The sequence below is a fragment of the Stenella coeruleoalba genome, assembly GCF_951394435.1.
Source record: "Stenella coeruleoalba genome assembly, chromosome: 3".
Taxonomy (NCBI): Eukaryota; Metazoa; Chordata; class Mammalia; order Artiodactyla; family Delphinidae; genus Stenella; species Stenella coeruleoalba.
In genome coordinates this window covers 125,053,603-125,164,385 of record NC_137148.1, presented here as the reverse complement: position 1 = coordinate 125,164,385, position 110,783 = coordinate 125,053,603, and the positions used below count along the sequence as shown (strand labels likewise).

Below are 110,783 nucleotides of genomic sequence, written 5' to 3'. Positions count from 1 at the left end.
TAAGGGCCAACAGCCAGCACAGGAATACTTTGCTCGGCTGCTCTAACTTCAGTGCCTGAAGCAGCTTTAGTTCTGAATGTTTTCAGGGTCTAATTCGTGAAAGGGCAGTGGTTTGGTATGTGCCTGTCTGGGCTGGCAAGTAACTTACCTTTTTTGGTATTGTTCTAGAGTGGATACTGGTTAAAATTACCCCAGGAAGCTTCGGCCTGGTTCCAGACACATGGAAAGTAGACTTCATGTGCCAGCGCGTGCGGATGCCTTCAGCAGCCGCTTCTCCTCCCTGGGGGGTTGCTCTTCTCTGAAGCCCCTGCAGCCTGCTCTCCAGGCCTTAAGACTTCAGCTGAACACAAGGGACCATGGCCTCCAAGGCCTTTTTGTGGGGTAAGGGCCTGGGAGCCCCCCGGGTGCCCAGGGCATAGGGATCGGGTGGGGAAGCTCCTCATCTGGGTGGTTCTGGCTGTCCTCCTCCTACCAGAGCATCAGACACACACAGATGCTCAACAAATGCCCGTTAGTTTTATGCGGATCTTGCCTTTTCCTCTTTCTGGGCTTCGGTTTTCTCATCTGTGAAACGAGCAGGTGGGATTTAGGGATCTCCAGTGTCTTTTCTGGTTTTATTATCCTGTGACTTAGGAGCTTGGCCTAGTGAGCTTGGGCTGGCAGCTGGCCCTTCCCAGTTCCGTGGTTTAAAGGCAGCAGCAGGGAGTTCAGGACCTTTGGAGAGGCAGGTCTACACTACCCCAGAACCTCATTTGCTCTAAGTGGATTTCATGTTTTCCACTGTCTGGTGAGAACCTCCCACTCCGTGAGAACAGAGGCCTCATTTAACTCCTTCAGTGTTGCATGTGCAACACCTAGCAAGTGCCCGGTGCAAAATAGGGGTGGCAGGGCTTGGTGAATGAATGAATGCATACATGCACAGAAGCCTCTAGAGGGAGCCCACGCTCTGCCCTTAGCTTTCCCTGTGGCTCCTTCAAAGGTGGGTCAGGAGCAAGGCATTCCTCTCTCCCTCACTATTCCTCACCCACCTCAAACTCTACCCTCCACAGCCCTCCTCCCCACAAAGTGCTGAAATTTTGCTTGGCTCACCTGCTCTAGGTGTGGAGTCTAGGGGTGAAGCGTTAAAAGTCTACTGTGTTGCACCCGGGACTACTGAGGTGGTGTGGTCTCTTTCCTGTTTTGTTTGGCAGATCATAGAGCTCTCTCTGTCTTTGCAAGTGCTCTGTCTTCTCCCAGAGAGCTGTGGGCCCTTGGGGGCTTCTTTCCTGGCCTGAGAAGGCTAGGGTGGCCCTGGTGCCAAGGCTTCCTGCTGGTTCCCATGCTCCCTTCTGATGCCTTCAGGAATCTCTGGCCTTTCCTTGTAGGCAGAGAGGCGGTGGGATCCAGCTCTCAGGTTTGGGCTTGTGGAAGCAGGCAGCGTAGGCATTTTGGCCTGCTTTTGGTCTAAGCTGTTCAGGCCTGCCTACCCAGATAAAGGAAGTTTCTGAAGGACCAGCCAGCTCCACTGCAGCCAGGCTGAGGATCAAGTGTATCTGCCCTGGTTTGCCTCTTCTGTGCACACATCCTTAGGGATGCGAGGGACGGGTGTTATTAGGGACAAGTCTGGTACTGGCCTTGGTCCTCTGGCCCAATACCAGCGATCATCGGTTACAGCATGACAGCCCATAGCATCTTTATTTCAAACACAGGCCGTGACATACTGTAAGAAGTCATTACATACTGATTTCATTGGACCTGAGAGGAAGGGGAGGCACAGCCCCCTCCTGAATCTGGTTGTCAGTGTACTGCTCTCCAACACCCTTTCTACCCCTCTGATCTTAGAGTTTGGAGACCACCTCTGCCCCGGGGGTGAGACTTGACTGTTCTAAGCCAATCGGTTTAATCTTATCGCCTGTGTCCCAGGCACTGGTGCAGTAGCTGAATCCTAAGCCAATCAGCATGTGGCATTCACTTGGCCACAGGAATTGGTTCAGTAGGGGCCCAGTTTGGCCCAGAGCCCAGACTTTGCTTCAGGGGCCATGGGAGAAGACCCTCTGATGGCCATCTCTGACCATGAGAGAAGTGAAGGCCACGCTGGCATTCCACAGTGCTCGATGCCTGCCCTGTGCCCGGAGTTTTATGATAAGCAATAAGACCCTTTTATTGCTTAAGCTAGTTTGAATTTGGTTTTCTACTACTGCAACCAAAAGCATTCTTACTGATGTGTCAGCCTCATATTTCCTGTGACCAATGAGTGCACACTACTTGCACTTCAAAGGTACCATCTCTTTTACTACCATCACTTCCGCATAGTAAAAACAACTTCAGAGGCAGTTTGGGCCTCTGCCTCCTTGAAGGGTATTTTGCCCCATACGGAATTCAATTAATTTTTGAGACATTCAAGATTTAAGCTCCGTTCTATGAACTCATCCAGAGACTCTGGGCAAATTCTTTCCTCACTTTGGACTTTTTATCTCCATCCCTACCAAAGGAGGGAAGTTAGCTGGATGCCTGCTGGGGCTGTTCCTGCTGGGAGTTCACAATGTCAATGTCATTTGGCAGTGGCGTGTCATCCTGGGGATCTGGGCCCTCCCCCGAGCCAGATTTAGCAGGTCTGGATGCGACTTGGGCATCCAACCTCCGAAGAACTCCATCTCAGCACCTTCTTTTCTCCCCTTCCTCTTCTGGGGTGAGTGCTTGGGGGTGAGGCAGGACTGCCCTCCACCAGCTGGGAACTTGTTTTCTTATAAGACAGATCCATGGTATTACTCCTCAACTCTTGCTTAAGGGACAGAATGGTCACTTCTTCCAGGTGCCAAGGAAAAGCTTTCCTCTTCCTTTGGCCTGCTATGTTTCCCTTTTCCCACTGGTTACCAGGAAGCTCGGAGCTATACTGCCAGCTCTGCTGGGGTAACCGTTTCTTCCTTGTATCCTACCACAGTCATCTCCTCCAATATGCAGTGTTTTCTAGAGGCTTGGATGGTGTCTATTAAGTTCTTAACTAGGTACCTTGCATCTAGCAAGCCTACAGTTAAGTAGGAGCTTTAATCCTGTCTCATGTTTTCTCATCTTCCCTCTATTTGTAACCATCTGGTTACATATGTTTCATTGTAAGTGTTGCCTCAGGTACATGTTGGGAGTAGGCAGGGGAAAACAATAAGGAAATTGGATTCAGAGTTCTCTGCCTTATATTCCCTCCCATAGTTATCACTGTCTCCTAGTTCGAAAACCAAATCAGAAGCAGCTTAAGATGGATTTTTATTTCTTCTTAGAAAAAATAAATAAATGAATACATTGGCTTGAATGTCCTTCCCCCGCTCTTACTCTCCCCCTTCAAAAGAAGCAACACTGTGAAAATCCTTAAGATGGAGAGGCAGAGAGTTGGTCACCAGGACCCACAATGGAGAGAAAAGACCCTCCACACACGAGGGGTCAGAGAAGGGCTCTGTGGGTGAGTGTGGCTTGTAAAACCTTGGCCGCTGCGTGGGGGGGCGGGATCCGTCTTGAGCGGGGGCTGGACGTTTCCAGCTCTCCCTGGAGCCCTCACAGTTCCGTCTTTACCTTGTGCATCAAATCCTTCTGGTCAATCTTGTCTAGGTCCTGGTACCAGCGGTTGAAAGCCAGCAGGGCCACGTTCTTGGCAGCCACTGCCGTCACCTCCACGGAGCTGGCCGCCCACTCCAGGGCGTTGAGGAGGAAGAGCTGGTCGTGCAGCACGAACCGCGGGAGGGGGCTGCGGGGGCCGTGGACGGGGTGGGCCTGCCACTCGGCCGTCTGCACTGAGTAGTAGGAGCGAAAGAGGGTCTTCAGCTGGGAGCGAAGGAGGGGCTGGGGGGACCGGACTCGCCACACGGCGGCCTCCTGAGGCTGCTTCCGCCGGAAGCTGGCCGAGATGTTGACGGGACACATGTTGTCCAGGGCGCAGAAGAAGCTGGGGAAGTCTGTGGTGAGGATGCTGGCAAAGGGGAAAAGCTTAGGGTCGGGGAAGCCGAAGTAGGAAGAGTTGAGGTAGCCATGGACCAAGGAGATGACGGTGGGCTGGAAGGAGCCCTGGACGACATCGATGGGTGGGTCGAAGCCTTCAAAGGTGATGGTACTGCTGTTGTCCAGGTGCAGGGGGGTGGCGATGACCACTATGTCGTAGTAATCAGAGCCTGTGCCCACCTCATTCTCATACTTGACATGGTACAAGGGTTTCCCCTCTAGGAGAGGGAAGAGAGCACAAAAGCCCGCTTCTTTCTCAGCTTCTCCCCACTTACCTGCCATCTGGGGCCCTGCACTGAGGGGACGAGACCCTCAATGGGTGCAGCTGGGCTTTCCAGCTGCTGGGTCCCAGTCTTTCCGTGCTGGTGTGGCTGCAGGGTGAGCCCTGGACTGGAGTCAGGAAACCCGAGCTCTTTCTCTGGCTCTGCCTCTGACTAGCTGGGGGAACGTGGGCAAGGCTGTGGCTCAAAGTCCTCAGTGGTCAAATGAATGGGACTAGATTAATGCAAGTCTCTGCTTTCTGGCTCTGACATTTGAATCGGGGCAACAGTGCCCTCTGGTGTCACTCGGCAGTGCTGGGAACCACTCCCCAGCAGGTCATAAACCAGGGCTTTAGGGACAGAGGAGGTGGAAGTGTTCACTGTTTAGGAATGGAGTGGCCATGGCCCCTGCTCTGTCTACTCACCTGTTTGCTGCAGGGTCACAGTGGTGACCGTGGCGTGGATCACGTTGGCCTTGGTGAGCTTCAGCAGACCGGAACAAACCAGCTTGTTCCCTCCCTCCACAGACCACAGGCTGCCTTGGGCCCCGGCTAGCGACATGGCTCCTGGGCAAAGGGGGAGGGAGGGCGGCCAGTGGGTTCTCAGAACCACTGCGCGGTGGGCTGGAGAGTCCAGCACCGTCCTACCGGGGCCTCTCTCCCAGGCCAAGACTCCTCCCAACCCTGGGCGCGGAGAGACGACACGCACAAATAACTGCAACAAAATTCACAATGTTGCGAAGTAAAAACATTAGGCTCAGTGCAAGAGCCACTATAAAAGACCACAGATTGTATGATTCTGCTTACACAGACTGCCCAGATTGAGCAAATCCATAGCAACACAGAGCGGATTCGTGGTTGCCTAGGGCTGGAAGGCTGGGGGATGTTGGGGAACTGATGGCTATAGGTGTGGGGTTTCTTTTGGGCAGTGAAAATGTTCTACAATTGATTGTGGTGATGGAGGCACAACTCTGTGAATATACTGAAAGCCACTGAATCCTACACTTTAAATGGGTGAACTGTGTGGTATGTGAATTATATCTTGAAGGATACATACAGGATACCGGCAGAGTGAGCAGGGTAGTCTCGCTGAGGTGAAACGAGGCAGGACCTGAAGGGTGGGCAGGAGCTAGCAGTGCCAAGAGCCAGAGGAATAGTATCCTGGGCATATGGGAGGTGCTTGTTCATTATAAACCTTTTCATTCATTTATTCAGCAAAAATGGGCTGAGTGCCTATGATGGTCGGCACTATTGTAAGGATACGTCAGTAAACGAAGGAGACAGAGGTTCCCATTGGAAAGCCTGCCTTCTAGTGGGAGGAGATCAAATAAGTCGATCAAGCAGTCTGCTAGAAGATGATACCTGCAGGGCAGGAGGGGTAGGGGCAGCTTCAATGAAAAGGCAACATCTTCACAAAGACATGGGAGAGCGAGAGTTTACCATGATTGTGTCTCAGGGAAGAATGCTCCACGCAGAGGGCTGGCCACACAAAAACCTCAAGGTGTGAGTGCGCCTGGGACGTTGGAGACACGGCAGGGAGGCCAGAGTGGCTGGTTTGGGGTGAGGGAGTGGTGAGGTGGTGAGGCCTAGACCATGTAGGGCCCTGCAGGCCACTAGAAGGACTTTGGGTTTTCCTTGAAGGTAAGTGGGAGCCATTACAGTTTTACATGCAGGCCTGTCAGGATCTGTCTTTTGTTTTAAAAGGATCATCTGGCTGATGCATTGAGCTTGGGGGGCCAGGGGGTGGGGCACATGGTAGGAGAGCTGCAGTAATCCTGCTGAGGGATGTTGGTGGCTTAGACCAAGGACGAGGCGGTAGTGGGAAGCTCTCAGATTCTGGGTATACGTGGAAGGTAGAGCAGATGGGATTTCCTGACATATGACATAAAGGATATGAGAGAAAGAAATGATTCAAGGTTTTGGCTGGAGCAATGGAAAGGAGTAATTACCAGCCAAGCTGGGCAGACGCTGGGAGGGGCAGGGGCTCGAGGGGAAAGATCAGAAGCTCAGGTTTGGACATGCTGAGTCTGAGACGCCCATTAGCCCTTCCAGTGCAGACACAAGGGTGGCAGCTGACACATGAGCCTGCATTTTTGGAGAGAGGTCTGGGCTGGAGGTCATATTTGGGAGTCAGGTGGGTGGAATTTAACGTCTTGAAACTGGCTGAGCTCACCAAGGGAGGCTAAGTAGTTGAGAGCAGAAGAGGACAAAGGACCGAGCCTGGGCCTTCCATGGTAGGAGGGGGAGAGGAGGACACAGCCAAGCAGGCCACTGAGTGCCCGTGTAGCTCCTCAGCCTTGATTGCCGCTCTCTGCCCCTCCACCACCCCAGCAAAATCCTACAGCATCTTTCAAGGCCCAGAATGGTCATCATGCCTTGGGGAAGACATGCCCTGATGACTCTCGGGCAGATCTGTGGCCTGTGCTGGAGGATGGTGGGTGGTACATGTGCCCACCTGCCCCAGTAATAAGCTGGGAAGATGCGGTGCTCTAACAGATAAATACCCAGGGGCCCAGAGGCCTCAACGGGACAGCTCCTGAAACCGATCCAAACAGGAGTGGTAAAAACACACAGGACCTGAGAGCTGAGCCTCCCTTTCACCATCTGTGAAGTGGGATGAATACCATCTCCTGACAGCTTGGAGGATAGATGCCAGAATCAGAGGGGGCAGTGTTGGCTAGGCAACTGTACTGAGCCGGGTAAATGTGAGGTTATTACAGGGAGGGCCAGGGAAGGGCAGGTGGGCAGGCCGAGGGCTGGAGGCTCACCGGCAAAGGCGGGCATCGCTGCTGACTGGCCGTAGCTGGCCCGCAGGACAGCGGAGACGACATCATCGATAAAGCGCTGTGTGACGCCCACCTGGAGCAGGGACTCGGCCACGGAGCGCTGGGTCATGTTGACAAAGGCGGATTCCCCCAGCGAGTAGAGCAGTTCCTCCACACCCGAGAAGGCGTAACCGTGAGCCTGGTACTTATAGATCCTGGGAGACAAGTGGAGCCAGAGCCCTTGTGCAGAAAGGCCTTTCAGCTGGCCACCTGCTGCTGGGTCACTGCACCTGGGGGGGCCCAGCAGGGACCCGCGCCTCCTCTCCATGCAGTGGGTGGGAGAGGAGGCTGGTAATGGCCTATTCGCTGGTTGTAGTCGGCCTGTCTCACTTAGAGGGACAGCCCAGAGGGAAGGGCAAATACTCTGGAATCCCACCAGACCTGGCTTCACATCGTGGCTCTGCTGAATGACAAACATGTCACCTCTCAAGCCACTCCCTGCCTGAGGTCACAGCCCTCTTCTCACTCAGCTGGGACTGCCAAGCAGTGGGCTATGCCCGCCCCCACTGACACATCCCCTCTCCAGCAACTTCGGCTCTGCCCGAAGTGGCTTCTAGGACCACATCAGACCCGATGGCAACTGCCTTATGTCAAAGCTGTCCGGCTCGGTCCAGCAGGCCTCCCACTCACCCCCTCGATAATGGCTTGTTCTCCCACAACTCCCCCCATCTCAGGGGCTGGCATTTGCCTGGAACAATCTGCTGATGGACTTTTGGATGGCTGGCCTTTGAAAAAGTTGCCTCTGCTTGGGCTGCTCTGTCAACCTGTTGAGTTTGGTTATGGACGTGACACCCAGATGGGGGTATCCACAAAGCAGTTAGAAACTGATTAGTTAGTGGGTCTGGAACTTAAGGGGAAACTGGGGGCCGACAGGTAGAGGCTGTCTCCCACAAAAAGGAGAACTTGGCCCTGGGGGTTTAGATGAAATTGACAAGGGAGAAAAATATAAGAAAGAGGAAAGAGGAGTGAAGACATGGCTTTGGGGGCACCCGGAGAATATAAGGAAGAAGGGCCGTGAAAAGCATAGTTACAGGAGTGGGAAGGGCGGAGAAGCGCCAAAAACCAGGAAGGAGGCCTAGAGACCACGACTGAGGGTCTGATGCTGCAGCCTCTGCACCTGGGCCAGGAAACAGGGAGAACCTTCAGGAAGGACTGTGGGGGAGAGCTGCGTACCCGCCTGGTGAGTGAGCGGATTACGAGAGGTGGACAGGGCGACAGCAGCCCACTTGTCCTCGTTATTTGGAGTTGATGGAGAGGGGTCCAGGACCCAAGGAGGAGACAGGTGGTAAAGAAAGCTGTTTGTTCATGGTGGGACTGGGGGACAGAAGAGTTTGTAAATGGTGGCCCACAGGCTGCCTGTGGCTGACAGATATGTTTCATTTGCCTTATAAGATGAATTGGTTGTGCACACTGAAAAACTGGGAGATTTCACATATAACTGGATTTCCAGCTTCTTCTGAAACACTGGAAGATGGCATTCCCCCATGGCCACCAGTGGCTCGAGCAGAGAGCGGCCGCCCCTTCAGAGGGGGGCCTGGCTCTTCAGGGCCCCTCACCCCCTAGCCTTCCCTTCCACCCAACTGCTTTACTTATTCATACCCCAGGTGGGCCCTTGAAGGTGGCTGAGTTTGCAACCCATGCTTTTAGCTGAGGGAAAGAGGATGCCAGGGTGACAACGCGAGAGACCAACTACCGCTGCACTAAGCAAGCACCTTGCCCACGCCGGGCGTGCTCGGAGCCTGGGCGGAATTCTCACACCCGGCAAGTACCTTTTCCTTTTGGACAGTGTACAGTCATGTTGGTTCCTGCGGCACCTCTATTCCTCTCTCCTTCTAGAATGCTCTCCCCACACCCCACCCAGCCCTACCTCATGAACTTCTCCATGACCTCCTCCACCCACATCTGCAGTCTCAGGAAGCTGATGCCGTAGTGCCACCAGAGGCGGAAGAGGTTCAGCAGGTACCAGTCAGTCTCCTCCAGCACAAAGTCCTCCCCGTTGAAGATGGCACTCCTCCCTCCCACTTCGCGCCGGTGCCGCAGCCCTGAGGAGACAAGGAGGAGGCCCTCAGGTCCCCTTCGGAGCACCCCCCGCCCCGGGGGAACCTAGCGATTCCTGAGGCTTAGATTCAGGGGCCGTCCTGAAGGATGCACATGGATCGGCTCCATCAAAGGGAATATGAACACTACGGTTTGTGCATCTGTGCTGCTTGTCTAAGAACAGTACACAATACACTGGGGAGATATCTGGCCTGGCTAGTCAACAAAGAAATGAAAATTAAACTAATGTACCATTTTATATTTTTTTCCAACAGGGATCCACTCAGCCACGAGTGAGGGAAATTCAGACGTCATCCTGGACCATCCAGGGGCTGACAGCCAACAGGGCCTGCTCTGAGATGGCAGCCCTGGGCACCAAGGCCACATGGAAGGAATCACAGCTCCTGGCAACTGCCTGCACTCTACAACTTACAGAGCACTGGGTCTTCGTATCTCACTTCATCTTCTCACAGCCTCGGGAGAGGCAGAACAGGTGTTAGCAACCCCAGGTAAAGATGTGGAAAGTGAGGCTGAGCGATTAGAGGACCTGCCCTAAGTCACGGGTTTTTCTTTCTTTCCCTCCTATTCCTGTCCCAAAGCCACGAAGTTCCCCTACCCAGAGGCAACCAGTAAGTATATTCCTGCAGCATCCTTCTAGAGATATTTTGTGCAAACACTTATAAATGTGTACATATCTCTGAGTTATCCCTCCCCTCACCCCCACATACTATATACACTGGTCTGCACCTTATTGACATATGTATCTTGGAGACTGTTCTATACGTGGGCCTACAGGACTTCCTCACTCTGGCTGCTGAACAGTCGGCTGTGTACTTAAACAATACTTTGTTTAATCTCAGATCCCAGTGGGTGGGTGGGTGGGATATTTTCAACTTTTTGCTATTACAATGCTATAATGAACAACCTTGTGCCTGCCACTCTGAACATCTGCGGGTACACCTACAGGATCACTTCTGAGAAATGGAATTTCTGCATCCAACCGTATATGTATTTTTTTTTAACTTAATTAATTAATTTAGTTTTGGCTGAGCTGGGTTTTTGTTGCTGTGCGTGGGCCTTCTCTAGTTGCGGCGCGTGGGCTTTTCTCTAGTTGCAGCGAGTGGAGGCTACTCTTCGTTGCGGTGTGCAGGCTTCTCATTGCGGTGGCTTCTCTTGTGGCGGAGCACGGGCTCTAGGCACACAGGCTCCACTAGTTGTGGCTCGTGGGCTCTAGAGCACAGGCTCAGTAGTTGTGGCACACGGGCTTAGTTGCTCCGTGGCATGTGGGATCTTCCCGGACCAGGGATCGAACCCGTGTCCCCTGCACTGGCAGGTGGACTCTTAACCACTGCGCCACCAGGGAAGCCCCGTATTTGTGGTTTTGACAGATGCTGCTGCGGTTGAATCTCAGTTCTCTCACTTATTAGCTGCAGAGACTTAGCCGAGGTGTATATGCTTTCTGAGCCTCAGTTTCCTTGGGAGGAGATACAATACCCATCTTGCAGGCTGGTAGGGAGGATTGGAGGTAATGCCTATGTATCACCTAGAAGGATGCCAGGTACTTGGCAAGCATACACCATGTGGAAGCCATTATGATTATGATTATTGAGAAGCAGCAAATTGAAAGGGAAAGAAACTGGCCTGGGGGAGAGGTCAAACCTGAGTTCTAATCCCGGCTCTGCAACTAACTCACTGTGTAACCTCAGGCAAGTTCCTTCCCCTCTCTGGTCTCAGCTGCTCCATCTGTAAAACGAGGAGATTGGGCTATATGACCTTCCGGCCTTGACCATCAGGGTAATCTGGGAAGGGCCCGAGGGCTGCCGCCAGCCCCAGGACGGCGCACTCACCCAGCTGCTTGACGAAGCCCTGCATGTGGAGGCTCAGGGAGTGGAAGGAGGCGGCGCCGCTCTCGTAGTGCTGCTTGTTGACCGAGATGGTGGCCAGGCGGCCACCCACGGTCCCCTTCTCAAACACGTCGATCTGCACCCGGGGGCCGAAGTGCTGTTGGAGGAAATGGGCCACGGCAGAGCCCCCAATTCCGGCTCCAACCACGGCTGTCAGCAGGCCCGGGAGGCAGGCGTGGGGAGAGACAGAGCATGGGTGTGAGACTGCGGGTCACGCCTTCTCAGCCTCCTGGGCCGGTGGTTCCCAGGTATTTGCATCTCATAGGCTTTTAACATCTCAGAAAGGAAATCTGCAGCCTCCTGCCTTCCTGTTAGTTGCAAACTTGGTTCGTATACCATCAATAGTCTCATCCAAGTCACTGAGAAAAGCGTTTCATTGGACAGGGCTCTGAGGTGCTGCTAGGAACCACTGACCAAACAGATAGTAATCATTCCATAGCACTGAGAGGACAGTAAAGCAGGTATGAAACTACTGAAATGGATGGCCATGCTGCCCACAATTTTTGCCCACCACATATCTAAGACACAGCTTTCGTCTCATCTGACAGTCTTGTAACCTACTCAAAAAGAGAATGAGATAAAGCTGGTGTGATTTGTCCTTACTAGACCCATGTTGGTCCCTAAGACCACAGGCTCCTGTCAAGAAGGCAAAAATACACGGTTCTTTATGATCTGGGCTCCATTTACTTATTCCATTCCCTGCCTCACCCTTGCAACACTCCACCTTCTTGTCTGTCTTGACTTCTTTTGCTGTGGAGCATGGGACTTTGCTCTCTCATGTCTGTGCCTTTGCCCTCACTGCTTCCTTTGTCAGAAATGCTCTGTCACCCTTTGCCTCACTGACCTCTGTGGCCCTTATATGTAGTTTTTAGCTGGCTTGCCTGACCCGCCTCAGACAAGTGTCCCTCCTGCATAGTCCCACAGCACTCTCCTTACCCTGGCCTAGTCTGTGGCACACTATACTCAAATGATCTGTTAAGGTCTGAGGGCAGGTCCCTATGTCCCCAGATCCTGGCAGGCAGTAGAGCTCACTATTTGTTGCATCTTGAAAGAACAAACTACTTCCTTCTTCTCAGTGTTTACAAAGCCACTTCCAAGAATGCCCTTAACGTTTTAAACCAATGTGCTCCCTACCACTTCCATTTTCGACCAAGCCCCAAATTACCCTTCCCCCCCACCCCCCCCCAGAGAAACTGCTATCACAAGGCCTGGAAGCTGCCCAAGGACTACAGGGAAGCAGAAGACCTCACCTCATTGAGAGTCAGCTCATTCAACACCCACAAACTGACACCCACTCTCTGGTCTGTGGTAAGATGTGCTGGACATAGGATGAATCAAACAGGGAGAGCTCCTGTCCCCCTGAGCATAGGCGGGGAGCGGGTGGACAGACTCATGCACTATTAGCAATGACAACGTGTGACCAAGTGCAACAGCAGGATTCCAGAGAATCCTGAGGAAGCAGTGAATTCTGCCTGAGGGTGTGGGCCCCAGGCTTCACAGGGAAGCAACGACCCTGGAGCACAATAGGCTTTGCCAGTGAGCAGAAACACATTCTCTGCAGAGAGAACAGCATGGTCACATGTGGAACTATGGGGGAGTTTAAAGGGTCCAATGTGGGCTTCCCTGGTGGCGCCGTGGTTAAGAATCCGCCTGCCAATGCAGGGGACACGGGTTCGAGCCCTGGTCCGGGAAGATCCCACATGCCGCAGAGCAACTAAGCCTGTGCGCCACAACTACTGAGCCTGTGCTCTAGAGCCCATGTGCCACAACTACTGAAGCCCACGAGCCACAACTGCTGAAGCCCGCACGCCTAGAGCCTGTGCTCCACAACAAGAGAGCCACAGAAATGAGAAGCCCGCGCACAGCAACAAAGAGTAGCCCCCGCTCGCTGCAACTAGAGAAAGCCCGTGCACAGCAATGAAGACCCAACACAGCCAAAAATAAATAAATAAATAAATAAAATTAAAAGAAAAAGGGTCCAGTGCCACACCGAGGTGTTCAGATTTGATCATGCAGCAGCCTGAGGATTAAGCCATCTTAACAGGAAGCTCCTCGTTCCCATTGTGGGTAGAGTCCAAACCACCACGGACAGACAGAGGCTCTTGTCAGAGGGCTGAGGACAATCAGGAAAGCTACAGGACAGCATGGCATTGCCACGTAGCCTGCCTTGATGATGCCTGGGGTGAGGTGGGTAGGGCTGGCTGGAATGAGGAAGGCAGCAAGTTCTGCGTTGCCAGAAATGGTAGAGCTGTGAGGAGGCCCTGCCCCTTCTTCACTGTTCAGTGAGAAATGTCCTGCTCTGCTGCCCTTTCCCAAGAGATGGGAGAGGCCCTGCATCTCAAGACATTGCCTGCCTAATTCTTCTGGCTCCAAATCCACCTCCTCCATTAGGCCTTCTCTGGCCACTCCAGCTCTCAGGCTTCTCTTTCCTCTGAAAACCCTAAATGTTCAGTCCCAAACTGATTTCTGGCATGCTTCAGCCTGTCTTAACCCTTTATGGCCTGAGCTGTGGTTTGGTAATCCAAACCTTAGCACTGCACTGGCCCTATTAAGTCCGTGGTGCTCCCATGGGGCATCCCTCCCTGCCACCTAGAGCGCACAGAGGGCAGCCTAGTGGATTAGGGACTCCTCCTTCACACCAGAAGCCCAGCATCTCTTCCTATGGGAATTTTATATACGAGGGACTTGAAAAACTTTGATTCACGTAAAGTTAAAATGACAAATGTTAAGAGGTAAAAAGTGTAAACAAATACGGAATTCTAGTCAATTATATACATGATGAAGTATTTAGCAAAATGTCATGATGTCTGCAATTTATTTTGAAATGCATTAAAATGTAACATGGATTAATGCACATGTGATAGGTATGTGATAAAGCAAATATAGTAGCAGTTTCTTAATGGCAGAATCTAGATGCTGGGTATACAGGTGATCACTGTACAATTCTTTCAACTTTGGTCTATGTTTGAAAATTTCAAAAGAAAGCAAATAAGTAAGAAGACTGCTGTTGAAAATTCCCCACTTTGTCATTCAGCAAATCTATCCCCAGAGGACTTACCATGGGTTCTGTCTCCCCTAGAACTGCCTCCTACCCTCCATGAGGTTTTGGCTTAGATGTTACTTCTAGGAAGACCTCCCAGAGCCCACAAAGACTGGGGTGAAGCGCCCCTCCTCTGAATTCACAGTGCTTTCTCAGCCTTAGCACTAACTTCCTTGTATTGTGCAGTCTCTTCTCCACACAGAACTGTGGAGCACTGTGCCTGCTACATAGACGACCCTCAATAAACCTGTGTGATGACGTCAACCAGAGAGGCCAGAATCTCTGTCCTGGGGGCACCTGGCAAAGAGCCAGATCCACGGCAGATGCTCAGTGACCCTGGACCTTCCGGTAAGATCGGTGACCAGTCCTGCCCCAAGCCTCTTTTCCGCTCCAGGTAGCCCTGGACACAAGCCCACGCCATCAGCACCTTGCCTACTGCGGTCCCCTTCCTCGCCCAGTCGCAATGCCTCGGCTCTTCTCCACCCAGCTCCTCTCCCGAGGACCCCTCCCTCGCCCGGCTGCCTTCCCCTTCCCCCATCCAGAGACTCCCGGCTCACAACCCTTTTCCCTCGCAGCCGTCCCCAGATCAGCACCCCACCCGGTCCTTCCCGCACCGATTTTGCTGGGCCGGGCATCGCCTGTAGCGGCAGCGGCGAGGAGGGCGGCCAGCGAGGCCAAGAGCCGGGCAGCGCGGGCCATGGCGGGCAGCGACTGGGGCAGCACGCTGGTACTCGGGCAGTCGCGGGTTGGCGCTGGGCTCTCCGCCCCAGCCCGGCGCCTCACTGGCTGTTCCGCCTTCCAGCCTCGCTGGTCGCAGCCTCTCATTGGACAATCAGCCTTCCCTCTCCGGCAGGAGGCCCTCATTAGCCGCATCTCTCTGGGGGCAGGCTCTGTCATTGGCAGCTTCTCCGTCCCGCCTCCTGGATTCGGTTTCCTCATTGGCTGGCTCGTCCTGCTCCGGCGCAGGTGTGCGCGTTTCGAGCGCTCGGCTTCAGGACCAGGGCCCAGCTCGGGGGGATTGACGGCAGGGAAAGAATTGAAGCTTTGACGATCTCGGTTCCAATCCAACCTCTGAGCGTTAGTGGCTCTGTAGCGTGCCTTGTCGGTGTCTCGTTCTGTTTCCCTGCTCTGCCTTTCTAGGTGGTTGTGGCAATCACGTGAGATAGGGGATGTGAAATCACTTGGCAGTGTCTGCAAGTGCTGGAAATTGCTGACCAGTCATGCAGTCGGGATGGCTAGACGCTACTTGTTTCAGCGTATGCTGAAACAAGGCCAGATGCTTTCAAGACTGCTGTTAGTTACTACGTGTATTTGCAGTTCTGACATACAGTTTATGTCTCTGCCTTCTACTTAAAAACAAAAGGTAAGAGTTTCATCCACTCTCCTTTCATAGGGGAGGAAAGGTAGGAAGGAAGGGATAAGCTCCCATTTTCACCCTCTCAGAAAACAAGAGCAGCTCACTGTGGCTAGTTTACCACATTATGAAGGACAGATTTCCTCTAGCAGAAAATAAAATTGGGGATGAGTTTCAGGATAAAATAAGGAAAATTCATGTTTATTCAGTCAGATTATGGCTCAGAAGAAATGGAAGGGACTCGGAGAATAGTAAAAGGGCATAGATCTGAGTTTCCAACCAGCTCTGTGAGTCTTAACAGGGCCAATCTAGATTACTAGTAAAGCAGTAGATGAATAAACATGCATTTCTCATATTAAAAAGAAAAACTTTTTGGCAATATTTGTGTTAGAATGGAAAACCTTTTAAGTTCATTTCCAGACTCAAGATATTCCCTTAAATTATCTTTTAAAACAAGCATTCACCATCACTTTGTGCCATGTTCTCTTATGTGCTAACAATATAATTCTTGCAGTATTTTAATTGGGTAAAATCATATTAACTTTAAAACTCAACTTGACTCTACTTTGCTTTTAATTTTAGGGTCTTCGGTAACTCTAGATTCTAGAGCTGTATTTTCTTCTGTTAGGAAGTTCTTCCAATCCTACAACACATCGATGATGTGTATCAAAGTTGTAGGACAAGTTCAAAAAGGCTGTTTAAGAGGAAAAGCAAGGAGGCATAATTCTGGTGGCCGAGGTGCAAAACTAGTAGTTTGACTGGGAGTGAGGCTGGGTGACTCAATCAGTTATTTATTGCTGCATAACAAACCACCCCAAAACTTAGTGGTTAAAAGTAACAATCATTTATTTTGCCCATAAATCTGCACTTTGGGCAGGGATCAGTGAGATCAGCTCATCTGTGTTCCATGTTATGTCAGGTGGGGCTGCTCCACTGGGGACTGGAGAGTCCACTTTCAAAGTGGCTCACTGAGGTGGCTGGCAGGATGCTGCTGGCTGTCAGTTGAAAGCTCAGCCATGGCCCTCAGTTCCACTCCACAGGCTACTTGAGCTCACTCTTTGGTTTGATGGCTGTATCAAGAGTGAGCATCCAGAGACAGGAGGGTTTGGGTCAGAAACCAGCAGTGTCACTTCCCTATATTCTATTGGTCCAGATTCAAGGAGATTTTGGAGTCGTGTTTGAAAACCTCCAGTGAATTTGAGAATGTGGACAAAGTCTGAGTGGACAGGAATAAGAATATACTTACAAGCTAGCACTGCGAGTATGAGGAACAATGGATTATGGAGCCAGGGTATGCAGACAAGACTGGAAGAATGATGAAAATGCAAGGCCAAAACTACAGGAAAGGCTGGTTCCAAAGAGGGGCACTTAGCCAGGAGGCTGGGTATGTGGAAGCCAGTGGAGAAGCAGAGGTAAAGGAAAAGCCAGGCAAAGGTTGGGAAGGGCTTATGGAAGCAGTAAGCCACATGCCAGTAATCTGGTTGAGAGGATGGTCAGAAGTCCTGCAGTTCAAGTGAAAATGATTAAAGCAGGTAAGACAATTAGAACCAAGAAGCGAGCACAAGAAAAGGCAGTGCCAGAGAGGAAGGCAGAAACAGAGGAGTCCAGATCTAAAAAATACATAGAAATCAGAAGGAAGCAAGTCAAGGAGGCAGAAGAACAGACAAGACTTCAACACCAAGGCAAGGTGTGGAATGCACACACTGCATCCACTTGGCTGGGCTGCTGGTACCTCCACTGAGTGTCAATAAGGTGGGTCAGCAATTAGTGAAGTGACCACGTCAATACACAATATGAATCTGGCAGACAAAGACACTAAACACATGAAACACAGTTATTTCAATTAAGGTTTTATTAAAGTTGTTTCTGAAGATTATATTTCATCCTTAGCCTTCCTTATTTGATTTTGCTTTAGTGTTTAAGAACCCTTCTTCACTTATTAAATCCTTTGCCATGAAAGAGCACCACAAGCTTATATCAGTATCAAACTGAATAATTCCTTTATGGCAGTGAGGAAAATCCACAAAAGAGTCGTAAAATCTGCGTACTAAAGCATCAAGATCCCTCTTCAAATGAGTCAAAGCTTCCTTACACATATCATCGGCAAGCCAATGACGTCTTTTTACTTTACCATCAAGATGAAAACAATTAAGGGCACTGAAACAATTTTATTTCTCCAGTCTAAAAATGTAGATTTCCTTGTTATGGCTAAAACAGACAAACACAAAAAACAGAAGCTAAAAGGAAAATAAGTTCACTGTGGTTGATTAGCTTACCATTTTTTTTTATAGTCAAGCACCACTTAACCAGTCTTTCCCTTCCCCTAGACTTTAGGCAACTATAAAAACATACGAAAAACAATGTGTATAATAAAAGGCAATAAAAATAAATATTTGAGGGCCTACTGTAATAGGCAATTTGCACATTTCGCTTAATCCTCACAATATTTTGAGAATTATAACCATTTTACAAACGTGGAAGCAGGCTCAGAAGAGTGAAGTGACTAGGCTGGGAATTATGTTCAAGTTGATGCCTACTAAGCCTACTACGCTCTATTATGCTGCACTGGCTCGTGAAAGCCCTTCAGCATTTTGAGATTCTCACTGTTATAGCTCCATCTTCTAAATTTATACTTTTAAGTCTGCAAAACTACTGAATAGTAGAAGAATCTAAAATTATTCTCAGTCTACTTGCTAAAACAGGAGGTTGCAAGGAATAAAAACTCTTCAAGTAATCAGAACATTCCACACCTAAAATTATGGTTATTCTAATTCACTGGTAATGATAGCTAGTGATCCAAGAACACAAAGGAAATCATAATTGGCTCATTTTCTTGTCGTCACTATTTGTTAATCTCAAAGGAATGAAGGCAAAAAAAGACAAATTCCTATTGTGAAATCTGACTGCTCATTATATTTACAGTATGTACTTAGTGGAATGACAAAAGAGGTTCTGGTTTTAAAATCTCACCAACAGTCTTTTGCTTGCATCTTAGAAGCATGTATTTGTTTAAGTGTCTAAATCTGGTGGAGGTGGTAGGACCCATTGGGGGATGCTTTGTTGATACATGCTTGTGTAGTATGCTAGAACTATCTATGATGTCTAAGAGGATAACTTTCACCACCCCACAGAATGGGGTCATAGAGTTCTAGTAGGAATGGATTTATTTTATGTGTAAGTAACTTAAACCTAAACCTGGGCAATCTGGACACCTAACAACATTTAATTCTCTGCTGGGGACATATTTGCATGTTTCTTAGAGAACTGTTAAATCTTAAATGACTGAAGTTAATATCTAGTTGTTTCTTACTTAAGTTCTCACTAAAATTTAGTTTACTAGTTTTAGAGATTTTTTTTTTCTTTGAGTCTAGTCCTAAAAGGACTATGTTTTCCTACTTCAGAAGAAGCTGAAGGGGTGAGATTAGATCACCATGAAGGCTGCTTCTAACACTAAAATAACCATATGACCTCCTTTCTAATGTCCAATTGATATATATATAGATATATAGATATCTATCTATATATATATCTCATTCTTTCACTAACTCATTTATTGAATAAATTTTTTACAGAACACTATCTATAAGCAAGACTGAAATAAAAAATATACACATAGGCTCATTAACTCTAGGAGGTCAGTACATAAAAGGGGAGCTAGATGTTTACACATGTGACATAAGACAGACACAAAAACTAGGAAATAATGCTTGTCAATGTAAGAGAGGTAGTGAATTGTGAGTACCCCACCCCCCCCAAAAAAACACCCCAAACCTAGCATAACTAATGAGGAATCATGGGAACCTAACATTTTTTTGTCCTGACCACCTCCCCACGTAATCTAATAAAGGATCATAAGGTAAATCTGACAAAGTGGCAGAAGATTTAAGGGCTGGTGGAAAGAGAAGTTGTGGGTAAATTACCTATATAGACCAATTTAGGTCTTTAGCTGTTGGTGCTGCCTCAATTTCCCTGAAATGATTATATACCTAGGGAGGAGGCTGAAAATAAATTGAAGATAACTCAACAAAGAAAGCACAAGGTTTCTTGGCCATACTTGCTTGAAAGGGACCTGGTATCTTGATTTCTTGCCAGTCTCTGCCTTCCAAGTCTTGCCTGGGCCATTAGCCTTGTAAATGGGATTTGAAAAGGGACAATGAGTGTGAATATGAAGTCTATCTGGCAGGAACTACAAGGACAAAAGATGGCTAAAAGAAAAATAAAATAAAAACGGGAAGTCCTGAAAATCTACGTGCATAAAAATCAACCGAAATGATTTAAATTCATACAACTATAAAGCTTTATCATTAGCACCCAAATGTTAAACCAATCCCTACCATCTCCTTTTCCCACAAATACAAGATTCTATATAATTCCTTTTATAGGGACCATTAGTAAGGAACATTTAGTTGAAAATACATAAACATATACTCATTTCCACCTTTAAAAAAAATTTTGGATTGAAAGTCATCAGAGTACCAATTTAAAAATAATTTTCTTAAACGTATTTTGATAAGGCCACAGGAACACTTGTCACATTGTTCAAATGCCCAATGGCAAGACTTCTGATGAGACCAAACAGGTCACATTAAATCAAAAGAGTATCTTAGAAATAAAGCCAATATGACTAAATCCAAAACAGATCACATGAAGTACCTCATGTACAATACAAACCTAGTTTAATAAATAAAGGAATCACAGGTGACTGCACTCCGGGAGAACATTCAGTTCCTCTGGGCCCATTCATAGTCTTCTCTGAGACTCCACTGCCACTTCCACCTGGGCAAGTCTAATGGTGCGGCCATGAAGCTTGTAGCCATCCTGCCTTACTAATGCCACAGTGCCAGGCTGCACCCCAACACCAGCCGGCACATGACAGATGAGTTCATGCTCATGAGGGTCATATTTGTCACCAATGGGTGTCATCTTCTCCAGGCCATGTTTGGCAAACACGCTTTTCAGCTTTGTTTCTAAAAGTGACAAGCCTCGGAAGATCTTCTCCAGAGTGAGCTTCTGGTCTCCAGGCTCTGTTTCTTCAGAAATACACTCTGTAGTCTTCTCCAAAATGTCTGCCACCTCCACCAAATCCTTACAGAAACTCTGAATTCCTACAGAGAAACCAAATACTCTTACTGTTTGTGAGGAAACCCCTCTGCTCTTGAGGGTGCAGTTTGGGGAAGGCTCAGAGAGCTGGCTGGTATACTAGGTACCCCAGGAAATGTAAAGATTGCCACAAAGGATTCAGGGATCATCGCCAATGATTACCCCTGAAACCCTACTGATGAGCCAGCATTTCTCTTGGAAGGCATATGACTAGGAAGTATTCTGGGAAACGGGGAAGATGGTTACAACCCAAGAACTAGGTGAGACTATATACAAAAGGTTCAGAAACCTGTCCTTTAAAAACTTGACTTATATGCTTCTTGTATGTTTGTTGCTATTCACCTTTAGTACTAAGTTATGAATATTTTGAAAATTCCCGACTGTCTCATTTGTGGAAAGGCATACATTCTCAATAGGAACAAGACACTAGTATTTCATTGATGGGGGAATAATAAAAGAATAGTAGACAAGACTGTGCTAAGGAGGAGTCAAAGAGTGGTTTATTCTTGAGGATTAGCTAAATAGGAACAGGAAAAAAATATACTCCACAGATGAGGTAAGTCTCTTAATGCCTACTATGAAGTTATATACACTTGCTGAAGACAGGCCACCAAGCTTGTCTAATCTTTTTAGAGTCACATAAACTTTATAAAAGTGAACTCAGTTGTTGAGAAATCTCATTACTCCCAATGCTGCATTCTTCATTCTTCTTACAGAAATGATAAGGAACATCATCATCACAGATACCTATGGTAACACAAAGGCCCTGGTAGGAGCTGGTGAGGGGCGAAGGACTTTGTTGATCTAGCTTTGGTCCAGTGACAGGTTTAAGGCCCTGTGTCAAAGCAGGCAGCCAATAAAAGAGATGATAACAGAGGAGAGATTTCCCAGGTATGTACTGCCTGGATGGGAAGGAATGACTGACAGAGAGGCAAAAATTCTACTTTTAACTTCTGGGTAATAGAAATCCATTATAGCTGCTTGAGCAAAACAAGTGGAAGAGGAGTCAAATTGTCTAGTAACATACACAATTTATGTGGGGTGCTGGGGGCATCACAGATGGGTGAGAAGAAAAGATATCATAAGAAATGGAAGAGAGCCGACTGAAGTAATCTTGGTATAATATGGCCTGGAGTAGGAGAGGAGGCAATGGAGAGGAAAGAGTGAAAGCAGCAGGCCTTTTCAGAGAACTAGACTTGGTGAGTTCCACAAGATACCTCTCCCATCACTATGAGGGATGGGAGCCATATATATTAATGGCTGTTAATGACATCAGCTGAAAAGGTAGAAGAGATTAGCTAAAGCCTTGAAAAGTATACTGATAAAATTTGGAATTCCATCCAAGAGGAAAGACTGTCTGATAAAGATCAATCAGGGACATCAAAGGCTTTCCCTGGCTATACAAAGGAAGACAAATACTCAAATTGAATTTGAAAGCTGTAAGCTGCTGGACTGATTTGTACATTGCCATGGTACAAAAAGTTCTGGCTTCTAGTCAGTAAAGCTGTATGAATTTGGGTAAACAGAAGCCTAGGTTCTCTTGTCTGTACAGTGAGGGGTTCAGTCTCTGATCCTATTCCTATTACTGTGTTACTTCAATAGATGGTTGGTGTCCGCAACATTTCTTAGAGGGAAAAAAGGGATCTCTGTGACCTGTTTAAGAGAAAATGGGTTACGGAGACAAGACTGTCCCTGGAAGGAGGATAGTCGTCATGCTATGCTGTATGTTAATTTAATGACAATGAAAGCTTTCTTCTTTTTTTCTACTTCCATGCTCACTGAGCAATCTTCATGTTTTGCTTGACACATTTTTCTCTATAAATTAACAAATTAGATTACCAAATTCTTTTGAGTTTATATAATATGTATTTGTTCCTGAGAACCTTATTAATTCTTGAGGAAACTGACATAAGCCAGTTCCTAAAGCATCGAAGCTTGACTTGTGGTAAGCCAACTCACCCTGCTCCCCGCAAGCAGGCAGGAAGTCTTCCCCTTATCACAATTGTTCTATTTGCTACAAAAATTCCCTGTGGTTAGAGGTCAGCAGACTTTTTCTCTAAAGGGCCATATAGTACGTATTTTACGTTTTGTGGGACAAGAGGCAAAATCAAGCATCTTATGTAGGTGATTATTTAACAAAAGAGAAAATAAATTTCCACAAATTTTTTCTGATGAAATTCAGAACTGTATATATGGACTAACAGGTGGCAGGCTTGGCCACTGAGCCCTGATAGCTGGAAATATGAGACTAAAACTTGGATGAAATATCAGGAACACAATTGGGGGGTCAGTATTTAGCTATTCAGGAATACACTTTGGGGGTTAGAATTTACTCCAAGTCTTGAAACATGGTATCTACAGCACTGAACGAAAAGCAGAAGGCTAAGCCAAAGGACTAGGGTTGGACAGGACAGGAATGAAGTGAATCCCCTGTACAAATAGCGGATAAAATCCAGAGAACAGGAAGGAGTGTGATATAAGGGAAAGAATAATAGATTAGGGATCAGGAATCAATGGATTCATATCTACACCTGTTGTCAAATAACTTTTTCTAGCTTGCCTATAAGAGGAGACTGGACTAGATGCAATCCAAGGGCCCCTCAAGCACTCCATTCTATGTGTAGTCAAAGTATAATGCTCCATATTAAACTGTGAGTACAGCAAGTAATCACAGATTTGCCCTTTACTCTTGAATCCGTTATTCAATTAACATTTTCGTGAACAGATTTGGAACAAGAAGTGGTGCATTTAGGAAAAAATTTCTGAACGACTTTGAAATGGACCAAAAAGATTATTCAATGCCATCAGTGAAAAAATAGATTCAATCTAGCACAGCTTTCAGGGTTATCTGATTGCATGTGGTCTGAACCTTCGAGTTATAACTCAGCAAGCTGTAGAACACTGACAGTAATGCAAATGATTTTTGTCTATAGTTGTGAAAACTGTCTGGTGGAGATACAGTTGATTATTGAACTATGGTTATGGACCAATTTTGCTTATGTGAAGCAAATCTCAGCATTTATGATTGCCTATGTGTCTGCTCTTTGGATTCTCTTCTGAACATCTTAATGATTCACTTGTTCATTAATGAGTTAAACCGAATTGCCTGTATAGGCACTAGAATGTTAACTGTACATGCTTGAAAAATAAAATAACAAATGTCAGGTGAAAATAAAGGCAAATATTACTTTAGCAAATGGTTCACTTGACAACATTCCCAATAAGCAGAGCAGAAAGCCTAGGGGGATAGAGGAAGGGCAGGATTGGTTAAGGACCCAGATGTGTCTTTTGCTAAGTTCAGTGTGCACAACTGCTAGTAAGTGCCCTTAAACTAAAAGGTATTTTTATTATTAATAAACCTCTCACCAAATATCTTGGCATCTTCTACACATCTCTGGGTTCGCCTTCTTATATTTTCACCATCAGCTATAGCTCTCTGGTATCTCACCTGAGCATCAAAAGCAAAGTCAAAATGATAAGAAAACAAATGCCTACTGGTGGAAAAGAAACTTTTTGCTTACTTTACAAATTTCACCCTTGGTATAGATTTTTATTAAAACAACAACAACAACAACAACACGAGTTGTGTAGGAATCTTAGATCAGCTACTCCAAATTCCCAGTCATAGCAGGAATCTCTCTTTATAGCGGCCCTGATAGGCTGTCATTTAGGCTGCCAGTTTGAACACAGAACAACTGTTTTCAAGCTCATTATCTTGAGAAAAAGCTTTCTTTTTCACCTTCAGGCAACACTGCCACTCTTCAACTTTCTTTTGTTGAACTGAACTCTAGGATAGCCGAGTAAGTTTTAAAAATATGTCATCAATTTAAGCCAATTATTTAGCCTCTTTAGTCTTTTCTTCTTTCATTTTTATAATCCCTGGTTCCTTTCATTCCTCTCACAAGACACACTTTCCAAACCCCTTACCATTTTTGGGCGGTCCTGCTTTGGAATTACTCTAATTATTTCTCTTTCTCAAAGTCTGTCAGTCTAGTACTGGCACAGTAAGCCAGAGGTAGTCTGATTGGCAGAATACAATGATAAATGACTTCACTCATTCAACAAATATTAATTGAGTGTGTACTACATGCCAGGCACTGTACCTCCTTTGAAGCTACCAAAATATCAGGTATCTAAGTACTGTGACACCAGGGAACTGAAAAGAGATGAGTATCCGTAGTCAGTAATGTTTTTGAACTAGTACAGATTATTTTGCCTAGTATATCTAGCAAGAGGGGTAAAGAGCTAATTAGAAGAAACAGTTTAAAAACTAACTTAAAAAACTTTACGTGGATATTTAAATCAGAGAAAAGATGTGCATATAGATAATATAAACAGATAATAGAAAATATGATATATGTTACAGAATATATGAACAGATAATATAAAATCTACCCACTGTTAAATCCTGGACTTCCTTCTCCAGTTTAACAGCTTTTAGCTTTAAGGCTCGTTCTGCAAGAGAGGGCCCAAGTTCATCAGGAGGGTCCTCAGAATTGCAGTCTTCACCAGCGGTTCTCTGGGTGGCAGTGCTGAAAGGATGCAGCCATCCCCTAAAGTGGGAGGGAGGTGGTGCATTATGAAGAAATGCCGTCACAAACAGCTGAAGTTATAACCAGGTTCAGAGGCTGGAATGTTTCCCAGATTGACTCTCTCTAGACAAAGTGCTTTCAGTCTCATTAACAATACAAACACTTATAATGTGCTTGCTAAATGCCAGACAGAGTTGACAGGGTTTTACTTAAATCATCTTTTCATCTTACAACATGTGAGATAAATACTATCATCATCCCTATTTTATAGATGAGAAAACCAAAGCTCAGAGAGGCTTATGACTTGCCCAAGATTACATAGTTAGTATTGTTGAATCAGGATACTGAGCATCAGGCAGTAGAAATAGCTGGAAGTGGGGACACAAAAGTCAGCAAGAGAAAACGAAATTATAATACCTAGAACCAGCAGGGCAATATCAGAAGCGAGAATTCAAAACAAAGAGCCGTACAGTTCAGGTTCAATCCCTCATTTTATAGGTGGGGAAAATTAAGCCCAGTAAAGGTACCTTATCGAATTGGAGTGAGGCCTGGAATTCTAAAGCCATCTTGATCACAAGCTCTAAGTAAAAGCAAGGCTTTTATGGAAGAGAACCTACACTAAGAGAAAATGAGTTGGGAGCTCACCTATATGTAAAATCAAGTCAATCAAAAACTTATAAAACATTTACTATATGTTGTGGACTGTGAACTATATACAGGTGAATAAAACAGATCATATAGACATATAGTTCAGTTCACATAAAAAGTTTAGAGTGGGGCTAGTTTGCAGATCTTGGATTGTAGCAGTTCTGAGACCCCTGTTCAAGGAAGTTTCCATTACACCTCCTGGATCATCATAACGTAATATGAAGTAAAACCATCAAGAAATCTGTGAGCGCAAAAGGTCTTTAAAACAAATAGTTTATTTATTTAAACTGGTATATATTGAAAAGTGGCCACTGAGGTGAAATCTAAGCAAAGGCTTAAAGGGGGTAAAGGAGTTTACTTCAAGAAAGGGAAGAGGGAACCATCAGTATAAGGGTGTGGGCAAGATTACTTTTATCTTCCAGGCCAGTCCTGAATTCAGTTATTATGATCTGATGTCAGATTACACAAGATTACACATTTTTATTTCGAAAATTGGTCACCACAGATCTGGGACACATCACACAGGGTGAAACAGATCCTTCCTCCTAAATTGCTAACAAACTACACTTATCCAATTGAAAGGAGGTCAAGATATCCTCAGGGCCAGTTGAAAGGGCACACGGCCAGGGCCCAAGTCGTGAGAAAGAGGGAGTTGCGGTGCATCCATTCAATTGCTACTGTTTCAGAACTGGAGTCGGGAAAATTTTATTAGAAGCGAACATTTTCCTTCTGATCACTTCCCTACACCACAAACTGTCAAAAAGACTAGGAAAGAAAAAAAAAAAGCTTGAAACCCGGAATTCAACCTCTCACCCGAGTGCTGGGTCAGGTGTGTTAAAAAGGTGACAGATAGTTATGCAAAATTTCTGGATTTCACCGTAATTTAATTTACTTTTCAGAGATCCAACCTGATCCATCCCCCTACTCAGCAATTTTTATTCTTTCCGATAAATAAACTGTCAACGGGGAATAGTCTCTAAGAATAAGTAACATTGGTCACTAATTTTAAAGGGCCGATTCTATACAGCCCTGACTGGTTTCCGGTCTGGGTTCCACCACCTCATGAGTATTTAAGTTCGGAGACGTTACTCAACTTTTCTAAACCTCAGTTTCCTCAATTAAACGGAAGAATAAAAATATATTTTTTTATTCTTATCATACTGATAAATGATCAGTAAAAGTCGCAACTGATGGATAAAAGTAGCAACCGGAACTTCAAACTCCCGAAGGCAGGTGGAAGGGCCGTTTGTAAAGACCAAGTCCAACGGCCTCCTTTTACCGATAGGTAAAGTGAAGCTCAGATACGATCACACAGGGTGTTGGGAGAGAATCCCAAATTACCCGCAGACACCAAAGCTGTCGAGAAGGGGATGGGAAGGGTACATCCCCAATTCAATCGACGCTCGGGCTGAATAACAGTTCTCACCTCCGAGGGCGTGACCTCGGATCTTTCCACCTTCCTCGGCCCGGCAAGAAGGCAAGGCTGTAGACCTCAGTTTCCCTCTCTGTAAGATGGGGCCGTGAGCGCCCAGTCGTAGCGGCCGAGAGGCTTGGTAGGTCCTCTCGCCCTCCAGCCTAAAATCGCCCCTCCGGATCGCTTCTCCTGCATCGTCCTCACGTCCCGGATCCCCGGCCTGCCTCGCTTACCTGCCATCTGACGCGCCCCTCGAGGCCAGGAGGGGCTGCATCCGCCGCCGGACCGCCCACAGGAACCTCACGGCCATGTTCCCCACCTCGGCTGACTGAGGCTGCGCACGCGCACTTGCCCCAAGTGACGAGATACGCTCGCTTCAAAAACCACGCTTCCCGGCAGCCTTCGCGGGAAGGTTTTCTCTCTCAGGGCCCCGGATGGGAACGCTGTTAGTCGGGTTGTCCCTGCGCCGTTTCCTACCCGGTCTTCAGACGAAACGCAACCCTTCCGGCCCCCTGCGTATTCGGCGAGTAGGTTGGTTTCCTGTCACAAGGGAGTGGGCTCCATGCTACGCGCGGAATTCGCGGCGACCAAAGGGAATAACAGCTGTACCCTCAAGGAGCTAACATGAAGTTATGCACAACAAACAATTGCTAACGCCCTATAAAGTCAAAATATGACCGGTGTTTAAAGGTGAGGGGCTTGGTGCTGCGGAAGCCTAGAGTACGATATGGCCGAGTGTGGGGCGTTTTCCCAAAGGAAATAACTTTTGAACTGAAAGCGGAATAATGAGTAGATGAAAAGAAGAGGCAGCTGGTTCAGGTAGAGGGAAACAGCATCTGCAAAGTCAAGAGGGGTATTGCGAGTAAGGCACTGAAGTACTTGAGGAAGCGGGGGAGCAACACGAGACGGTGGTTAGGCAGGGCCAGAGCACTTGAGGAATTAAAAAAGTCGAAGCCTGACTCTCATCTCCCATCACTCTTCCCTGCTTTTTTTTCTCCAGTTCCCCCTTTCCCCCCGACTTACTGTGTTTTAAAATGTGTATTTTCTCATTTCCCCTCACTAACGTGTCAGTTGCATTAGGGCAGAGTTTTTTTTTTTTTTGCCTGTTCATGCTTAATGAACAGAGTGGAACAGTGCCCTAATGTAGGTCAAGTTTTTTTTTTTGTCTAATGAACTTGAGTTTTACTCTGACTGCAAGGGGAACATGTTACGATGCCTTTACGTGTTTAATGGGTCACTGACTGCTGTGAGGAGATTGGGTCCCAGAGGTGGGGAGACAAGCTGTTGGGACTGGTGCGTGCACAGAAGGGTTGTATTCTGTCCTGGGGTCTTCTCACAGGAGAGACCTTTGTAACCACTTTATCTAAGGTCGCTACTGTTTTAGTTGTCTCCAGCACTTTTGCTGGATTTTGTTCGTTTTCTCAACTAGAGTATGAGCTTCATGAGAGTTTCTGTGTTGTTCACAGCAGTGATTTCTGACATCGAGTACAGTAGGTGCACATAGTAGATGTTCCAGCATTTGTTGAATGAATTAATGAAGTTGGATGGTGCCAGTGGAGATAGGAAGAAGTGGATGAATTTTAGAGAAATTTAGTATGGAAAACTGACAGGTTGTGAGAACGGACTGGTGATTGGGGTTGAGGGCACTTGGAGTTGCCAGACTAGTCACTGGATAGTCCCTAATGTCAAAAAAATTTTTTTTAAGGGATGGGAAGTGTGCCTTCAACATTCTGAATCTTCACCACAGGATGGCTTACTTGTACGGTAGCTATTTGGGTCATATTTTTTCTCTGCCTGTCCGTGAGTTCCATAAGGACAAAGCTAGCGTCTTCTGCATCCTTATATTCTATCCAGGGCCTAGCTCAAATGTGTTGTAACCAGCAACCTTCTGTTTCCTTTTGGCCCCAGGAAAAGAACAGCATGGTTTAAGGAGGGATTATGATCCTCTTTTACCTATGAGAAAACTAAGGCCCAGAGAGGTTGGTGAACCTGCTCAAAGACCCCCACTGAGGATCCAGTGATACTAGAAATCTGATAGTCCAAACACTTTGCAGTGTTGGGGAGGATGGAACTTCAAGTCTACTTTAGAACCATGACCCTACACTTTGAAAAAACAACCAAACCAGAACTGGCATCCATGTTTTAGCCATTTTGTTAACACTTCTCTTAGCTAAGTTACACCAAATGTGCTGCATCCACTTATTCATCTATTAAGTGACTGTGTGCTTCTGAATACTGCAGTGCAAGAGGAGGGGGAGACATGAGTGAAATAGAGCCTTGGAACTAAGAGGAGGGGAGTTTTAGGGTCAGACTTCATGTATTCAGGTGCGGGCTCTCCCACTTCCTAATTGTGGGCTTTAGCAAGTTACCTAACCTCTCTGGGCTTCCATTTCCTGAACTATGAAAACTGGGTTAATAGAACCTATCTCACAGGGTTTTAGTAAAGATTAAAGGGATAATACCTAGAAAAGTAATTAGTTAGCACCAGGATCGGCTACATAAAAGGCAAAAGGAAAGTGTGGAGCCCCTTGTTCGAAATTACTGAGAGAGTAACAGCAGAGCAATAAACCAAGCACAGGGCCCTGCTAGGTGTGGGGTTGACTGCACAGGTTGTATGCCTGTGTAGCCAGTCATGGCTAACAGCGTCTGATGTGTGGTGAGTGCTCAATGAATGTTAATTATTAATTTCCTAGGGTACCCCCTCTCAAAGAGCCAAGATGTATTGATGGCAAAAGACACTTAACCTCAAAATAACTGCATAAGAAAGAATGTGACACACTGCAGACACAGTTGGATTTTTGGGTGCCATTCCAGGACCCACATTTTAAAAAAGAACATTGACAATTCAGATTATGTGAACTCCTTTGTTACTGAAGACACTCAGGTGGCATCTGGATGAAAGCTGTTAGTTATAGATTGGTTGCCTTTTAGCTTTTGGTGGTCATAATAACCACATGAAAGTCATTTCTTCTTCAGTGGAAAGGACACGGGATTTTGAGTCAGGTGTTTCTTATCTAGCTAATAAGAAGAACCACTATGGCTGAACATTTCCTATTCTTGGATGCTGTACAAGATGTTTCCTGTGTATCAACTCATTGAATTCCCCCAGTAGTCTTGGGAGGAAAGTATAGTTGTTAACCTGGTTTTCCCCCAGTATTCTCGGGAGAAGAGTACAATTGTTAACATGGTTTTCACAGGTAAGGAAAGCAATCAGAGAGTTCAAAGTCACAGCTGGTAAGTGGCAGAGGCAGGGCTCAAGCAGCCTTGTCTGGATCCAGGCTCATTAGTCCTGAGTCTTAAGTTCTGCCTTTGGCAGCCAGGTGCTTTTGGTCAGGTTATTTTACTTGCTTTGGTCTCTAGCTACCTCAGAGGGTGATAAAGTTTGGGTGAGGCTCAAGTATGTAAAGTCTTAGTTAAGAAAAGTGTGTGTAGCCTCTAGCAAAGTGTCCAGAGGTTATTCTGGGATTTCTCTTCTTTCCTCTTGAGCTAACCTCTAAGCTTATACAGTTAAATGGTTTTATCTTTATTGGAGGGAAAGGTGGTAAAGACCTATAAAGTGCCTACAGTGTTGAGAAAGTAGTGAGTGGCGCAGTTAGGAGACTGCCTGGGACTTGAGGTCCTTGCTCCCCTATAAAACTATCAAGTGTCTGTGAAAAGTTTAGCACCCCTGTGGCAGAAATAAGCCACCATCCTCTTGGTTCTCCATGATAGTTATACTTGATAGCAGGTATGAAAGGGCAGACTGGTGGGCCTCCAAGTGCAAGGTAAGGTTAAAGACAAGGAGTGTCACCTGGATTTCTAGCCATAGCTCCCAGAGCCTGAGTGCCATATAAATTAGGTAGGGGATTTGATTGATAGCAAATGACCCCATCCTACAATGCCTGCAATATCCTGTGGACATTAGAAATCCATGCTCTTGTCACTGAGTAGCACTGTGAGCTTAAAGTATGTCAGCTGCTGAACCCCTCTTTGCCAGATCTCTGATTTGTAAACACTCAAATCAGGGATTCTAGTTTCTGCATCATGAGGATTCTATAATCATGAGGAATGATTGTAGAATTTACATGATCTCTGTAGTTTTTGTTCACTTCATGCAAGTTAGGGATAACTTTTGATTTTTCAGCCTATTTATCTTGCCTTGATCAGATATCATCTGATCAAGTCCTGTCCCTTTATACTGTACCACCGATGCCTCAGCACTGCTTTCCTTTTTCCTGAGGACTGGGAATGGGATGCTGAGAATGGGATGGAATGGCTTATTCACATGTGCTTTCATTTCTTCTTTAGAAGGGAAGGCAAAGACATTTAACAAAACCTTTACGACTGTGCAGATTTCTGTCTCCCTCCACCCCTATTTCCACCCTCTGTAAAGTTGTAAGGATGCCCTCCATTTCCCTCTTCTCTCCTCCTTCTTCCCTCCCCATGTCCCCTATAATCATGCAGACAATAAAGGCTGGTCTTTTGGGTGCCCCAGAGAGTGTGGGCTACTTCCAGTCTTCTGATGTCTCTTTGTGAAAAAAGCATTTCTGCCTTGGATGGACAAGGTGTTATCTCCTTTGGATGAAATCCTCATCCTCTTTCTAGGTCTTCTTCATTTCCCATTCCTGAAGTACAGAAAGACAGGAAGTATCAGTTTGTTAAATATTCTAGTGTAACCTGCAGGATAAAAACATACCACTGCACCTAATTATATAAAGATCTCCATGGCCAGATCACAGAGTCATGGGTCCTAGTCCCACTCCCTTTCTTTGGCCTTGGGTAAGTCATTTCTCCATGCTGGGTCTCATCTCTAAGGGGGTTCAAACACTACAGTTTGTCTTTCTCAGACAAGAAAACTGGGGCCCAGAAGAAGTTGGGGAGTGGGGACTGCATCAGTGCTTTTCCACAGCACCTTGGTTGCGGTAGGAGACTGATGGGAGACAGGCCAAAGCAGCTTGGTAAGGAAGGGTGAGGGCAGGCAACCCACAGGGCTCTGTTCGTTCTCCCAGGGCTGTCTAGGAGTTCACCCGAGATGAATACTGAAGTCAGGGCCAGCAGTGAATGGCTTTTTACCTATTAAAAAATCCATGGCATTTCCAGCCAGCCCTGGAGGGGATGGGGTGAACCAGGGCAGAAGATGGTGGTTAGAAAATTCTTGGTGGGAGGATTCTCCATTCCCAACCTGCCCCTCTCACGTCTTCACCACCTTGACTGCAGTTGCTCAGGGCAGTGACCTAGGGGTCATCCTTGATTTCTTTCTTTTCCTCATCCTCCACATCCTCATCAGCAAATCCTTCTGCTCTACCTCCAAAGCCAGCTAGTTACTATCACCTCAACTAAACCTTTCTAATCTCTCATCAAGGTTACTTCTTCTAACTGATCTTTCTTACCCCCTCATCCATTCTCAACATAGTAGTCAGAATGATCTTTTAAAAATGTAATTCATATCTAAAAATTCCTTGGTCAGAATTTGCCAGTGACTTTCCATTATGTTAGAACAAAATCCAAAGTTCTTCCAATGGCCTACAAGGATCAAGGAGAAGCAAACTATGGCTCATGGGCCAAATCTGGCTCACTACATGTTTCTGTATGACCCACCAGCTATGACTTTTCAGATTTTAAATGTGTTTTTTTTTAAAAAAAAGAATAGTTTTTTATGACACCTGAAATTTATATGAAATTCAAATCTCAGTGTCCATGAACAAAGTTTTATTGGGACACAGCCATGTTAATCATTCGTTTACATATTGTCTGTGGCTACTTTCTTGCTATGATGGCAGAGGTGACTTGTGAAAGAGACCATGTGTCCACAAAGCTGCAAATATTTACTGTCTGGCCCTTTCCAGAAAAAGTTTGCTGATGTCTGATCTAGATGATCTGGCCTTCGGCTGGTTACTTCTCTAATCTCATGTCCTAATGCTCAGGTATTTGTTTTTCAGGTCTACACTTTCTTATCTGTAATTCTGAAATCCAGAGAGCTCTGAAACCAAAACATTTTTTAAGTGTTTTGGCACAAACTCATTTAGTGGCAAAACCTGACCTGAACTGATATGAGGCTGTTTGTAACGTGTTTATTCAATGTGATGTGAATATTCATGTGTCTTGCTATAGAATTATCAACGTGTTTGCTTACAGAGTACCTCCTGAGAACTTGGGGTTTTTCATCATATATAGTATATGCACCATATTACCTTTCTAAAATTCAAGAAGTTCTGAAACACAAGTTTCAGAGATAGTACTGTGGACCAGTATCATGGAGTGAGCTATGGACTTGGAAGAGATGGCTTTGCATCCCAGCTCTCTCATTGATGCCCTGCATAACCTTGGGCAAGTCCCTTCTCTTAGTTTCCTCACCTACAAAATGGGGCCTTTCATGTCTCAAAACATATTGTAGGCTCAGAAACCAAAGCTTGTTAGAACTATGTGTTAAGAAAGAATAAGTAGGTTCTGAAGGAGATTTGAAGGTCTTGCCCTCTGAGCAAAGTTCATGAGTTTTACTGCATGGATATATTGGCAGTTCTCTGCCTTTCTCACTAGCTGACTTTTTAGTTCTTGGTGGGGTTCTATAGAAAGGAAGCTTCCAGATCTCTGAATTTTGATTAGCTGATCTATGGCTGTACCTTGGCTTTTTGTAGCACTCTTCCTTGGTTGGAGGTTACAATGGATGGGCTCCTCTTCCGCAGTTCAGAAACACAATTGACAGGGAGAGGTTGCTCTGGGGCATTGTTCTGGGGTTTATTTGCAGTTTCCTGTTGATGACAAGAAATAGTTACATAGGTGAGGTCTAGTGCTCACTACTTACACCCAGCCTGCCAAGAAGGCACTATGCAAACATGTCAGCATCAAACAGGGTGAGGGGTAAAAGATACTTGAGGGCCTTGGAATAAAGATAATGACTAAAATTACTAAAATTAAAATTACTGAACCCTCACTATGGACCAGGTTAGCTCATCTAGCCTTTTCAATCCTATAAAGCATGTACTATTATTATGTCCCATTTTACAGATAAGGAAAATGAGAAGGTCAAGTCGCTGCTCAAGGCCATAAGGCTGGTGAGTGAGACAGTTGGGATTCAAATCCCACAGTCCTGTCTCAACCTCTCTCCTGTATTCCTTCACATTTTCTACACTGCCTTTACTCATATTTTCCAGGTGATTGCTTAGTACCTTGCTGGATGTAGTTCCTTGAGTGTGACATACTAATGGCTGAGCCTCTAGGGAATTTCGAGAAGACTCTCTGTCTCCAAAGGCCATCACAAGGATCAAAAGTGGAGAGAAAAGCCCCGTGGAATGTGAACATCAGGGCATGCTGGTGGGAGGAAGCAGCTGGGATGAGGGAACCACTTCTACTCCTCCACGAGCTCTCTGTGACTCTGGGAAGTTGTTTTGTCCCTAGCCCCTAAGCCCTTCTTCTGTAAATGAGGTTGGAAATGCCCCTGGGAGTAGAAGTGTAGGAGTGGAAGAAACTGCTCTGGCTTTAGAGTCATGAGGTGTGGCCTGACCTAGGACAGCAATAGGAATACTGTTCCCAATGACAACTCACACTTATCAGACCAGTTATTTCATCTCTCTGAGCCTCCATTTCCTTGTGTAAAAGCAGGTATAACGTTTATTCATTTGACAAACATTTATTGTACTTCTACTATTTTTCAGATTCTGAAGGACTAGAGCTATAATGATAAACAAAACAGACATAGTCCAGTTCTTAATAAAAATACAATCTAGTGGGGGAGACAGAATGTAAGGACATGAATATACTATATATACATGTATACATATACATATATTCACACACAAATTGTGGTTAAGTGCTGTGAGGCAGAATAACAGATGGGACTGTTAGGTTAGACCAGTGGTTCCCAAATGGGGGCAATTTTGTCCTCCCAGCGGACATTTGGCAATTTCTGGAGACACTTTTGGTCGTCATAACTGGGCATGGAGCTACTGGCATCAAGTGGGTAGAGGCTAGGGATGCTACTAAATACCTTACAATGCACATGACAGTCCTACAAAAAATTATTGGCAGTAATGCTGAGGTTGAGACACTGATACAGACTGAGGTCCGTGAAGTTCTCCCTGAGGACATCCCATTCAAGGTGATGGTTGCTGGGAGCATTAGAGATAATGGATTCAAAGCCCTGAGTACAGGGACTGGTACACTGGGGATCCTAGGAGAGGGCATGTGCCTGGTGGCTAAAGCAAGGCTCTGGAGTCAGACTTCCTGGGTTTGGGATCCTGTCTCCCACTTAACTGAGTGACCTTGAGCACATAATGCAACATCTGAACCTTAGTTTCCTTGTCTGTCATATGGGGTGAATACACATAGTACTACCTCATAGGACTGCTGCGAAGATTGTGTGACATCATACAGGTTAAGATGCTGTACTGGCCTATGGTACAATCGGCCAGTACAGCATCTTAACCTGTACTTGAATAAGAATAACAAACTTGGGGCTTCCCTGGTGGCGCAGTGGTTGAGAGTCCGCCTGGCGATGCAGGGGACGCGGGTTTGTGCCCCGGTCTGGGAGGATCCCACATGCCGCGGAGCGGCTGGGCCCGTGAGCCATGGCCGCTGAGCCTGTGCGTCCGGAGCCTGTGCTCCGCAATGGGAAAGACCACAACAGTGAGAGGCCCGCGTACCGCAAAAAAAAAAAAAAAAAGAATAACAAACTTGAGCAATACAATTTTGTTATTCAGTATAGTATATTATTATTATCAGTAACCCCCAGGCCACTTCTAAGATCACATTCAGTATAAAAAGTCAAATAGTAGTGCTTCAGTGGAGAGAACACAGGCCAGAGAACTTGCTCCAAGAGTCTCTTTCATAGCTGTGCCACTTATGGCATGTTTCCTCTCCTCTTAGGGCCTCAGCTTTCTCATTTGTAGATAAGCATAACTCCTACCCCCAAAGAATGATCATGAAGATCTGTAGCATATGAGGGTATTGAGGAGCAGCTGCCCCTGGTGCAAAAGGGAGTAGACTCACCCCGCTCTTGTTCTTGCTGTTCACGCAGAGTCCCAGGGCTGGGCCCCCTGCCAGGGACTGCTGCAAGCGCTCCTTCACAGCCACCAGCCGCAGCTCCAGGTCAATACGGCCCTCTTCCTTCGCCCGACACTGAGCTTCCAGGGTGGCCAAGGCCTCTTCCAGACCTTTTAACTTTGCCCCTGTGTCCAAAGACATCTATGAGAAATAGCTGAGCCTGGTTTGGCCAGAAGCATCAGGGAGTTTGGCAGGGCCTCAGGCCCTAGTCTGCCTTCCCAGAGGGCCTTTCCAGGCCTCACTCCTTGTTAAGGGATGGACTTTGGACCTGGGATTCCAGCTCCATGCAGGGGTGTGTGGTTTTTATCTGCCCGATACCCATTTCCCCATTCTCCTCTCATTCCCTGTAGTTTGGCTGGGGCTGACTTCACTCCTAGTTCAGGGGATTGGCACATAACTTAGACCTGGCCCTTAATTATATCTCATTTTTTGGTCACAGTGGTTGGTTGAGGGATCAAAGCTGGTTCAATCAAAGTGAATCCCAAGGTGTTTATGGGGGCTATTGGGAAGAGAAGCCTCTCTGCTGGAGTGGCTGCACGGATTCGGTGATGGCTAGAGCTGTGTAGCCTTTATACCACCATGAGGGGCAGAGAATGAAACCAATGTAGGGGAAGGCAGAAGCAAGAATTAGAGAAATATGTTTCCTGGTGACATCATTTAAGTCCCTGGACCTTGGTATATCTGATCACTTAAGTTTCCAATTACATTTTTCTTTTCATTTCTAAGCCAGTTTCACTTTGGTTTCTCTTACTTGTAACCAAGAATCGTAAGACAGGCTTTACATTGATCACAAGTTCCTGCTAGGATTTTGCTGCTTATTCAGTTTAAGCCAACAAACCTATGTTAGGACCTTCTTTGTGCCAAGAGCTGTTTTGGATCTTACCACGTTTAAAGATTAGTTCCATTGTTTGTCCTGAGGAGGCTGCACTGGAGGGTTTTCTAGTAATGGTTGTTCTTTTCATTCATTTGTTCATTCGTTCATTCATTCATTCAGTTAATAGTTATTGAGTGCTTGCAAGGTACTGGGCACAGTTCTGTGCCCTTGGGATATATCAGTGAACAAAACAGGCAAAGATCTTTGCCCTTATTGAACTTACAATTGTGTGTGTGTGTGTGAGAGAGAGAGACAGAGAGAGAGGGAGGGAGAGAAAACAATATAATAAATATAATAAATAATCTAAGATGTCAAAAACTGATATGCTGTAGAAAAAAACTGAGCAGGACAAGTTTGGACTGTCAAGTTGACCTGCTCCAAACCCTATTCTGACTCTTAGGAAGTTCTTTATATTGAAACCAAACTGCCTTTTTTTAAAAAATAATTTAAAAAATTTTATTTTATCTATTTTTGGCTGCGTTGGGTCTTCATAGCTGCACACAGACTTTCTCTAGTTGTGACGAGCGGGGGCTACTCTTTATTGTGGTGCGCAGTCTTCTTATTGCAATGACTTCTCTTGTTGTGGAGCATGGGCTCTAGGTGCACAGGCTTCAGTAGTTGTGGCACGCGGGCTCAGTAGTTATGGCACGCAGGCTCAGTAATCGTGGCACACGGGCTTAGTTGCTCCACGGCATGCGGGATCTTCCCAGACCAGGGCTCGAACCCGTGTCCCCTGCATTGGCAGGTGGATTCTTAACCACTGAGCCACCGGGGAAGCCCAGAAACCAAACTGCCTTTATGTGCCTTCTTCCCATTGATTCTGGTTCCTAGCCACACAGAGCAAGTCTTTAAGCCAGAACTTCTCAACCTGAGGCTCGTGGACTCCTAGGCAATCTATGACTCTGGGGGCACAGGAGCTCCTGATATTATTTGCAACATTGTGATCTGTGGGGGTTTTCTCTGTTAGGAAAGGGTCCATAGGTTCCATCAGATTCTCATGGGGCTATGCGACCTTGGATGTATTCTTTATAAGGACAGGACCTCTGTTCCCTCCAGCATGTTCAGAAACCTCAGTCTGAAAGTGTGCTGAACTGCAGCTATAGCGAGAATTCAACAGAAACACAGCAGAAAGTGGGGTGCAGAGGAGCCCAGGGCATGCAGAGCCTGCAGAGGCCACGGTCCTGGATTTCAGAAGAAGATCCTGGTAAAGTGTCACCATCCATTATTCCCAGTATGTGAACCAATGTATCACACATTTGGGTGCTCAGTGCATATCTGTGAATGAATGAGTTAATGTGAGGTTCAGAATATCTCGTCCATGATTCTAAGGCACACTCTGTTTTTCACATTTTAGCATTTCTAAAATCAGATCTCATTTTACCACTTTAAGTGTACACATTTGTACGCTTCTTCATCTTCTCACTCTAAAAGCAGTTATTAAATCAGTGGCGCTTCCATTAGTCAGGAGAGATGATGATGAGGAGGAGGAGGAGGGGGAGGAGGAGGGAGGAGGAGGGGGAGGAGGAGGGAGGAGGAGGGGGAGGGGAGGGAGGAGGAGAAAGGGGAGGAGAAGCCCACCTGTTCCTGGTAAGAAACCAGGTGGCAGATGCCAGGGGAGGTGTCAAGGATGAGACCCCCTTGTGCTCAGGACCACACCCACATAGGTACCTGGGCTGTTCCGAATGGCTTCCTTTAGTTCCCTCTTTTCCTGCCGCAGTGTCATCAGCTCTGTCCGGATTGTCTCTTTCTCTTTCTCCAGCTTTTCTTTTTCTACCAGGTACCTCCTGGCATCCTCCTCAGCTCGGTTCTTACCGTACTTATATTGATGGGCACCTGCAGAGATGAAGCAGGAAAAGGCCCTCAATTCTGAGCTCTGGTGAGAGTACTTGGGTGGTGTTAGCTTCTCTCTCAGCCTCAGTCTGTCTGTCTATAAAATGGGAATATTTAGGTCTATACCCCCTGGATATATTTAATGTGAAGGAGAGGAAACAAGGAGCCAAACGGAGGCAGTAGTGCAAAGAGATGAGGAGTAAGGGCTTTAGGACCGGACAAATCAAGGTCTGTGTTTTCTTTTGCCCTTTACTGGTTGTGTGACATCAGGCAAAGTGAATGTGGTGTTTTTGTGCCTTCCCCCTAGGCTTTACTTTCCTCACTTGTAAATGTGGGTATCAATCAAATTTACCTCTTGGCATTGTGATAAGGTTTAAAAGAGGTAATTCATGAAAAGTACTTAGTATAGTACCTGGCAAATAGTGCTTAGTAAATGTTAGATAATAATAATAATGTAAAACAAATTTTGTGATGCATACACACTTCGGTTTTAGAATTTTTTTAAATAAATTTATTTTATTTATTTATTTTTGGCTGCATTGGGTCTTCGTTGCTGTGCGTGGGCTTTATTTATGGTGAACAGGGGCTACTCTTTGTTGCAGTGCTCTGGCTTCTCATCGCGGTGTCTTCTCTTGTTGCAGAGCATGGGCTCTAGGTGTGCGGGCTTCAGTAGTTGTGGCTTGTGGGCTCTAGACCGCAGGCTCAGTAGTTGTGGCGCATGGGCTTAGTTGCTCCACGGCATGTGGGATCTTCCTGGACCAGGGCTAGAACCATGTCCCCTGCATTGGCAGGCGGATTCTTAACCACTGCACCACCAGGGAAGTCCCACACTTTGGTTTTAAAAGGGCATTTTTATAGTTAACTCTTGGTACATATAAGATAAAGAAACAGCTACGTGTAACTCATCTACAGAGAATTGAGAACTGCAGCTAAAGTCAGGCATTGCCCATTTTATTACTGAGAAATGGGTGGGGGGAGAGAGGGACCTCATAGTCTACTGTAGGCTCTACACTATGGTGGACAATAGCTACAAATTATTATGGCAAAAATTTATTGACCATTTACTATATACTATGCTATTTATATGCATTTGTATTTAATCCTCACAAAACTCACTATTATTAGCTCTACTTTATTGTTGGGAAACTGAGGCACAAAGAGGTTAGGTCTCACTGCTAATTATGGAAGAGCCCAGGTTTGAACTCATGTCTGTCTAACTCCAGGGTCCATGCTATGCAATACTACCTTAGCTTGGGCAAGGTCGTAGTCCAACCTCTCAGTGAAAGTTTTATTTATATTTTTATGCTACAGACAGCCACACATAGTCCTTTGTAGGTGGAGTGTGGAGCGATTCCCATGGTTTGCTGATAATTGGGGGTCTTGTCTCTCCAGCTCTGTAGGGATTGCAGTGGTCACCCATGACGTATGCAAAAATCAGTTCCTCCTACAACTACCCTGCAATTCAAGCCTCATTATAAATAAAGCATGGAGGACAGAGAAGGGGACGCATGGCTCCCCATATTTCCCAGTTACACAATGGCATCCCAAGGGAGTTGGCTCTCAGACTTTTGGATTTTGTAGACTGGTAAAATAAATAGGGATACCAACAAAGGGTTGTCACCATTATGTTGTATCAGGTAAGGACCTTAAAACTACCAATATTGTTATTCCCACTATTTTCTATTTATTTTCTGGGTTAAAATAATATTTTAACATCCTGAGTTGGACACAAATGTACAATAAAGTAGTTGTTTATACTGAATACCATTAACTTTATGAAAAACTTTATGCACTGTGCTTATTTTTCTCATTTCATTGCAGATGAGTAAAAACTTCCTTCGGGACTAAACCAGCAAGTAGACTCAGCTTTGGGAGCCATCACCCTGGTCCACCTTGATGTGTCAGCACCACAGAGAGCAGCTTACTTCATACCCAACCCTGTAATGCTTGAGTCACTCAAATGGTGGTAAAGAGGCAAACTAGATTGTTTCTAATCGGTAAGTTTTAAGGAGCTACAATTCTGTGGGTCTTACAGTATTAGTGATAAAACAGAACTGCCCAAGCACCTTCCAGAAAAATCTGGGCCTCCATAATGAAGGAAAAAAGGAATATTTAGTGTCCAAGTTAGTAATGTAACTAATACATAAATGTTGTAGTATGTATCAGTACTTCATTCCTTTTTATTGGTGAATAATAGTCCAGGTGATGTTAGGGGCAAACCTTCCATTGTGTCTGATGAGAAGTCAGCTATTAATGTTATTGGGATCCTTTGTAAGTGATCAGTTGATTTTCTCTTCTGCTTTCAAGATTTTCTTCTTGTCTTTGGCTTTAGCATTTTGAGCATGATGTGTCTTTCTTGGATCTCTTTGCCTTTATCCTACTGGAACTTCACTGAGCTCCCTGGATATATAAATTAATGATTTCAATAAATTTGGCAACTTTTCAGCCATTATTTCTTTTAATATTTTTTATGCTCCTTTCTCTTTCTTTTCTCCTTCTAATGCTCCCTTTATGCATATGTTAGTGCACTTAATGGTGCCTCATATTTCTTTGAGGCTCTGTTCATTTTTCTTTGTTCTCTTTTCTCTCTGTTATTTGGAATGCATAATCTCTGTCGATCTATCTTCAGGTTTACTGATTCTTTTGCCAGTTCAAATGTACCCTTGAGCCATTTGATAGGACATTGTCATCTTCCTTTCCTTTCGTTTTTTTTTAACTAAAGTTCATTAGATTTACTTAGATTTTACCTAATGTCCTTTTTCTGTTGCAGAGCTACTACATTACATTTAGTCATTGTATTTCCTTAGGCTCCTCTTGGCGGTGACATTTCTCAGATTTTTTTTTCTCTCAGTTTTATTGAAATCATAATTGACATATAGCACTGTGTAAGTTTAAGGTGTACTGCATAATGATTTGACCTACATACATCATAAAATGATTACCACAGTAAGTTTAGTGAACATCCATTATCTTGTATAGATGCAAAATTAAAGAAATAGAAAAAAAATTTTTTCCTTGTGATGAGAACTCGTAGAATTTACTCTTTTCACTTTCATATATTATGTACAACAGTGTTAATTATATTTGTCATGTTGTGTATTGCATCCCTGGTATTTATCTTGTAACTGGAAGATTGTACCCTTTGACTACCTTCATCCAGTTTCCCTCTCTGTAACCCCTGCCTCTGGTAACCACAAATCTGATCTCTCTTCCTATAAGTTTGTTTTTGAACTGTATTTGACCTACCATATTATATGTTAGTTCCTGGTATACCTCATAGTGATTTGATATTTCTGTACATTTAAAAATGATTGCCATGGGCTTCCCTGGTGGCGCAGTGGTTGAGAGTCCGCCTGCCGATGCAGGGGACACGGGTTCGTGCCCCGGTCTGGGAAAATCCCACATGCCGCAGAGCGGCTGGGCCCATGAGTCATGGCCGCTGAGCCTGTGTGTCCGGAGCCTGTGCTCCGCAACGGGAGAGGCCACGACAGTGAGAGGCCCGCGTACTACCAAAAAAAAAAAAAAAAAAGATCACCCTGATAAGTATAGTTACTATCTGTCACCATACAAAGATATTATATAATTATTGACTGTATTTCCTGCACTCACTTCATACCCATGAGTCATTTATTTTATAGCAGGAAGTTTGTGCCTCTTAATCTCCCTCATCTTTCTCCTCCCCCCATTTTCCTCCCCTTTGACAACCACCTGTTTGTTCTCTGTATCTCTGACTCTGTTTCTGTTATGTTTGTTTGTTTTGTTTTTTATATTCCACATACAAGTGAAATCATATGTATTTGTCTTTCTCTCTCTTATTTCATTTAGCATAATACCCTCTAAGGCCATCCATGTTGTTGCAGATGGCAGATTTCATTCTTTTTAATGGCTGAGTAATATTTCACAGTATATGTATATGTCATATCTTTTTATCCATTCATTTTTGTTTGTTTGTTTTTAAATTTTATTGGGGTATATTTGATTTACAATGTTGTATTAGTTTCAGGTGTATGGCAAAGTCATTCAGTTATACATATACATATATTAATTCTTTTTCAGATTCTTTTCTCATATAGATTATCACAGAATATTGAGTAGAGTTCCCTGTGCTGTACAGTTGGTCCTTGTTGGTTATCTGTCTTATATATAGTAGTGTGTCTATGTTAATCCCAAGCTCCTGATTCCCCCCCACCTCGCCCACCACATTTTCCCTTTGGTAACCATAAGTTTGCTTTTTGTTATCTGTAAGTCTGTTTCTGTTTTGTAGATAAGTTTATTTGTATCATTTTTAAAAAATTAGATTCCACATATGAGTGATATCATATGACATTTGTCTTTGTCTGACTTAATTCACCCAGTATGATAATCTCTAGATCCATCCATGTTGCTGCAAATGGCATTATTTCATTCTTTTTTATGGCCGAGTAATATTCCATTGTGTATATGTACTGCATCTTTTGTATCCATTCCTCTGTCAATGGACATTTAGGTTGCTTCCATGTCTTGGCTGTTGTAAATAGTGCTGCACTGAACATTGGGGTGCATGTATCTTTTTTTTTTTTTTTTTTTTTTGCAGTACACGGGCCTCTCACTGCTGTGGCTTCTCCCGTTGCGGAGCACAGGCTCCAGACACGCAGGCTCAGCAGCCATGGCTCATGGGCCCAGCCGCTCTGTGGCATATGGGATCTTCCCGGACTGGGGCATGAACCCGCGTGCCCTGCATCGGCAGGCGGACTCTCAACCACTGCACCACCAGGGAAGCCCCATGTATCTTTTTGAATTATGGTTTTCTCCAGATATATACCCAGGAGTGGGATTGCTGGATTACATGGTAGTTCTATATGTCATTTTTTAAGGAAACTCCATACTGTTCTTCATAGTGGCTGTACCAATTTACATTCCCCGCAACAGTGTACGAGGGTTCCTTTTTCTCCACACCCTCTCCAGCATTCATTGTTTGTAGACATTTTGATGATGGCCATTCTGACCGGTGTGAGGTGATACCTCATTGTAGTTTTGATTTGCATTTCTCTAATAATTAGCAATGTTGAGCATAATTTCATGTGCCTCTTGGCCACCTGTATATCTTCTTTGGAGAAATGTCTCTTTAGGTCATTTTGCCCATTTTTTTAAAAACATTTTTATTGGAGTATAATTGATTTACATTGTTGTGTTAGTTGATGCTCTATAACAAAGTGAATCAGCTGTACATATACATATATCCCCATATCTCCTCCCTCTTGCGTCTCCCTCTCACCCTCCCTATCCCACCCTCCCTATCCCACCCCTCTAGGTGGTCACAAAGTACCGAGCTGATCTCCCTGCGCCATGTGGCTGCTTCCCACTAGCTATCTATTTTACATTTGGTAGTGTATATATGTCAATGCCACTCTCTCACTTCATCTCAGCTTACCCTTCTCCCTCCCCATGTCCTCAAGTCCATTCTCTATGTCTGCATCTTTATTCCTGTCCTGCCCCTAGGTTCTTCAGAGCCATTTTTTTTTTTTTTTAGATTCCATATATATATGTGTTAGCATATGATATTTTTCTCTTTCTGACTTACTTCACTCTGTATGACAGATTCTAGGTCCATCCACCTCACTATAAATAACTCAATTTTGTTTCTTTTTATGGCTGAGTAATATTCCATTGTGTATATGTGCCACATCTTCTTTATCCATTCATCTGTTGATGGACACTTAGGTTGCTTCAGTGTCCTGGCTATCGTAAATAGTGCTGCAATGAACATTGTGGTACATGACTCTTTGTGGGAGTCATGGGGGATTGCTGGATCACATGGTAATTTCATTTTTAGTTTTTTAAGGAACCTCCATACTGTTCTGCATAGTGGCTGTATCAATTTACATTCCCACCAACAGTGCAAGAGGGTTCCCTTTTCTCCACAACCTCTCCAGCATTTATGTTTGTAGATTTTTTGATGATGGCCATTCTGATGATGGCCATCACCCTCTCCAGCATTTATTGTTTGTAGATTTTTTGATGATGGCCATTTTTTGATGATGGCCATTCTGGCCACACCAGGTGACTGGTGTGAGGTGATAACTCATTGTAGTTTTGATTTGCATTTCTCTAATGATTAGTGATGTTGAGCATCCTTTCATGTGTTTGTTGGCAATCTGTATATCTTCTTTGGAGAAATGTCTATTTAGGCCTTCTGCCCATTTTTGGATACGGTTGTTTGTTTTTTTGATATTGAGCCGCATGAGCTGTTTGTAAATTTTGGAGACTAATCCCTTGTCGGTCACATTGTTTGCAAATATTTTCTCCCACTCTGTGGGTTGTCTTTTTGTTTTGTTTATGGTTTCCTTTGCTGTGCAAAAACTTTTAAGTTTATTTAAGTCCCATTTGTTTATTTTTGTTTTTATTTTCATTACTCTAGGAGGTGGATCCAAAAAGATATTGCTGCGATTTATGTCATAGAGTGTTCTGCCTATGTTTTCCTCTAAGAGTTTTATAGTATCTAGTCTTACATTTAGATCTTTAATCCAATTTGAGTTTAATTTTGTGTGTGTTTTTAAAGAATGTTCTAATTTCATTTTTTTACATGTAGCTGTGCAGTTTTCCCAGCACCATTTATTGAAGAGACCGTCTTTCCTCCATTTTATAGTCTTGCTTCCTTTGTCATAGATTAGTTGGCCATAGATGCGTGGGATTATTTCTGGGCTTTCTACCCTGTTCCATTAATCTATATTTCTGTTTTTGTGCCAGTACCATACCGTTTTGATGACTGTAGCTTTGTAGCATAGTCTGAAGTGAGGGAGCGTGAGTCCTCCAGGTCTGTTTTTCTAGCTCGGTTTTGGCTATTCGGGGTCTTTTGTGTTTCCATACTAATTAAAAAAAATTTTTTTTCCAGTTCTGTGAAAAATGCCATTGGTAATTTGATAGGGATTGCATTGAGTCTGTAGATTGCCTTGGGTAATATAGTCATTTTGACATTATTGATTCTTCGAATTCAAGAACATGGTATATCTTTCCAACTGTTTGTGTCATCTTTGATTTCTTTCATCAGCATCTCATAGTTTTCAGAGTACAGGTCTTTTGTCTCCTTAGGTAGGTTTATTCCTAGTTATTTTATTCTTTTTGATGTGATGGTAAATGGGATCGTTTCCTTAATTTCTCTTTCTGATCTTTCATTGTTAGTGTATAGAAACGCAAGAGATTTCTGTGTATTAATTTTGTATCCTGCAACTTTACCAAATTCACTGCTGAGCTCTAGTAGTTTTCTGGTAGCGTCTTTAGGATTCTCTGTGTATAGTGTCATGTCATCTGCAAACAGTGACAGCTTTACTTATTCTTTTCCAACTTGGATTCCTTTTATTTCTTTTTCTTCTCTGATTGCTGTGGCTAGGACTTCCAAAACTATGTTGAAGAAAAGTGGCGAGAGTGGACATCCTTGCCTTGTTCCTGATCTTAGAGGGAATGCTTTCAGCTTTTCACCATTGAGGATGATGTTAGCTGTGGGCTTGTCATATATGGCCTTTATTATGTTGAGGTAAGTTCCCTCTACGCCTACTTTCTGGAGGGTGTTTATCATAAATGGTTGTTGGATTTTTGTCAAAAGCTCTTTCTGCATCTATTGAGATGATCATATGGTTTTTATTCTTCAGTTTGTTAATGTGGTGTATCACATTGATTGACTTGTGGATATTGAAGAACGCTTGCATGCCTGCGATAAATTCCACTTGATCGTGGTGTATGATCCTTTTTTTTAAAAAAATAAATTTATTTATCTTTTTATTTTTGGCTGTGTTGGGTCTTCATTGCTGCACACGGGCCCTCTCCAGTTATGGCGAGCAGGGGCTTGTGGCCTCTCTTGTTGAGGAGCACGGGCTCCAGGTGTACAGGCTTCATTAGTTGTGGCATGTGGACTCAGTAGTTGTGGCTTGCGGGCTCTAGAGTGTAGGCTCAGTAGTTGTGGCACATGGGCTTAGTTGCTGCACGGCATGTGGGATCTTCCCAGACCAAGGCTCAAACCCATGTCCCCTGCATTGGCAGGTGGATTCTTAACCACTGCACCACCAGGAAAGTCCAGATCATGGTGTATGATCCTTGTAATCTATTGTTGAATTCGGTTTGCCAGTTTTGTTGAGTATTTTTGCGTCTCGGTTCATCATGGTATTAGCCTGTAATTTTCTTTTTTTTTGTGGTATCTTTGTGTGGTTTTGGTATCAGGGTGATGGTGGCCTCATAGAATGAGCTTGGGAGTGTTCCTTCCTCTGCAATTTTTGGGAATAGTTTTAGAAGGATAGGTGGTAACTCTTCTCTAAATGTTTGATAGAATTCACCTGTAAAGTCTGGTCCTGGGCTTTTGTTTGTTGTATGCTTTTAAATCACAGGTTCGATTTCAATACTTGTGATTGGTCTGTTCATATTTTCTGCTTCTTCCTGGTTCAGTCTTGGAAGGTTATATCTTTCTAAGAATTTGTCCATTTCTTCTAGGTTGTCCATTTTATTGGCATGTAGTTGTTTTTGGTAGTCTTTTATGATCCTTTGTATTTCTGTTGTGTCAGTTGTAACTTCTTTTTCATTTCTAATTTTATTGATTTGAGTCTTCTCCCTTTTTTTCTTGATGAGTCTGGCTAAAGCTTTATCAATTTTGTTTATCTTTTTTTTTGGCTGCACCACGCAGCTTGTGGGACCTTAGTTTCCCAATGAGGGATCAAAGTCAGGCCACGGCAGTGAAAGCACTGAGTGCTAACCACTGGACTGCCAGGGAATTCCCAATATTTTTTCTTTGTCTTTAATTTTTGGCAGTTTGATTAATACGTGTCTTAGCATGCTCTTCCTTGAGTTTATCTTGTATGGGAGTCTCTGTGCTTCTTGGACTTAGTGGGTTGTTCCTTTCTCACTTTAGGTAAGTTTTCAGCTATAATCTCTTCAATTATTTCCTCAGGCCCTTTCTCTCTCTCTTCTCTTTCTGGGACCCCTGTAATGTGAATGTTCATGCGTTTAATGTTGTCCCAGAGATCTCTGAGACTGTCCTCATTCCTTTTCATTCTTTTTTCTTTATTTTGTTCCACAGCAGTGATTTCCACCATTCTGTCTCCCAGCTCACTTATTCGTTCTTCTGCCTCAATTATTCTGCTATTGATTCCTTCTACTGTATTTTTCATTCCAGTTATTGTATTGTTCATCTCTGTTTGTTCATTATTTTTTATTTTTATTTTTTTAAATATTTATTTATGTATTTGGTTGTACAGGGTCTTAGTTGCGGCAGGTGGGCTCCTTAGTTGTGGCATGCGGGCTCCTTAGTTGTGGCATGTGAACTCTTAGTTGCTGCATGCATGTGGGATCTAGTTCCCTGACCAGGGATTGAACCCGGGACCCCTGCATTGGGAGCATGGAGTCTTATCCGCTGTGCCACCAGGGAAGTCCCTGTTTGTTCTTTAAATTTCTAGCTCTTTGTTGAACATCTCTTGTATCTTCTCAGTCTGTGCCTCCATTCTTTTTCTGAGATCTTGGATTATCTTTACTATCATTACTTTAAATTCTTTTTCAGATAGGTTGCCTATCTCCACTTCACTTAGTTTTTCTTCTTTTTTTTAATATTTATTATTTATTTATTCATTTATTGGCTGCATTGGGTCTTAGCTGCGGCACGTGGGATCTTTTGTTGCAGCTCACAGGCTTCTTTCTAGTTGTGGCACACAGGCTTCTCTCTAGTTGTGGTGCACAGGCTCCAGAGTGTGTGGGCTCTGTAGTTGCGACACATGGGCTCTCTTGTTGTGGCATGAGGGCTTAGTTGCCCTGCGGCATGTAGGATCTTAGTTCCCCAACCAGGGATCAAACCGGCATCCCCTGAGTTGCAAGATGGATTCTTAACCACTGGACCCCCAGGGAAGTCCCTCTTTTGGGTTTTTATCTTGTTCCTTTGTCTGGAACATATTTCTCTGCCATCTCATTTTTTTCTGACTTTCTGGGTTTGTGGTCTCCTTTCCACTAGCTGCAGGAGCATAGATCCTCTTGCTTCTGGTGTCTGCCTGTGGCCGGTGACCTGGGTCCTGAGGCTTGTACAGGCTTCCTGGTGGGAGGGACTTGTTCCTGCCCACTTGTTGGTGGAGATGGGTCTTGTCCCTCTGGTGGGCATGACCATGTCAAGGGATGTGTTTAGAGGTGGCTGTGAGCTCAGTATGGCTTTAGGCAGCCTGTGTGCTGATGGGTGTTCCTATCCTGCTGTGTGCTGTGTTCCTATCCTGCTGGTTGTTTGGGCTGAGGCATTCCAGCGCTGGAGCCTGTGGGCTGTTAGGTAGGGCCAGGTCTTGATGCTAAAATGGCAACCTCTGGGAGGGCTCAAGCCAAAATATTCTCTGGGTTCTCTGCCACCAGTGTCCTTGCGCCCTCATTGATCTACAGCCGACCCCTGCCTCCCCGGGAGACCCTCCAACACTCGTAGGTAGGTCCAGCCGCAGCTCTTATGGAGTTACTGCTTTGTTCTTTGTCCCAGTGTATGAGAAACCTTGTATGTGCTCTCCAAGAGTGGAGTCTCTGTTTCCCCCAGTCCTGTGGCACTCCGGCACTCAAGCCCCGCTGGCCTTCAAAGCCAAATGCTCTGGGGATTCCTCCTCCCGAAGCCAGACCCTCAGGCTGGGGAGGCAGACGTGGGGCTCACGACTCTCACTCTTGTGGGAGAACCTCTGCGATATAAATATCGTCCAGTTTGTGGGTCGCCCACCTGGTGGGTATGGGATTTGATTATGTCATGAAAGCGCCACTCCTACCACCTCACTGTGGCTTCTTCTTTGTCTTTGGATGTAAAATATGCTTTTTGATAGGTTCCAATCTTTTTTGTTGATGGTTGTTCAGCAGTTAGTTGTGATTTTGGTGTTTTTGTGAGAGGAGGTGAGCTCAAGTCCCTCTACTCCGCAATCTTTTCCGGAATCGAGGGGCTGCTTTTAGTTTGTATGCTTGCTGCCTCTTTCCTCAGCATGTGCTGGCAGTTATCACTTTGATATGGTGTGTGCAGGTACCGTGGCCTTTGCAGTCTCCTGGGATAGCGGGGGCAGGTCTCTTACAGGCTGCTGTCCATGCATTCCCAGGACAGTGGGGGCAGGGCTTGGCATCTGCTCATAGGTATCCTAGGGGTGGCTGTTATCTGTGTGCTCCAGGGACAGTGGGGGCAGCTCTTGGCGCCTGCTTATGGGTCTCCTAGGGGTGGCTGCTATCCACGCATTCCTGGGACAATGGGGGCAGGGCTTCTATCCATTCATTTTTGATGGGTATTTAAGTTCCTTCCATATCTTGGTTGTTGTAAATAATGCTGCAATAAACATAGGAGTGCATATATCTTTTCTAATTGGTGTTTTCATTTTCTTTGGATACATACTCAGAAGTGGAATTGCTGGATCATATGTCAGTTCTATTTTTAATCTTTTGAGGAATCTCCATACTGTTTTCCATAGGGGCTGCACCAATTTGCATTCCCATCAACAGTGCACAAGAGTTTCCTTTTCTCCATATCCTCACCAACACTTGTTATTTGTTGTCTTTTTGATAATAGCAGTTCTGACAGGTGTGAGGTGATATCTCATTGTGATTTTGAATTGTATTTCCCTGATGATTAGTGATGTTGAGCATCTTTTCATGTGCCTTTTGGCCATCTGTATGACTTCTTTGGAAAAATGTCTATAGTCCTATACCTATTTTTTAATTAGATTGTTTATTTTTTTGATGTTGAATTGTATGAGTTCTTTGTATATTTTGTATATTAATCTGTTATTGGATATACTATTTGCAAATATTTTATCTTATTCAGTCAGTGGCCTTTTTGTTTTGTTGATAGTTTCCTTCATTGTGCAAAAGCTTTTTAGTTTGATGTAGTCCTGTTTGTTTATTTTTGCTTTTGTTTCCCTCACCTAAGGAGACATATCCAAAAATATTGCTAAGACCAATGTCAAACAGTGAGTGCTTATGTTTTCATCTAGAAGTTTTATGGTTTGAGGTCTTACATTTAAGTCTTTAATGCATTTTGAGTTTATTTTTGTATATGGTTTGAGAAAGTAGTCCAGTTTGATTCTTTCACATGTGATTTTCAGGTTTTCCCAACACTGTTTATTGAAGACACTGTCTTTTCCCCATTGTATTTCCTTCTCTCCTTTGCCATAGATTAATTGCCCATATAAGTGTGTGTTCATTTCTAGGCTCTCTGTTCTGTTTTGTTGATCTCTATGTCTGTTTTTGTGCCATTCCCATGCTGTTTTGATTGCTGTAGCTTTATAGTATAGTTTGAAATCAGATAGCATGATATCTCCAGCTTTGTTCTTCTTCCTCAAGATTGTTTTGGTTCTTTGGCATCTTTGTGTTTTCATACAAATTTTAGAATTATTTTTTCTAGTTCTGTGAAAAATGCAATTGGTATTTTAATAGGGATTGCATTGAATCTGTAGATTGTCTTGGGTAATATGGTCATTTTAACAAAATTAATTCTTCTAATCCATGAGCCTGGTATATCTTTTCATCTCTTTGTGTTGTCTTCAGTTTCTTTCAACAGTGTCTTATAGTTTTCTGAGTATAGGTCTTTATCTCCTTAATTAGATTTATTCTGGGAGATCCCTGGTGGTCTAGTGGTTAGGATTCTTGGCTTTCACTGCTGCAGCCTGGGTTCAATCCCTGGTTGGGGAACTGAGATCCCACAAACCACATGGTATGGCCAAAAAAAACCCCCAAAAAAACCTATCTAAGTTTAAAAAAAGAGATTTATTCCTAGGTATTTTATTCTTTTTAAATGTGATTGTAAATGTGATTTTTATTCTTAATTTCTCTCTCTGATAGTTCTATGTTAGCGTATAGAAGTGCAACAGATTCCTCTATATTAATTTTGTATCTTGCAACTTTACCAAATTCATTGATGTGCTCTAGAAGTTTTTTGGTGGTGTCTTGTTATCTGCAAACAGTGACAGTTTTACTTTGTACTCTCCAATTTCTTCCTTTACTTCTTTTTTTGTTAATAAATTTATTTATTTTTATTTATTTTTGGCTGCGTTGGGTCTTTGTTGCTGTGCACGGGCTTTCTCTAGTTGCGGCGAGAGGGGACTACTCTTTGTTGCGGTGCGTGGGCTTCTCATTGTGGTGGCTTCTCTTGTTGTGGAGCACAGGCTCTAGGAGCACGGGCTTCAGTAGTTGTAGCACGTGGGCTCAGCAGTTGTGGCTTGCAGGCTCTAGAGCACAGGCTCAGTAGTTGTGGCGCGCAGGCTTAGTTGCTCCATGGCATGTGGGATCTTCCTGGACCAGGGCTCAAACCTGTGTCCCCTGCATTGGCAGGCAGATGCTTAACCACTGTGCCACCAGGGAAGCCCCCTTTACTTCTTTAAGCATGGTTTCCCTTAGTTCTTTGAACATATTTACAAAGGACGCTTTGAAATCTTTGTTAAATTCCACATGTGGGTTCTCTCATAGACAGTTTCTGTTGCCTGCCTTTTTCCCTCTGTATGGGTCACACTTCCCTGTTTCTTTGCATGTTTCATAATTTTTTTAAAAAATTGGACATTTTATATAATATATTGTAGCATCTCTAGGTATACTGACCCCTACCCCCACCAGATTATTTGTTTAGTGACTTAGTTGGCTCTTTTAGTGAAGTACATTTCTCCCTGCAGCATGAAGCCTCTGATGTTGATCCTGAATGGGTACAGCCTTAGGGATCACACCCAGCTGTTAGGCTCCACTAATTTACAGCTGATTGCTCTATTTTTTAAAAAATATTTATTTATTTATTGAATTTATTTATTTTCCTTTTTTTTTTTTTTACTGCATCAGGTCTTAGTTGCAGCACATGGCGTCTTCGTTGAGGCATGTGGGATCTTTTTGTTACAGTGAGTGGTCTCTTTGTTGTGGTGCTCGGGCTTCTCTCCAGTTGTGGTGTGCGGGTTTTCTTTCTCTAGTTATGGCGTGAAGGCTCCAGAGCGCGTGGGCTCTGTAGTTTGCGGCATGTGGGCTCTCTTGTTGAGGCATGCGAGCTCAATAGTTGTGGTGCACGGGCTTAGTTGCCCTGCGGCATGTGGAAACTTAGTTCACCGACCAGGGATCGAACCCACATCCCCTGCATTGGAAGGAGGATTCTTTACCACTGGACCACCAGGGAAGTCCCTGCTTTATTGTTTTTGACAATGCTCTGTGTCATCATTTGCTCCACACTCTGTTTCCACTAAAGTCAGTTCTTTTGAAGGGGAGCTTTGGAGTTCAGTGTTTTTATGACCTGCCTTTCACCTTGGGCAAAATCTCTGAGTCACTCTTCTGAATCTAGGGGTGGGAACAGTGGCCTGCTTCTCTTTGAGTGACATCTCTGTTTTGTGAGCAGGGTGCTGGGTAGCGACTGTAACCTCTGGTCTTCTTAGCTTTCCTCTCCTAGTGTGGAACCCCTGCGTTATGAGTGAGCTGGGGTGAGGGCAGTCAGGGCCCCCACATCTTTGGCCTGCCCAACCTGCAGTAGAGCCTCTGCTCTATGAGTGGGGTCTGGGTAGAGAAAGGGAGCACCCTACTTCTGGGCTGCACTCACTTGGGATCTAGTGTCTGTAGCACATAGCTAGGGGTGATGAGAAATGCTCGTTACCTGCTCTTATTGGGGAGATACTGCAGCTCTTGACTGGGAGCTAGAGGAGAGAGAGCCTTTTTTTCTTGTCCACATCTGGAGATTTTGTTACACTGAGCTGGGAAAAGGGTAAAGGAGAAGGTGGTGGCTCAGGTGCCACAAACTCTCACTGATTTTACTGAGATTTAGTAAATTTTCTAGAATAAATCTTCATTTGCCATATGCCCTTAGGACAATTTCTAGAGACTTCAGATGATTGATTTAGCAATCTTTTTTTTAAAATTAATTAATTAATTTATTTATGGCAGTGTTGGGTCTTTGTTGCTGCACACGGGCTTTCTCTAGTTGCGGTGAGCGGGGGCTACTCTTCCTTGCAGTGCGTGGGCTTCATATTTTGGTGGCTTCTCTTGTTGCAGAGCACGGGCTCTAGGCACGCGGGCTTCAGTAGTTGTGGCACGTGGGCTCAGTAGTTGTGGCTCACGGGCTCTAGAGTGCAGGCTCAGTAGCTGTGGTGCACGGGCTTAGTTGCTCCGTGGCATGTGGGATCTTCCCAGACCAGGGCTTGAACCGGTGTTCCCTGCATTGGCAGGCGGATTCTTAACCACTGCATCACCAGGGAAGCCCTGATTTAGCAATCTTTACCAGTTTTGGTTGTTTTCTGGGGAAAGGGTCTGTGGAGCTTCTCATGGCACCATTTTTCTCAGTAATGCCCTCATTTCCCACGATTTTTGTTTTCTCATATTTGTGGCCTTTTGCAGTCCCTTCCCACACTAGATAAGCTGACCTGTGTAACCATTAGGATATGGCAGAAATTATCACAAAAGCTAGTTCACAAAAACATTGCAGCTTCTGCCCTGTACCTCCTTCCTGGGTCACTTGCTCTGGGGGAAGCCAGCTGTCTTGTCATGAGGACAAGCAGCCCAATGGTGGGGTCCTCCTGGCAAGGAACTGAGGCCTCCTTCCAAAAGCCAGCCCAAACTTGCCAGGCATACAAATCAACCATCTTGGGAGCAGATCCTCCAGCGTGTCAAGCCTTCAGATGACTTCAAATGACCAGCTGACGTCTTGACTGTGACCTCACAAGAGACCCCAATTTAGAACTACCTAACTAAGCTGCCCCGGGATTCCTGACCCACAGAACACTGACATAACACACACTTAGGTTTTGAGCTATGAAGTTTTGGGTAATTTGTTATGTAGCAGTAGGTAGTTAATACATGATCTTGGGTAAGACCTTTCTCTTATGTTCTTCAGTTCCTTCATCTGAAAAACATTTTTGGACTAGATCCATAGTTTCCAACTGTCTGCAAGGAGCCCTATGATTTCATAGTGATGGGTAACAGGCTACCATGTGGGGCAAAGGAGAGGCCAAGTGGGCCTCCAGACTCCAGGCAAAGCAGCTCCACTTTTCTCTCTCTCTTATAAACTGGACTTCAATGTAAGATTTAATTTGAAGAAAGAGTCTGTTTTTTGTTATCTTCGCTTTTGGGTTTTTTTTTTTTATGTTTTATGATTTCTTCAATCTTACATGCTTATTTCAATTTAGTTTCCCATCTTGAAATGGGCATTTCATAAGGCCCTGTATTTCTAGTGTCTCTGATCATACAGTCTAAGGAATGCTACACAACAAACCTCTAATTGCTCAGAGGGGAAACTCTCTGGAGAGGGGAGGGGACTTTTCCAAAGTTACACAGTAATTTAGTGACCAAGTGAGGAATGGAATATAGGTCTCCTGACTCCCAGAAGAGATTATCTACGCTAATGAAATGGAGCTATCATAAAGAAAAGTATTTTAAAAAATAAATCTTCAAAAAGCAAAGACTAGAACTTGACTTTGTTCAAGTACGAGAGAAGAAAGTAAAAACAACAAATAAAAGACTCAGGACATGCTGTCCTACAGGAAGCTGGCTTGCTCATAAAGATAAATCATACAGGAGTAGAGATTAATGTTGGGAATCATAGAGAACTTACATAGAGTTGTCTGGCATAGTTAGTCATTATTGTGCAGTGTGGCGATCAGGCAATTCAGCAAGCTCCTATGGCGTGCTAGGCAGAGCTTGGGCTGGGACACAGACGTAAGCCATATATATATGGCTTTATGTAGTGTTAAAAGTTTTCAATCGTTGCTTATATTAAAAAATAAGTAGATTTCTGGTCTCTTTTGAATAATTGGCAAATCTGGGCTGGCATTGCTGCATGGGGGCCTTGGCTGGAGCTAAGTAGTAGCGGCCCCTAGAGCTGGGATCTGAGCACTGCAGTTTCCTTCAGTCTCCCCCAACCCATTCTCTGTTGTTTCCCCTCTGAGGCCACCTGCTAGCTGCCCTTTATCACTCTGCTTGTGCTGTTATTTTTCTTAGAGTATTTTCTTATACCTCTCTTCACTTATTTACCCGCGTGACCCCAGCAAGGATCTGATTTTGAGACACCCCCCCGACCCCGCCCCTGTCCCGGACTATTTCCCTCCCTTCTTCCCTTGCACACAGAACTCACTGGAGGCGTGGCGCTTGACTTTGACCTGTGGGTCTGCCCGATGGGACTTCTCACTGCAGGTGGAGGCATGGCGCTTGATCTGGGCTCCAGAGGGACGCTCAGGCTCCTCATCCTGAGTGAGAGATGGAAGGAGAAGGTAAAGTGTGGGTGGGCTCAGAATCCTCAGTGTAGGTGCTTTCTGGTGAGCGCTCAGTGGCTGAGTACTACATGACCTCTGAGATCTTGGCCTTACAGTTTTAGATGTGTGCAGCCCTCAACAGTTTATAAACCACTTGCACTAGCAGTGTATTACTTGATCCTCATACCTTCCTGTGGGGGGCAGCAGAAGGCAACCCTAAACTGGAATTTCTGCTGAGAGGAAAATTAGGAAGTCTCAAAAGACCGTGGGTGACCATATTTGATTTATCATAGATATTTTTGTCCTCACATCATTTGGACGAATCCTTCAAGTTTTCCAAATTGCCAATATAAAGTCTTAGGTTAAAAAAAAAGTCATAGATGAGATCAGCCAATGGTAGAACTGACATAACTTAATAGACTGGCTATACATTTTTGCATGAAGAGTCGTGAGAACACTCAAAATCTTGTCAAAGCTCAGGAAACCATGAGTGGAATATGATAATAATGTCATACAATACTGCTGTTGATAAAAACAGTACTACTTATTCCTCTGTATAAGACCTTCCAATGTCCAGGTACTGTGCTAAGTTTTTTCCATAAAGCATTTCATTTAGTTTTTGCAATAGTCCTATCAGGTAGCTTTTATCATATTTATGTGGAGCCAGGAAGTGAGGACCAGAGAAATGAAGCCCAAGGTAACTTGGACTCAGCCCTGAGTGCAAGGTTCATGTCCTTAAGCACTAAGCTGTCTTGCTACTAAACTCTGCAGCTGAGAACAGTCTCAAGCTGCATCTAATGGTTCATATGAGTCTGAAAAAGACCATATAGACAGAAGGATGGCTGGAGAAGTTTCTAGTAGCAAAGGGAGTCCTAGAGGTGAGAGCTCAGAGTGTCATCCAGCACTGTCCAAGGCAGGGGTCCTGGCCCGCAAACACATCTGCTTTCCTTGGAAGCTTGATTCCCTCTCTCTCTCCTCTAGCTGTGAGGCCTGACCCACCAACCACTGTCTGATCAGAATGTCATCATGTCATCCTCTGGCTCTCCCGTGGCAGGAGAAGCCACAGGGCGTGCTGCGGAGCAGTATGGGTCAAGTGATGGCTACAGAGGCCTCACTGTAAATTAATAAGCTGGCATCTCCTTGGTTTAGTGAGCAAGACAGGGAGAGTGTCCTGGGAGCTGAAGCCTAGACTGTGGTTGCCACCAGGTAAAGGCCTCTGGGGGTAGCCACCCAGTTATCATCCCCCTGAGACACTACTGAATCAGTCAATTCACAGAGCAGTAAACAGGGGTGGACAGTCCAACACCTTGCTCAGACTGGAGCAGTGCTTTATAGATGCAGAGCGCTTTCTTCTTCCTGGTCAGGGTATCTTTCCACTGTACTGCTCAGTCTCCTGTTCCAGAGATTCTTTCCCCTGAGCCATGGTCTGTCGTAAGAAGGTCCCCTCTCCCCTGCCTTCTAGCTGCTGGTTAAACGAAAATGATCTCTCTGAGGCAAAGGAAAAAAGGAGTAGTGAGGGAGAGCTAATAAGTGGCTTTTGCCATGTTCCCCGAAGTCCCAAGGGACCGTACCTGCATCTTTTCATAAGGAACATCATCATAGACTCGGGGCTCAGGCCACTGATCCTGGCAGGATCTTGCATATCTAGAAAATACAAGGACTGACGATGATGGTGGTGACAATGATACTTATGCAGCTTACAGTGCTTTCCTGTCCATTCTCTCATTTGATTCTGGCAGCACCTTTTAATGGAGGTCAGAAAGTTAGTGATAGCAACCATGCCAGGCAGCACTAGGACATTGATGTGTTAAGAGCTTTATAGGCAGGGACCCATGGGATTCTCATAACAACTCAGGAAGCAGGTGATTCATCACCTCCATTTTATAAGCGAGAAAACAGAGGATCCAGGCTGGCAAGCAACCAGCCCAAGCTGTTGGTCGTGATAGAACCGTGACTTGAATATGGTACTTTTAATGCCAAACTCTGCACACCAGCCCTGTGCCCGCCCAGAAGCTCAAGGGTATGGGGACACTAAGTTTCCATGGCATGAGAGCAGAGCGCAGGCCACTGTACAAAAAAGGTTCTCCTTTCTGGCTCATTCCGTCCACAGTGTCCCCTGACCCTGGGCTACCTCCTTTAACCAGCTCACTCCTGCCTGCTAGAAGAGGAAGGCACCCACTCTGACTTCCCAAGGAAGCAGCCTTTCTCAGCCCTTCCTCCCTCCCCTCCCATTCCCAAAGCTGGACTCCGCCTCTGAGAGGGAGCTGAGATAGGAAAGGTTGCGCATGGCTGTGGGCCATGGGGTGCCGGCCCTCACAGGAAGGAGTTGCGCCCTGCACTGACGATGCTGGTTAAGGTCTCCACGTCCACGTAGTCATAATGCAGCGCTTCGGGAGTGACTTTGGAGCCCATCTCCACCAGCAGCAGCCCGAGCCAGCGGCCCATGTCCTCGGAGCAGCTTGCCTGAGGGAGAGGAGGCACAAGCTGGGTTCACTTTGGCACCATCAGAGCCTCTGGCTACCTGCTCACTTCAGCCAAACCCATATTCATATAGTATCTGTTACGTACCCAATACTTAGGGATCCAAGAGGAGCAAGACTAGAACACACATCCAGAAACCCAAGTGGCTCCCACCTTCCCTCTATTCAGGTCTTTGCTCTAAGGCTACCTCCTCAGAGAAGCCCTCCCTGACTACCTCTCTAAGACACATAACCTCACTCACTATCCTCAGAGCCTTTCTGACCATTTGGATATGAAAACAAAATTCAGGTGTTCTCTGAATTTTTTTTTAATATTTGCTTTTTATTAAATGAGGAGGCTATTTATCACATAACCCAATCAAATTTTTTTCTTGTATTATAAATGCCAATTATATATAGTACTGTATACAGGAAAATCTCCAAGAAGTTGCTGGTCAACTAAACATATACTTATGTTCTTATTTAAAGAGCATCATTATAAAATCAAGTTAGCACACAAATACTGAATTTGAATTTAAAAAGCACACTTTTTGCCAGAAAGCTCTTTGTTTAACTGAAGAGAAATAAGAGACCCATCTCAAACTATCAAAAGTAAAAGTGACTTACAGAGTCAATATTTCCTGAAATTTAAGAACTGAAACAGGCAGTGGGTACTGGGCAAAGAAAACAAGACCAAGAGGCTGGGTCTTAGTTCTAGGAAAAGACTAGAGGCCATTGATCCTCTGTGGAGCTTTGGATGAGGCACATGCCTACCCTGGCCTCAGTTTTCTTATCTGTAATGTGAGGGGGTAGTTGTTTAAGTTTTCCTCCCAGTTAATATTTTAAATTCTAAATAGCTGAAGGATTGACATGTAAAAAGAGAGTCAGCATATTCTGGGTGACCCCTGAGAGGAGGGCTGGTGCCGGTGGGTAGGTATGAAAAATGAATGGGTGAAATGAAATCGCATTGTCATTCAGCCATTTGTTCAACAGCTCTTAATTGAGCCCTTAGTATGTGCTGGACATCATGGTGGGTTCTGGAAAAACAAAAGTATGCAGAACAGGTGTGGTCACTGCCTTCACAGAGCTTAGGATTGCAACTCAATATGGAGAAAATCTTCGTAAAAATTTAGTTGCTTGGTGGGAGGAGCAAGCTACTTTGAAGGGCAGTGGTTTATCTGAGGCGAACAGTCACTGGTGGGAAGTAAATTTTAGAGAGGATTCCAGAATCAGATTGGAGTTAGATCAGACTAAATGCCTTTCAGGTTTGGGATTATATTTCTAAGGCAGAATAAACAAACCTTGGGTCTAGGGTTGCCAGATTTAACAAATAAAAATGCAGAATTCTCTGTTAAATTCGAGATTCAGATAAACAGTGAATCATTTTTTAGTATAGGTATGTCCCAAATATGGGATGTACTTCTATTAAAAAGAATTATTTGTTGTTTATCTGAAATTCAAATTTAAGTGGGTGTTCTATAGTTTAACCAGCAACTCTGTGGTTACTTGGCAACAGCTGGCTTACTTTCCCTCTTCTTTAGTCCCTATAATGTCAGTAGCAAGGTACTGTGGACAAAAGCCAAAGTCCAGGCCAGAGCTCCTCTCACCTCCTACCACCAAGGCCCACCTGAATTTTCTCCTCTCACCTCCAAGATGGCGACCTCCTGCCGGTTGCGCAGGATCCTGAAGGCAAATGGGTGTCTGGGCCCAAAGCTTGGGGCCACCTCACAACCGTGGAGGGTGATAGCATTCACGTGGGTCCGCAGGTCCGTGTGGTCCTTATGGAAATACAAGGTGTTGCACTTTAGGCGGCACCAGCGTTCCTTCCAGCCATGGTTCACCAGCACATTCAGGTAACCTGGGAGGGGGAGACCAATGGTGTGACCTCCTAACAGCCCTGGGGGATACAAGTCAGGGTGCGTGGGTCTACACCCCGGGGACAGAGCACTTGGATAACCCTTGTCCTCTAGCTGGAAAGAAGGCCTTCTGGGTCCCGGATCAGCTCACTCGTGGTCTGTGACCTCAGGCATCCTCTTCTGTCTCTGAGTTTCAGTTTGTTATCTATGAAATGGGGACTGATAATCATATTTGTACATACACGCACAGCCTTTAGACTATACCAAGCTTGATGAAAAGGACAGAACTACCATACAGAATGAATAAAAGATACAACTCTTCCTCTTGCCTTTCCTACTAAAATGTCAAAACTCTCATTGAAGACAGAAAATAATGGGTGATGCTGACACCTGGTGGCAGCATGTGGGAACAAAAACATCTAGCCAAGATAAAGAATTATAAAACTTGTAAGGGACAGGCTGATGGCTGACGAGTTTAGAATTCCCTCAACGTTTTAGATTTTAACTTATTTTTTACCATAACATGTCCTGATCCACTTACAAAATATTTCTTTATAGCCATGTGCTTTTATAATATTCTTTCCAGGTTAGCGGAATATTACTGTTTATCTAAAATACATGATTTTCTGTTGGATTCCGGTACATGGAAAACTGCATTTAGATAGACAATATGTTTTTTTCCTTCCAAACTCCTTTTAACTCACACTGAATGCATTTCTAATGAAAAGTACTTAAACATTTTTAAGCAAGAAATATCCTTGTAAGACTGGGCCGTAACTTAAACACCTGGCATATTATGTACTGGGAAGTAAGATACTCTCCTCTTGTCATAGTAGAGGAAGCTGAGGCCCAGAGGTGGGCAGTGATTGACACTAAGGTCACAGGGAGAATAGAAATAGAGCCAGTTGGCTTTTCCTTCTGTTAGGCGTCAGGGCTTCATGGAGGAGAAGTGATGGAAGGGCATGGATTATTGATGGAGTGGGGGTTAGCCTCCCAGTAGGAGGATTCTGTCCTCTGCCTTGGGAGTGAGGTAGGTTAGGCCTGGAGGGTCTCCTGGCTTGGCCCCAGGAGCCCTCATCAACAGGGTCTGAATTCACCTCCCCATGCCCGGTACCCACCACAGCATGGAACCTCTTCCTCGGTAGAGGATGTCTGCAGGTCATCGGCCAGTGCCTTCTTCTTAGAGAAGCTGATGATACGGGTGATCTTGCGGCCCGCAACCCTGCTCATTGAACCCTTCAGCTCTGACAGGCTGCTCTTCTTCCCTTTGCCTGTTGCCATGGAGGTGGGTTAGGGGAAGGGAGGGAGCCCCAAGTCCCAGATCCACCCGCCCCTAGCCCTTCCCCCCAACCTTTCAGCCTGCACAGAGGGCTTGGCCTACAGCTCCAGGTATGGATAGGCCAGGTCACATCACCTAGGTCTCCAGAGTGGTCAGGACCTGCTCTGCACTGTGTGCTTGTGGCAAGCCCTCTCCCAGCTCTAGCATTTTCCCGCCTGAGCCCCCAGAGGCTCCTACCGTGTTCGCGGCCAAGGGTGGAACAGTTGTCGCTCAGGCCCATGCTGTCGGAATCCGAGGTCTGCTTCTCTTGGGACAGCCTCTGGGGAGGGACACAGACAGCCCCCTATCAGAGGGCACACTTAGAAAGTTCTCCTTTGTTGGTTCAGTCTCCCCCTGACCCCTGTACGTGAGGATTAGCTAACAGATATTTGTCAGCAACTGTCATGTGCTTGATACCGTACTGGTACGAGGAGGACAACGATGACTTAGGATGGTTGTGTCTTCCAGTTACTCACAGTCTATCTGGGGAGTGAGGAATTCAATATAACGGAGTGAGATTAATGTCCTAGGAGTTTGGACTACATTTGGTAGATGGGGAGCTGAGAAGGTATTTAAGTAGGACACTAATGGAGTTGGTTTTGGAAGCTGCCCCCAGTGGCATCATGGGGGTGGATAAGAGGGGGGCAAGACTGGAAGCAAAAGAGGCACTTAGAGTGTCATCCTGGGCAAGCTGAGACTTGATAGGGGGATGAACCAAGCGACAGTGAGGATGGAGAAAAAGACATGAGTTGGCATTTTCAAAATAGTTATGACAGGACTTGGTGACCAGTAAATGTGAGTGGTGATGAGAAAGGAGTCCATTACAATTCTAGCTTGGATGAGAGGATGGTAAAGACGCACATACACAGCATGGTAACAACTTCATTGTCAGCCAACATTAATTTTTACTCATTATGCCAACTCTGGACCAGTCATTCATTCATTCCTATTACGGAGTGGTGCAGAGTAGTCAGATGGACCTTGGAAGAAATGAAGTCTCTACTTAGCTGTGGGAATGTGGGAAAATCCTTTCATCTCCCCAAGGCTTCTCACTTGAATTACAACCCTTTCAGTGGGCTGCTGTGAGGTACCAGGGAACTGGCCCAAGTGAAACTGTGAGGCCAACAGACTGTATCATTTCTAACACCTGTGTGGTATGCGGCCATCTCACTTTAAGAAGCCAAATTATGCCAGCCAGACTCAGGACAAGACTAAAATGACACCCATCAACTTAAAAAGGTGGACTTACAGAGCTCTGAGGCCCCTAAACCTTTCCTGCCAAGGATACCCCAGACCAGGCTCAGGGATGCTTTGCTGTAAGCATAGTACTAGAAAGCAGGGAGAGATAAGAGAGGCCATGTACTCCCCCCAATTTCCAAAGGCTGGAAAAATGGCAACTGTCAGAAATTGGTTAGAACTGTCAAGTATAAAGAATCACCCCTGTAAATTGTGAGACAGAAGTTATGGTTCTATTCTGTGATGGTGTACAGATGGTAAGTTTTTCATCAAGATAGAAAGCAAATACAAAGAAATACTGTGAGCACTTTGTAATTGACTTAATGATGATGACACCTCAATCACAGGAGTCCATGGAGAGACAGAACCACCTATACCACGTCCTCACTCCCACTCTTCTCCAACAATACCACGCTAAACATTTTAGCTACCCTCCCCCTGTACACTCAGCCATAGGAGAGCCCATCTCTACAGGCTTGCCTCTTCCTCCCCTCTACCCACCCTCTGAACTGCACCACAGCATGCAGCTGCAGGTGTGTGTCCACACACACTCTCTCTTTCACACTCACACACACATTCTTTCACACACACACACACTCTTTCACACTCATACACGCACACGCACGTCCTCAACACTGCTTTCCTTCAGCCTCCACTAATGGCAAAGGCCGAGTGAGCCCTCCACCCTTCCTCTCCTAATGACTCTGCTGACCCCACCTTTACTTCTGCTGCTCCCTTCCCTTGCAGCCCCTGTCCCTTGGTCCACCTCTGCCCCAGTGGGGCAGAGTCTTGCCCATTCTTTAAGGCTCAACATAGGTGCCCAACCTCCCTAACCCCTCTTGCCCCTCCAGCCAGCATGAGCCCTTTTCCCCTCACTACGTCTTTCCAGGACAGTCGAATAGAGTTGACACGTTCCCCTTCTCTCCGAACCCATCCACACTGGCCTCTTTCCGTCCATGCTTCTTCCTCCTCCAGGGCCTGTTCTCCCTGCTTGGAATGCCTTTTCCCTCCCCCTCCTCACTAATTTTTCACCCTTCTCTGTATTGTGCTCCCTCAGGAAAGCCTTTCTTGACCCTGAGACAAGATCAGCCCCTGTCATGTGCTCCCAGGGTACCTGGTACTTTTCCTCCCTGGCGCTTACACAGCTTGGCATTTCTAAGTCTATGTGATTGGATTCATGTCTGAACCCCTTGCTGGGAGGGCAGGGGGTGTGTCTGTTACTGTTAGGACTGCACCCAGTGCCTAGCACAGTACCCAATGCACGGCAGATGCTAACTACTCGTCCAGTGGAGCTCAGGAAGCTCCCCTTGAGAGGCAGGCTGGCGGTGTGTAAATCAATTAGCTCTGTTCCTTATTAACTATATGTGACTTTGGGCAAACCTCTCTGTGCCTTGGCTTCCTCTTCTGAAAATGTAGTTTATCAGAGTTGCTGTAGAAATTAAATTAGGTAATGCATGTAAAGCATTTAGGACAGTCCTGGCCACACAGTCATATTTTCTATAATGCTAGCCTTTATTATGTCATGTGAGACCCATGTATGGGAGTCTTTTTTTTTTTTTTTTTTTTTTTTTGCAGTACGCGGGCCTCTCACTGCTGTGGCCTCTCCCGTTGCGGAGCACAGGCTCCGGACGCGCAGGCTCAGCGGCCATGGCTCACGGGCCCAGCCGCTCCGCGGCATGTGGGATCTTCCCGGACCGGGGCATGAACCCGTGTCCCCTGCATCGGCAGGCGGACTCTCAACCACTGTGCCACCAGGGAAGCCCTGTATGGGAGTCTTAACTCTCTCCTTAGGATTTGGGGTGGAGTCCCTTGATCACCCACAGCACCTGGTGAAGCATAGGCATTAGCATATGTTTGCCATTGGCCTGACAGACTATGAAACAACCGTTTCACTTATGTGCCAGTGGGGCACACTCCTTCTCTGACTAATTTCAATTTAGTTTGCATGGCTCAGTTCCAACGTGACCTCTTCCTGTCCTGGCAGGGTAGTCACTCCCTCCTCAGGCTTGTACTGCACCTTGGACACGGGCATTCATTCATTCATGAATTCAGTAGACATTTATTGAATGCCTACTGTCAATGGCTGGCTTTACCACCAGCCTGCGAGTCCCCTGGGGCAGAGCCCGTGTGGAATCCCCACTGCCTGGCCCAGAGGGAACCTTGAGAAGACAGAGGTACCTTGTCCAGGTCCACCTTGCACAGGAGGACTGGGGATCTGGGCACATCTGCCCCCTCAGCACCCCCAACGGACTTGCTGACCTCTCGGATGACCTGTGGAGAGGACACACATCTGTGAGCAGGTGGGCAGGGACCCTGTGGAGGCAAAAGCAAGAATGGGGTCTGTTGGTCAGGGCCATCAGGCAGAGCAGCTGGGATCACTGGGTGGAAGAGATGGGTTGATGTGGCCTCCTGCCCCATTTGTGGGGCACGTCAGGGTCTGAACAGGCTTTCTTCTTTGTCTGTCCCTTGAATTGGGCCCAGAGGCTTGGCTTTTAGACCTGGTGCCATTACTAATTAGTTGCGTGGCCTTGGGAAAGCAATTTCCCCGCTCTGGGCCTTAGTTTCCCCATCTGTAACATGGGGATATTAGTGGTCCTCTGCTTATTACGTCCTTGGGTGTGTGAGGACCAGTGAGATGATGGGTGTGAAGGGCCATGTGAACCAGGATGCCCTGCACAGGCATGAGGACTCACTTCTGTGACATGTTGGAACTTTACAACAACCTGCAGGGCAGCCAGGGTTATTCTCTCCATTTCAAAGATGTGGAAACTGAGACTCCAAGGCATTCACCTGAGGCCATGCAGCACAAGCATCCAGACCATGAAACAATAACGGACCACTTGCTGCTCATCTGTCAGGTGGCTTTGCGTGGATTATCCCATTGTATTCCCACAGCAGCCTTGTGGGGCAGGGGCACCTTGATCCCCAAATTACAGATAAGGATGATGAGGCTCTGAGAGGTGAAGCCATGGCTGCCTGCCCTATCCTCTGGGCTAACTGGCGTGCCAAGGCAGGCCTCCTAACTCTAGGTCTAGGGCTTCTTCTTCTGACCCAACCAGCCCCTTGAGGACAGAGCACTCTCCCCCACCCCCACCCCAGCATGCAGGTTCTCTCTCTTCCTTCCCCTCCTGAGACAAAGGCAGTAATGAGAAACAGTAAACATCCCAGTGGGAGAGCTGGTTATCACAGGAAGGAAGGGAGGATGGGGAGGGAGGGAAGGAGGGGTTTGGTTTCTTTGTTCCAGCAGGAAGATCAGAGGAGGGGAGAGCTGCTGTAAGGGCCTGGGGGTGAGGGCTTCACCATCACTGCAGAGTAGTCACTGGCAGTTACTCAGGACTTACTGCCTGGCAGGCCCTATATCAAGTACTCTCTAGAATCCTTACAAGAACCATTTTATAGAGGAAGAAACTGAGGCACAGGGAAGCAAAGTCCTTTGCAGAAGATCACACAGCCAGTAAATGCCACTCAGGTCTGGGACTTGAACTCAAGTCTGTGTGGCACCCAAGTCCTCCCTTGTCATCAGTATGCCACCCTGCCTGTCGCTTTTGGAGTAGGTTTCCTTATTTGCTTCTAATCCTTGCCCGAACCACTTGGTGGTTGACCTTGGGTGAGTCACAGAAGCTCTTTGTGCCTCAGTTTCCTCATCTGTAAAATGGGAACAATATTAGTCCCACTGTGAATAGTAAATGAAGTCATGTGTATAAAGCTCTTAGCACAATGCATGGCACAAAGTAAGTGCTCAGTACATGGTAACTCAAATTGTTGTGTAGCTGCAAGATGCAGAGGCTGGGTCATAGGTGGATGTGATAAGTATGCACGTTTCACCTAAGGTAAGACAGAATTTCTCCATTATTAAAAGAAGAAAAAGGATTAGCTTGTCTAATGATAAAATCAACTTCCTTTGTAGGTATTAAGCTCCTCATTCCTGGAGATGTACAGTTGCAGGTAGGATAAACCCACAGTAGGCGTGTTAGAAAGGGGATTCAAATAACTAGAAGGAACACAGGTCTCCAGCCTGAGGTCTGTCTCCTGGAGATGTCCGAAGCCCATTTCCACATAAAGCCCTAGCTTTATGTGAAGGGCACTGACCCCCTCTCCCCTGAGCAAGGCCTGTTCTTCCAGTGACAGGGGCCCACTCCATTGAGGGCTGGGTCCGGGGAAGAGAGGAAGGAAGGAGGGAGTGGGGGTAGGCGAAGGCACAGCCCCCCTGTACCTTCAGCCACTCCTCGGCCTGCTCCCGGCTCTGCAGTGCCAGCACCAGGACTTCGGTAGCTCCCTGGGAGAAGCGCAGCTCGTGCCTCTTGTGCCGGCTGTCCTTGGGCACGTAGATGACATTGCAGACATCCAGCGCTAGCCTCAGATGTGGCTGCCGGTCCTTGGAGCTTTTGTAACACTGGACAGGAATAGAAGGGGTTAGGGCCTCCTGGAGCGGAGAGTAGAGGGAGGAGACAGGGAAACTCAACCTACCCCACAGAGACCTCCCCACCCAGTCCAGCTGTGGGCACTGCATGAAGACAGGGGCTGTTCACCACAGAGAGGAGAAGCCTGGGAGGGGCATATTTGGGCAATCTCCAGATCTCAAGGGCCACTGAGCGGTCCCAGGGGTCACAACTACCTATTTAGGAAGAGGCAGATTTTAGCACAATACTAGGAAGACCGTTTTAGTCTAAAGAACCAGAGAAGAAACAGGCTGTCTTGGGAGGAAGCCAGCTCCCTGCTATTAATGGGCTACATGACAGAAATGTGGGGGAGAGAATTCTAGCAGAGATGGAGGGTTGGGCTTGGGAAGTCAATAGTTTATCAATAATGATTCTCACTTCCCAATTCTTATTATGAGGCTAACATTACCTTGATACCAGCACCTGACAATGACATTACAAAAAAGGAAATCATAGGCTAATCTCTCTCGTAACATAATTGTAAAAACTAAAACAAAATATTAGCATATAGAATCCAGACACACATAAAAACGTATTGCATAGAGACCAAGTGGGGTTTATTCTAGGAGTGCAAGAGTGGGTTATCATTCAAAGACTAACTGTATAATTCATCATATTAACAGAAAAAAGGAGAAAAATCATATATCCTAATAGAAGCAGAAAAAATATTTGATAAAATTCTGCACCCGGGCTTCCCTGGTGGCGCAGTGGTTGAGAGTCCGCCTGCTGATGTAGGGGACACGGGTTCATGCCCCGGTCCGGGAAGATCCCACATGCTGCGGAGCAGCTAGGCCCGTGAGCCATGGTTGCTGAGCCTGCGCATCTGGAGCCTGTGCTCCGCAACGGGAGAGGACACAACAGTGAGAAGCCCACATACCGCAAAAAAAAAAAAAAAAAAAAAAATTCTGCACCCATTTGTAACATAAACTCTTCGCAGACTCTTAGAGGAGAACTTGGTTAATGTGATAATAAGGAACACCTACAAAAAACCCATGGCAAACGTCAGCTTTGATGGTGAATTATTGAACTTTCCTTCGAGATCTGGATTGAGACAAGAATGCCTGCTCTCACCACTTCTATTTACATTGTACTGGAGGTCCTAGGCAGTACACTAAGTCAAGAAAAAGATAGAAGGCATAAGGTGTGGAAAGAAGTAAGTCATGATTCTTGGCCTGGTTCTGGCCTGGGATGAGCTTTTCACTGCTGCAGCGTGAGAAAAGGTCATGTTTCAAATGCATGTATGTTCGGTAAGACTTGCCAATAGGTAAACAACCTATCTCATTTTTTTTTCCTGAAATTATGTCCATCCTTATACTTTGGAAGTAAAGGTAGATTTCTTTTATGAAATGCTAGTGATGAGAGATGATGAATTAAAAAAAAAGTTTAAAAAAGCAAGTTATATAATAACAAGTATTACATGGGCTCAGTTTTAGAAAAGACAGATGTATGGAAATGAGGGTGGAAGTTTATACATCAAAATCTAACTGTGGTTAGCTCTTGGTCAACAGGGTTAGGTGGGTTTTTTTAAAAAAATCATTTTTTATTTTCTTCTGGCTTTATAAATAAATACATTTACTTGCATAATGAAAAATGATAAACATTGTTTTAAAGTGATAAAAAATTCATGTCTGGCAAAACAAAACTTGATAAAGTCTTTATTAGGTCTTCAGGTTTTGTTTTGTCTTTTAATTCTTCTCGGGTGGGAGAGCCCTGATCTCAGAAGCACCGGGCTTTGAGCCTCTGTGCACAAAGCAAACCTAGAGGAACCGAGGCAGACATGCCTGAATGCACACAGATACACAGACACACGCACGGGCACATGCAAGTCCACGTGAGGCCGAGAGGCACTCGTCTGTGGCCACTCACCAGGAGCTGGTCCTCCTTGATGACGGTCAGCTGCTTGGCCCACTGCCCGAAGCGCTTTTTCCGCAGCAGGAAGGCACATATCCTGCAGTCCCTCACCAGGTGCATGGAGGCCTCCTCTGAAGGCCAGTGGTGTGTGGGCTGCGGCCCTTTCCCTTCCTCCTCCTCCTCATCATAGGACTCGTAGGAGCTGCTCATGGCGTCAGAGTCATTGTCTGCAGGAGCCACGGGAAAGGACCCGTCCCTGTGCTGTCACCGGGTGGGGCGGGGGCACCTTCTTACCCCTCTGCAGGCATCCCTGCTCTGGGGCCCCGGGGCTGTGAAGGGGTAGGTGTGAGGTGTGATGTTGGTAATGACTAAGCCCCCGCATGGGCACTGTGTCTTACAGATTTACTACTTGCTTTGTGTTCTCAGTGACTTCATCTCTCAGAGCTTCAGTTTCCTCATCAATAATAATGAATAATACCTACCTCACTGGGCTATTGTGAACAGCAACAAATATAGAGTGTTTAGCCGAGTTTCTGGCACTCAGTGAGGGCTCAGTAAACATCAGCTTTTGTCTTTACCCATCATCTTTGCATCCAGTCTCAGGTCATTTTCATGGCACCCAGCAAGTCCCCATTTTATACAGAGGAATCTGGAGGCTCAGAGAGAATAAATCACTCACCTAAGATCAGTCACCAAGAGTCAGGGCAAGGGCTTGGTCTGGGGCTCCTGACTCCCATGCCAGCAGTCTTCCCACTGATTCCCAGGGTCTCTGAGAACAAGGGCTTTGAGGACTCTGTGGCGACCCCAGGGAGGTGACGGGGTGGTAGGCACGGGCATGCCAAGGTCAGGTCAAGGCCTGCTCTTCGTGAGGACGGAATTGGACTGAACATCCACCTGGTACTTACAAGAGTTCTTCAGCTCCCCATTCATCCTGGTCGCGGGGTAGCTGCTGTCTGCATCCTCGTAGTAGCTGTCCACAATCGAGTGGGCTGGGCTGCAGTCGTCTGTGGGGTTGGCAGAAAGAGCAGTACTTGGAGAAATGCAGGCAGACTCCAGGCGCCAGGGCTGGGGAAGATCGTGGACACCATGCCCTCCTCAGGGAAGAGGGAGGGAAGAGGGAGTAGAGCTTCTTGTCGGCACTCCCCGGCCAGGGTGTGGGGCCTCGTCTCTGCATCTCATCTGCTCTAGTGCCACACCTGCCCCCTGTGCTCCTGTCACCAAGAACTGCCTTGCTGGGCCCTGTCACACTTCCAGGCTTATGTTCATGCTATTGTCTGTGCCCTCTTAGCAACTGCTAGAGCATTCCTCACCCTCTAAAACCCAGCTCGAAGATCTTTCCTTTGACCTTCCCAGGCAGAGAGTGGTCAGCCCCTCTCCTCTGAGCCCAGAGCATTGGTGTGTGTGGGTGTGTGTCTCAGTCACAGTTCTGGTCCCTGCACTGCAGGGAGTGGTGTCCCAGCACCTGGGCCCAGACCCCCTTTCTATTCTGCCTTTGTCTCATCTTCTTCCACTTCAGCCCCTCCGCTCACTTCTTAATACATCCACCCCCTCCTCTCCTTCTAAATTTCTGTGACTACAGAGGAGGAACTGGACTAGAGGAGATACTAATAACACATAAAATGGTGAATACATACAATAACACAACAGCTGCTGATGCTGAACTTTCACTTTCCCATTCATGGGAATGTGCAGTATAGGAGTGAGGTTATCCCAAATTGTATTCTGTATCACAATTACCGGGGGTCTTTTTATTTATTTATTTTTCTTTTCCATTATAGTTTATTACAAGATATTGATTATAGTTCCCTATGCTGGTTGTCTATTTTGTATATAGTAGCTTGTATCTGTTAATCCCAAACTCCTAATTTATCCCCCCCCACCTTTCCCCTTTGGTAACCATAGGTTTGTTTTCTGTGTCTGAGTCTGTATCTGTTTTGTAAATAAGTTCATTTGTATCATATTTTAGATGCCACATATAAGTGAAATCATATGGTATTTGTCTTTCTCTGACTTCACTTAGTATGATAATCTCTAGGTCCATCCACGTTGCTGCAAATGGCATTATTTCATTCTTTTTATGGCTATTATTTCATTGTGTGTATATATACAGATCTATCTATCTATCTATCTCTCTATCTCACATCTTCATTACCCATTCATCCGTTGATGGACGTTTAGGTTGCTTCCATGTCTTGGCTATTGTAAATAGTGCTGCTATGAATATTGGGGGTACATGTTATCTTTTCGAATCAGAGTTTTCTCCAGATATATGCCCAAGAGTGGGATTGCTAGATCATATGGTAACTCTATTTTTAGTTTTTTGAGGAACCTCCATATTTTTTCCATAGTGGCTGCACCAATTTACATTCACTGGGGGTCTTTTTAAAATGCAGATCCCTGGACTGTATCCCCAGAGATTCGGATTCACTGATGTGGGCTGAGCTGAGGAATCTGCACTAAGGAAAAAAACTATTTAATAGCATAGTTCTAAACATATGTAAAAAGAGAAAATATATGGAACTCCAAGGAATCAGACTTTTTAAAAACAAGATTATTTTCATACAGATGGTCTCTGGAGCATACTTTGAAGCTCAGTGGATTAAGGGCATGTGCTTTGGGGTTAATCAGATTTGAGTTCAAATCTATCTCCATCATTTACTGAGTGACCTTGGAAAGAAAACAGTTTCTCTGCGTTTCAGATTCTTTACCTATAAATCGACATGAACAGTTCTGACCTTGAATTAGTGATATGATGCATATGAACTCTCAGCACAATGCCTGGCACACAGAACATCCTAGGCAAATACTAGATATCATTATATTCATCATCTCTTTTGATTCCCACAATGCAGGGAGGTGTGTATCAGACCCACTTCACAGATGAAGAAACTGAAGCCACACATTTTGCTAGTGATAGAGCCTGGATCCGAACTGAGGTTGCCAGCTCGGGGGACAGGTGCACATCCTCTCCTCCAGGAAGCCTTCCTCCTTTCAGACCAACTTGCTCTCACACCACCTGTTCCTCAGACCGCTGCTCTGGGCTCTCAGCCCATGCTGTCCATCTGTTTCTTGAGGACGGCAGCACTCAAATTCCCAGTGACTGGGACACCCAATTGTATCTCCCAAGTGAGGCTCAGAGCTTGCTTTTCCCAGGAGGCATTCTGAGGTCTCAGATGCTGGTGACATCCCTGTGAGGTGCCCTGGGGTGCTCAGGCCAGAGGTGGGGGTGGGGAAGGAGGAGGTGCGAGGGGGAAGAGGGAGGGAGCACCAGGGTCATAGCACTTGGACACCTGGTAGGCTGGACCCTGTGCGAGAGGAAGGATATTTCCTGTCGGGCTTGGTGCCCTCTCCCTGGATAAGGTCCCTGGCCTTTCCTGAGGCACTCCCTACCCTCCTGCCCCAGGATCCCTGCTGCTCCAGGAGGCAGCTTCTCTGCCCCATCTGAGCTCTCTGGGGAGGGGGAGGAGCCTCGCTCAGCTGAGGGGCTGGTCCTGGGATTCAGGGCCCAGCAGCACTTCATCCCCTCCTTCTTCCCCGTCCTCAAGTGGATAAAATAAAGTCACCTGCTTCACATAAACAGCTGCTGGCAGTGACATAGACCCAAGACTATCAAGGCTGAAGGAGGGGCATTGATCACCTGGTCCAACCCCACCATTTCAGTAGTTTTGTTTGAACTAGTTTATTAATCATAAAAATAATATACCATAATAGCCTAAAGGTGGAAACACCCAAATGTCCATCAGCTGACAGATGATAAACAAAATGTGGTATATCCATACTATGGAATATTATTTGTCCATAAAAAGGAAGTACTGATACATGCAATGACATGGATGAACCTTGAAAACACTATGCTAAATAAAATAATCCAGACATAAAAGGCCACATATTGTGTGATTCTATTTAAATGAAATATTCAGATTAGGCAAATCCATAGAGACAGAAAACATTGGTTGAGAGAGGAACAGAAAGTGACTGCTTATTGGGTATGGGGTTTCCTTCTGGAGTGATGAAAATGTTTGGGAACTAGATAGTGGTGATGGCCGCACAGCACTGTGAATGCAGTAAATGCCACTGACTGGACACTTTAAAATGGTTGGAGTGGTCAATTTTATGTTATGTGTATTTACCACAACATGGTGAAAAGCACAATCAGTACAGAAGAGTATGAAGGGGATAATACGTTCCCTTTCACCCAGATTTCTATTCATTTCCTATAGGAAAATACTGTTAAGAGTTTCTTGCATATCCTAGAAGAACTGTTAAATGCATGTGCATGTGAGTACCCTATTTAAAAACAAATGTGATCTTGTTATATGCAGTATTCTCTTTGATTTTTTTCCAATATATATCTTGGGATTCATTTCTGATCAGCACAGACAGACCTATCTTATGTATTTTTTGGTGGTTGGAGAATATTCCACTGTGCTGCTGAATGATAGGAATAACAACACACAAACATCTTATAGGTTCAACTCCACATGCTGTGTCATCCAAAAATCATAATAGAGTTTCTTGTATGTAATGTTAAGTCCCTATACTCAAGCCAGTAGCACTCATCTGTGGACTTCCGTCCTAGTGCATTTATATGTGTGTATCTAGCCTCTCTTTCTTATTTTAAGGGTAGGGGAACAGAGGCCCAGAGAGGGGAAGGGGTTGTCCAAGGTCACATAGAACTGGGACTAGAACCCAAGCCCCTAACCCCCAGGCCATGCCTACCGGCCCACCCAGGCTGTCACTGGAGAAGCCAGGTGCTCTGGTAGCTCCTCCTCAGTAGGTGGGGCATGGCTGAATGGTGCCAGGCTTGGAGCTGCAGCCCCAGCAGGACACACAGGAGCTTCAGGAGATGAGCCTTCTCCTCCGCACGCCCCAGCCCTCAGTGACAAGAACTTACTGTGGGAGCTGATATACTCGGGGGACTTGCCAGGCCCCAGGGGAAGGGCCTCCTCATAGTATTCCTCAGGTGGAGGCCTTTTGGGGAGCGGTGGAGGCAAGTCGGCTGCCTGAAGGAGGACAAAGGAGGTGTGTGAAACCCAAAAGGCCAGGAGAGCAGAGGGGAGCAGGCAGAGTGACAGGGAAGAGGCTGGGGGACAGGGAGCTCCTAGAAGGCAGGATGCAGTCTCTGAATATGAAAGGACGTAATGAGTGGTCAACAATTGGTACCGTTTATGGTGATGATGATAGTGAATTATGCAGTTGACAGACAATGTTTGATGTGATTTGGGTCCCTTGTCCTAATTCCATGGCACCAAAGGGTAGGAACCCTAGATATGATCTAGACCTTCATTTTTGTACCTGGAAAACTCAGGCTCAGAGACAGGAAGTGATATGCCACACAGCAGAAGGGAGGAGGGCAGAGGCCACCCATCTTGTGACCCAGAGCTTTCCCCATTACTCTTCCTGTGGTACTGAAATCGGAGGTTGGGGTGGGGACGTCCTTTGGGCCTGAAGGGACAGGTCAGTTTACCGCATTTTCCCTGCTTGGCACGGGCACAGTGAGCATGTCATGAGTCATTGAAATGTTCTCACAGTGCTTTTTCTGCCCTTGACCACCACACTGAAGAGAGAGACCCCCAGGAGGGTCCCCAGCATTAGCAGGGAGAGCTTCCCTTACCTCCTCCAGAGGAACAGAGGGCCTGAGAGTGTAAGAACTCACGTGTCTCAGAGGTGGGCTCTTGGCTGGCTCAGGGGTGGCTTCTTTGCAGGACTCCCCATCGTCCTCTGTCATGTCTCGAAGGTCACTCAGGTCACAGTCTATGAAGGGTCAGGCCATTGGGACAGAGAAAGTGGAGGATGAACATGGCAGAGTGAGAAGAGGGCTAGATTTGGGGTCAGGAAGCTCCACCACCTCCTCCATTAGTGACCCTGGTCAAGCGACTTCATCCCTCTTATCTGTAAAGTGGTCACAATGATTCCTGCCTTGTCTAGCTCCCAGTGTTATTGAGAGGATCGAATGGGATAATACTGTTTGGTACAGTGCTTTGGAAACTTTCAAGGGTTATGTAATGAAAGCATAGTGTTTTCCCAAAGTCTGTCAGTCTGTAAGTCCTCTCATCTGACCCATAGCTTTCTCCCTGTGTTGAACAGTGCTGTCTTCCCTCAGGATAGATCTGGGATCACACACACCCTGCACGCAGCACTGCTCGGCTGCTCCCACACCCTTGGCGCCTCTGCTAGTCCTCACAGCTCCATTTACTGCTGAGCTGTGGGACCACTCAACTCACACACCAGGTAGCTACTAAGATGGATGTTAGCAGCAGACGAGACAACGCCCTATGTGCCAGCCTTCTTTGGACTGCACATTCATCCCTACCTTTCCTCAAATCTCAGGGATGATCTCCCATAACTGTATGGATTTGTCTAGATTTTCAGACCTGGCAGGGCCCAGAAAGGCAAAGGGACTTTCCCAAAGTGACTCAATGTTGTAATGTTAGAGCCAGGCCCAGATGCAGGTATTTTCCCGCCCAATCCGGGGACCGTTCCAGAGACTGGGGCAGTGGACACGCACGTGGGGGAAAGGACGGCTTCCAGCAGAGGTCAGGAGAGGGCTGCTTACCAAATTCTTCAAAGAGGGACTCCACAAAGCTGGGCCCGGAATGGAGGTCCGCTGTGTTCACATACAGGTAGGAGACTTCTTTGGCTGTGAGGAAGGAGGAGAGCAGGCCCTCAGTGAGGAGGGAGGGGGCCCGGGACCGCTGCTGATGCTGAGGACGGCCAGCTTACCCTGCCCACTTGGACTTCTATCCCACACAGGACACAGCACTCAGGTTGCGAAGCATGTGCATAGCCTAAATCATTTCCCTGCTTTCAAACTTTGTTTCCCTTTTTACATTGCTATTGAGGATCTCCTTCTCCAAGTGAAAGGATGCCCAGAGCCCAGTATAGAGAACAGAGTAGAGGGGCTGCTTTGGGGACAGTCGGCAAACTGCTGCCCCTTTCATCCTCCAACAGTCCTGTGAGGGTGGCCGATGACATTGACCCCTTTTGTCGCTGGGAAGTGAGGCTCAGTGTCACCCAGTGGTGACTTCCCCCCATGTCACTCAGACCCCTTCAACCCTGCGGGACACGATACAGCTCATTAGAGTTTCCTGAGCTCTTGATGTACACATATCATTTCCTGGGCTCACTTGAGGTTGGGGAAAAGGCTGGAGCAGATGAGGAGGCTTTGCTGCTGAGCACACAGTGAGGCAGAGAGACTGTGGGGAATAGAGGCAGAGGCATGAGTAGAGATGGGGGGCAGGTACGCAGCTTATAAAAATGAGGGAGTGTGTGAGTGTGCATCTGAGTGTAGGAGCGTGTGATGTGTATGTGATGAGTATGTGAGTGTGTTGCATGTGAGAGAACGTGTGGGGTGTGTTGTGTGTGATGTGTGTTTGTTACTATGTGAGGTCTACGTGAGAGCATGTTTTTTGTGTGTGAGTGTGGTAGTAGTGTGTACACGAGTGTGCGTGGCATGTGTGTTATGTGAGTTTGTAGAGGGCTGGGGATGGAGGAGGACAAAGAGCACAGTCAGGGCTGTGGTGGAGAAGGGCTGGAGTGGATGGGGACGCTGGCTAAACCATGAAGAGAGGTGAATGCCATGCTGTGCAGTTTAGGCTTCCTCCTGCCAGCAGGCCATGGGGAGTTACTGAGGGCTCTGGAGGAGCTCTGTGTGGAGTGCTGATGGCTGACCTGGGAGGGGCTGCAGGCTCTGCAGGATGGAGGCCACAGCCATCTTCTTCTCCAGGGTGGTGTCGCTGAGGTACTCATGGTCCAGGAGGCTGAGCAGCCCTGTGAGCTCGGGGAGCAGCTGCTCCAGCACTGAGGAGGAAGGCCCATGGAGCATGGTCATGGCTCTGTGTCCAGGATCTGGGCCCGCCCCCACCCTCCAGGACCCAGAGGACGGGGCCCAGGGCAACAGGGAGACCTCAGAGGCCCTCACACAGCTGTCCCAGTGCTGGCCACCAGCCTCCCTGGGGAGAGCTCTGCTCAGTTAACTGTGACGTTTTTCCGGCCTCCCCACTCTGCCTCAGACCTCATTCTGGGCTTGGCCTGAGGACTGAACTTCCCAGGTAGCCTGAGCGGAGGCACTTAGCCCTCTCTTTGTCCCAGCCTGCCCTCTGCTTTGCAGGCCTAGGGGTCCTTCCTCACTGCAGCTCGAGGGTCAGTGCAGGTCCCAGGCAGGAGCCCTGGCTGTCCAGGACACAAGGCAGGAAGGAAGCCTTCCTGTCCCATCAGTCCATACCCTTCAATCTCTGGAACCTTCTGTTTCCGGTGGCTTGACAGGAGCCAAACTAAACATTAACCCTTCCCACCCCTGGCCAAAAACTCTTGTTGCTCTTCTTTTTTCCATGCTACACCAGTGTTTCTCAAACTTAAGTGTATATAGGAATTACCAGGGGATCTTGTCAAAATGCAGATTCTGACTCAGGAGGTCTGGTGTGGGGCCTGAGATTCTGCATTGCTGACAAGCTCCCAGCTAAAACTGATGATGCTGGTCTGAGACCACACAGAGCTGCAAAATCTTAGCGCACAGAGTCCTTTAAAAAGACTGGAGCATGCCAAGACCATGATGTCATCAATGTCTCCCTGTCCCAAAGCAGTATCTTGGGACTTGGTTTGCCTTAGAGCTGAAGACCAACTTCTTTACAGTAGTAGTATTGTCCTCCTTTGCAACTTGCCAATCACTTGTGCCTAATAATATGAGCTGACGTGTGTTGAATAAGTATTGCGAGCTGTGCTAAGTCCTTTCATACTTATTGTCTTATTTAAATCTCATAGCGTACATTTTATTATCTCCATTATATGGAGGATACAGCTACGGCTCAGAGAGTTTAAACAACTTCTCCAGCGCCACACAGCCAGCAAAGCTTCAACTGAATCTGGTTCCCTCACTCTATACTTTAAACCATGGCACTAGATCGCTTTGCAGTATTTTATAGGATCCTACCAAGTTTTGAGATTGGTCCGATGATCATGCCCATTTTTTAGGTGAAGAAACGGAGGTTCAGAGAAGATAAGTAACTTGCTTGAAGTTACACAGACAAGCGGAAGAGCCAAGATTTAAGCCCCAGTCTCTTGACTCCCAACTCCACGTGCTTCTCCCCACCAGGGCCCCCCTGAGGAAATGGTGAGACTCTGACTTGCAGCTACAGGTCTGGATGTGTAAGAGGGGCTGTAACATGGTGCATAAGAGAATCAGTCCTGGAGCCAGATTTCCTGGGTTCACGTTCAGGCTCCATTATTCATCAGCTGTGGACCTTTGGCAAGTTACTTAACCTATGACTCAGTTTCCCTCTCTGTAAGGGAATGAAATAACAGCACCACCTCATAGGGTTGCTGTGAGGATTAATATTGCCATGTGTGGAAACTGCCTTGCCCCAAACATAGTAAATCTTACCGCAAGTCAGCTATGATTACTGTCATTATAGTATCTGCCATGCTGATCTGTGCTGTAAGATGTGAATATCTGTCTCCCTCAGGAAGAGGGAGAGGCCGTGAGGCTCTGGCAAGTGTGAACAGTACTATGAATCTCAGCTTTCTTAGCATCTAGTATGGGGCCTGCTCAGAGTGGGTGCTCTATGTATGTTAGGTGAGAGAGGGAATGGAGAGATGACCACACTAGGACTTTTTTAAAAAATAGAAATTTTATGTACAGAGAGTGGCACTTGTTGGAAAAATGTGATGTCGTATTCTCTCTGTGCCATTTCCAACATCACCTCAAATTTGATGGAAATGAGCTCAAGGCTGATACTGACAGCTACCAACTTGTGGGCTCTCTCTACCTCTGGGCCCTGAGGTATGGGCTTTCCACACCATGTTTCATCTCATCCCCCCTACACGCCTGTGAATAGGTCCTACTGGGACACCTGTTTTCTAGGAGATGACTTTGAGGCTGAGGGAAGCCGCGGGACAGTTGCACAGCTTGAAAGAGGAGGAGCCAGGCTGATCCCAAGTTTGTGTGATTCCTGGAGCTGCTGTGTTGTACACCTCTAGGCCTCACTCCAGAGCCCATGTGAGGGGCCTCGAGGCCCTGCTCCCTCCAGGGTCGGAGCTCCTGCAGTGCCACTGGGCGAGGGTTCTGGAGGGACAGAGCTCTCTCTTTGAAGTAGGAAATCATTTAAAATCATTTTAGCCAAGTTTTATCTGTTTTGGAGGAAATCTTTTCAAATGGAAACACAAACCTCTCTGGCACCAACAGACACACCAAAAGTCAGTTAACTGTATTCCAAAATATGTCCTGATTTACTCTAATTATGTGCCAGTCTGGCCACTTGGGGGAATTAGAAAATGAGTAAGATATTGTTCCAGTGGCATTCTCTCTCTCTCTGTCTGTCTCTCTCTCTCGTAATTACTCACCAGGGAGGCTGTGGAAAATGCTATTAAGGAAGGCACCAGAGGGTAACCATGGGAGCTTTCTTGTGGCCTGCAGCCATGGTTCATGTTTGAAAATCCATGACGCTGCCCTGCTATCATTTACAAGTGTCAAGGCTATAGGATGCAGTTGCCATTTATCTCTCTAACCAGTGGCTCTGAAACTTTCTGGCCTCAGAGTTCCTTTACACTTTTAACAATTATTGAAGACCCCCAAAGAGCTTTTGTTTTGTTGGGGTTATATCTATCAGTATTGAGCTTATTAACACTTAAAACTGAGAAAAACTTAAAACACAAAAGTATATAGTCACACATTCCATTAACCTTCAGAGCTACCACATCATCACACATCATATAACCTTTGGAAAACTCTACTGTGTACCCGTAAGACAATGAGAGTGAAGAGGGCATATAAGGTCTTAGTACCATATAAAAGTAGGTTTGACCTTGGGGACCCCCCAAAGCATCCCTATCCCCAGCCACACCTTTCTGAGGATTGCTGTCCTTCAATAAATGACCTCAGATTGCTGAGCTTTTTGTATTCCTTACATCAGTCAGTCTGTCTGTCTGTCTTTCCCTCCCTCCCTCCCTCCCTGCTGCCCTTCCTTTATTTCTTTTCTTTGACTGTGAGGTTCCAAGGATTTCTTGCTGCTATCAGCAAGTGCCTTGTGGGCAACATTGTGGCTTCTAAAAGCTCTCCTGCTTCTAAAGTAAGAACAATTAGTTTCTGATTGAGTTCTCTGCATTTAAAAACATGAGTCTTAGTACCCAAGCTTTGTAACACCTTTCTTTGTTGTTGTTTTTCCTGGTCCTTGGTGGGATTCCTGACATGGGCCCTTGACTTCTAAGTGTTTTTCATTTAACCGAGTTGTGATCACAAAAGTCCACACAGAGCAAAGGAGGGAGCTGAGTAATCTGGGAGAAGCACATGGGGACTCAGGAGCTGCCTGGTCCTAGTGGCACTGGTTTCTGCAGCCTGGGAATTGGCAGGCAGCAGGTGGCGGCAGGAGAGTTACATAGCGATTCTAAAGTACAGTTGGCAGAGGGAGTGTGAGCCCTGGGAGAAAGCTCAGCTTGTAGCATTAATGGGCAAGAATCCTTCCTTGAGCTGAGCAGTTACCATTGTGCTGGGCAGTTAATGCACATTATCTCATTTAATCCTCACAAACCACACAAGTCTCTCTGTGTTCTAAGCGGGAGGAAACGGAGGCTTAGAGAAGTGAGGTCACCCAGCCAGTAAGCTGTAAGGCCAGGCTCTCTGACTTCAAAGCTTGCACCCCTGTGCCTGAATCCTCCAGCAGAGGACTTGGGCTCAGAGAAGGGGAGGCCAGGTGGAACAGGGAGGAGGCGGGTGGTCCCTCAAAGCCTGCCTGCTGAGCTGGGTCATGACTTCACTGGGGCTCCTGACCTGGAGGTCCTCTCACTGGATAGATTAGAGACCCTTATTGTGGGGCTGAAATCCTGCTCAGTGGGCCTTTCTCCACTGGGCCCATTGAATTTTAGAGCCCTAAGTGTGTAGATCTCAGAGAAGAAAAACAATTGACTCAAAGCTTATACCCGACTTACCAGCGGAATGTCATCCCAGGGAGAAACTTATACATCATGGTTAAAAGAAAGCTTCCAGCCAGCGCTCCACTCTTTAAAGACAATACAGAACTCTCCAGCTAGCTTTCAGGTGTGGTGAATACAGATGTGCCTTTGATGGCTTCTTCGTCTTTAACACCAGAGAATTCAAACCACAGGGATTTAAACCACCAAAGAATTTAATTTGGAGAGAAATCATATGCATATAATGATGTAATGCTTATGACAAATGGTCATACCCTCTCCCAGGGGGTTTGCTGGAAGTGCAGATTCCTGGACCTCCTATCTGAGAGTCTGATTCAGTAGGCCCTGTACTGGGATCCAGGAATCTGCATTTTAATGAGTCCTCCAGGTGATTCCAAGGTTCAACCTGTGAAAAATACTCCACCAGAAAACATACTAGAGGGCATGTCTGTGAACATAAAGAATGTGGGAAGACCTCCCTCATTCCTTAAAAAATTATCATTAGCTATCCCCTTCTGAAATAACTGAGAGTCAAGGTGGGAATAAGAGCCCCTACAGAAGATTGCAACTAGCTGGAACGTGGAGTCTTGCTTAGAAGAGCACAGTGATTAGGGCTTTGGGGTGAGACCTCTGTGAATTGGAACTCTTGTGCTGCCATTTCCGAGCTAAACAAAGATGGGCACATTAGAGAAGTCTGAGCCATGGTTTTCTCATCTGTAAAGTGAGAATAGGATCCCAATCTCCTAGGCTGGGAGAACTAGGTAAGGTCATGCTTGTAAAGTACTCTGTTTGGTGCTGTGCCTGGAGCAAGCACTCATCAACGAGGCCGTATTATTCTTGTTGCTGCTTCCTAATATTCCCCAGACCTATGCAAACTCCGGAGTATTGACCAGATAGTATTTAGCGACAGATTTGCTATAGTTGTTGTAACAGACTTTACGAGGGCACGTCTTAATCTGTGTTTCAATCATAGTAGATGCCCAACAAGCATCTATTCGTTGAACACAGTATTTTGATGACCTAGTCCAATCCTCTAATTTTAAAGATGTGGAAAGTGAGGGTTCTAGAGGTTATTTGACTTAGCGACGGTCACGCAACTAATTGAAAATGAGTATCTAGTGTTAAATTTACCCTAGGCTTGATGCTTAGATAAGTCACAGAAGAGTGGCTGAGAGCACAGGCTGTGCACAATCCGGGTCCCCCTCCCAGCTCTGCCATTTTCCGCTGTGGGGAAATATCTTAACTTTCCTTAGCGTCCAGTTCTTCATCTGTAAACAGTGGGGGTAAAACAGTAGCTGCTGCACATGGTCACTGGAGAGATGAAATAAAAAGATACATATGGTGCTCAGCGCACTCAACCGTGTTCCCTTCATTTGTATGTAATCCCCCAGCAGATTCAGGTGTGGTGCTAGGCACAAGGGAGGGGGGTTCCTGGGGCAAGAGGACACTGTGGGACTCTATAAGCCCCACCACGTGGACTGTTCTCAGCCCTGGGCCTGACACTGAGCACAGGTGGTTATGGTGGTTGGAGGTGGTAGGGCCCTCTTCCTCAGAGTGCTCCCATCCCAGGGGCCCCCTCCATGCCACGTGGAGGGACAGCATCTTTCAGTTGGAGGGGCAATAATGCAACCCAGAATCCTGTCCCTGCCGTCCCCAGTCAGGAAAAATCTCCTTCACCAATTCCTACCCCACCTCCCTCCCACCTTTGCTCCTGGTCCAGGTCATCTCTGCTCTCTGCGGGCAGATAAGGGCATCAGGACAGGGCTGCCTGTTATGACTAGATTTTATTTAGAACCATGAATACATTTCACGGATCTTGTTTAGTTTAGTTGAGCCTTAGGGAGGTACAGTGAATTCCAGTGAGGAAAAACCAGGAAGAAATGGTCTAATCACTGTTTATAAGTCTTCACTCTTTTACCAACTGGGATAGACAGAAACCCAAGCGGGGTGATAGTTGTTCTCTGGGATGCAAAAAAGTTTGCCAAATAAAATTAGAAACCTACTTAAAAATATATCTAAGATTAGACCACTCTGTGCGTATTGTTCCTGGTGAATACCCAGCTTAAGACTAAGATCAGTTTTCTCTCTGCTCCCCCACCCTCCCCACCTAAGTGAAATCAACATGAGGTGGTAGAGAGCAGAAATTTAAGCCATAGACAAAAAGCACTGCCACTTGTTCTCAGGATCGCATCCCTGGTGCCGCCTAAGTGAAACCTTTAAGCAAAAGGCCTTCATCACAGCCAGTATGGGTTCTAGTGCAGGGAAGGTCAGATTTATTGCGAGATCTCAAAAGTAATAAGTCTAATTTCCATGACAAAAGTCAAGTGAATAATTCATCTTCAGCAAACCACAAAAATAATAAACCCTGTTTGGGCTCCTACCAAGCTAGCCTGTGGGCACTTTGACTTGTGATCTCATTCCTGGGCACCTTTTAGTCTCTGGAATTCACAAAAATTCTTGGAAACAGCTTGCAAGTTACAATTTTTTTTTTTTTTTTTTTTTTTTTTTTTTTTTTTGCGGTACATGGGCCTCTCACTGTTGTGGCCTCTCCCATTGCGGAGCACAGGCTCATCGGCCATGGCTCACGGGCCCAGCCGCTCCGTGGCATGTGGGATCTTCCCGGACCAGAGCACGAACCCGTGTCCCCTGCATCGGCAGGTGGACTCTCAACCACTGCGCCACCAGGGAAGCCCGCAAGTTACAATTTCATTAAATGCAAAGCAGTAGGAGGAAACCAATTTCTCTTTTCCCCATTTCACTACTTGACAAGCCTCTTTAGGACAAAGATAACTCATCCTTCTTTGTTATCAAAGTCAGAGAAAATGCAACCAGCATGATTTAAAAATGGAAATAGGAAGAGTTGTCAGAATATGGTTTTATGAAGGATATGCAATTTTCCTTTTGGTTCACTCAAATTTCCTTTCTTATTTCCCAACCGCAAAATAACCCAGTTTCCATCTCATAAGGGCTCCTTACCTGGAGAAAGAACCAGTGCATTACTTAAAAAATTTTTGATAATGATTTTAGAGATGACTTTTAGTATACTATTTAAACAAGCTAGCACATTAATGAGGTATGACCTATTATAGCACTGGGGCGGTAACTCACCTTGGAAAGGAAAGCAGTGTGTGGTCTCAATAGTTGGGTAGGAGGAAGGAAGGAAAGAGGAGCCTTTTCTGTGGCTTCGAACCCTGCAGGCCCTTCCAGACAGACCTCCCTCCAGGCTGCTTTATGCTATGTTCCTCAGCCTCTTAACCCCAGGTCTTTGCATATGCTGTTCCCTCTTCCTGTCAGAATTCCCTTCTGCTAACCAGTAATGGCCCCCTTCAGTCCTCTACTCACTCATGACTTCCTCATGGAAACCTTCCCTGTCCTCTTGACCACATACATTCCCTCTATTTTATGTTGACATAGCATCACTCTCCCTGTGGTACTTATCATGGTGAAATGTTATACTTTTCACTGGTCCTCCGGATCCCTGGATGCAAAACCCATGGATGCAGGACCCATGGGACTGACTGTGAGGGACTTGAGCATCCCAGGATTTTGGTAGCTGCGAGAGTCCTGGAACCAGTTCCCTGCAGATACCAAAGGATGGCTGTATTTAAGTATGTATTTCTCTGATTAACGTCAGTTTCTGTCACTTGAGCCTTAACTCCTTGAGGGTAGGAATAGTGCCAGCGTTTTCTGGTGGCTGACACAGAATAAGTGCTTAAGTATTTGTGGAATGAGTGAATTCTTGAAGCAAAGTTTTCCGAAGACTTGATAAAGTCTAACAGCTAGTTAATGTGATTTTAAAACCATGTCTGTCCTCATAGTGACTCAGGATAGTAAGAAGATGCTCGAAAAAAACCAAAAAAACCCACAGGTAACAAAAAGCCCCAGGGCACAAAAGGGAGCAGAAGCCCAATTTCTCACGTGGCTAAGCTCCTCAAACCCTATTTGGTTGAACTTGTATCCCTTGTGTGAATATGGCTGCCAGTTGGTTTACTGATGGGTATTTTGTAATTGGTGGATTTTAACCCTAACAAATAAATGATAATAATTAACATTAATATATGAACTACTTGAGTTCAAGTCTTGTTCCCCATTTTCTAGGTGTGCACCTTTGGGACACGTATATAACCACCCGATGCACATCGTTGGTGACCTACGGGCATATCTACCTCAGCAGTGGGAATGGGCCCTAGTACGTGAGAATGTGCCTTAAACAGTGTCTGGCACATAGTAAGTACTGAATAAATATTAGGTATTTGCATTACTCTTCCTTTACTATTATATGTCATACCTTGCTTTAAGAGATTTACATGTGTTATTTACATAATTTAATTATTAATGAAATCCATAATTCTTACAGGTGTGGGAACTGAGGAGTGCAGAATGGGAAGACTACTGAGGCTACTTAGAGATGCCTCTCCCAGTGCTCCTTCAGGATGCTGCTTCCATCTATGTTAAGCCCTGAGTTAACTCTGCAGAGAGGCCCCCAGTCACACAGGTGAGGCTGGTGGAATTGCCCCTTCACTTCGTGGGTACAGAAATCTCTCCTTCCCCTGCCCACAGTCTCTTCCAAGTTACTGCAGATCTACCCATCTGGGGCCATGGAGATATTTCACTTCCTTCCTCTGAATTTACAAGCACTTCTCTGAGTCCAAATGAAGGCCAAACAGTGGGCAGGACGTTGGAGGGGACCTCACTGGTTGGACTAGCATTGTTGATCACTAAAACAAACACTTCCTGTTGTCCCGAGCATACAGGGAAGACCATGGTTCATGTGGGCTGGAAAAGAATGAAAAAGGAGCAGCAAAGAAACCCAGCTGCAAAGCCACTGCCTTGTGCTGACTGCTTTCCAGGAGTTAAATATAGCTCCTGTGTGAGGGAGGCAGAGGGGGTGGCGAGGTCACCTTGAAAGGCTTTTGTGTGTGTTAATTACAGCTTATGCAGGAAACTGAATATCCTTCATGCTGAAGAAAATAGTACAGTTTGACTCCCTGGGAGAGAAACCCAAATCCTGAGGGAAGTGGTAAAGAAGAGTGGAAGATTTGGGATTTGGTAGGAGAGTATCTGGTTTGGGTTCTGACTCCTCCTACTTGCTAGTGTGGAATCTGGGGTAAGTCAGCCCCTCTGAGCATCATTTTCCTCTTCTGTTAAGAAGGGATTTAGAATCCCCACGTGCAGGTTTGTGGGAGGGGAAACGGGGAATGGTGGGGTAAGAGTTTGTAAACCGTAGGGATTTTTACTGGGGATGGACACGTTCCTCTGTAGCACAATTCTCTGATGTACTCGTTTCAGGAAGACAGGGAGGCAAGAGGTCAGGGAGGTTGCAGGTCAGTGGGGAAGCAGGTTGTGGGGATGTTTTGGGGTGACTCACTTCCTGGGAGTCAGGCCAGGGTGACAGGCTCAGGGAAACACCCTGCATCTTAATGGCCTTTTGAGCAGCAGCTCTGCCCAGGTCTTGTCATCCACCAGGACACCTCTCGTTCTGGACACCTTGTTTCTCAGCCCTGGGCGGCCAGGGAAGCGGTAGCTCCCTCTCATCAAGACATTTCCAGACAGGAGGGGGTGGGGCAAGCCACCGACTTCCGAGGAAATAACTTTTGGCTGTGGGACTGGGCTCTCCCAGAATTGTTCCTTTGTGTGCAGATTCCTCCCTGTTTAGCTCACAAAGGAAATGGTTCCAGGAGGAAGTGGAAAACTGTGACACACATGCTCAGGCCTCACACACAAGATGGCAGCTGTTTCCATTTGCGGCAGTCCCTATCATCTCCTTTACTAAAAGGAGTGGCCTGGGATACCCAACGATAAAGGCAGGTCGTGTTTTTGAGCTCTTAAGTGATGTTCCAGATGTTATGCTAAGCATTTTGCATGGACTGCTTCATTTAATTCTCATAATGGCCCTGTGAGGTAGTTGCTGTTCTTCACCCTCTGTTTTACACATGAACCAAATGAGGCTCAGAGAGGCACAGTTGTTTGTCTAAAGGCACATGGCAAGCAGAACCAAGATTCAAACCTAGACCTAAGTCTAAGGCCTAAACGTCCAGTTGCTGCATCATAATTCCTTCTTGCCGCCTTCTTCTAACAGAGGTTCCCTACCTCCAAAGCTTGATGGAACCAGCAGTGAGTCCCTCACAACCATTCTCCACTGGTGCCCATTCCTAGAATGGGTGCCTGGTCTGAAGCCTAGATGGGGCTGGGCTTTCTGCTTCTGAGAAGTTTGAGTTTGAGGACCCATCTCACCAATAGCCTGGGACAGACATTGAAGATGTCTGGCTAGGGGTTTGCGAATAATGCACATAATAATAAAGATATCCAAGGATGGCAGTGAACATTTATTGAACACTTCTTACAATCTGGGCTCTGGGCCTACCACTTTTATTTCTTTTTATAAATTAGGACTTCATGTGGACAAAACTTGGGTTAATCCTAATCCTTGCTTCATGAGACACTCATCATTGGTCCATGCATGCTCCACTTTTATTTAGTTATTTATTTATGTAATCAGTTATTTTTGCTAATGTAGTAAGTACCCACAAATCTACCATGCAAAGCAAAAGCCTGAATCCAGATGATATCATACATCTAACTATGATCCCATGCTTCTGCTTCCCCCTCCAACCTAACTGCCATCCTGAATGCTGTATTCAACACATCCTTGCTTTCCCTTGTAGATTGCAACTAGATATACCCATACAAAATTTTAGTTGCTTTAAACTTTATTAAAAGGGCATAATGCTGTAGGTAATCTTTTGTGACTTTTTTCTTTACCATGATACTGCTAAGGTTTATCCATAGCATTGCCTGTCACTGTGTTCATTCATTGTGCTATATGATATTCCACTGCGGGAAGATTCTCCATGACTAACACTCTGTGCCTATTACGTCATTTAATCTTTGCAACAACCCCACGTGGTAGGAGCTCCTCTTATCACAGTTTTACTGACAAGAAACTCTGAGCCCTAGAGAGTCTAAAGAACTTGCTGGAGGTCATAGGTGCCAGGTTTGCATCTTTCTGGCCCCCACTGTATGCTGTGTTTTGGTGTAGAGGAGAAAGCACAGGAACTAGAGCCAAAAGCCCTGGGCTCAAGGTCCAGCTCCACACTTACTGGCTGTGTGGCCTTGGGCAAGTTGCCTCATGCCTCTGAGCCTCAATTTCCTCAACATTGAAGTGGGGTGATGGTAACTGCCTTATCTACCTCTCAGGCCTGTTGTGAGACTCAAATCTTACAATGTCTGTGAAAAGTGACAGCACTCTGTAAACTGAAGTTTTGTAAATCAGTACATTGTGATTAATGATCTATGTGCCATCTGCTCCCCTCCACACCAGTCAAACAAAAATAACCTGTGTAGGATTCAAGAGATGAGACTGAACAGCATCCCTATTCAGAAAGGCAAGGATTAGGTTGACAATCAGCCCACAGAAGTCTTAGTGTGATTCAAGAATCAGAAAATCGTCAGTAGAGGCCTCAGGCTGCACTAATGGGAACGGAGTATGTATTTATCTTTGTTCTGTTCAATGGAGTTTAAAAAAATATTACTTTTTTTTTTTTTTTTTTTTTTTACTATTTCTTACCTGTTTTCAATATCTGAGGCCCTACCCCATTACTCTTTGCTTGTGGTGTTTCCTCTGCATGGCTTGTTCTCCAACCACTATCCCCTATTAGCTGTGTGTCCCTGGGCAAATTACTTCACTTCTCTGTGTCACCTCATCTGCATAATGGGGATAATAACAATACCTACACCTTACAGGGCTGCCATGAAGATCCAGTGAGGTGTTATATGGACTGTTTAGAACAGTTCCTGACACATACAGAATTGACTATTGTTATTATTTAAAATCTCCCCTACTCCCCCGAGAGTGCCCACTTATGTTTTGACAATTGGTTTAGAGGCCACTTCCTCCAGGAGGCCCGTCCTGCCTTCCTGCACAGGTAAGGTCACCCTGTTATAGCCTCCAGAGCAGACAATTTGTTCATCTTCCTCCATTAAAGTGTGAACAGTGAGACTAGAGATGATGCCTGATTTAATATCTGCCACCGCTGCCCAGTGCCCAGTACCGTAATGGGCACACAGCAGGTGCACTGCAGAGGGATTAACTAACAGCCTGAATTCAGAGGAACAACCACAGATGAAGGAGGGGGCTATTAATCCTGTCTATGACAACCATCTCCAAGAGCAGAAGGGCTCATGGGGATGGGGGAAGAGGGAAGGTGGGGCAGACTTGTTCTCTGGGGCTCTGGAGGGCGGTCCTGGAACAGCGGTGGCCGCTTAAGACCATATTATTAGGTTCACTGTATATAGGAACTCTCCAGAATTCTGAACTAAGAAGAGAGCCAGGTGGGCTGAGCCCAGGTGGACGGTGCCTTGGCAGGAATGTGGGGGTGTGTTAGTCAGTGGGTAACTGTGACACTGGGTGACTGGGGTGAGAAACATGCAGAATCACACCTGGGATTTGTCCTCCCTAGCCCAGCGACCCGAGGCAGGTGACGTCAGTTTTCTCATCTGTGAAGCAGAGGTAAGGAGAGCAGTCATGTCAGAGGTTGTGGTGAGCAGAAAGGGAGATAATGTATGAAAAGTGTTAAGCTCTGTGCCAAGCACATATGAAACCTTTTGCAAAGGTTGGTTATTACTATTAATGTTGTTGCTGTTGCTAGTAATCACAGGGGATTCAGGCATTACCCAGAGGTTAGTCTAGACATTCTAGATGGGAGGCTAAATGTTAGGCTCAGAATGGCCACCCTGACTGCTGCCCAGGTGGAAGGTCCACCCTCTTCCCTCTCTTCCTTCCTTCGCCTTGCCTGCAAAAGCCTTCCAGTGGTAACCTTGGATTATGTTCTGGGCCAGGTCCCTGTGAATGCAGCCCACAGAGAGCCCAGCCACCCCGGGCAGGCTTTGGGAGATGCCTAGGGTGATTCCTGCCTCTAGGGCTGGGGGTGGGATCAAGAAAATGATGGTTGAAGGTCCTGGGAAAGAATGTCTTGAGTCTTAAAGAACCCCAGACAGATGTCTCCTTTGCTCTCCCATTAGATCAACAATTCTATACACTTAACTCTATTTGAAAATGGACAGAGTGTGAAGTTTTATGTTTCCCTGTTCTTAACTTAAACTTGAAGGTGAGTTAATCTTACACAATTTGCTGCTCACCTGCAGTATTTGCTGTAGTTCCTAACTGGTCTCTTCTCTTCAATCTGTCCCTTTCTACTCTGATGTGAGCTTTCATTGCCCCCAAATGGCAACACAGCATAACCCCCTCCTGCTTGTACCTTGTCAATAGCTCCCCAGGGCCCAGACACCAGTTTCCTTTGTGACTCAGATGATGAAAGATCTTCACATGCTCCCTGTACTCACTGTGGTTTATCATCATTCCCTCTGTAATTCCATCCCTTCCCAGGATGGGCAGGCAAGAAGTGAAAGGGAAAGCATCAGAGAGAGAACTTGGAATCCATTCTGATTTTTTAAGAAAGGCGATCATTTGTAGACCTGTAGTTTAAGCATTAACTTTTTTTTTTAATTGTATGCTTCCTGCATGCTGAGTGCTTTTCTTGCACAAATCCAATTATTCCCCATAGTAGACAGGAGATTGTTATCTCCATTTTTAGTTGAAGAAACTGAGACTTGGGATTAAGTGGAAGAAGTAGAGCTGGGATTCAAACCCTGGCAACCTGACACTGCAGCCAGTGCACTCAGCTCCCACATCATGCTGCCTCTATTATTAGTTACCAATCACACTCTCAGTTATGGACCTGGATGATAAGGCCCTACTTGAGGCTCCATTTTACCTCTACCTGCTTCTCTGGGCTGTAAGCATGCTGACCATTTTGTGCCCTGAGCATGGCTTCTGTGCCTCTCTTCTTTCTACTCTGCCATTTTCTCCACCTGGAATGCTGTTCCCCCAGTGTTTCTGAGGTTCCTGGCTAGAAAGTGTCCCTTGAGTCTTCTGGGCCTTTATTTATTCTGTTTGATGGACACTGGCCAGATATGACCTCATGTCACAGGAATTGGTGACAGTCTTAGTTTCTCTGCCTCACTAGGAGATTTGGAGGTGCAGGGACCCTACGCTTCCCCTCTGTTACTCCTTAGAGCTACAGCTGATTGCTGGCTGGAGGTGAGGAAATGCGATTGGTCCCTCCAGCTTCCCAGCACACTCCTAGATCATTTTTCTTCTTGGTTCAAGTAAAGCTAAAATAAAATCCCCCTTGGTTTCATATCAGCTGGATCTGCTCTTTGCAAACCCTTCAACAAGAATGGGCAGGAAGAATAAATATTTATTCTACAAATGAATAAATCTGATTCCATCTTCAAAAGAAAGCCTAGTATAAATTATCATAATTTCTCCGTTCTAAGATTTCACTGATTTAAAGATATTTTATCTGCTAAATAATAGCTTTTTGAAAAAAAAATCAGAAAAATGAACAAATTAATATATCAAATTTAAGATACGTTCTGATTTAAAAAATATGTCTTGGTATCAATGAAATATTTTTTAAAATATGATCCAATTCAATTTTGATTTTTTTCTTTTGATTCTGGTGGTCTCAAAAAGAAGGCTCCAAGCCTTGACTAAATCACTGTGAAGCATGGGCAGGTGTCAGCCATGTCCCAGCCCTGAACCCCTAGGGGTTGCTGGGTCAACAAGGGCATGGCAGACCAATCATACACCAATGGCAGCCCTGAGGCCCCCAAGGCCAGTAGACAGGTTTTCTCCCCAGCAGATCTATGTCCATGCTCTGCTGACACCTCATGACCATGTTAGTGGTTCTGGGGAAAGCTGACTAGGAGTCCATCATGTGATCTTAGGCAAAACACTGCCGCTTGAGCCTCAGTTTTCCCAGTTGTAAAGTGAGAGGCATAAGGTTAGATAGGTGGTTTTCAAATGTTCTTCAGATGGAGCTTTGGGATCTGGGAGGCTTCTTTAGGGGCTGCCTTGGGAGTAGGAAGATGGAATGGACTGTACTCAGTATTTTCATTCCCACTTCCCCCAGAGCAAGTCTTTGCTTAAGATTTTGTTTGCAAAAAGTAGTTTGAAAAACACTGGTAAATGGCATTCTGGGGTCTTTCCAACATTAGTCTTGAATATATACTCTTGTATGATCTAAGGGCAGTGCTTCATTTCTCAGCCTGGACACACCCTCAGAATCCTTCTCACCACAGACACTCCCAGACTCACTGCAGTTTAATCAAGGGGTTGGCAAGCTTTTTGTGTAAAGGACCAGATAGTAGCTACTTTAGGCTTTTCAGGCCACATGTGGGCGGGGCCTCTGTTGCACTCAATAGCAAGAAAGCAGCCATAGACAATACATAATGAATGCCCATGGCTGTATGCCAATAAAACTTTATTTAAAAAAGACGTGGTGGACTGGATTTGGTCTACCAGCTGAGGTGTGCTGATACCTGGGCTATAATAAATACTTCAGCCTGACAGGTGAAGAAATTGAAGCCCAAGGAGGGGATTCAAGGAACTGGATTTGGTTGGAACCCCCGTCCCCCGGACAGCAAGCATGCTTCCACCACTCCACACTGCTCACTTAGCCATGACCCTTACCCTGATTTGGATTGTGGGCATCTGAGATTACATGGTTGAGGGAATGGTGCCTGGAAAAGACATGTGCCCCACTTCTCCCTCTCAGGATATCAGTTTTCTCCTAGGTTCTTAGAGGGCTATAAAAAGCCTCTGAGCTTGCCTCCTGTGGGACGTGCTGTCGGTAAATTCCCCAGAGCTGGAATGACTGCAATGTGGTGCCACATTCTGCCCCCTCTGCAGCCTGACAGCTGTGCAGGGAGAAGAATCAGGCCTGGCAGGCTCTGCCTCTCCACTCCCACTTGGGGTGTGGCTGGGATTCCCCAAGTGGAATTTTAGATGGAGGACAAACCCTGCCTGGGCCCTCCTGGGGCAGGCTCTTTGCCAGTTCCAGGAGGATGAGTGTTTCTTGAATTCTAAACACCAAAACTCCAAGGGCCACAGTGGGAAGAGTGTAAAGGGTAAGAAACAAAAATCTCACACCAGCTGCCTGGCCATACCATTCATTGATGGAGGGTGTCTATCCTGGAATTGTTTAGATCCCCTTTCCCTCCCATGCTTCCCACCTTGAAATCTTTACCTAGTAAGTCCTTGTGGCTTATCTGGCAAGTCCTTCACATAATTGACCTGGGAATGCCCCTCTCCACTGGAGAAGCAATGGTAAAGAATTTACGTTTGGAGGTGGGCAGGGCTGAGTGAATAAATCGACCTAAGCCTCAGTTTCTTCATCTGTAAAATGGCGATATTTTAAAAAATACATATACAACACATTTTAAAGTAGGTGCTGAAAATAAATTACAGTAAATAAACTTAAAATGCATCAGATGTCAAAGTCATGATGAATATTCCCATCGAATTCTGTTGGGAGGTGGTGGTGGTGAGACTGCAGGGCTCAGGGAAGATAAATATCACAAATGTATCCAAAACTTCAAATTACCTATGCATTCACACACTGACATGGGCCACAAACATGCCTTCACAAGAACTGTACTTATTAGTCTATCACAGAACCAGATTTTGCCATAAACTACAAAATTTTTAATACCAAGTTGTATTTATATCTTTATAATTGATATACATGTCCTAGCCGTGATTTTAGAAAATAAAAGCTGTACTCTGTACAGACACTGTCCACTCACAACTGCTGGCAACATTTTTGGATGGCATTTCTCCCCCAGTAAAATTAATGGCATATTTTATGTACATGAAAGTCAAACTGCACCAACTTCATGATTGTTGAGAGAATTAAATGGCTCAATGTCCATATGTAAACTGCCTGACTCATGGTGAGCGCTCAGTTGGCTATTATTAAACATCTTCTATGTGCTAGACACTGGAACTGAGATGTAGAGACAGTCTCAGAGCACAGGTTCATATACACACAGAGGAGGCATTTAAGCTAGTACAATACAGTCTTCTAAAAGCTGAGACTGAGGAGCGTGGTGCTAACCCAAAGTCAGTGGGAAGGTCGAGGGAGGATGTGGCAGGTAGTTTTCATGGAGATGATGCTGAGTGGTCTCTTTCAGGGAGAGGGAATAGCAGAGTCATCTTTTTGAACCTCAGTTTTTACATCTGTCCAATGGGGAGAATGTCTCAGCTGACCCCTTCACAAGGCTTTTGCCAGAGTTAAGAAAAGAAGAGAAACTCAAGGCTGAAAGGGTTCCAGAGAAAGGATTTTAGTGGTCAATCCTCTGTTTGAATATCCCTGCTATTACACAGGTTCCTTCTGGCCCAGAGTGACCCCCCTGTGGACGACTGCCGAGTGAGAGCATGCATGATTACCAGAGGTTGCCCAAGCTCCAAAGGAAGAACTCCGTGATCAACACCCTTGACACTACGTGGAAATGGACACGACTGATGAATGTGAAAAGGTTTCTAGAACTTAAAAGCTTTATAAAAATGTATGTACTGATATTGCAGAAGTGAGTGGCTGAGCCAGCGCTAGGATGTGGGATTTCTGCTTCTGTGTCCAGATCCATTCCCCAGCTGGCCCTGTGTGCTGGCACATTTATTGGAGGTTTGTCTTCTCAGGCTAGAGTTCACAGACCCTGGGAGTCCATGGCAGAGGGCAGGGTGGGGTTAGGGAAGAAACCCCGAGAAAAATACAGTGTGTCTCTGGAAGTCCACTGCACAAAGATTTTTTGGGGGTGTTTGTTCAGTTATGTTATGGACGATAATAGAAATTTGTTTGACTTTAGATCAAATGAGACATTTCAAGCTTTTGGAAGACACTTTGGGTAACAGACCCAAACCCTAGAGTTTCACTTGGTTGAAAAGTGTGAAAGGCAGTGCTAGAGCAAGTAATGGAATCAAGCAAGGTGTTTGAGCAAGGACAAGGGTTATGATAAACCAGTGCACTAGAACAGTGAGCATATCAGACTCACCTGAAGCTTTGCAAGAAGTACACATTCCCAAACCTCACTCCAGACCCACTGATCAGACCTCTGGGGGTATAGTTTCAGTAGGCTCCCTAGGAGATGATTCTGGGCCCAGCTGGATTCGAGAACCACTGCTTTAGACAATAGAGAGTGGTCCTGAAGGGAGGTTGGACATGCAAGAGTAGAAACAGGAAGCTCCTGTAGGAGATGACAGGATATAGGAGAAGAAGCCATCCAGAATACGTTTTTCAGTAATAGTCCACAGAATTAGGGGTGTGATTGCAAAAACGATGAAAGCAAAGGAAACGATGAATAATGACGAAGTCTGTGTTTCTGTCCCCAAAATAGGAATCATTGAAATGGAAAATCCTGGAGCTGAAAGTGGCCGTATCCAGCTCTACTCTGTGAATTTTGTATTTTTTCTTTTATTTATTCATCATCTCAACAGACATGTTTTGCGAATATACTACATGCAAATTACTACATTGGGTGCTAGGAAAAGAACTGTGAACGAGGTAAGAAGGACCCTGCCCTCACAGAGCTCACATTAACAGCTAATTCATTCCCATAATTAATCATAACTGCAAAGATGGTAACCAATGAGATGTACAGAGTGCTAGGGTTACCTGTAATGGGGGATGTAGCTTGGGAGACAGGGAAAGATTGTCTTGAGGAAGTAATGTTTGAGCAGATCACTAAGGATGAGCAGGAAGGAGTTAACCTGGTGAAGGTACAAAGGCCAGTGTGAGGAGAGATGGGCAGGGGCCCAAAGTGAGTTGGTGACAGGCAGGGTGGGTCCTTGAGGGCCACCACCAGGACTGTAGTCTATATCTTAAGAACAATGAGAAACCGTTAAAGAGGTTAAGTACAATCAGATCTACAGCTTTAAGTAACTGTCTTTAATTGCATCCTCTTCTTCCCAAATTCTATCCACAAGCATAGATAATTCGTAAGTCCCATTAAAAGCTATGATATATTGCACATTTGAATAAAAGATGAATGCTTCAGGGCTTCCCTGGTGGCGTAGTGGTTGAGAGTCCGCCTGCCGATGCAGGGGACATGGGTTCGTGCCCCTGTCCGGGAAGATCCCACATGCCGCGAAGCGGCTGGGCCCGTGAGCCATGGCCGCTGAGCCTGCGCGTCCGGAGCCTGTGCTCCGCAACGGGAGAGGCCACAACAGTGAGAGGCCCGCGTACCGCAAAAAAAAAAAAAGATGAATGCTTCAGGTTGAAGTATATACTCCTACAAGTCCTGTTCTCTATAGTTTGCAAAAGGGTCATGCCTATAGAAACCTCTTGAATTGAGTGACAGTTGTTTTAACTTATATATTACTGTGATCCCTATTACTGTGATAGGAGCCACTCTGGGGCTCCCTGATCTGTGGCCACTCAGCCTCTGCTTCATTATGTTCCTGGGCACCTCCTACTCTGTCATTGAATAGTTCTTTTCATTTGTATGCTTCTCCCAGATTGTGCCCCAGTTGGTCTGTGTTTAACCTCTTGTATAGCCTTCTGGAGAGTCTTTCTATTACCTCTTCTACAGGACAGCTAGTTTGAGAACTGATCTCATGTACCCCGTTCAAATTTAGTCTTATTCACAAACAGCCCCATTTCCTTCAATAGCTCCTCACGTGATTGTGTTGTTAACAGAAAAAGAGAAACAGGAAGGGTGATCTGATTTGGTGGTGAATAAGATGAGTTCAAAATTGGGTCACTTGGAGGTTGAGTTGACTTCCAAATGGAAACTTCCACAGGCAGGAGCCAGTGCAGGAGAGTGGAGCTCAACTCATGGCTGAAAATGGACATTAAGAGTAGACGTCATAATGGGGCTTGGTTGTCTACAGGTGTGAGTTTAGAGAGAGGGCTGAGGTGGTGGAGAGAGAGGGGCAAGAGCCATCAAAGAAGAAAAAGTGAGCTAGAGAAAAGATGGGAAATAACAGTTAGTAAGCACTTATCATGGGCCAGGTGCTGGGTGCTGGGCAAATATTACCACATTGCAGTCTCCCAATTTTGGGTGTCATTATTCCTGCTTTTCAGACTAGCAGAATAAGACTTAGTTGGGTCACTTGCCTTAGGGCAAGAGAAGCCCAGAGGCTATGAGTACCTATAACAGTGGGATTGGAGGTGGGAGAAGGAGAGGCAGAAAAGCCTTCTGGCAGAGGGATGGAGCAGTGGTTAACCTAGGTTTATCAGATTGCAAAATTCATGCTTTCTCCATCTTTGCAAATAGGAGAATCCATTTAGAAAAGCGTAGAGGGTCAGAGCTACAGAGAGGCCCAGAAGATGGGACTGGGAAGGGTGAAAAATTAGACAAAATGGAAGCCGTTTGTGACCCTTAGATGTGGGCTTTCAGCAGAAGGTGTGACTGGAAGTGAGACTGCAGGGAGGGAAAGAAGTGTGTGGGAAGAAACAGGAAGCTGCTGTTGGTGTGTATGGTAGTGGGGTTTTATTTTTCTGTTCAATTGCAAGGTTTTTGCAGAAGGGTAAGAAGGGTATGAGAAGCTAATGGTATCCAAAAACAGGGTTGTTTTTCCGAACCAAACATCAGAATGAAATAATGATAGGCTCTTGGCAGAGAGTGGAGAGGGAAGAACTTACTCGGCAGGGTACTCACCCATGTGAGAAGTGGGGTTTGAAACTGATAGTTGAGGGAGAGGCAGAATAAACCCTGTGTGGGACAAGGCAGTGGAAGTGATGTCTAGTGCCAGCAGAAGCCTCTTCAGGGAAGAGAGTAAGGTTAAATCCTATACATACAACCATTGCAGAGTGTGGCTAAAATCCAAGTAATTATATTTGATAAATATAACATCTATCATCTACTGAATGTTTCCTAAGTGCTACCTTACATGCATTATCTTTTCCCATGACACTCCAAATGAAATGAAACTGACATTCAGAGAAATTAAGTAATTTATCCAATTCATACAAGATCATACAGCTAGGAAGTCGTGGTCAAAGCCTAAATTTGTCCATTCTCTGAATGACTCAGCTCTACTGAGTCTCCAGGCCGACAAAGATGACCTTATGGAACATGTTTGGAGGGAAAACATGAATATGGGTGCATGTTCCTTTTGGAAGAACAGTAATTGATAGGAGTAGAGAATGAACTCAGATGTCAGGGAAGAGGTATGGGAATTCACAGCCTTGGGGACAGATGTTGGGCAATGAGTCATGGATGGGAGCTCATCATAGGAATGGCTATGGGCTACTTGGCCAATGGAAGCCACAGATAGGGAAGATGTGGCTTCCGTAATATAGATTTCAAAGCTGGTCCAACAAAGGGAAGACACGAGTAGGTTCTTCTAGCATCTCTTAAATAATAAAAATATCACTTAATGAAAAGCAGAGCTTCAGATTATGTCTTGAGTTGCCCAGGAGACAATATGATCTCCCAGAGAATATAATTCAGCAGAAGAAACTCCCATCTTGGGTTGAATGCAACTAGTTGAAAAAGAACTAGTTGTAAAGTAGAAAGGAAAGGAAATTTGGGGAAATTGATTGTTTCATATGAGCTAGGCATATCAGATACAACCTTGGACATTAAGAAGGTGTATTAAAAATTAGAGAAAATTTAGACCAAAGGCTTTAAAGCAAAGAACTCGAGAAGACTAGAAAGTTCACAAAAGCAAAAAGACACAACCATAGTCAGCAGGCAGGAATAAATAGAATAAATAAGAGAAAATAGACACATTGGCCTTATATATTAATATTTTGTCAGTCACTCAGAAACTCTCATCAAATGGTTCAGTTATTGCACGTCAGAGATGGATTTCCGAGAGACACGCACCATGAAGGAGCTCCACGGATACAGAAATTATGACATGGTCCCTGTCTTTGAGTTGTATACAAAGTTGTCTAGCCCAGTTCTTAAAAAGGAGTAGGGACTCAAAAAGTGTCCTCAGAGTCAGACCAGCTTGGGGCCAATAGAATTTTATTATGTTGAATCTGATTAACAAAAGACTGTAATTATTACAATAGCCAGCATTTATTGTTGGTTCTCATATGCTAGGCATTATTTGAAGTATTTTCCATATACTTAATATTTATAACAACCCCAAGAAGTAGACATCATCAGTGTCCATATTTTATCCTCATTAGAAGATAAAGAGTTAAGTTACTGGTCCTGTAGAAGGTGGTGGCCATAATCATTAGTCTGTAGTGAAGGTGGTATCTTCACCAATGGCTGATTCTCTTTGAATGATATTCATGAATTGGGAAGTCCTGCTGGAAGGAATTTCATTATAATGTAAGTGGTTTCTGTGTCTGTTACTATATGAATCCTGCTTTACTCATGGGAAGACACATATCCTGTTAGACTAGAAATCCTACTTCCCAGGTTTGTTTTCATTCTCAAGTCAGTTGACTTTGATGACGAGCTTCTATGCTGTAATTGCTACTGAAGATCTGAACAGTATAGTTGTGGTGTAATGGAGGTGCCTGGACCTGCAGCAGGAAGATTTGGCATCCAAGCCCTACTCTAGAGGCAGCCAGCAGCAAGCTTAAGATCAGGACTTTGGTTCAAACCCAGCTCTGTCTCTCACATGGCAAGTGACTGTATAAGTTAAAGTCAGTGATCTAATCCTGCTGTTACGGACTGAATTGTGTCCCCCACCCCCCCACCCCAATCCATACATTGAAGCCCTAACCCCCAGTGTGACTGCATTTGGAGATAGGACCTTTAAGGAGGTAATTAAGGTTAAATGAGGTCATAAAGGTGGGCCCTAATCTAACAGGACTGATGCCCTTCCAAGAAGAGGAAGAGACACCAGAGATCTCTCTTTTTCTCTCTCTCTGTGCACAGGGAAGAGGCCATGTGAGGACACAGTGAGAAGGCAGCCATATACAAGCCTAGAAGAGAGGCTTCACCAGAAATCAACCCAGATGGCACCTTGATCTTGGACTTCTAGCTTCCTGAACTGTAAGGATATAATTTGTTGTTTGAGCCACCCAGTCTGTGGTATTTTGTTATGGAAGCCCTAGCTGACTAATACACTGCCAAGCCTGCTTTCCTGTGAGGTAGGGATTAATGACAGTACCTAGTCATAGCCCCATCCCATCGCTTTTTCCAAGAGAAGCCATGTAAAAAGCTGAGCATGTTGCCTGGCTCATGATAAGACCTTGATGATTTCAGTTGTTACTGTTATTAATAGTGAAGTGTGGTTTCCTTCCCTGGGCATGACAGTCCCACTCCCCACGTGGTCGGTATGGGGCTGAAATGAGACCTGTGCTTCTTAAAATTTCCCTGGCAAAAGAAGAGAGTGCTCACACCCTCCTGGGGATATGGGCACAAGAAGGAATTTCCACTGGAATGATCTGTGAAGTCTCTCACATTTTATCTTAAAAACCCACACAGATTTTGCATTATAGTTCATATATAGTTTTAATTCATACAGTGTTTGCAGTAGTTTCTCAGGGTAGACAGCTGAGGATCTAGACACATGACCTGGATCTGTGTGCCTCATCCACTTCACTCGCATTTGCGCAGGCCTTTGCAAGTCACAAAGAATTGTTCTGATGTGAGGATTTTGTGGTATGTATTTTTAAAAATCAGCATTACAATTAATCAACTTGGGATACACTATAAAGTGTGTTTCATATTACTAATGAACTACTTGAACCACTGTTAGTGAGCTCCTACTGTGTGCCAGGCATTGGTGTCAGCAGGGTGACTACTCAGATCCACTCCCAACCTTCCGGAAGCTTACATTCTGGCAGGGTAGGTCGACACCAAACACATAGTCGGATAACTAACTCTTAGAGTAATGGCACATCGTGACAAGGGCTATGAAGGAGAAGGAAAGTAGGCTAGGAAAGCCCGTAGCGGGGAGAAGGTCAGAGCCCTAGAGCATTCTGAGTACTAATAGATTCCCGGGAAGTCTGGCTTCCTAGGAAGAGTGGTCTGGAAGCAGCCTTCTTGAGTGAGGCATCAGTTATTAAGCATTTTAAACTGAGTGAATTATTATCACTCATGGTCTGTCAAAGCTCTGGGTGGTCTGTTTTCCACAGCTCCAGGTAGGCTAGTTATGGGGATTTTGTACTGGGGACAGGGTGGTATTTGGCAACTTTTGGGGTGTGATGGGGTGAAGGGCAGTGCTCTTTGCTTTAAATGTACAATGTGGGAAATGGGGATGGGGGACTGAGGAATATTAGCGGTGCCTCTTCTCTCTTTTCTTTTTCCTCCCTGGCGAGTGCGTCTGCTCTTTGCAGACTTGTCCAGGAGTCAGTTAACAGGTGAGAACTGCTTTACAAATCACAGCCTTGGTCCCCAAAGAGCCAAACAGAAGCCCCCCTCCATTTTTTGCCTGCCCTTCCAGCTCCTAATAGAGGGTGGATGCAGCATTTTGTGTGTTGGAGATGGGGTGGGTGGGGAAGTTGTCCCCAGCACCTTGACCTGGAAGTCTGGGGTCCCCTGTAGCCCTCTGAACTCTGGCTTTACCCATAACAGGGGTGCAGGGAGGGTACCCCGACACCTGCTCTTCTCATCCCTGCCCCCACTGCCCTTCCTAATTGCTTCCACACCCCTGGCCACTCCTTTTTTTCCCCTTGGAGGCCTTAGCACAGCAAACAGGCAGATGGAGGAAGGGTGTAAGATTATTGTAGGGAAGGGGAGGAATTTTCCATTAATAATAATAATAATAACAAGAATAATAATGCTTCTCATGTTGGCACAGCACTCCAGTTTACCAAGTGCATTCACACCTGTGATCTCCTTGGATTCCAGAGGTGGGAAGTTATGACACTGGTGTTCTAGTTGTCAGCCTTTGACACTGCCCCCATGTTCAAGCAGGCCACCTTTTTTACAGACATGAGCCCATTGAGGTGTCCAGGCCTTTACTTAAGCACAGGCCCCAATGAATGCCCCCCATAAATGCCCTCTCTTTGCTCCTGTCAATTGCAGTTTCAACAAGCCCCCACCATGTCTGTGAAACTTTATCAAATACTCTCGTCTCCTGAAAAAGAGTCCAAGCAAAAAAGGGTCTCAGAGACCATGTGGTCTAACCTCGTCACTAGCCCAGAGAGAAAAAGGGTAGGTTAAGGTCACGCAGCTTGTCAGGAACAGAGCCAGGGCTCGGACACCCATGTGCCACCCACACACACTCCTGCAGCTCCTCCTCCCGATACCCTGGGTAGCTGCACACTTCGTCTCCTGGGGCTTCTCAGCGTGCGAACAGTAGGGGCTTCACATGTCCGGCGGTTTTCAAGAGTGTGACTCGTTAGCCCTATTTTACTTTCGGTGGGGGTTGGGGGGAGGTGGGATGGGGTCAGAGGAGCTCGCCGTCCTCAGGAATCCTGTGGGGCATTCTTTTATGAAGTTAAGACTCCAAGTGTATGAAAACGTTGGTTTCACAAACAGGAGGCGACTCAGCTCCGGGACGAGTCCCTAACACACGAGTCCCTAACAGACCCCTAGCTGCCCTGGCCCAGGAGGCACCTGTACCCACAGCGCCCGGCCTTCGACCCCCCCCTACCCGCTCCACGCGCCCACGCGCCCACGCTTCTCACCCCGGCTCCACCGCCCGTCTCTCCCTTCTCCTCTCTGGCCTCTAGATCGTTCGGTTTTCCCCTCCCCACCAAGCAACAAGTGTGGGCACCACTTTTCTTCTTACCGCGGCTTCGGTCCATGGCGCCAGCGATCGATCGCGCGGAGCAGGGCGCGGTGCCTCCGGCGGCGGGGCCGGCGGCTGCGGGCGTGCGGCGCTCTCCAGTCCCGCCCGCTGGAGCGCCCTCCGCGCGTCCCCTCCCCCGACAGGATGCTCGCCCAGCGCCTCCGCCCGCCCTCGCCTGCCCCTGCACGCCGCTCCCGGAATAGACCCGGAGCCCGCCTCGCCCCCTGGGCCGCGGTGTCCCTGGTCCCGCACACGCTCCGCGCCACGCCCTGCCTTTCGCAAGTCCTCATGCCCCTCCGTGAGGGGCTAGAGGACCCACATCCCAGTTCACACGCTTTCTTTCGTACCCGCGCCCGTGCTTCCCACCCCCGTCCAGACCAAGGCGTTGTTCAGCTCTGCTTGCATTACGCTAGTGACGAGGGGCTTACTACTGCACTTCCCAGCCCGGTCCATTTTCAGATTGTACAGACTGTTAGAACCTGTTTTTCAACAGTGGAATCAAAATCTCTTTGCCTGCAGCTGCCACCCATTTCCTGGCTTTTGGTTTATCTTCTCCATTAAACAGGTCTTTCCTGGGCACCTTCTAGTGCGAGACAGTGGACCAAACTCTATGCTGGTACAGTGTCAACAATGGTGTAAAAGAGGAGTGAAGTAATAAAGATCTTTAAAAAATAAAACCACCTAGGAAAAGGAGAGAAAGAGAGGATTGCTAAAAGGTGGGCAATGGCTTGGGACACATCCAACTTTCGAGGTTCCCTGTGCACTAAAACGTGAAGAATGCCAACACGGAGTGATAAAAATTGTGGAAATGAACACTTTTTTAGCATACAAATGCAGTGCAATGTTACGTGTGCTCTTCCCAAAATAATTACAGGATGTAGAAAAAATATTGCTATGGCCAGTGTGGTCAGGAATGGGATTTAAGTTTAAAGTTGTATGAAGAATGTCAACATCTTTCATCCTATTAGTGTGTCTCTGTGAAAGTAGGTCCGAACCGTTTATAGATAATATGAAATGTCTAAATTTAAGACCCTCATAAAGTGAAGTCCAGGCCTAGTTCTCCTTCTAGACACTCCTCCTCCCCAAGATAGGCCAGGTCACAGTTTGAAGTTTTGGCTAGGCCACTCCTTTACTTAGAACATTCTGGCATTGGGACCATCTTGTGCAAAGGCACAAGGGAGGACTTGGGAAAAAGCATCCTGCGTTTTCCTGGCCTGGGACTATTTCCTCCATTGCTTTGATGGGCAAGTTGAAATTAGCCCTGGCTTCGCCAGATTGCATCAGTAGTTTGTTTAGTATATGTGTGTATGAGCACAGAGGAAATACGGTGTAGTGAAAAAACAGCGGGATTGGAGTATGAAAACTTGTGTGTGATCTCTTGCTCTTCTAATTACTAAGTGTACAACTTTAAGCCTTTGAGGTTTGCTTGCTCATCTGTGCTGTGGGAAACCTCATACTGACCTCATAAGGCTGTTAGGAGGGCAAATGAAATGATGGTACAAACCCACTTTGTAATCCTTAAATAGCTGTGAGCCGTTATTGTTTGCCAATTCCTCTTTGTTCCTGCCCACTTTTCCAATTTGAAAAGGTCAGTTTAAATTCTAAAGCAGACAACCAACGATTTACAAGTGGGTTAACTTCTAAAAGTTCACTGTTTGAATTCTGAAACACTTGGAAACAAGGCTATAAATTGTAGTCAAGTTTCCAGGCTAGCCCATTTATACTTTAAAAAGCATAATATTTCACTTGAAGTAAATTTTAAAAATATGTAAAACATAACTGTTGCAAGAACAGATGGAGGCTTAGAACTTTTAGAAACTTTAAGAAACTTTCAGACTCTGGATGTTTAGAAGAGAATTGGAACAGAAAAATCAAAAAAGCTAAAGGGAATTTATATGCACCTATGGAAGAATTTTTGGAGTGGAATTAACTGAGCTGTGGTCTAGGAAAGATGTAAAAATGGGATTAACTGAGCTGTGGTCTAGGAAAGATGTAAAAATGGGAGAACACAGTCTGTGCACAGTTTTCCTAAGGATTAACAAAAAGAAGTCACTCTGAAGGTGTAGTGGTTCTGGTTTAATAATTACCCATAATGCCCACTAGGTGGCACTGTTGACTAAATTGACTACAGCTTGGTTGCTGTTAGGAAACTGGGTGAGGTGGATGAGGAGGCTGTGGGTTTGGGACAAGGAATAACTATATATTTTTTTCTGTACTTTTCCTTTACTTAGGCCTATAGTCACCATAAAAACTATCCCCACTTTTCATCAGTCCACTTAGGAACATTTGTTACATTCTGTGCCAATTTCTATTGGGAGAACTAATGCTAAGTAGAAATGATCTCCATCCTTAAGGAACCTACAATCTAGTAGAGGAGATAAATATGTACAAAATAATTTAATTAAAAATTATTATGTGAAAAGTGCCAGAGGAGAGATAAAGTGTTCTTGGAATTCATTCAGACAAAGCAAGAATATCTTACTGATCATGGAGACAGTAATGGATGACAGACACTTGGGTGAGCCTGCAATGAGAAGATAACGTTACAGGCAGCGAAAACAGTGAGAGCAAAGACATAGAGATAGAAAACTGCAGGATGTGTCTGTAAAGAAGTTTGGTCTGGCTAGATTGTAGGGTATCAGGTGGGAAGTGCTGGAATGAGAATGGGGATGGAAGTTGTGGATGCCAATGCCTGGTTTCTCCTCCCTTTTCCACTTCCCTGTATGAATGCAATTCTCTGGAAAGGATTTTTAGGATCTGCCTCATATCTTCCCTTTTCTTATTGTTGTACTAAGTTTTCTAGGTTTGCCTGGTACTTGTCTAAAGGAGTCTGTGCGGAGAGCTCCAGCTCTGTAAAAAGATATCAAATTTGGTCCCAGTGAACAATTCCAGGAAAAAAGCTTTCAGCTCCCACATGCTCCTAGTCTTGTGAAAACAAATGATACTCCCCAGTCTCATTCTTAGCTTATCAGGTGCAACTGGGAAGCCCTGGGAAAGAAAAATTTGGAGGCTAAATGTTCTTTGTCCTAGTGAGAGAAGCATACTTTAGCCTTCTAACCTGTCACTTTGCCTCCAGGTCTGCTTCCATCGTGGCTGCTACAGTGACGGTTCCATGGTTCCAATCAGATCCCCCTTAAAAATACTTGATGGCTCTCCTTTGCCCTCAATGTAGAGTTCAAATTCCTTACTATAGTATTTGGGGTGCCTTCCTCACTAAGCTCCAACCCGCCATTCCTCAGAGCAGACAAGCAGTGATCTCAGGAGACCCTGGGAAGAGTAAGAAAAAACATCGATTGGGGACTCAGATCTGGGTTCTTGAACTGACTCTGTTACTGTGTCACTCTCAGTTCTTCCACTGGGTCATCAATGTATAATTTCCTACTTAGGTCTCTCCTTACCTCTTCATGGCCCCCCAGATTGCAAGTACTATGAGAGTGGGTGCTGTGTCTTACTTGTTGCGAGGTCCCTAGGGCCTAGCACAGTGCCCGGAACCTAGTAAGTAGTAGCAAGTATTGTGGGGTGAGTCAGTGAATAAATGCTCAAGGACTCAACGAGGTTTCTATTAATGCAGGTATTTTTGGGGTGGTCTCCTTTATCCTCTGGGATTGTTTATTTGCTTATCTATTTGCAGAGGAAAATGAGATTGCAATGATGTGTTCTGGGAGCAATGCCTCTGTGTTTCCCAGCCCCACTGCCTGCTGCTGCGGACATGCAGCCCAACCCATGGGGCTTCTTCTTGGCTCAGGACCCTGCTCCCAAACTCCTTTGTGCAGGGTGAGCCCCAGAGCCCCTTGCTCGAGTGTCTGCCCAATGCTGGTCGCTGGATGAAAACCTCTCTTTTTCCACTCAGCACAATGTCCCCATTATAGCCCCTATCCAGGGAAATGACACATGCCTGCTGGTCCACCCTGGGCCCCGGAAAGCAGATAGAGATCTGAGTGGCGGCTGCTGGGAGAAGGAGAGTTTCATGGCTGGATGAAAACCTCTCCTTTTGTTGTACCTTCAGGTTTCGGTTCCAAGGCACCTGGCTCCTACCTGCACCCAGGCCACAGGTTCACCTTCAACTGTCACAGAGCCCGGAGCACTGTTGTGTCTGGAGGAAAAGGAGCTTTTATTCTTGTGCCCCAATGCTGCACATCCCTTCCCCTCAGGTCCTTCCTCAAGAAAAGAGCACTCTTGGCTCCTTAAGTGAGGCTCACAGGCCGAAGTGCCCACAGGACCAGTCAGGGGAGGTCTTTGTGTGAGCTGACCACCTGGCAAAGCAGAGCACTCTTGTTCCAGCTGAAAGGCCAGGAGCCAGCAACTCAGGGAAGTGTGGCCAGGGGGAATATGGGCCTGGAGTGGCCAGATCTTAAGACTTTTCAGAACAACCCGGGAGTCCAGATTTCAGCTTTTGATTTTAAAATGTTGGTAACTAAGTTCAACTGTTTTAAAACATTGCAAGCGCCAACTAAAATACCCCTGTGGGCTTAAGCTGGCATACAGCCTATGCCTTTGGAACCCTGAGAAAAACTGTGGGTCCATGAAGACTTCTAGAGAGTCTGTCCAGCTGGGTGCCTCTACCTGGGAGCCAAGGTGATACCCAACCCTTAACACTGCAGCAGGGACTAACTCTCTTTTGTCTTTTTTTTTTTATAATACACGGGCCTCTCACTGTTGTGGCCTCTCCTGTTGCGGAGCACAGGCTCCAGACGCGCAGACCCAGCGACCATGCCTCATGGGCCCAGCTGCTCCGCGGCATGTGGGATCTTCCCGGACCGGGGCACGAACCCGTGTCCCCTGCATCGGCAGGCAGACTCCCAACCACTGTGCCACTAGGGAAGCCCCCAAGGGACGAACTCTCTTTTGAAAGGCTGTGCTGCATTCTCCCTGTTCATTTCTAGGCTGCAGGCTGACGCCAGGGTGCAGAGTCCAAAACGAATTTCTTAAACCTGGAACTAGAAAAACTTTAGAGCTGAGAGGAGCCTGAGAGATAAGCCAGTCTGATTGCTTCGTTTGTCCGATGAGGAAACTGAGACCAAGAGAGGGGAAGAAAGCTTGCCTGAAATCACACAAGATCTTAGAGACAGAACCGGCAGTGGTGTCCAGGGCGCTAGACTTGATGTCAGGTTCTGCCACATACAGCTGTGAAACCTTGAATGAATTACTTATCAAAGGCTCAACCATGAATGAATTACTTATCAAGGGCTCAATTTCCTCATCTGTAAAATGAGGATGAAAGTTGTACCCAGAGGATTAAGTGAGATCTGTAAAGTGCTTAGTGTAAAAATGCAAGTTATTGTAATCAAGTGGGTTTCCTCTGGAGACATTGTCAGATGCTTATGGAAATACTAAGGAACACTGAAATCTCAGCCACACATCCAGGCTGCCCCCTGCAGGGAGTTTTGTGTAAACCAGACCATTGGAAATGTGATAGATTCTGCCAGCTTCCTCCTTCCCTGTAGGAACATCTGATACCCTTAGATACGAGGACTATGGAGCTTCTAGCTCCTGTTACCCACAGAGCCTGAGAAGGGGTGGCATTTTGTAGGTATATTTTAAAAAATTAAGTAGTGCTGTTATTTTGTCAGAAGGACAAATTGACAGTTTCTCCTGATCCAGGTGGGCAAGACCCTCTGTGCTAGGCAGTCCCATTTCTCTTGTATGACAATGAATTCTTTATCTACAAGAGAGCTTTGGGAGCAAACAAGGCTTTTGGTGCAGGCCCTACAAGCACTTTCTATGACTGACCGAGGCACATTTTGACCTCTTCACATGTGCTCACTAGGCTTCCCTAGTGAGTCCCATGGCCCGTCGGTGGCTCTGGCGGGGACAGATGCCTGCACTACTAAAACTGGGATCGCGTGATCTCCCTCACACAGAGAGCAAAGCTGACAATATTAATTCACCCTGGGGGCCCCTGTGTTTGTCACAGCTGTGTTAGTGGCAAGTGACATAATCACAACTCAAACCAGCTAAAACCAAAAAGGCAATTTATTAGCTCAGAAGGTAACCGGGGATTTGAAGGGTGAAGTTGGATTTAAGGTAAGCTTAGATCCAGGAACACAAACAGAGTGGTTACTTTCTTTCCATCTCCTGACTCCACCCTCCTCTGTTTAGTCTTCAGGTGATGTCTCAATCTGTAGCAAGGAAGGCCACAAGGCTCCAGGCCTGCACACCTTTACTGGTGGAAATTAAGGTGAGAAAGGCTTGCCTTTCATCCTGTAGTTCCAGCACCGGCCCAGAGGGGGCACTGATTGGGTGAAGCACCTGATCTAAGAATGGGGGACATGATGAGCAAACACACCTCCCCTGCAGCCAGGTGCTCTGCCTGAAGCACATCATTCAGTCCTTACCAGCTAATGAAATAAGTGCTGTTATTCCTGTTTTGCAAGTCTAATTTCATGTGGTGTATTAGTTTGCTAGGGTTGTTGTAACAAAATACCACAGACTGGACTTCCCTGGTGGTGCAGTGGTTAAGAATCTGCCTGCCAATGCAGGGGGCATGGGTTCGATTCCTGGTCCAGGAAGATCCCACATGCCACGGAGCATCTAAGCCCGTGCACCACAACTGCTGAGCCTGCGCTCTAGAGCTTGCAAGCCACAACTACTGAAGCCCGCGCACCTAGAGCCCGTGCTCTGCAACAAGAGAAGCCACTGCAATGAGAAGCCTGTGCACCACAGTGAAGGGTAGCCCCCACTCGCCGCAACTAGAGAAAGCCTGCACACAGCAACGAAGACCCAATGCAGCCAAAAATAAAACAAACAAAAAAAACCCCAAAAAACATATTAGTACCACAGACTGGGTGGCTTAAACAATGGAAATTTATTTTCTCCTGGTTCTAGAGACTGGAAGTCCACAAGCCAGGTGTTAGCAGAGTTGGTTTCCTCTGTGGCTTCTGTCTTTGGCTTGCAGATGGTAGCCTTCCTGCTGCCTCATCACCTGGTCTTTCCTCAGTGCACCTACATCCCTGGCATCTCTCCCTGTGTCCTACTCTCCTCTTCTTATAAGGATATCAGTCAAATTGGAATAGGGCTCATCCTCACAGCCTCATTTTAACTTATCACCTCTTTAAAGGCCCTGTCTCAAATACAGCCACATTCTGAGGAAATGGGGGTTAGGGCTTCAACATATGAATTTGGGGGGGACACAGTTTAGCCCATAACCCTCCCTAGTAAATGGTGAGGCTGAGATTTGTACTCAGAGAGGCTGAGTCTAGCCATGGTGCTGTCATGTTTCTGCCACAGCTCAGGGTAGTGCCCACATAGGCAAAGTGTTTACAACCCAGACCAGCAGCGGGAGGGATGGTATTCAATGAAAACCTTAGCAAACAGGAAGTCCCTGGTGGAATATGAGTGTTTTGGCTCCCTGGGTTGGCTGGGGCTGACCAGGTCCTGCCTGATTGTCAAAGTACTTGTGTTTTCTTTTCCCTGAAGCATCTTCAGTTTGTTTTCCTTTAGCTTCCCGAAGACCAGTCCTCATGAAGAAAGTGAGGGAATACTCATCCTTACTTCCCTCCCACTTCTGTCAGAGGGAACAATATTTCCCAAAGTGTGGAATTCAGACTAGTGCTGAATATGTAAGGTAAGTGTAGATGTGACTCAGGCCAACATATTTGAAGAGTTATGAATTTATTTGAATTTGCATTAACAGCATAAAATCGGTCCTTATTTGATATTGATAAACAGAAGAGTTAGGGACGAGTCAATTGAAAGAAAAGTATCACATAAATAGCATTATGTAAATAAATAATCTGATGAAACTTGTGGAGGTGGTGTTTGAGTGACTGAAATTTGGGAAACACTAGGATAGTTTACCCCCGAGGAGGAAACCCTTTTGGTCATGGGCATAGATGTCCACCTTACTTTTTTTTTTTTTTTTTTTTTTTGCGGTACGCAGGCCTCTCACTGTTGTGGCCTCTCCCGTTGCGGAGCACAGGCTCCGGATGTGCAGCTCAGCGACCATGGCTCACGGGCCCAGCCACTCCGCGGCATGTGGGATCTTCCCAGACCGGGGCACGAACCCGTGTCCCCTGCATCGGCAGGCGGACTCTTAACCACTGCGCCACCAGGGAAGCCCCACCTTACTTTTTTGACCTGATTTATCTGTACACTTGGCCCTTATTTGCCCTGAGGACTAGCCATGGGGGCAACTGCAGGCCTTTGGTGTCTCTGCCCGTGCACCTGTGCCAATCACATTGGAGGCCAGGTGAAGAGGCAAGTGGACGCTTGGGTGATAGTGAGACGCCAGCCCTTGTCGTCATGGCTTCTGGGTTTTATTTATTTAGAGTCTTGCTCTA

At 45.9% G+C, this 110,783-nt stretch overlaps 3 protein-coding genes and 1 long non-coding RNA gene across 4 annotated transcripts; 1 reads left to right on the top strand and 3 right to left on the bottom strand.

The window, feature by feature from the left end:
- Positions 1 to 3,245: 3,245 nt before the first annotated feature.
- PCYOX1L (prenylcysteine oxidase 1 like) lies at positions 3,246 to 15,260 on the bottom strand. Its single transcript, XM_079918919.1, has 6 exons — positions 14,643 to 15,260; positions 10,932 to 11,138; positions 8,915 to 9,089; positions 6,991 to 7,202; positions 4,649 to 4,789; positions 3,246 to 4,181 (listed from the first exon to the last, which is right to left on the bottom strand). Exons 1-6 carry the CDS (start codon positions 14,965 to 14,967, stop codon positions 3,523 to 3,525), a joined length of 1,719 nt encoding a protein of 572 aa, XP_079775045.1. The 5' UTR covers positions 14,968 to 15,260; the 3' UTR covers positions 3,246 to 3,522.
- Positions 15,261 to 17,234: 1,974 nt separating this feature from the next.
- On the bottom strand, positions 17,235 to 27,410 carry GRPEL2 (GrpE like 2, mitochondrial). Its single transcript, XM_079917991.1, has 4 exons — positions 27,310 to 27,410; positions 24,882 to 25,035; positions 23,849 to 23,930; positions 17,235 to 20,487 (listed from the first exon to the last, which is right to left on the bottom strand). Exons 1-4 carry the CDS (start codon positions 27,384 to 27,386, stop codon positions 20,123 to 20,125), a joined length of 678 nt encoding a protein of 225 aa, XP_079774117.1. The 5' UTR covers positions 27,387 to 27,410; the 3' UTR covers positions 17,235 to 20,122.
- Positions 27,411 to 27,577: 167 nt separating this feature from the next.
- On the top strand, positions 27,578 to 110,179 carry LOC307183182. Its single transcript, XR_013827401.1, has 8 exons — positions 27,578 to 27,766; positions 40,620 to 40,795; positions 85,107 to 85,235; positions 85,366 to 85,503; positions 94,240 to 94,391; positions 95,247 to 95,413; positions 99,699 to 99,815; positions 109,945 to 110,179. It is a non-coding gene; the product is annotated as an uncharacterized lncRNA (long non-coding RNA).
- AFAP1L1 (actin filament associated protein 1 like 1) lies at positions 29,410 to 102,794 on the bottom strand (the record flags this gene model as incomplete). The annotated part of the gene is given in 20 exon segments (XM_079915340.1): positions 29,410 to 31,680; positions 33,676 to 33,804; positions 36,041 to 36,219; positions 38,637 to 38,801; positions 55,831 to 55,942; positions 57,520 to 57,592; positions 58,266 to 58,411; positions 60,054 to 60,265; positions 61,382 to 61,534; positions 61,780 to 61,861; positions 64,996 to 65,088; positions 67,031 to 67,210; positions 69,123 to 69,334; positions 70,013 to 70,137; positions 73,998 to 74,110; positions 74,764 to 74,861; positions 75,664 to 75,747; positions 76,779 to 76,907; positions 102,505 to 102,587; positions 102,589 to 102,794. Coding segments are annotated over 20 exon segments (2,598 nt in total). The 3' UTR covers positions 29,410 to 31,656.
- Positions 110,180 to 110,783: the final 604 nt, after the last annotated feature.

Bases quoted from the DNA above. Each gene is read 5' to 3' on its own strand.
- PCYOX1L (XM_079918919.1), bottom strand. From the start codon at position 14,967: ATGAGGAAACCGAATCCAGGAGGCGGGACGGAGAAGCTGCCAATGACA. The intron at 9,090-10,931 runs GTGAGTGCGCCG...TTGTCTCCTCAG, and splicing joins GGGCTTCGTCAAGCAGCTGG to GGCTGCGGCACCGGCGCGAA. The intron at 4,182-4,648 runs GTGAGTAGACAG...TCCCTCTCCTAG, and splicing joins TGTGACCCTGCAGCAAACAG to AGGGGAAACCCTTGTACCAT.
- GRPEL2 (XM_079917991.1), bottom strand. From the start codon at position 27,386: ATGGCCGTGAGGTTCCTGTGGGCGGTCCGGCGGCGGATGCAGCCCCTC. The intron at 25,036-27,309 runs GTAAGCGAGGCA...CTCCCACTTTAG, and splicing joins AGGGGCGCGTCAGATGGCAG to GGGATGGCTGCATCCTTTCA. The intron at 23,931-24,881 runs GTGGGTAGATTT...TTTGATGCTCAG, and splicing joins AGGAAGTCCAGGATTTAACA to GTGAGATACCAGAGAGCTAT.